General features: G+C 47.2%; 4 protein-coding genes, 1 long non-coding RNA gene and 2 pseudogenes across 11 annotated transcripts in view; 4 read left to right on the top strand and 3 right to left on the bottom strand.

The window, feature by feature from the left end:
• Positions 1–18,783, bottom strand: part of CDHR2 (cadherin related family member 2) — a 46,010-nt gene extending 27,227 nt beyond the window's left edge. The window contains exons 1-3 of one of the 2 annotated variants that reach the window (XM_064376574.1): positions 18,681–18,783; positions 2,057–2,123; positions 1,717–1,788 (exon numbers count right to left, since the gene is read on the bottom strand). In XM_064376574.1, the coding sequence (XP_064232644.1) occupies positions 1,717–1,788; positions 2,057–2,123; positions 18,681–18,698 (157 nt within the window). In that variant the 5' untranslated portion in view covers positions 18,699–18,783. Of the gene's footprint in view, positions 1–1,716; positions 1,789–2,056; positions 2,124–18,438; positions 18,462–18,680 lie in introns of those variants that run through there. The other variant, XM_064376575.1, reaches the window with a different exon arrangement.
• Positions 18,784–21,303: 2,520 nt separating this feature from the next.
• Positions 21,304–24,718, bottom strand: LOC135275160 (uncharacterized). Its single transcript, XR_010342863.1, has 2 exons — positions 24,450–24,718; positions 21,304–23,968 (listed from the first exon to the last, which is right to left on the bottom strand). It is a non-coding gene; the product is annotated as an uncharacterized LOC135275160 (long non-coding RNA).
• An 830-nt stretch (positions 24,719–25,548) lies between these two features.
• Positions 25,549–41,103, top strand: RNF44 (ring finger protein 44). Of its 6 annotated transcripts, none has more exons than XM_021673402.2 (11): positions 25,549–30,440; positions 35,574–35,724; positions 35,897–36,086; positions 36,457–36,624; positions 37,065–37,238; positions 37,342–37,503; positions 37,591–37,706; positions 38,015–38,102; positions 38,189–38,310; positions 38,446–38,545; positions 38,750–41,103. In XM_021673402.2, exons 2-11 carry the CDS (start codon positions 35,618–35,620, stop codon positions 38,810–38,812), a joined length of 1,290 nt encoding a protein of 429 aa, XP_021529077.1. In that variant the 5' UTR covers positions 25,549–30,440; positions 35,574–35,617; the 3' UTR covers positions 38,813–41,103. The 6 variants fall into 6 exon arrangements, with proteins under 6 accessions (XP_021529077.1, XP_012321786.1, XP_021529078.1 ...); XM_012466363.2 differs by having other exon boundaries at positions 35,867–36,086; XM_021673403.2 differs by lacking the exon at positions 25,549–30,440 and adding an exon at positions 30,771–31,227.
• Positions 41,104–57,992: 16,889 nt separating this feature from the next.
• On the top strand, positions 57,993–58,370 carry LOC105726797 (elongin-C-like). Its single transcript, XM_064376532.1, has one exon. The coding sequence runs from the start codon at positions 58,032–58,034 to the stop codon at positions 58,368–58,370; it is 339 nt and encodes a 112-aa protein (XP_064232602.1). The 5' UTR covers positions 57,993–58,031.
• Positions 58,371–59,197: 827 nt separating this feature from the next.
• FAF2 (Fas associated factor family member 2) lies at positions 59,198–123,357 on the bottom strand. Its single transcript, XM_012466359.2, has 11 exons — positions 123,268–123,357; positions 91,757–91,825; positions 84,643–84,777; positions 83,050–83,126; positions 79,790–79,928; positions 78,048–78,133; positions 77,857–77,948; positions 75,413–75,590; positions 72,924–73,095; positions 71,508–71,651; positions 59,198–65,108 (listed from the first exon to the last, which is right to left on the bottom strand). The coding sequence occupies exons 1-11, from the start codon at positions 123,328–123,330 to the stop codon at positions 64,926–64,928; spliced, it is 1,338 nt and encodes a 445-aa protein (XP_012321782.1). The 5' UTR covers positions 123,331–123,357; the 3' UTR covers positions 59,198–64,925.
• Positions 61,787–62,728, top strand: LOC110568815 (sororin-like; annotated as a pseudogene).
• LOC105726815 (SAP domain-containing ribonucleoprotein-like) lies at positions 107,972–108,658 on the top strand (annotated as a pseudogene).
• Positions 123,358–142,076: the final 18,719 nt, after the last annotated feature.

Here is a 142,076-nt window from a genome sequence, read left to right as displayed (position 1 = left end):
GGCTGCAGCGAGCGTGATATCCCCACTACACTCCAGCCTGGGGGACAGAGCTAGAACCTGTCTCAAAAAAAAAAAAACAGTCCTGTATGCTCCTCCTTCTCCAGCCTCCGTGGGATAGACATGAGAACAGCCGTTGCCTATAGCAGAGACTGACTAGAACTGCATACAGGGAGCTTTCTGGGGTGGAAATACTTTCTCTTGATCAGGGGATTGTTTGCACAGGTTTCACATTTGTCAACACTCTGTGGTGTCTCCTGCTTCACCTGGCAGCTTTCAATATTCCTGGATTCTATTCTGACGCTGCAACAAAGACTGTGACTTGTCCCCCAATATCCACTTGTCCCCCTTTTATGAGAACAATGGAGCCCCAGAGTTTGAGCTGAGCACACGGCCAACCAGAATGCAGGCCATATTTGCCAGGTTCCCTTGCAGCTAGGTGTGTGTCTGCGGCTTAGTTTTGGCCAAAGAGATGAAAGTAGACACAATGTGTATAAAATCCAGAAAGGAATGCCCTAGGGAAGGCGGGGCACTGAGCAGGAAGGCTGCCTGACCCAGCTCCACCCAGCCCCACAGGGAGGACAGCATAATGGGACGCACCCCCGAAGCTCCCGGCTCCTGGACGGCCACGGGGGGAGGGTGATTCACCTCTGCCTTGTTTGCATCTCTGTTATTTGGGGTCCCAACCAATAATGCCACCTATGGTTTCTACTTCCCCAACCTATATATACATCCTGCCTTCTGGGAATCTGTTATCTAAGGCCCCCTGGCTCCTACCAAAATGATGTTTCCCAAACTTCATTCATTCCTGTGTCACTGTCATGACCTTTGCTATGATTTTGCTGTGACCTTTGCTGTATCTATGTTCTGTTCCTGGTGCTCATTCTTTAAATTGACTTTCCATTTCATTTAAAGAAATTTACTTTAAAAGCAAACTTTACATCAAAAAACCCATCTCACCTGCCATAGATAGAAAGTAACTCTACAAATAAAAACAAAGCAAAGCTGGGCACGGTGGCTCACACCTGTAATCTCAGCACTTTGGGAGGCCAAGGTGGGCGGATCACGAAGTCAGGAGTTCGAGACCGGCCTGGCCAACACGGTGAAACCCGTCTCTACTAAAAATACAAATATTAGCCAGGCATGGTGGCGTGTGCCTGTAGTCCCAGCTACTCAGAGGCTGAGGCAGGAAATTGCTTAAACCCGGAAGGCAGAGGTTGCAGTGAGCTGAGATCACGCCACTGCACTCCAGTCTGGTGACAGAGTGAGACTCTGTCTCAAAGAAAAAAAAAAGCAAAGCAAGTCATTAGCTTCTGTGAAAGGTTCTGAGCCTGACACCTGCTCTCTCTTAAAAAAAAAAGAAACAAAAATCAGGGGAGTCGGGGTGGGAGAGATTGCAAGTGTGAAGAGGGAGGAGGAAGCCTGGCCCGAGGGGATCCTCCTCACACTGAAAGAGATGGGAAATGGTGGGGGGGTGCCTGGTGATTTGGCGCTGGTGTGAGGGCCCCTGGAGGTGCATCTCACACCCTCGGGGACACCACTGTTGATCCAAAAGCAGAAGAGGAGAAAACAAACTTCTGGAATCGAAGAACTCCCTTCAGGCCCTCTTTGTCCCACGGTGAGACATGCAGCTGCAGGGATTGGGGCTCAAGAGGAGGCCCCGGGACTTTCTTGTGGGTCAGGGCCGGGCGTGTGGCAGACACAGGGGCCAGGACTCACCCACAGGCAGGTCTTCGGGCAGGATCACTGCTGTCATGTTGGCCAGGAACGTCGGGGGCATATTGGCTGCCACTGTAGGGACACCGAGTGCTGGAACATCGGGACACCCCTGCAAAGCCCAGCCCCCACCTGCTCCCTGGGAGCCCACACTAGTCCTATGGCCACCCAGGCCACCTGTCCAGGCCTGAATTCTTCCCCAGGCCTCCCCAGAGCAGCCAAACACAGAGCCGACCGTAGGAGCTGGTGTTTGCTGATGAGAGATCCTACGGCCTGCCCTTCCGGAGGGTCCTTCAAGGATCTCTAGGTTAGGGCTGCATGGCGGGGGAGGGGAGACGCCTACCAGACACCACGAGGGCAGGAAGCAGGAAACAGGACAGCCACAACCGGACCATCACATCCGCAGGGACCTAAAGGAAGAGGTCAGGGAAGGGCTCCTGGACTCAGGCCTCCCTCTTTTTGGCAGACCCCCATTTGCCTGGGCCTGACCTGAGCCCACCCGTCACCACTGCCTAGTAGTTCTCTCTCAGGGCCTCTATCACCCTCTGTCCATTTTCCAGATGCTCCAGGGTGGGGAGAACCAAGGGGAAGGCCAAGTGTGTGGGGGCGGACGCAATGGCTGAACCTGAACTTGACCCCAGAATCCAGAACCCACTATGCACCAGGAACTGCTCCAAGGCACTAGATGTTCAATCATGTCATTCCCACAACTGTGAGGTGGCTGCTAAGACACCAAGGGAGAAAGGGGCTCGCCTGAGGCCACAGAGAGTCAATGACAAGAACATGCTTGGAACACAGGTCTTATGGAGTTCAGAGTTCATTTTCTCAAACACTGCACTATACCTCTGAGGTGTTCAAACTGATAGCATCCTTCAAAATCAAGGCTCTGGAGAGGGACTATGATTTGTCCAGGACCATTCGGAGACTATGGGTGGGCAGGTCTCTGAATGGTCCTGGACAAATCACAGTTCACCTCTGTTCACCTACTGATACATCTAATGGCTGTCTTTGCAGCCTTTCCCAAACTGTGCCGCATGGAACCCTGGCCCTCTGAGATGCACGATAGCAGAAGGGTTCCCCCATCAGGTAGGTCTAGGGAGGGCTGCATGCTCTGGGATCCTCTTGTTGATTGACAGCTGGACAGAGACCCCTAGAAAACCCTGCTGGGCCAGTCTTCTTGGTCATCTTACATTGCAAGCTGTCCCTCGTTTGGGAAAAGGAGAAAGCGGGACTTTGAATCACTATCACGGACAGAACTGAAATGCCAAGGCTTTTTCAACACCCAAAGACGAGGCAGGGCACAGTGGCTCAGGTCTGTAATCCCAGCACTTTGGGAGGCTGAGGCGGGCAGATCACCTGAGGTCAGGAGTTCAAGACCAGCCTGACCAACATGGTGAAACCCCGTCTCTACTAAAAGTACAAAAAACATTAGCTAGGCATGGTGGTGGGTGCCTATAGGGCCAGCTACTCAAGAGGCTGAGCAGGAGAATTGCTTGAACCCAGGAGGTAGAGGTTGCAGTGAGCTGAGACCATGCCATTGAATTCCAGCCTGGGCAACAGATCGAGACTCCATCTCAAAAAAAAAATCCCCAAAGACAACTGATGCGTCACTCCACAGAAAGCAGGAGAGCAGGAGGGGACCCGCAGGTTTTGTTTCTTGCTGTCTGTCTAGAAAGTAGTCTGTACGTTCTATGCTCACTATGTAACTCTATAATCTATCTATAAGACCGGGCTTTTTAATGTATACTTTTTTCTTTTGAGTCAGTGTCTCACTGTGTTGTCCAGGCTGGCCTTGAACTTCTGGGCTTGAACTCCTGAGTAGCTGGGATTGTAGGTGTGTGCTACTGTGCCCAGTTTTTTACTGTATACTCTTTTGTGTTAATTAAATATATTAACTTTTCCAAAAATAAATTAAAGCTTTAAAGCAAACGAAGGAACACAGTTGCTACTGTAAGCTAAAAAGAAAATCCTATGCCTCCCACTGACTAAACGGCCCTGGTTGTGGCCCAGGAGACCCCAGAAAAACTTTAAAAACTGAGTTTCCAGCCGTGGCGGGATGGGAGGTCAGTCACGCCTCATTACACCTTCCTCTTTTACAGCCGACACACATAACTGACCAGCGTTAGTGTTAAAATAGAGATCGTAGGACTGAAAGAATAGACATTCCTTGGCAATAAGATGCCAAATTATAAACATGACCTAAGGCCATGCCAGGCCAGAGTGAAGTCAGGCAGCCCTAAAGAGGAAACTCTGTTCTGACTGACACGAGGGCTTTTCTCTAGCAGCTAAGTAAGCACCGGCCTCGAGAAAAGCAAATCAAAGCACTTACAGCCCATCCAGTTCACAGATGCTGACACACTGAGTCCCTGTTCCACCAGCCATAACTGCATCTGTTTTGGTTTTTTTTTTTTTAAGATAGAGTCTCACTCTGTCACCCAGGCTGGAGTGCAGTGGCGCAATCTCTGCTCACTGCAACCTCCACCTCCCAGGCTCAAGTGATTCTCCTGCCTCAGCCTCCCAAGTGGCTGGGATTACAGGCACCCACCACCACACTGGGCTAATTTTTGTATTTTTAGTAGAGATGGGGTTTCACCATGTTGGCCAGGCTGGTTTCGAACTCCTGATCTCAGGTGATCCGCCGGCCTTGGCCTCCCAAAGTGCTGGGATTACAGGTGTGAGCCACTGAGCCCAGCCCATAACCACAGCCTTGACTGGACAAGAGACTGATTTCAATAACTTCCTCCTGATAAGAGCCCACTGACCACAAACTGGCTCCAGCTCATACAGAGATCGCTTACTCATGCAACTTCCGTGTCACAAAAAGACCTTTTGGTGTATAGGGCGTAATTGTAACACATTTAAATGTTAAGTCACCATCCCAAGTGAGCATGGATCATATGTTACATGCATATGTGTTCAATATGCATGCATCAGGACCTCCTTTATGAATATGCATAGCTCCTCCTGTAACCTGTTGAATATGTATGTGTAGCCACCCTGTCCAGCACCAAGCACCTGCTCCAAACCCTCCTTGGAAGTGTCTGTCTCTGGTCTTGGCCAGAGGGATGGCCACCTGCATGTAGTCCCCTTTCTTTTTCTAGATTTATATTTTGTGTTTTTAAAAAAGTTAACACTACCAGCCGGGCACGGTGGCTCACACCTGTAATCCCAGCACTTTGGGAGGCTGAGGCGGGCAGATCTCCTGAGGTCGGGAGTTCAAGACCAGCCTGACCAACATGGAGAAACACCGTCTCTAATAAAAATACAAAATTAGGGCCGGGCGCGGTGGCTCACGCCTGTAATCCCAGCACTTTGGGAGGCCGAGGCGGGTGGATCACGAGGTCAAGAGATCGAGACCATCCTGGTCAACGTGGTGAAACCCCGTCTCTACTAAAAATACAAAAAATTAGCCGGGCATGGTGGCGCACGCCTGTAGTCCCAGCTACTCAGGAGGCTGAGGTAGGAGAATTGCCTGAACCCAGGAGGCGGAGGTTGCGGTGAGCCCAGATGGCGCCATTGCACTCCAGCCTGGGTAACAAGAGCGAAACTCCGTCTCAAAAAAAAAAAAAAAAAAAAAAATACAAAATTAGCTGGGCATGGTGGTGCATGCCTGTAATCCCAGCTCCTTGGGAGGCTGAGGCCAGAGAATCACTTGAACCTGGGAGGCAGAGGTTGTGGTGAGCCAAGATCACACCATTGCACTCCAGCCTGGGCAACAAGAGAGAAACTTTGTATGAAAAATAAATAAAATAAGATGTTAACACTACCAAGGGCCCTCACCTGGTCCTGGGCACTTCTTCATGTCCCTTTCCCTCCTGCCCCAGAGCATCTGAAGCGGGCAGGTGGCCCTGGGGAGGAGGGGAAAAGAGGATGGCTTTGAGAGCCCAGCCCTGATGGTGAAACGGCATCAAAAAGCAGAACTCCTCTCCCCTGTACCGCCCACTCCTCCTCCCGAGTTCCAGGCTTGAGGAGCCACCCGATTGCCCCTCCGACTCTGACACCTCCTCCATCTCCCGAGCACCCACATCCAATCCATGTGGCCTCCTCTCTTTCTCTCTAATCAGCCTGCATCTCTCCATCCTACACTGGGCGTCCTCCCTGGGGACACTGTCCTCAGCCTCCTCAAGTCCTCCTTTCCTCCAACCTTTCTAGTCCATCCCACTCAACCAAACCAATCCTTCTGCACACAATCTAATCTTTTCCTCCCTCATTCAAAACCCGTCAATGGCTCCCCATTGCCAGAGTCCAGACTCCATAAAAGGGCTTCCCAAAGACTACCCTCGACCTCTCCAGCTTCCCCTCGAATCGCTCCCTGCATCTCAACCTGCCCCTCATCTCCCACGCGCCTAGAAACTCCCTCTGCCTGCCCTCACTACTGCCTGTCCCTCTTTTTGGAATGCTCTTCCCCACCTTGCTGCCTGATGAGCTCTCTTCATTTTTAAAGCCAGCTCCAAGGCTGGGTACAATGGCTCACGCCTGTAATCCCAGAACTTTGGGAGGCCAAGGCGGGTGAATCACTTGATGTCAAGAGTTTGAGACCAGCCTGGTCAACATGGTGAAACCCCATCTCTATTGAAAATACAAAAATTAGCCAGGCAAGGGGGCACATGCCTGTAGTCCCAGCTACTTGGGAGGCTGAAGCAGGAGAATCGCTCAAATCCGGGATGTGGAGGTTGCAGTGAGCCGATATCACGCCACTGCACTCCAGCCCGGGTGACAGAGTAAGATTCCTTCTCAAAACAACAACAACAACAACAACAAAAAAAACAAGTCAGCTTCAGAGTTCCCTTCTGTCCAGACTCCTTCTCAGTGCTCCCACAGGAGGAACTGCCCCTCCACCCATCCGTCGTGACCTCACAGGACGCTGCATAAACCCTAGAATAACCTCTATAGCTCTTAGTATCTGTGATCTCTGCAAATCAGCCTCTCCCACCAAGCCAGAAGAGATGTGAGGGCAAAGTCCGAGTCTGATGCACCTCTATGACCCCCAGGACCAAGCGCAGGGCTGAGCCCAGTGCTGGCTCAGTGAGTATTTCTGAAAGGAATGAGCGGATGAGCCAGTGAGTCACTGCAACCCCAGGGCGCTAATCCGGAACACCCATGAGATGGAGCAGAGTGCAATGTGCTAAGTAACATACCCTCTCTGGTCCTCAGCTTCCTCATCTGTAAAATGGGAATAACAGTGCCTACACCAGGGGTTTGTGTTGAGGTTTAAAGAGTGCTTCACTCACAGTAAGTATATAATAAATGTTAGCAGTTATTATCGTAGCAAAAGAAACTTCTGTCTCTTGCCCTTCTGGTCCCTCTCTTCTCGGGAACTCTGTCCTGGTTAGCTCGCAGCTCCTCCTCCGCCAGTGTCTCCTAGACAGTCAGTGACCCTGGCTCTATCTGGCTGCCTGCCTCCTGGGCGTGGTTGGCGGCCCCGCCCTGAAGCCCCAGCCTAGCACTCCCTCTTAATTCAGATTCATCTCACCATGCTTCCCCCAGACCTGCTGGGGAAACAGGGAACCTCAGGAAGGCTGTTAATCTTAAATAGCTGCTGACGTTTCCTGAGCACGTACGATGTGCCGAGTACCCTGATTCACTCGTTCATTTCCTCAGTATATAGTTATTGGGTATCCAAGAGCTGCTACGTGCCAGACCCTGTTCCTGGCAATGGGAAGGTGATGGTGAGCAAAACAGTGCAGGCTCCGAATGAGACAGACGGCAAACGAGTAAGCAAAGTATCACCTAATAGTGCACTGCGTCCCTGCCGTGGAGGAGAACGTGGGCATTACGAGAGTGAAAGGAGGGAACTGCTTTAGGTGCTATGACAGACAAAGAGGGCCACAGATCTTTTGACATTCCTCCCCACAAGAGATGGGACTATGTCCGATCCCCTTGAAGCTGGTGTATTAATCATTTTTTTAATGTCTTTTTTTTTTTTTTTGAGATGGAGTTTCATTCTTGTCACCCAGGCTAGAGCACAGTGGCACAATCTCGGCTCACTGCAACCTCCACCCACTGGGTTCAAGTGATTCTCCTGCCTCAGCCTCCCAAGTAGCTGGGATTACAGGTGTGCGCCACCACAGCCAGCTAATTTTTGTATTTTTAATAGAGATGGGGTTTCACCATGCTGGCCAGGCTGGTCCTGAACTCCTGACCTCAGGTGATCTGCCTGCCTCGGCCTCCTGAAGTGTTGGGATTACAGACGTGAGCCACCGCGCCCGGCCATTTGTTTTTATTTTCTGTGTTTTATGATGCTTTGTCATATTTGGGGCCTTGCTGGCTGGGGAGAGACTTCCCTCCCAGGGCTGGCGAATTCCCAGAGACAGCAAGCATCTTACCTCCCCACCTGCCTCTCCCATGCAGACCAAGGAATCCAAAGCCACGCCTCAACCACCCTTTATCTAATTCACACATACCAAGCAGATATTTCCTCGCCGTTAAACACCTCTGGCCACTACCCACTAGATGCCAGAAGCAACCCCCAAGTTGTAAGAGCCAAAATGTCTCCAGACATTGCCAGGTGTCTCCTGATGGGGGAGGGAGAGTGGTGGTAAAATCACCCCTCGTTGACAGCCACTGTTATCGATAAAAAACATAATGCAGGAATTAAAAATGTAATGGGGGAATCAGAATATAAAGTTGAGAAATGGAAACTAGGAGAGAAAAATAAGAAATCAGAGGATTCTGCCGGGCACGGTGGCTCGCGCCTGTAATCCCAGCACTTTGGGAGGCCGAGGTGGGTGGATCACTAGGTCAAGAGATCGAGACCATCCTGGTCCACATGGTGAAACCCCATTTCTACTAAAAATACAAAAAATTAGCTGGGCATGGTGGCGCGTGCCTGTAATCCCAGCTACTCAGGAGGCTGAGGCAGGAGAATTGCCTGAACCCAGGAGGCGGAGGTTGCGGTGAGCCGAGATCGCGCCATTGCCCTCCAGCCTGTGTAACAAGAGCGAAACTCCATCTCAAAAAAAAAAAAAAAAGAAATCAGAGGATTAATCCAGGAGGTCCAATGTCTGATTAATAGAAGTCCCAGTCCGGGCGCAGTGGCTCATGCCTGTTATCCCAGCACTTTGGGAGGCCAAGGCGGGCAGATCACGAGGTCAAGAGATCGAGACCATACTCGCCATCATGGTGAAACCTTGCCTCTACCAAAAATACAAAAAATAGCCGGGCGTGGTGGCACGTGCCTGTGGTCCCAGCTACTTGGGAGGCTGAGGTGGAAGAATCGCTTGAATCCAGGAGGCAGAGGTTGCAGTGAGCCGAGATTGTGCCACTGCACTCCAGTCTGGCGATAGAGCAAGACTCCGTCTCAAAAAAAAAAAAAAAAAAAAAAAAAAATAGAAGTCCCAGAAAAAGAAACAGAGAAGGAAAACAGGAAAAGGAAACTATCAAATAAGTACGAACAACAGATTTTGTATAAATGAATAACACGTTTCCAGACTCAAAGAATTCCCAGAACAAATTTTAGAATGGAAGGAGAAGAAAACCCATGCCAAAGCATTTTCAGAATACTAGGGATAAAGAAGAGACCCTGAAGTCTTCTGCAGAGAAAAGCAAGTGACATACAAAGGACCCAGAATCAGAAGGTCATGGGACTTTTCAGTAACAATCCTGGAATGAATGGAGCTATGTGTGGAAGATTAATGGTGGCACAAATTCTTTGACATTCCTCCTATTGAGAAGTGAATTTTAATCCCCTACTCTTAAATCTGAGCTGGCCTTAGTGATTTACTTGATCAACAGAATGCAGCAGAAATGCAGCAATCAGAAGCTTTGCAGCTTACAACTGGGCCTCTTGAGCCACTTTGCTCTCAGAACCTGGAGATGTGTTGTTAGAAGTTCAACTATCCTGAGGCCGCCATGTTAGAAGGAAGCCCAAGGTAACCACGTACAGAGGCCTGTGTGTTGAGGGAGAGCAAGATGTCCAGTCAGTCCCCACTGTCTAACCCCTAATCTTTCACATTATCCCAGCTGACACCCCAGACACCATGGAACAGAGTTGAGCAATTCCTGCTATGCCCTATCCAAATTCTCGTCCCATAGAATCAGGAAATTTAATAATAAATTGTTGTTTAAGCAACTAAGTTTTGAGGCATTTGGTCAAACAGCAGTAAATAACCAGAACACTATGCCTGCAAAATACTGAAGTCAAATAATTTTCAACCTAGAATTCTACACCCACCAAAACTGTCAGTCATATATGAGGGCAAAATAAAAACATTTTTTAGACATACAAAGTGAAAAGTGCTGCCTCCGCTATATCTTTTCTTGGGAAGCTACTGGAGAACATAGTCCATTCTATGAAGGGAGTAAACCAAGAGAAAGGAAGAGATTCCAGGAAACAGAGAGCCCAATACGGAAGAGAGGGAAATGCGCGGAGACCACAGTGGGTCCCAATGGGAAGAAGGGTTCAGGGAGCTCTCAAGGGCTGTCTACACCCGTGGAAATACAACCGATGGTGTGAACATTTCAACGATATTTACACCTCTGGCTAGGGTGGAGGGATGAATTTGTGATACCATACAGAAAACTAAGCAAGCTGTACTAGAAAGAGCCTAGGAATATCATAGGCTAGTGGCTCGGCTGGGACCATTCCCATGGCGGATAGACTACAACCGTATTGTGCATACTGGGAAGTGTGTTGGCTATAAGAGAATAAAATCCTCATCTGTCACTTTAAGAAATCAACAGATAATGACTTAACCCAAGCGGTCAAGGCTGCAATGAGTCAAGATTTAATCACTGTACTCCAACCTGGGTGACAGAGCAAGACCCTTTCTCAGGAAAAAAAAAAAAGCTAAGAAGGTGATAATAAAAAAGAAATAAACTGATAATAGCTTAAAAATTATGAGGCCAGGCCGGGCGCGGTGGCTGATGCCTGTAACCCCAGCACATTGGGAGGTCGAGGCGGGCAGATCACAAGGTCAAGAGATCGAGACCATCCTGGCCAACATGGTGAATCCCCATCTCTACTAAAAATACAAAAATTAGCTGAGTGTGGTGGCACACACCTGTAGTCCCAGCTACTCGGGAAGCTGAGACAGGAGAATAGCTTGAACCCGGGAGGCGGAGTTTGCAGTGAGCAGAGATCGTACCACTGCACTCCAGCCTGGCACCTGGTAACAGAGCGAGACTCTGTCTCAAAAAAAAAAAAATTATGAGGCCAGCTGCAGTGGCTCACATCTATAATCCCAGCACTTTGGGAGGTCAAGGCAGGTGGATTGCTTGAGCTCAGGAGTTTGAGACCAGTCTGGTCAAATCCCATCTCTGCAAAAAATACAAAAATTAGTCTGGTATGGTGGCACATGCCTGTAGTCTCAGCTACTTGGGAGGCTGAGGTGGGAGGATCGCTTGAGACCAGGAGCTGGAGGCTGCAGTGAGCCCTGAATGCACCACTGCACTCCAGTCTGGGTGATAGAGTGAGATCCTGAGAAAGAAAGAAGAAAGAAAAAAAAGAAAGAAAGAAAGAAGAAGAAGGAAGGAAGGAAGGAAGGAAAGAAGGAAGGAAGGAAGGAAAGAAGGAAAGAGGGAGGGAAGGAAGGAAGGAAGGAAAGAAGGAAAGAGGGAGGGAAGGAAGGAAGGGAAGAAAGGAAGGAAGGAAAGAAGGAAGGAAGGAAGGAAGGAAAGAAGGAAGGAAGGGAAGGAAGGGAAGAAGGAAAGAGGGAGGGAAGGAAGGAAGGAAGGGAAGAAAGGAAGGAAAGAAGGAAGGAAGGAAGGAAGAAAGGAAGGAAGGAAGAAAGGAAGGAAGGAAGGAAGGAAAGGAAGGAAGGAAGGAAGGAAGGGAAGGAAGGAAAGAAGGAAGGAAGGAAAGAGGGAGGGAAGGAAGGAGCCAAAGGAGGTGAAAGCAGTTGCTTCTAGAGAGTGGATACTGGGATGTGGAGTGTGGGTGAGAGGCTGGCTTTTGTTATAAACCTTGTAGTATTGTTTGATATTTTTGTTTGTTTGTTTGTTTTAAGACTAGTCAAGTGGGGCGGGTGCAGTGGCTCACACCTGTAATCCCAGCACTTTGGGAAGCTAAGGCGGGTGGATCATGAGGTCAGGAGTTCGAGACCAGCCTGGCCAATATGGTGAAACCCCATCTCTACTAAAGGTGCAAAAAAATCAAAAATTAGCCGGGCATGGTGGTGGGCACCTTTAATCCCAGCTACTCGGAGGCTGAGGCAGGAGAATCGCTTGAACCCAGCAGGTGGAGGTTGCAGTGAGCCAAGATTGCACCATTGCACTCCAGCCTAGGCAACAGGGAGAGACTCCATCTCAAAAAACAAACAAGCAGACTATTCAAGCGAAGCAGTGTGAGTGAAAAAGTAATAAAGCGATCTGTAGCTGGTTGTGATAAATTAGTTGTAAACACCACTGCACTCGGACCAGCCTGTTTAGGTATTTTTGAAGTAAATTCTTGCTCTGTCACCCAGGCTGGAGTGCAGTGGCGCTAGCATGGCTCACTGCAGCCTCCAATTCCTGGGCTCAAGCGATCCTCCCATCTCAGCCTACCAAAGTGCTGGGATTACAGGTGTGAGCCGCCATGCCTGGCCTATTTGATATTTTTAAAACTTAAATGCCCACATTGCTATGATAAGGGGAGCACTGTTATGGGGGAGTCCCAAGTAGCACAAACAATATGAAAGGTCGCCTGGGCCAGGGAAGAACGAGGTGTATTCCGGGAGTTCAAAGAAGGTCCCTGTGACTGGGTTGCAGGGAGAGAGGTGGGGAATAGTGGGAGCGAGGCAGGTTGGGAAATTTGCCAAGGCCAGAGCACTAGACACAGGAAGGAAGGTTCATTCTATTCTAAGAAAAACGGAAAATAGGAGGTCCTTTCAGGGGTTTTTGTTTGTTTTGAGATGGAGTCTTGCTCTGTCTCCCAGGCTGGAGTACAGTGGCGCGATCTTGGCTCACCGCAATCTCTGCCTCCCAGGTTCAAGTGATTCTCCTGCCTCAGCCTCCCGAGTAGCTGTGATTACAGGCGTGAGCCACCACACCCGACTAATTTTTGTATTTTTGTATTTTATGTTGGCCAGGCTGGTCTCGAACTCCTGACCTCAGGTGATCCACCCGCCTCAGCCTCCCAAAGTGCTGGGATTACAGGCATGAGCCACCTACTTAGCCCATTTGAGAGTTTTAAGCAGGGGAGTGACCGGGGCTAATTTCCTCTTAAGACCTTTTTGGCTGCTGTGTGTCACCGGGCTAGACTGGGGGCAGCAGGCTGGAGAGAAGAGGCAAGAGCAGGGCTGTAGTTTGGAGGTAGAATATTTGGGGTTCATAGAATTTCATCTTCACAGCAACTCATTTTGCGGAGGCCCTCACAGCTGAAAGTGAGTGGGATTCACAGCCACTCTGTGCTCCACGCCCAAGGCCCTTGCCTCTCCCTGAGGCAGGGAGGAGGAGGCAGCCCTCGCGTGGCCCCGGGGCCCTTGCGAGCGGAGATGTGGACCCCAAAGCTTCAAAATGTTTACCCTCTTGACCTACTCATCCAACTAACATAAATAAGAAGCTCTTTTTGTAGAAAGTTGTTCAGCATGAGTGATTATTTATAATCATGGGTAACTGAAGTGACCGCAACATGAAACACAGGCAATGATGAAGAAAGCCCCGGTGGGATGCTCGGCAGCCGTTAAACATGATGGCGATGAGTAGCGAGAGACCCATGGAGGGAGTGCCTACTGCCTGCCAGACATTGAGGCGGGCACTATGCCATGCTCACAAAAACCCTTCGAGGCCGGGCGCGGTGGCTCACGCCTGTAATCCCAGCACTTTGGGAGGTCAAGGCAGGTGGATCACCTGAGGTCAGGAGTTCAAGACCAGCCTGGCCAACATGACGAAACCCCGTCTCTACTAAAAATATAAAAATTAGCTGGGCGTGGTGGCAGGCTCCGGTAATCCCAGCTATTCAGGAGGCTGAGGCAGAAGAATTGCTTAAACCCAGGAGGCAGAGGTTGCAGTGAGCTGAGGTCGCACCACTGCACTCCAGCCTGGGAGGAAGAGCGAGACTCTATCTCAAACAAACAAACAAACAAACAAAAACCTCTTTTAGAGTGGTTCCATTCTACCCACTTTACAGATGGGGAAAATAAAGCTCAGAGGTAAAGAGGCTGGCTTGAGTTTACAGAGCCAAGAAGCAGCAGAGCCTCACTGGGCAGTTCACTGTCCTTCTCTAAACATTCCCTCCACTGTGAGGAGAATAATAACCCCAGTAAATGATGAGGGTAGGCATCAGGGGATGAATGGGAATAAGAATGTGCCACCTCGGTCCCTGGCACCCAATAGGCGCTCAGCAAGTGCAAATCTTCTTCTGTGGGGTTGTCCTCACCTTATGCCTGCTCCTCCCCCTGCAGTCACCATGGAAACAGCTTCCTCCCTCCCTGGTGACTGTCCACGCTCACCAGGCTCCGAGACTGCGTGCAGAGGTCAGAGCTGAACGGGCAGGGCCAGGCTGTGTGTGGAGGAGGCCTGGGACTGTTTCTGGTGCTACCTTCCATGTGACTCTAGCCAGAGGAACCTTGGGAAGTTGCTGTGGAAAATGCTGGCTTGCCAAGAACCCCAGAGATGACAGCTGGGGACAGCCCACATGCTGGACGGCAGGGCTGCACTCAGCCAGACTGTTAAATGCAGATGTACCCCCGCTGCTCAGGGGAATTAGTAAGTTCTCAGTCCTCAGCACCCCCCACAGAGCTGAGCCACAGTCCTCAGTGAGACAGGACAGCGATCTGGGTGCAGCTACGCCCTCCAGGCGACATGATATCGCTAGAAGCAGGGGCAGTGAGTAAGGTGGTCGTGGAGGCAGGGTCCCAGATCAGATAGGGATCCCCTGGGGGCAGGGGTGGTGCTGGTGGGGATAAGTGGGGATGGACAGAATGATGACGGTGGAGACAGGCGGAGCTGGTGGAGGTGACAGCTGTGGGAGGGAGAGGGTGGTGGTGACAGGGTTGGCGGTGGACATCTAGGCTGGATGCGTCCAGCCCTGGCATCGCTCTGAGGCTGCAGTCTGGGACCTCATTTCCTCATCACTTCTCTCTCTCATGTTCTGTCCTTCAGAAATGAGTCAACTGCCACAAGAATTAGTCACTAGGTGTGCAACCAGCAGGTATGCCAGGTGGATTCATCATCATTACAAAGTTCCCCTCGGTCCAGCTTGCAAGACAGGAGATCCTCAGGGTCCCTCCTCCAATCCCAGAGGAAAATGGAACTGGCAAGGAAGGGCCGTGTGCCGAGACTGGCACTTTGCACCCATTAATTACCATTTAGTCCTCAGCAAACTGAGGTCCAAGCGGGGAAAGGGCGAGGCACAGCCAACAATGAGACCAGAACCCAAGCCAGCTTGTGCCTTCTCTCTTTTCTAGGCTCCTGGGTTTTCCTTCTTGAGCCCCCCAGTTTCCCCCCAGGCCACGCTGAGCCCACAGACGCATGACTTTGAGAGAGAATAGCCTGAACCAGGACCTTGACCCAGTCCCCAAGGGACCTCCCCCTATATCCCCTTCCCCATACTCACCACGCTCCTCCCTCATGGAAGTGTCTCCCAACTCCCCCCCTCCATCTCCCGGGGTGGGACGGGGTCCTCAAGAAGCCTGTGGACCCCCACTCAGAGCAACAGCGATGCCCTTTGCATCTGTGTGATGCGCATGCCCAGCCTCTCCCCTGCATCTGGGCCCCGCCACCCTCCTGGAAGGAATTGCTGGCTTCGTTGACCCGCTTCATGCACAGGGACATGAGTGCAGGAGGCCAGGGTTCGTGTCCAAGCCTGTCAGAGGCAGAACGGAGGTGCCACCCCGTCTGCCTCCCAGGCTAGTGCTCTTTCTTGCCACATCGCTGCCTCGCCTGCCTCCTGCCTTGCTGGGGTTGGCCCTGGGTTTCTTGCACTCCTGCCTCCTCGTGATCATGATGAGCCCAGCATTCTACAGTCCAGAGCATGCACCTCTGGATTCAGTCACTTGGGGAGAATGCACAGTGGCCGTGTGGGCTGGGGAAGGCACAAGGATGGCCTGCCCCAGTGTTGAGCCTTCCCCATCTGGGGCACCGTTACTCCCAAACTCAAATCTCCTCCATGGCTCCCACTGGCTACAGGACACACTGCCTGCCCCTCAGCCTGGCAGGCGAGGTCCTTGGAGGTCCGGTCTTGCTTTCCACCGAGCTGCTCTCTCCCGCTTCTGAGGTCCAGTGGTGTTGAATGCTCCTGTCCTCGGTCCACACCCTGCATTTTCCTTCCTCCATCATTTGCCTAACCCGTTCCCTTTGCCCAGAATGCCTTTCTTTGCCTTCTGCCTACATGCAAATTCTCTCCCTTCTGTAAGGCCCAGGTCAGCTGTGGAGCCGTGTTCAGGCAGTTGATGGCCCCTCCTCTGGGCTCCTAATTTCCTGGTACCCCAGCAAGGGGCAGGAGCAAGGTGCAAATGGAAAAGGAGTGAATGGAGTTGTCGCTGGGCTGGGACTTGAGGACAGGCACCACTGCTCCCTGCTGGGGCAGCCTCAGGCCAACGCATAGGTTTCCCAACTCCTCCCGGCCCCAGTCGCTGCACAACCATAGCCTGGGGCTCTTTCCATGGTTTGCTCCCTTTAAAAATGCGAACTACGGCGGTGGGTTTGGCTCATGCCTATAATCCAGCTCTTAGGGAGGCAGAGGCAGGAGGATAGCTTGAGCCCAGGAGTTTGAGACCTGTCTGGGCAATATAGTGAGACCCCATTCTCAAAAAAAAAAAAAAAAATGGAAACTATGGTCGGGCAGTTCACCTGAGGTCGGGATTTCGAGACCAGCCTGACCAACATTGAGAAACTCCATCTCTACTAAAAATACAAAATTAGCTGGGTGTGGTGGCACATGCCTGTAGTCCCAGCTACTCAGGAGGCTGAGGCAGGAGAATCACTTGAACCTGGGAGGCGGAGGTTGCAGTGAGAAGTGATTGCGCCATTGCACTCCAGCCTGGGCAACAAGAGCGAAACTCTGTCTCAAAAAAAAAAAAAAAAAAAAGCAACTATTGGCCAGGTGTGGGGGCACCCTCCAGTTCAATAGTTCTCATTTTTTAAAGGAGCAAACACAGCCCAGCACTTCGAGAGGCTGGGGTGGAAGGATCACGTAAGCCCAGTAGATCAAGGCTGCAGGGAGCCGAGATCATGCCACTGCACTCCAGTCTGGGTGACAGAGCAAGACCTTGTCTCAAAAAATAAAAATAAAATAAAATAATTAAAAATGGGGACTGTCTACATTCCAGAAATTACTGCATCCTGGCTCCCAAGCCCTCCAGCCACTCCTGTTCTTTCCCTGCTCTCAAAAAGTGCTTGGACCAGCCTGACCAACATGGTGAAACCCCATCTCTACTAAAAATACAAAAATTAGCCAAGTGTGGTGGCAGGCACCTGTAATCCCAACTACTCAGGAGGCTGAGGCAGGAGAATCGCTTGAACCCGGGAGGTGGAGGTTGCATCGCGCCATTGCACTCCGGCCTGGGCGACAGAGCAAGGCTCCATTTCAAAAAAAATAGTGTTTGGGGAAGGACCAAAAAGGACACAGAGGAGAATCAGGGGGGCTCTGGCCCCCATGCCATGAAATGTGTAGTCTCCGGGAATCCTCACTAGTCCCACCTGGCCCAGGAGGTGCCTGCTCTTCAGCCTTGGCTAGGACGGGGCTTCAGCCACAGCTCAGAGCAGTCCACAGCGCCAAGATTTTCTAGAATTTGGAGCCACTGGGAGCGAGGACACCAATCCTGCCCGGGGCCTCCAGAAGGTCGGGGTTGGGGGGAAGTGGGTCCTCCTCCCGTGTGGGGAGGCCCCCGGGGTGCACTCAGCCACCACACGGCCAGCTGGCCATGCACTTTCACTTCTGCTGTTTTATTTACTTCTCACAGCTGTTCCCAGGCAGGAATTATCCTATCCTATTATTCCAAGAAAACCGAGGTTCACAGATGCCCAGAGATGGGTGAGTCAGGGGCAGCAGGTTAGACCCAGGCTGCCTCCAAATCCAGCGGTCCCTTGGCAAGCCTCGGTCTGGGCTCCATTGATCCAGGAGGCTGTGCCTGCACCTACAGGGCGGGCTCCAGTCGCTCCTGGGTGCCCGGAGTAAGGATGTGGGACCTAAGCACCCAGCTCCCGGCCACGCTCCCTCCCAGTGCCTCTGGCCCAGGCCGCCTGGCCCAGCAGACACATACGGAGTCACACTGCCCTGGGTTCAGATGCCAGCATTTCACATATTTGTTGTACAACCCCAGGCAAGCCCTCTCCCTTATGCAGCCCTCAGTTTCCCCTGCTAAGGAACGGGATGAGGATAAAAATCATGGAGTCTACACACGGCCATGCCCTGTTTCCATCAGCGGGACCTCGGTGCTTACTGGGACCCTGCCTTGTGCCTGGCGCCCAACCCAGTACATGCCTGCCTGAGTGACCCAGGCCAGCCCCGGCTCTCAGCTGGGTCCCCACCTCCTCTACCACGGCGGAGAGATGTGCAGGGCCCAGACTGGGCAGAGCCGGGGCTGGCCTGGGTCAGTCCCTACTGATACTTCCTAGCACTGGCTGAGGGGGCACTGGGCTCTGTCATAGGACACACGCCCACCTCCGCCCCAGGGCTCTTCAGGCCCTTTTTGGAACTCTTCTCAGCCCCATTTGATAAATGAGGAAACGGAGACCCAGAAGCGTTAAGTAGCCCACCGAGGTCAGGGTGGAGCTGGGATGTGAACGAAGCCTATGGGGTAGGAGCCCAGGTCAGCTTCCCCGTCCTCACCCTCTGAGCTCCTGTGAAGGGGCCAGGCAGGTTACCTCATTTCCCTGGGGCGCCTGCCTCCCTTCCATCCTGTGAAGAATCATCCTGCGAGCCCCCAGGTCTGCCCCATCCAGCATACGACTTCTACTGTCTCCGCCACCCCCTCCCCCGCCCCCGGCCCCTGCAGCTGCAGGGGAGACGTTAAGGACCTCCAAGCTTGCCTTGGCCCTAGGAACTCCCCAACCCCCAACACATATCTCTGGCCCAGAGACCCCCGCTGGGCTGGGTGGTCCCCTACCTGTGTCCCCTTCGCCATGGAGGTGGCAGACAGGCGCCAGATAGGCGCCGGCGCACAGGTGGGCACCCTCTGGGGCCTGCAGCTATGTAGCCAGCAGACTTTGGCACCATCTCCACCTCCACTGAGCAATCATTAACCCTGCCAGAGACCACGCCTCCCAGGAGGGGGCCGACGCCTAAGGAGGCGCTGAGCACAGCTGGAGCCCAGGCAGGAGGAAGGAACCAAGGCGTCAGAGCTCATGCTGCTTCTGGGGCTGGAGGCCTAGACCACGGGAGATGCGGCCTGGCTGACCCTGCCTGGCCGACCCTGAGCCCAGAGGACCTGGGAACAAGGTCCAGCCCTGGGCAGCCTGGAGACAGGGATGGTGACAGCCAGAATGTGATGCCAGAGCCCCTGTCCCCTCCCTGCTACAAGTCTTCAGTGACAGGGCACCTGTGGACGAGTGGAGAATTAAGTCAGGAGAGGGAAGTGGCGAAACAGTGTAATAATCAGTCAGTCACCAAGTGGCCAAACCAGCCCCTGTGAGGTTCTCATGCAGGAGTGGGGGCTACCTGAGCCTGGACAACCCACTTTTGAGCTTACTGTGACTGATCTGACCCCCATTGAGACCCTCAAAAGGCATCTGTCTACAGGGGTTTCATCCACCTCCAGGCTGGCTTTTTATTATTATTTTTTTTTATTGATTGATTTTTTTGAGACAGAGTCTTGCTCTGTCACCTGGGCTGGAGTGCAGTGGCACAATCGCAGCTCACTGCAACCTCCTTCTCCTGGGTTCAAGTGATTCTTCTGCCTCAGCCTCCCGAGTAGCTGGGATTACAGGTGTGTGCGAAAACACCCAGCTAATTTTTGGTGTGTTTTTAGTAGAAACAGGGTTTCACCATGTTGGCCAGGCTAGTCTCAAACTCCTGACCTCAGGGGAGCCACTCACCTCGGCCTCCCAAACTGCTGGCATTACAGGTGTGTGCCAAGGCATCTGGTCCCCTGGCTGGCTTTAAGTGCTGCCCGATGTGGTGTTTTCCTGCAGGGACTCAGGCACAACTCCTCCTTATCCTCCCTTTGACCCAGCCATCCCAGTTGACACAGAAAGGAGACCGTGGGCACAACTTTCTTAAGGCATATGACCACTGTCTTGGCGTCACCACTGGGTGGCCCTCTTCTTGTGGGCAGAGGACACGTCTAATTCACAATAGATATATAGTTATGTGCCATATATCTGTGTTTTGGTCAACGACAAACCGTACATACAATAGTGGTCCCCTAAGAGTATAACACCAAATCTCACTGCACCTTCTCTGTGCTTCGATGCACAGATGCTTACCTCTGTGTTACAGTTGCCTGCAGTGTTCAGTAGTCCCAGGTTACACAGGTTAGTCGCCCAGGAGCACAGGCGGTAACAGAGCCTACGTGTGTAGTAGGCTGTACCAGCTAGGTTTGTGTAAGTCACTCTGTGATGTTCACACAACGATGCAATTGCCTGATGACACATTTCCCAGAAGGTGCCCCTGCTGTTAAGGGATGTGCGACTGTGTATCAGGCAGTTGCGAGAGGCATTTTAATCGCTCGTTTTCCAACTCTCCAAATGTAAAACAGATTAACAAAATATGTATGCCACAAGGATAAAAAGGAGAAGAAACCCAGATGAAGGGAAGACAGGTGAGAAAAACAAGGGTAATGTAGGCATGAATTGAGGCCATAAAATACTCGTCCTGAGCTGAGTGCAGAGGTGTGCACCTGTAGTCCCAGCTACTTGGGAGGCTGAAGCAGGATGGCTTGAGGCCAGGATTGCTTTAGTGCACTATGCTGACAGCGTGTCCACATTAAATTCAGCACTAATATGGTGAACCTTTGGGAGCAGAGGATCACCAGGTGGCCTCAGAAGTGGTGAACCAGCCCAGGTCAGAAACAGAGCAGGTCAAAACTCAGGTGCTGATCAGTAGTGAGATTGCGCCTATGAATAGCCACTGCACTCCAGCCTAGACAACATAATGAGACCTTGTCTCTCAAAAAATAAACAAATTTATATATATGCCTTGAAGTTCTGGGTAATTGTAGAGGCGGGTCATGGATCAGGTTCTGAGCTTCCCAGCAGGCAAAGCAAAAAGGGAATTGAGATCCATTAAGTCCAGCATCCATCCATTTTAAAACATTTGCATAGGCCGGGCACGGTGGCTTGTGCTTGTAATCCCAGCACTTCGGGAGACTGAAGCAGGCTGATCGCGAGGTCAGGAGTTCGAGACCAGGCTGGCCACGATGGCAAAATGCTGTCTCTACTAAAAATACAAAAATTAGCTGGGTATGGTGGCAGTCACCCGTAATCCCAGCTACTTGGGAGGCTGAGGCAGAAGAATTGCTTGAACTCAGAGGCAGAGGTTGCAGTGAGCCGAGATCACGCGACTACTCTAGCCTGGGTGACAGAGCAAGACTCCAACTCAAAAAAAAAAAAAAGAAAATGTGCATATAGCCAGGCTCTGGGAGCTATGATGCCGTTCTGAGTTTTGATACCCAAGAGGCTTTTCTTCTTTCAGAGAAGCGTTTCCGAGGAAAGGGTGCTGCAGAAGCTGCGCAGCACGTGAGGCAACGATTACAACGCAGGGGTTGAGAGACCGGGCTCGGGGTCAGACTGTTGGGTTCAATTTTTTATTTAATTTTTATCTACTGTATAGATAAAATGGGTTATCTATAACCCACAAATGGGTTCGATTTTGGCGTGACAAGTTACATCACCTCTCTAAGTCTGTTTCCTTATCTGTAAATTGCGGGTAATAGATGCCGCCCACCGGGGAAGGCGACGGTGAGGACGTAATGAAGTCATGCATTGAAAGCCCTGGGAACAGTGCCCCGCACGGTAAGGCCTCCGTGAATGTTGGTTTTTGTGGTGGCGTGGTGGTGACTGTGATGATTGTTATTACTACTAATATCACCTCATTTAATCCTACCAATAACTCCAGGGATGATTTTTTTCAGGTTAGATCACCACCCAAAATGACAGAAAGTGGGGATATTAGCACATATCTGTGCGACGGTTCTTGCCCCTGACTTCCTGCCATAGCCATCAGCTTCCTCTCTGAAGGTAGTAGGCAGTAGTCATTGTTGGTGGCTTAACTGGTAAGAGGAGAGGCAGGTGATCCCACCCAAGGCTCCAGGCTCCCACTCTGCCTCAGACCATGGACGTTATCCTGGTTGTTCTGCTGTGCCCCAAATAGGGCAGACCCCAACCCAAGCCCTGCCCTCCGTCCCTGCTCTTATGGCTGAGGCCGACAACTCTGAGTCACTGCTCTGACAGCTAGAAGCCTGTCCTGGCCTGCCCAGACCTTTGGACCCATCAGGATGAGGCAGGTATGGCCAAATGGTGCCCTGCCCATCTCAAGGGGCACCATCCACCTGCCACAAGGCAGCCTGGGAAGCACACGGGGATCTGGGCTGTGACGATCCACATCCATGTCCAGAGTTGGCTTCATGTAGCAGCAGGCAGCCAGGCAGAGTAGGGCTAACAGCCCAGGATATGGACTCAGGAGACCTGGGTCCTAATCCCCCCAACCACTTACCTGCTGGGGGCTTGGGCAAGGCACATCATCTCCCACACTCTTGGTGTCCTTTTGTAAAATGAACACAATGCAAACTCCACCTTATAGGCCTGATCTAAGGATTCATGGTGTAATGCGTGACAGCACTTACCACGGGGTAAGTAATGGGGTGAAGTGCACAAGGTAACAGTTTGGAAACACACCAGGGTTCCTTCACAGCCACTGTCTGAAGTGTACACCTTAAAACATTTTTGATCAGAAAAACTTCTCGGCAGGGCGCAGTGGCTGGGATTACACCTGTAATCCCAGCACTTTTGGGAGGCCAAAGCAGGTGGATCACTTGAGGCCAGGAGTCCGAGACCAGCCTGGCCAACATGGTGAAACATGAAATATGATGAAACCCCATCTCTACAAAAATACAAAACTTGGGTGGGGGGATAGGGGAGGGATAGCATTAGGAGAAATACCTAATGTAGATGACGGGGTGACGGATGCAGCCAACCACATGTATACCTATGTAACAAACCTGCATGTTCTGCACATATATCCCAGAAGTTAAAGTACGATTAAAAAAAAAAATACAAAACTTAGACCAGCGTGGTAGCACGCACCTGTAGTCCAAGCTACCCTGGAGCCTGAGGCACAAGAATTGCTTGAACCTGGGAGGGTGGGCTGGCGAGGGGGCGGGGAGTTTGCAGTTAGCCTAGATCATGCTACTGTACTCCTGCCTGGGCAACAGAGTGAGACTCCATTCCCCCCTACAAAAAAAAGGAAAAGAAAACTTCTCTAGCCTGTGTTCGCTACGTGCACCCACTACATACTCAGAAATTTATCAAGTTGAAATCAAGTGCTAGCTTGTCCCGGAGTTGGGCAAGTCTCTCCTTGCCTCTGAGCCACCATTTCTTTACCTGCAACACCTCTGACCCCCACCTAGTGCACAGCCTCAGAGGTGACCTGGAGAGTCTGGGCCGAGGGTGGCTCTTTGGTGTGAATGCATTCAATCCCTCAACTTCCCAATCATCTCTAGAAGTTGCACTTTGCAGGGTACAAAGTCCCTTCATTGCTCTTACAAAGGAACCAGCCCAAGAATATCCCCATGACGTCACAGACTCACAGCCTCCCACCCTAGAAAAAACTTGGGGCTGGGTGCAGTGGCTCATGCCTGTAATCCCAACACTTTGGGAGTTCCGAGGTGGGCCGATCAGAAAGTTAGAAGTTCAAGACCAGCCTGGCCAACATGGTGAAACCCCGTCTCTACTAAAATACAAAAACTTAGCCGGGCATGGCAGCGTGCGCCTGTAATCCCACTACTCAGGAGGGAGGCTGAGACAGGAGAATCACTTGAACCCGAGAGGCGAGGTTGCAGCGAGTCGAGGCTGCAGCGAGCCGAGATCGTCCACTGCACTCCAGCCGGGGCAACAGAGCGAGACTCTGTCTCAAAAGAAAAGAAAGGAAAGGACAGGAAGGAAAGGAAGGAAGGAAGGGAGGGAGGCCGGGCACGGTGACTCACGCCTGTAATCCCAGCACTTTGGAAGGCCGAGGCGGGCGGAACACGAAGTCAGGAGATCAAGACCATCCTCGCTAACACGGTGAAACCCCGTTTCTACTAAAAATACAAAAAATTAGCCAGGTGTGGTGGCGGGCGCCTGTAATCCCAGCTACTCGGGAGGCTGAGGCAGAAGAATAGCTTGCACTCGAGAGGCAGACGTTGCAGTGAGCCAAGATCGCGCCAATGCACTCCAGCCTGGGCGTCAGAGCGATACTCTGTCAAAAAAAAAAAAAAAAAAAAAAAGAGAATGAGAAAGAACCAACGACCTTGGGGACCCATGAGACCAACTTCTCCCCACCCCAGAGCCCCCTTCCAGGGCACTCATTCCCTGTAAAGCCCTCCTTTAGATGGCTGTTCTGCCAGCAAAAGGCAGCTTTAAAAACTAAGTAGCCCGGGAGGCTGCCGTTCCACTGTCAATCAGCCCTCCGCAGAGGAGCTAAACCTGGGCAGACAAGACGACCTGGTTGATCAGCCTCCGGGAGACGCGGTCTGCAGGGACTACAACCACCTGCAAGCCTGCCAGAGCGCGGCCCGCCGCGGGGTGCAGTCCTCGCTGCCCTAATGCGCCCAGGGAGGGGGGGCGGTGGGGCTCCCCTCCGAGGCTGGGACCCGCGGCCCGAGCAGGTGCCGGCCACGCCCTGGTCCAGGTTGTCTCCAGCGATGGGGACACGTGGGTTGTCGGGAGCGTAATCCCACCCGAAGTCTCGGCCGGCCGCCTTGTCTTTTGTCACTGGAGTCTCCCATCCTCCACCTGAAGAAGGCTTCCATTCCGCAGACTTGAAAACTGAGGCTCAGAGAATAACCCAAAGTGGGAAACCAAGATCTGCTGACCCAGAGCTGCTCTCTATTATCTACCTCCGCGCCCACCAGGGCTGGGGGAGGGGACACACTCTCCGGGAGGCGAAGATTCTCTGAACGACCACGGGGTCGTATTGTTTCCCCTGTTTCACAGACGAGGCAACGGAGTCACTCCTCCAAGGTCACGGAGGCCGCCAAGCCCCAGGCGCCGCGCCCTTACGCACCCCTGGCCGCCTGACGCCGGGCGGGCGCGGCCGAAAGAGGCTCCGCCCCGCCCGCACCACCCGCGCTCCAGCACGCGTGGTGCGGTCCAGGCAGCTCCATTCGCGCGGGGCCGGGGCGGGGGTCCTAGAAGCTGCGCAGCCGGCGTTAGCCCCGCGCGCCGGGGTGGTGAGGTCCGCGGACGGTTCCCCTGCACTGGGCCGGAGAGGGGCCGCGGCAGGCGGCGCGCGGGCCGCAGCCGCACCGGGAGCCCGGGCTGCAGCGGGAGCGACGCGCCGGCCGCCGGGTGGGGGTGGAGCCCCGCCGCGGCCCCAGGTAACGCCGGGCCCGGACCCTGCGCCGAGCGCCCCGGGCGCGGGGCCGACAAGCTTGCGGCGGTAGGGGGCGGCCGCGGGCCGGCGGAGGAGCGCGCGCGGGGGCTTCCCGCCAGGCCTCTGCCGGCGCCCGCACAGCGGGAACTCGCGGTCCAGGGCCCGGCAGCAGGGGCCGCGCCGCTCTTCTCCCGGTCCGCTAGGTCCAAACGCCCCAGCTCGGGGAGCCTTGGGGAACTTAGAGCCCCCTCGTGCCCTGCGCCCCGCGCACGTCCTGACCGCCACCCCGGCGGGTCCAGGCTGCGGCTGGGACCCAGGCGGTCCGGGACCGCGAGCCGGAGACGCGCTGCAGTTCTTTGGCCTCGCCATGTCCGTCCTAAACATTTCCCCGACGCCCCCTGTGCCTGCTGCTGGGGAGCCAGAGCGGCCTGAGCCCTGCCCTGGAGCGGCTGCAGGTCCGGGGAACAGACCGCTGCACCCCAGCGCCGTCCTTACTGCATTCTTGATGTCGGAACGCCGCAGGGTCTGGAGAGGGTCCGTGTCTTGCCCAAGGCCACACAGCTTCCGTTGCTTGAAAGCCACTAAGCTGGAGTCTGGCTGGTGCCGGGGGCTGGGAAGTGAGGGGAAGAGAAGGAGTAGGATGGAGGGACAGTGGGGGTAGACTTGTCTTCCTGGGTCTTCCAGTGACCGCTCTCCTGCAGCCCTCGGTTTTCATCTCTGAACAATGTGGTGACGGTTCCTGCTCCGTTTGCAGAATCTAGGGGTTCCAGTATGAGAGGTGCAGGGTTGGGAGGAGGGGTCAGAAAGGGGAACGCCCCCACGCCACACCCACAAAGCGCACACCTCCAAATGCGGACCCAGACTTGGAAATTCGGCAGGTACCGCCCAACGGCACACACTCTGAGAGCCACTGTTGACCCACAGAGGAAGATGCTATGACCCCGCTTCACACCTGGACAGACAGCCTCACATACCTTACTGACCTCCCCGAGGTCACAGGCTAGCCAGAGGTAGGGCAGGCCGGCCTTAGGGGCTCTGTCTCACCCCATCAGTGTAGCCCTTTACCCCGAGTGGCCTGTGGGAGATAAACACCTGCTGTGGGCACAGCCCAGGTGCTCAGGAAACGTCCTCTGCACTAGTTATTATCATTCACCCGATTTTACAGACGAGAGACTGAGGAGGAGAGGAGCCATGTAACTTATCCAAGGTCTCAAAACTGGAGCCCGAATGCTGCAGGCCTGAGCCCCAGGCGGGGAGCACCTCTGCAGATGCCCTGCCCTCACTGCCATCTGCACAAACAGCCGGTTAAGGGAGCCAGAGCTCGGGGCTCGGGGGTGTCGAGGCCGGCCCTGAGTGGAGAGAACTTAGCAGGGCCTTGTCTGCTCCCTCCCTGGTGTGTGAGGCTCTGGGCTCTGGTCTGATGCTCTGGTATCTGGGAGGTGTGAGCCCTAAGCTGGCTCTGCCAGACTGTGCTGTGTCCCTGGCTGGTACCCTAGTCTCTGTGTCCCGCCAGCTCCATCCTGGGAAGGTTCCTGGGCCCTGCCTCTTCGTGGGGAGGTTTGAGGGCCTTGGAAGAAAGAAGGGGGGTACTTTCTGATTGTGAGGGAGAGAGGCAGCCGGTTATCCCGGCCCCGGGGAAGGGGTGGGAACCCTGGCTGGGCAGGGCCCCAGCAGGAAACAGGGCCACGCCCTCCTCTTCCTGCCTCAGCCTGCCCAAGCCCCTCCCCTCTGCAGAGGAGGCTTGGGGGAGGAAGCCAGAATGTAGCATCAAGTGCTTTGTGCTGGAAGGATCAAAATTGGAACCCCTCTCTGGCTCCCATCCCCTAGTCCCTGAGCCTCTGTGGTCTCTCCCTGGGGACATGTGCTTTTGGTTCTTCAGCAGCCATGGGGACCCCTGTGGGCATTCGTTCTAAACAAACAACACTTAATGTGAGATTAGAATGAGATCCCAGGTTTGCCCCTTGATGACTGCATGACACCAGGTGAGTCCTGTCCCCTCTCACGTCATCAGTAAAATGTGGCCAATGCTGGTAGCCAGCTCTTAGATCATGGTGAGAAGAGGATCAGGATAGGACTTGCCCAGAGCTTGTGGAAAACCCTAAGACCCCCATTTCCCCATAGAACTCACAGCAGATGCCAGAGCAGAGGTGGGCTACTCCCACCTGTGGTTTCTGGGGCCCTCAGGGCCACACTTCTGGGCTCTGTGGTGAGGGGTGGCCCCTCCATGGCTCTGAACCGCTTTCCTCTTGATGAAATGAAAGTAAACAACACCTGCCTTCGAGGGCTTGGGGTGTGGGGAGAACACGGCGAGCAAAGTAGGTGTGCAGGCCACGTTCCCACAGCAGGGTGATTTCACATCCACCCATACAGGTTTTTTAGCTTATGGGGAGATGTGTTATTGACCTCTGGCGCTGGGGGGAAACTCAAGAGACTGGGGATTTACTGAGGGTTTCCTGGGGCCAGGACAAGGGGCAAACCCAGAGCCCCATCCCTGGGAATCCACCACCCAGTGTGAGCCAGTTCCTGGACTTGGTGTTGTGGGCCCTGTTGGGAGCAGGGGGAGCAGTCACATGGAGATGGCCTTCTGCTCTCATGATGCAACGTGATGATAATCCTACTGGACTGAGGAAGCCAGAGCAAGCTGGCAGGGCAGGGAAGGCTCCAAGGGGGTGGTCTTTGAGCTAGCCCCAAAGCATAAGCAGGATTTTGCCCAGGTGAGTAGGGGATATTGAGGACATATTAAACAGAAAGAATGCCACAGTCGGAGGCTTGGTGGCTTAAAAGTACAGGATTAGATTGTGGCTGGAGAGTCACTTTCCTAAGGTGGGGATGGTAAAGGTGGTCTCACTGTGCGGCAAGTCACTTCACCTCTTTGAGCCTCAAATCCTCATCTGTAAAATGAGGCTGAGGTGCCCGTATGTGCCAGTGAAGGCTGGACACCTGTGCACTTAAAAATGCCAAACCCCTTCAGCCAGGAGGGGAATAAGTGAGATACACGGCAATTGTGACAGGACTATGTGCAAATTAAATGGCACGAGGTGAAGGCTGGGGTACATCTAGCTCTGCGTTCAAAAATAGGGGTTTCAGCACAGCTGGAGACGTCACAAACAGCTTCCTCTAAGAGAAGAGATAGGAACAGAGCCTCAAATGGCAGAAAAGCAGAACAGATTGGCAGAAAGGAAAACAGGGCACTCCAGGCAGGCAGTCTAGCCTGAGCAAAGGCAGGAAGGTGGCAGGGAGAGAAGGCCAGAGGAAGCACCAGCATGATGTGAGAGGAGAGACTGGGGAGAGGCGAGCCTGAAAAGTTTGGGCAGGAAGAGGTTGTTAAGTACAGCCCCAACATCAGGTTTCCATGCAGTTGGCAGTAGGGAGCCACTGTAGGCCCTATCCATAAGGGCAGGCAGGCAGTAATCTAACAAATATGTAGATACCTTCAAATGTGGGGAGGTTTTTTTTCATTTTTTATTTTTTTGAGATAGAGTCTCGCTCTGTTGCCCAGGCTGGAGTGCAATGGCCTGTTCTCGGCTCACTGTAACCTCCACCTCCTGGGTTCAAGTGATTCTCCCACCTCAGCCTCCTGAGTAGCTGGGATTACAGGCATGCACCTGGCTAATTTTTGTATTTTTAGTAGGGATGGGGTTTCACCATGTTGGTCAGGCTGGTCTGGAACTCCTGACCTCGTGATCCATCCACCTCGGCCTCCCAAAGTGCTGGGATTACAGGCTTGAGCCACCTTGCCCAGCCTTGGTCAAGGCTTTTATGTGGTGGGGAAAACAAAAGGTTGAAGGAGACACTGGAGGTGAAAGAACAGTTGATGATAAGGAACTAGTTAAAGACATAACCTGGTATATCCACACGTATTCTTATGCACACCTAAGTTTTAACTGTGATGGATAGAGTTTGGCATTCCGGGTAACATCCATAGCACTGCATCATGAACTTGGTCTTGTGTTGCTTAGAGACCTGCAAACAGCCGGCTTGGTTCCATCTTCAGTCATTGCGTTGCACAGTGATACTGATTGTTGCTGGTACAAACATTGCCATAAACATGTCTGTTCCCCAAGCTTAAAGGGGATTTCTGATTCTAAGGGAACAAAAGTTTTTCTGGCTTAAAAGACTTAAGACATAAAAAGAGCAAATGTACGATATCATATACAATAGTCTATCCTCCTGACCCACTCCTCCCTTCCAGTTTTCCCTAAGGACAACAATTGTTAATCAGTTTCCTGTATACCCTTCTAGAAATATTATATGCAGATATGGTATATGTCCAATTAAAAAAACCTGATACATACTGTTACTCCTGTTCAGCATCTTGGTTTCAATTTTTATTTAAAATTTGGGATTCTGAAATATACCAAAACAGCATAGAAAATGAGCCCCCCATCCCCCTGCCCCGTGGCCCACCACACAGATGTTAACACTTTGCATTGGTGCCTTGTTTATGGCTGTCTCGGAGGTAGTCCCATGTGACGCCAGCTGCCTCTTTGTGGTAACTGTCCAAGAGTCGTTATTGATTATATGCATGCACCCAATATAATTTGTTCGACCTGTTCTTGGATATTTAAGGAATTACTGATTTTTTGCTTATATAATTGTGATTGAGGTAATACCCTTTTTGTATAAAGTTTGCCCGGGTGGGTGGGCATGGAGGCAGAGGAGAACGAGGCTCAGCTTTGGGTTGGGTTGAAATTCCTGCTCCGCCACACTTCTAGCTGTGTGATCTCGAGTGGGGGAAGGCCCTCACTTTCCCCATCTGTAAAATGAACTGGCTATAGTAATCTCTCCGTCTCATAGCTGCCGAGAAGAGTAGAAAACTCAAGTATAGAGGCTTCACTGGGCTTAGTTCCCAGTTTCCCTGGGCAGGGAGGTCTCCGCGGGGACATCAAATTCTCAATCCCAGTCTAACAGCTAGAGCGCCCGGCGCCAGCAGTTTTGCCGTAAACTCCAAGCCGTTCCCCGCCCCTCTTCCTCCGCCGCCACGCTGAGGGCGGGGCGGTTAAATGTCTCTGTGACGTCAGCCCGAGCAGGGCCAATCCCCCTGCTCCGCAGACGTTAGCTCGTTTGCATGGGTGGCCCGCCATTGGTCTGTCGGGCAACCTGGGCCGTTCCAACTTTTTAAAGACGCCGCATAGTATAAACAAGGAGATGTGGGGCGGCAGGGCCATGATGTCATCGCGGTGCTGCAGCTCTTGGGGGTGACGTCATCTCCGGAAAGGTGGCCGGCCCAGGGCTGTTAAATGCAGCCTAACCACTTGGGCCGGCTTGAGGCCGCTTTCGTCCCGTCAGAGGTCAGACCCATTGCACTTCAGAATCCCAGGCGGCACCCTGTCCCCGAGGAGGGGACCATGACACAGTAAGTCCGTACTGCTGGTTCTCCTGGCAGGACCCATTTCTTCGGCAGGGAAACAGCCTCAGAGGCGCGAGTAGTTCGCGAGTTTGCATAGGAAGTTCGAGTTGCAGCCGATCGGTTTTGCCCACCCTGGGGTCTCCCCATCTTTATATCAGGCCATGTGGCCCCGCCCCTTGCTTTTGACTACGGCTGCGGTCACTTTAAGTGCGAAGGTGGGGGCGAGGAGGAGGTTAAAAAAAAACTTTCAAGATGGCGGTCCCCTAGTCACGTGCCTGGTCGCGGCGAGTGATTGGCTCTCGGGGCGGAGCTCCCGGCGCGGGGCTGGGCCACCGCGGGCTTGCAGCAGGCTACTGTTTGCCGGAGCCTCCCGGCGCGCCCCCGCGAGCCCCCTCCCGCCCGGCGCGCGACCCCGCCGCTTCGAATGTTGTGAATCAAATGTGGGGTTTGTTACATTCCTCTGCCGCCGCGGACAGTTCTTAAAGGGCCAGCCTCCGGCAGCCGCGCAGACCCAGCTGCGTCCTGCGCCGCCTCCCGCTCCCTAAGGGCCTGGGCCGAGAGAGACTGACCGCGGGTGGGCCTCGCAAGGCAGACGCCGTCGGGCGGACAACAAAGAGAGAGGCCCCGGAAGAAGCCGGGCTACCCCCGGACCCGGGGGTGGGGAGGGCAGCACATTGTTCCGCAGGGCGGGAGCTCTTAAAGGGTCCAGGCAGCCCCCCCGCCCCGCCCCCTGCCCAGTTTGGCCGTTATAGATCGGGAACAAAGGAGTCAACGTGTGGCCGGGCGGCCAAAGGTGAGTCTGGGCTAGGGACCCCAACTGCCTATTCCCTCACCCCTGGACCTCCGTCCGGTTCCCCTCCCCTGGGAATGGGGGCAGTGATCTAGCTGGCTCCGCAGGGGTTAATCACGGGCGGTCAGCGAGATCTCAGGGATCAGGGACCCCCCCCCTCCCCAGGGCCCCCAGCTGCCGGGCCAGTTCTCCTCTCTCCAGAGGGTGAGCGCTGCGGTTGGAGAGGAAGGAGCCGCCCCCCTCCCCCTGCGGCCGCCACTTCCTTTGTTGTTGCTTTTGTCTCACGCCGAGCACATGGTCCGGGATCCTCGGCTCTTAAAGTCACAGCGCTCCGGCCCAGGCGCTGCAGTCTTGCCTCCCGCCCCCGGTGTCCCTCCGAGAGCGGCACAAAAGAGTGGGAGGTGGACGAGAGAGACCCTTCTCGGGGCAGGTGTCCGCGCCTCGGCCCCAGTACCATCCCTGGGAGGACTGGCTGGATAAGGTTCCCAGAGCCCCAGAACAAGCGCTTGGCCCGCGTTGGGGAGCCCCCCCCTTCCCCAGAGACACTGTTTTCCTCCCCCACTAATGTGACAACCTGGTTTCCTCTTGACTCGTCTGGTTTTATTTGGGCGCTCTGGGAAGGAAAGGTTTCCACCCCCATTTTACAGCTGTGCCAACTGAGGCTCTCAGAAGCAAAGGGATTTCCTTGACCAAGGTCACCCAGGGAGTCTTCTCTCCTAGTCTGGTGGTCCGGCTCTCAGTGGCCCCCAGGCACCAAAGCCTGTTTGTTTGGGTTGGCGGGTAGGGAAGTAGGAAGGGGGGCTTCTCTTCCTGCCTGAGTCTACTCATGCCCCTAAGGTCTGACTTTGTTTTCTTCTGCAAAAGGGAGTGCCTCTTCCTGCAAACAGATACCTGGGGCCCTTAGACCAAGGTCAGGGTAGGTGCTTGGGGCACTGGACCTCAGGTGTTGGCTGCCTCTCGTGGGTGGGTGGTGGGGAGAGTGTTAACTGCAAAATGCATTGCACGCCTCTGGCCCGATAGGGCTCAGCAACGGGACTCTCAAGACCGGTTCACACAGACCTCAGTGACAGCACAGCACAGAGATGTAGACTGAGCAGTTGTTAGGCGAGGCCACCTGGCCACCCTTGCTGTTTGACCTTGAGCAAGTTGCTAGCTCCAACTCTGGCCGTGCTTGCTTCTCTGCACCACAAAGCTAATGATGGGTGCCTGAAAGAGAGTGCTCTCCCAGCCTCCTGAATGGCTTGGAGACTCGCGATTAGGTGATTTCCTCCAACTACTGATGACACAAGGAGTTATGGGTTGGAGGAGTTTGGGCCTAGGGGCCCAACCAGGACCGATATTGTTCTCTCTGGCTTTGTGGCCTAGAGCAACTTACTTCCTTTCTCTCGGCCTCAGTTTTCTCAGCTGTGAAATGGGTGTAACCTTTCTATGCCACCCCTGTTCCTGGCAGGGCTTAAAGAACCAGGAGCCACTCTTCCCAGCTGAGGTGTTCCCCTAGAGTAGCATATCTGCCTGCTGCCTGGAAGTGGCATCCTTCAGGCTCTGCTTGAGGTTGGGAATGGAGGTCAGCATGTCGTATTCTCTAATAATGATCATTTACATCCAAGCTAAGTAAGACTTTACAGGTTGCTTCTGCTGTTGCCTTGGAGCAGTCCTTGATGGTAAACTGGGAGGTAGTTATTGGGCTGTTCCCATTTTACAGATGAAGATATGGAGGCTCAGGAGGGGAAGCCCTTGCCCACTGCCTGTAGCCAAGAATCTAGCTAGAAATCAGTGTCATCTGTGAGTCTGTGAGAGCTGATGCTGTCACCCACAGCTGGAGGCCCTTCTGTCTCTGGTTTGCTTTCACAGCTCCTTACGCCTTCCCTGCCCTGAGGAGTGGGTGCCTTGGTAGGGGACTGGCCACAGAGCAGACAGCCACGGGCTTGGGCCTCTGCAGGAGTGCCTTGGGCCTGGCACTGCTCAGCCATCAGTGAGACATCCTGTCACAAGAGGAGCAGTCAGGCTGCTGGCTTGGTGGCTAATCATGGGTGCTTTACAGCCAGACTGCTTAGGTCCCTTGTGCACCCACAATTCCAGCTGACTGGCCTTGGACCTCACCTCTGTGAGCCTTGGTGTCCTGACCTCCCGGGGTTGCTGGGAGGACTCACCAAGTTGGCGTGGGGGAAACAGCATGGTTATTACGGTGACTGTTCCTCACCAGCAGCACTGGGAGCTCCCAGACTCTCTGAGGTTAGCTAGGGTAGAGATTCCCAAACCTAGCTGTGCTATGGCAACTTCTGGGGAATTTGATAAAAATCTAGGTGCCCTTGTTCCCCAACCCTCCAAAGAGTCTGGTCCCGGAGGCCTGGGATGGGCCAGGCATCTGCTGTTTCAGTTACTTGGGGATTTCCTGAGCCTCCCTTGGCCGTTGTTTGCTTGACTGGTTTGTTGGCAGGAATTAGAGAGGCTCTGTGTGTAGACATGCATGTCAGGATGTGCACTTGGCCCGTGCCAGGGGTCATAAACCCAGTTCCCTATGGCGGGCAGGCAGAGGATGGTCCTGGGTGACTTGGAGAGAAAGCTCTTGCTCCCAGTGAGGGGCCAAGCAGAAACGTGTGGACCAGATTTGCCATGAGAAGCCAGGTTTTTTTGTAATCTCCCAATGTTTAATCGTTGGCATTAAAGTTATGGCTGCCAGACTGCGTGGCCTTGGACCTGTGTGATTGGCTCTGTTCCATGCACATGTATCACATTAGGCCTTCCCTGAGGGCACGGGTGGTCCCTGGCCCTGCCCACACCCTCGACCAGCCGGGCCCCATCACCCATGCAGGCTTCTTTTGAGAAGTAGGGCCCAAGCTTGTGAAGTGCAGCCCAGAGGAAATGGTCCTTGCCGCTGTTGGCAGGAAGGAACTAGGTGTTGAGCTGACAGTACACTGGCTCCCTGGCTGTGTCAGCAGGGAGGTGACATTGAAAACTGAGTATCGAGGCTACATAGGTGTTTTGTTAGATGGGGAAGGGGTGGAAGGGGCCTCCTTGTGGCAGGAACAACAAAGAGCTGGTCATGTTGGATGCACCCTTCAACTTTCCAGGGCCTGACAGGTTCTAGAGCTTTTCCTGCCAGGGTGTCGTCCCAGCTTTGAGTTGAGTGGAACCCTGAGGTTGAGCCAGGTCCCTCGACATTCCCTACCTGGACCCTTGACTCTAGCCGGAGGCAGGAGACCCTGCCCCAACCCATTCCTATTTAACTTCCTCTCTCGGGTTCTTGCTTCCCTTTTTTCTCAGCAGGCCCCACATCCCACTTTGAGGGCTGGGTGGGGGCCCCTAGAGCAAGGGCCTGGCTGTATGCCAGACTCCGCAGTCTCCCCAGGCCAGCTTCCTTCATCGCCTCCCGTGAAGCCTGGGACCCGTCCTCTCCGTCAGCAGCAGAGGACAGGGAGAGGCTTGTCTTTGGCCCCCCCCAGTTCTGACACTTGCCTTGGGGCTTTGGGCAAGTTTCTGCTTGCTGAGTCTCACTTTCCTCCTCTGTAAAATGGGCCAGCTATACTTTCCTTGAAAGGTAGATGAAGTCACACTTGGACAGGCACAGTGGGAGCAGGTTAAGGGAAGAAAGAATAGTGTGTTGCCTTGGACTAGAAGCCCCTGAGGGCAGAGGCAGGATAGAACCTCTTGCCTGGCGCTAGTAAGAGGAGAACTGGGTCCCAGTCCTGTTTGGAATCCCTGCTGTAGCCAACCAGAGAGAAGAGAGGATGCTGGAGCCTCCACAGGAACCCCCAGCTGCCGCCTGGAGGCCAAATTGTAGCCCCTGGTGTAAGGCAGAAGAAGGTCCTACCCAAAGCCCCTTTCCAGGACAGGGTGCCCTGAGACCGGCCGAGCGGGAGCCTACCAGGAGCCTGGAAGCACGCTGGCCAGCTCCCTGAGCCCTGCAACTAAGGGGAACTGGGTCCCATTTCACACAGCAGGAGGGTGAGGCCTGGGCGCCAGCAGGCTGAGCTGTCCTGGTATGTCAGCACTGGACCCCAGGGTTCAGAGGAGGGGCATGGCTGAACACCACTGGTCTCTGGGGTCACACCGTAGAGGTTTGGTTCTGACCCCCATGGCACAAGCGCCTGGACTCCTCGGTGCCGCAGTTTCTTTTTTTCTTTCGAGACAGAGTCTTGCTCTGTTGCCAGGCTGGAGTGCAGTGGCATGATCTCAGCTCACTGCAACTTCCGCCTCCCAGGTTCAAGTGATTCCCCTGCCTCAGCCTCCCACGTAGCTGAGATTACGGGTGTCCGCCACCACGCCTGACTGGTTTTTGTGTTTTTAGTAGAGATGGGGTTTCACCATGGTGGCCAGGTGCCTCAGTTTCCTTGTCTCCTGCCTCCTAGGGTTGTGAGTCCCGGCCCAGCCCCTCCACCCCCCTGCTCCCCTGATGCGACCATGGGCTCTGGCAGTGACTAGGTGGCCACCCTCTGCCCCCGTGGGTCAGCGGCGATTCTCTGCGGGACCCGGCAGCACCCCAGACCAGCTCTGGGGAAGGTAGGAAGGAGCTTCCCAGTCCTGGTGCTGGGGCACGAGGGCCTTGAGGGACGGGGTGCAGGGCCCTGAGCTGTCTTCCCTCCCTGTGGGGGGAGTCACCCTGGCTTCTCTCCTTGTTCTGTGCATGAGTGGTCCCTCTCAGTCCTATCAGGGCCTCCTCTCTGTGGTGCAGCCCCGGCTTCGAGGGCCCCCTGGCCAGCCCACCTGCCCGGGATGAGCGCTTACCCTCCCAGCAGCCGCCGTCCCAACCTCCACACCTCCCTGTAGAGGAGCGCCGAGCCTCGGCTCCTGCCGGCGGGAGCCCCCGAATGCTGCACCCAGCCACCCAGCAGAGCCCGTTCATGGTTGATCTCCACGAGCAGGTAGGCAGAACCCCACCTTCTGTGCCCCTAGCCCTTCAAGCCAGTCTGAGAAACAGGCAGCAAGGCCTTGATTTCACCTTGCTTGCTTCATTTCACATTCCAGGGAGGCATTATTAGCCCCATTTTACAGGTAGGTAAACTGAGGCCCAGGGAGAGGCCCCACTGGATGACTGGCAGAGCTAGATTCTCACAGGGCCCTCTCTGCCCTGGGGACCCGGGGGTAGGGGCACAGTCTGCTCTGCACTGCGGTAGGCCCCATTGAAGAAGGGAAGGGAGGCAGCAGCTGGACCTGGCAGGACCGTTTCTCCTGAGAGTAGCCCTCTTGGCCAGCTTCCTTCTCACACTTTCCTGGTGTTCTCTCTACCCACAGGTGCACCAGGGACCTGTCCCTCTGTCTTACACAGTCACCACAGTGACAACCCAAGGCTTCCCCTTGCCTACAGGCCAACACATCCCTGGCTGCAGTGCCCAGCAGCTCCCAGCATGCTCCGTGATGTTCAGCGGGCAGCACTACCCCCTCTGCTGCCTCCCGCCCCCGGTGAGTGAGCGTTTCCAGCTCCTACTCCACCGGCTGCAAGCCCCAGGCACAGGCCAGCAGCTCAGCGGGCCTAGGGCAGCCCTGAACTGGGCTGAGCTATCCAGCCATCTAGGCTGTCAGGGCGCCTTCCTGGCCTCCCCAGGAAAGCGTACATGTGTGTTCACATTTGGTAATAGAGCGTTTCAAGGTTCAGAGACCTTCCAGCACCCCTGTACCTGCCTTACAGCTTGGCAGAGGCCCAGGAGTTGAGGCTGTGGGCCTTAAGAGTGGAGTGTCCTGCCTGGATGGCCTAGGACAGGGATAGGCCTTCCGCAGGGTTTCTTGTGCAGACCCTGGAGCTGCTGGGTATGTGCCCAGTGGGGGCCTTTTGCTGGGTGGCACGGTATAGGCCTGGCCCAGAGCCCAGAACGTTCTCAGCCCCCCACCCCCTCTCTCGGCAGCTTATCCAGGCGTGCACCATGCAGCAGCTGCCTGTGCCCTATCAGGCCTACCCCCACCTCATCTCCAGTGACCACTACATCCTGCACCCCCCACCACCGGCCCCACCCCCTCAGCCCACCCACATGGCGCCCCTGGGGCAGTTTGTGTCTCTGCAGACCCAGCATCCAAGGATGGTGAGTCGGCGTGGGTCTGGTGCTGGAAGGGGATAGCATGGGGGAGGGCGGGCAGGGACAGCCTTGTCTCACTGACTTGCTGACCCGGCCCCACCTCTTTCAGCCCCTGCAGCGTCTCGACAACGACGTGGACCTGCGTGGGGACCAGCACTCCCTGGGTAACTTCAGCTACTCCACCTCTGCCCCTGGCCCAGCCCTGTCTCCGTCAGTGCCCCTGCACTACCTGCCCCACGATCCACTGCACCAGGAGCTGTCCTTTGGTGTGGTGAGTGCCACCCTGACCCCCACCCGGGCTCCGGGGCGGGTGGGAGGCAGGTTCCCTGGGCTGACCTGCACCTTGCCCCTCTCACAGCCATATTCTCACATGATGCCGCGGAGACTGAGCACCCAGAGATACCGCCTGCAGCAGCCACTGCCCCCGCCACCACCCCCGCCACCTTACTACCCCAGCTTCCTGCCCTACTTCCTGTAAGTATCCACACATCCGCCCCAGGTTCCTTATGCCCTGTTCTCCTGGAACCTCCAGTGGTGAGACCCAAACACATCTCCAGGGGCCCCAGGGCCTCCAGAGCCATCTGGCACCCCCCAAGCCTGACAGTCACGCCAGGCCAGCTGGGCTCTCTGCCCCACTACAACGCCCTAGGCCGAACACCAAGAGCCACGTGGAGCTCTGGGCTCTGTTTGCAAAGAGGAAGTCAGGACAGTGGCTCTGTGCGACCCACTCCTGGACCCACTCCTGACCTTGACCCTTGGCCCCCATCCTTGTCTCTCTCTAGCTCGATGCTGCCAATGTCACCAACAGCAGTGGGGCCCACCATCAGCCTGGATCTGGACGTGGATGACGTGGAGATGGAGAACTATGAGGTCTCGTGGAGCCCTGTGCTGGGAGGTGGGGTTTGGGAGACCTGCAGCCCTGGGCGCCGCTGACCCCATCTCCTACCCGCATGCAGGCCCTCCTGAACCTGGCCGAGCGGCTGGGAGATGCCAAGCCCCGGGGCCTTACCAAAGCAGACATAGAGCAGCTCCCCTCGTACCGCTTTAACCCGGACAGCCATCAGTCAGAGCAGACACTGTGAGTACCATGCCCCACCTCCCGCCCCTCTGAACACAGCTGGCTGCTACAAGACGCCCCTCTCAGGGGAGTCACACTTCACTGAGCCTTCCCGTGGCCCTCAGTGTGGAGGTGACGCTCCGTGACCCCTCGCAGGTGTGTGGTCTGCTTCAGTGACTTCGAGGTGCGGCAGCTTCTCCGAGTCCTCCCCTGCAACCATGAGTTCCACACCAAGTGTGTTGACAAGTGGTTGAAGGTAACACGGCCCAGGCTGGCTCCTGGGTATTCCTCATGCGGTGACAAGGGGACGGGCAGGCCTGGGGTGTTTCCCTCCTGGTCCTTGTCATCATCTTGGAAGTTCTGGCTCCAGGGGACCAAGTCCTCCCAGGCGGCTACACAGATGCGGTGGGTCGGGGTGGGTGAGAGCAATGCCTGACGTCAATGCCTGCGATTTCCGCAGGCCAACCGGACGTGTCCCATCTGCCGGGCCGACGCCTCCGAGGTGCCCAGAGAGGCTGAGTGAGGCCTCCCAGCTGCCCGGGAGAACCCTGCCTGAAGCTCTGGAAACTCGGGTGGGGGCCCAGGGAGGACGGAGAGGGAGTGGCCCAGGCCTGCCCTGTCACTCCTGCCTGCATCTCCAGAGCTGGTGCCAGGGTCAGCCCGGTGAGGAGCTCCTGCAATAAGCCCCTGCATTTGCCAAGCTCCAAAGACTCCTTCCCCATTCTGCCTGCCCGTCCGCCTGCCACGGAGCTGCCTGAGTGTCCATAATCTGGTCTCCCTCCTGTGCGCCCTCGGGTTCCTCTATTCCTGCTGGCACTGAGAGCCAGGGGTCTGTTCCCCCCAGTGGGGCTGGTGGTGATCGGCAGACAGGGCACCATCTTGGGTCAGCTGGTCTCATGCTCTGAAATGGTGTGCCCTCTGCCCAGGTGGCACTGCCAGTCTCGTAGACGGTGTCACAAGGCCATTTCCTGAGCCCCAGGGCTGAATGCTTCCTCCTTGGCCCCAAACAGTGAACTCGGGCTTCTGGCTCTGGGTTGGCTGCTGTGAGGGCTGAGTCTGGCTCCCTGGGGGACCCTCAACCCAGGCACAACATTCCAGCCCCGTCCTCAGGCTGGAGGGTGTCCCAGCCTAGCCCTGAGCTGGGGCACACGAAGCCTGAGGGGCCTGTGCCATGCGGGGAGAGTGCGGGGAGAGGGAGCCCTGTGTTCCCGGTGGCTGCCCCTCCCAGGGATGCGGTCAGACCCGTGCCCGATCTCCTCCCCCTCTGTTGTTTTGCATGAACGTGAGGAGCAGCAGTTTTTGTTTATTCATTTGGCCCAAAATCGCGTGTAGGATTTGGGCATGTGGATATTTAAGACATTTTTTTTTCTTTTGGTTTAATGGGGGCGGGTATAAGGACCAACTGGGACCGAGTGCCCAGGGGGCGGAGCACGGGCGCGCTACCCAGCCCACATGCATGCGTGCGCCGGGCTGGGCGGGGCTGGGCGCCGGCAGTCGTGGGGCAGAGTTGGGGGTCTGTGCTCAGCTGATAACTGCCATGCACTGTACTGCACACGTCCCTTGAGCCCACCGGGACCGGACGCTTTTCAGGGCATTTCTCCCTCCAGCCAGGGCCCGTTTCCCACCTGCCTGGGCAAGTCTCTTCCAAGGAAGTCCCAGGAGGATCGGGACCAGGAAGGTCATGGACCCCCATCTCTCGGGGCCTTCCAGCCTGATCCCTGCCCTCCAGGCTCTGGAGGAGGCCCCTGTAGGGTCTGGCTGAGCTTCCCACCCTCTTTCCCTGGTCCTAGTCCTTTCCTGCCCTACACCCAGCTGGGGTTGCTGCCCTGAACGAACCGCGTGTGGGGCCGGCACATCCTAGCAGGCAGCCCCTGGCGCCTGCTGCCTCAGGGATGCTCCAACCACCCTCGTTCTCCCCGCAGCGGCCCTGGCTCCCACCTCCCGCCCCAGCCTGCCATGGGGCCCGTCAGCCTGGTCCCACCCCCATGGAGAACCCAAAGTCTTACTGTATATAACTCCAGGTGACGTTTCTATATTTATAGCAGTGTTGAAAACCCACGTGTTTTACACAGAACCACCCTCTCCAACTCCCTCCCTTTCCGACCCCAACAAAAGGTTTTCAAACCCCTTGTGGTTCCTGGGGCAGGCGGAAACGGGCTCACGTGTGTCGGCTGCAGCAATGATTCCAACAAGCAGCTATTGGGGGGGAAACAGCATTTCAAAAATCATCATTAAAAAACCAGATTTCTACAACAGTTACTTAGGATGTTTGTGATTTGCCGACCTTGCTGTAGTTACCAATCAATGATTTCCTGTGGTGGGGGCTTGCCATTGTTTACTCTCTTATTTACCAACTTCCGGCCTAGGCATGACAGTGGGCACCTTCCCCCAGCCCCGGCTGGGCCCAGCGCCTGTGTTCTGTGTTAGAAAGGTTTTATATATATATAATTACATATATGGATAGAAATATATGTAATTTTGGGGGCCCTGTTCCTTGCACATTTTACAGTTACCTCATTTTTCCCATGTATGTATTTGAGAAAATGCTAATATATAGAGAAAATAATGGTTCTTAAAGCTTAAATGTGTGGTTTTTTCCATTCCATGGGATTCACATTGGTTTGTAGCATTTAACATAACTAGTATGTTGTATTATATATATGTGTATACTGATTGAAATTTTTAACAGATTTGTACTTTTTTTAAAATGAAAGTTGCTAGTTCTGCTTGACCAAGTAGTGCAATCATTATTTTTTTTAATATTGTTGCTGATTTCAGAGGGATATTCACTAATAAATGTATGATGTATACCAACGACCGCCCACGCTGCCTTTGGCTGCCCGTGTCTTTCTGGTGGGAGCTGGGATGGGAGTGAGGCTGGGAGCAGACAGGATTGCTCTCTGCCGTGGAACTGTGGGGCGGCCAACACCCCCTCATCCATAGGGGTCTGCCAAGCCAGTTCAATGGTGACCTTCTCTAAGCTGTCTGCTTCACATGTGAGTTAGACAGGCTTCTGTCAGCAAGTGACAGGATTCCATTTAACTGGTTTGAGGAAAAGTCACTTATTGGTCTCCTGTCATTTGAATCCCAAGGTAAAGGCCAGGTGCGGTGGCTCACGCCTGTAATCCCAGCACTTTGAGAGGCCATGGCTGGTGGATCACTTGAGGTCAGGGGTTTGAGACCAGCCTGCCCAACATGGTGAAACCCATCTCTACTAAGGATACAAGAAAATTAGCTAGTTGTGGCAGCACAAGCCTGTGGTCCCAGCCACTCAGGCTGAGGTAGGAGGATTGCTTGAACCCGGGAGGTAGAGGATGCAGTGAGCCGAGATGGAGCCACTGCACTCCAGCCTAGGTGACAGCACTCTCCATCTCAAAAAAATAAAAAAAGTAAATCCCAAGGTTAGGTTCTTGTGTCGTGACTGGATCAGGGGCTCAGGCCTGTCATAGGGAAATAAGGTCTCCCCCATTTCACAACTTTTTTGTTTGTTTCATTTTTTTCAATAGGAATGAGTCTCACTATTGCCCAGGCTGGTCTCGAACTCCTGGGTTCAAGCAGTCCTCCCACCTCGGTCTCCCAAAGTACTGGGGTTACAGGCGTGAGCCGCCGTGCCTGGCCTGCAGCCTTGCTTTTCTCTGCGCAGTAGCGCTTGTAGCCCTTGCTCGGCTCCTCTAATTTAGCATCACCTCTGGTGATCGAGTGTTGGCAGACCCACTTCGGTTGTGTCCCCACACCAGATCTGTTTAGTGATGTTTGGGAGTGAGAACAGCATGGCTGGTCAGGCCCACCCTTCAACCCCACTGAAACTACGAAGAGCTGCACCCCTTGGGCCCAGGCTCAGTGGGGACAAAGTGCCCAGGAGCCGCGAAGGAGACCAGATTGGTGATGAGGAATGTTGGCTGACTTGTTAGCGTGTCACAGCAGTGTGGTCTGGAGCCAAACAGTGGGCTGGAGTGAGTAGGAAACCTGCGACCTTGTGTCTGTGATGCCACTAACCAGAGCCTTGGTCAGCGCGCTTTTCTTTCCAGTCTTTGGATCATCTGCAAATTAGGGGACAAGATCAGTTGAATAGTTCTCTAAGTGTGTTTCTGAGAAAGTCCTCTGAGACCCTAACAGCATTTATGCGAACAAAAAAAAAAAAAAAAAAAAGAGCTCCATGGTCAAATCAATGTGGTAAACTACATTTTTTTTTTTTTTTGAGACAGAGTCTTGCTCTCTTGCCAGGTGCCAGGCTGGAGTACAGTGGCGTGATCTCAGCTCACTGCAGCCTCCGCCTCCCGGGTTCGAGCAATTCTCCTGCCTCAGCCTCCCGAGTCGCTGTGACCACAGGCGTGCACCACCACACCCAGCTAATTTTTGTATTTTTTAGTAGAGACAGGGTTTCACCATGGTCTCGATCTCTTGACCTCATGATCCGCCCGCCTCGGCCTCCCAAAGTGCTGGGATTACAGGCATGAGCCACAGTGCCTGGTCATAAACTCCATGTTGAAGGTAACAGAACTCTCCTGCAGGGCTTCTCTGAAGCTTGGCTATGATGATGGGCATTGTAAATCTCCAACAGTTGATACTGTGGCATTTCCCGCATTTGGCTACTTCGGCCACGTGTAGAGCTCAAGTTACATTCCCTGGAGCACACTGGTACGAGGTGGACTAGAAGGGCGGTAGCCTCTGAGTTCCTAGGGCCCTATAGGTCTGAGAAAATTGTTGGGAAGTTTCCAAGCTTTCTATAATATTTCACAAAGTCTAAAGAAAAATTACATGAACACATCAATGGATGCAAAAAAATAATTTGACAAAATTCTACAATTCTCCATGATAACTGTCAACAAGCTAGAAATAGAAGGAACTTCCTCAGCTTGATAAAGAGCATCTACAGAAACCCCTACAACTAACATCATACTTAATGGTGAAAGACTGGATGCTTTTCCCTGAGACTGGAACGAGGCAAGGCTGTGTCCTCTTGCCACTCCCATTCAACATTGTATTGGAAGACCCAGCCAGCACAATAAGGCAAGAAAAGGAAATAAAAGGAAAGGAAAAAATAAAACTCCCAATTTACAGCTGATAGGATGAAAATCCAGGTAGAAAATCTGAAGAATCTACAAAAAAAAAACCTCTAGGACTAAATGAGTTCAGAAGGTCATAGGTACAAGAGCAACATAGAAAAATGAATTGATTCTGCTGGGTGCCATGGCTCTCGCCTGTAATCCCAGCACTTTGGGAGGCTGAGGCAGGTGGATCACCCGAGGTCAGGAGTTTGAGACCAGTCTGGCCAACGTGGTGAAACCCTGTCTCTACGAAAAATACAAAAATTAGCTGGGTGTGGTGTCAGGCACCTGTAATCACAGCTACTTGGGAGGCTGATGCAGGGGAATCACTTGAACCCAGCAGGCGGAGGTTGCAATGAGCCAAGATTGTGCCATTGCACTCCAGCCTGGGTGACAAGAATAAAACTCTGTCCCGAAAAGAAAAAAAAGGAAAAAAAAATTGATTGTATGTGCTATCAATGAACGCCTGCTCTGTTGCCCAGGCTGGAGAGCAGTGGTGTGATCTCGGCTCACTGCAGCCTCTGCCTCCCGGGTTCAAGCGATTCTCCTGCCTTAGCCTCCCGAGTAGCTGGGACAACAGGCGCGCGCCACCACACCTGGCTAGTTTTTTGTATTTGAGTCAGGGTTTCACCACGTTGACCAGGATGGTCTTGATCTCCCGACCTCGTTATCCACCTGCCTCAGCCTCCCAAAGTGCTGGGATTACGCTCGTGAGCCACCGCACCCGTTGTTTGTTTTTTAAGACACAGATATGCTTATACTGGGCCTGGTGGCTTGAGCCTGTGATGCCAGCACTTTGGGGTTTTGTTGTTGTTGTTTGTTTGTGGCGGAGTCTCATTCTGTCACCCAGGCTGGAGTGCAGTGGCCCGATCTTGGCTCACTGCAAACTCCGCCTCCTGGGTTCAAGCAATTCTCCTGCCTCAGCTTCTCGAGTATCTGGGATTACAGGTGCCCGCCACCATGCCCAGCTAATTTTTTATATTTTTAGTAGCGACAGGGTTTCACCATGTTGTCCAGGCTGGTCTCGAACTGACCTCAAGTGATCCACCCACCTTAGCCTCCCAAAGTGCTGGGATTACAGGCGTGAACTACCACGCCCAACCCTTTTTTTGTTCTTTTTTTGGGGGTGGCAGTTTTTTGGAACAGATTCTCACTCTGTCACCCAAGCTGCAGTGCAGTGGTGTGATCTTGGCTCACTGCAACCTCTGTCTTTCGGATTCAAGCGATTCTCATGCCTCAGCTTCCCAAATGGCTGGGACTACAGGTGTGCACCACCACATCCAACTTTTTGTATTTTTAGTAGAGACAGGTTTCTCCATGTTGGCCAGGCTGGGCTTGAACTCCTGGCCTCAAGTGATCTGCCCACCTTGGCCTCCCAAAGTGCTGGGATTAGCCATCACGCCCAGCCTAATGCCATTAGTTCAGGAGACAGAGGCAGGAGAATCACTTAAGGCTAGGAGTTTGAGACCAGCCTGGCCAACATAGCAAGACCCTGTCTCTACAAGAATGAAAAAAAAAGATGCAGACATACTTACTCTAAAATGTATATGAAAAGGTGAAGGAATGAGAGTAGCTAAAACAATTTTGAAAAACAAGAATAGGCCGGGCGCAGTGGCTCACGCTTGTAATCCTAGCACTTTGGGAGGCCGAGGAGGGCAGATCACCTGAGATCAGGAGTTCAAGACCAACCTGTCCCACATGGCGAAACCCTGTCTCTACTAAAAATACAAAAATTAGCTGGGCATGGTGGTGGATGCCTGTAATCCTAGCTAGTCAGGAGGCTGAGGCTGGAGAATCGCTTGAACCCAGGAGGTGGAGGTTGCAGTGAGCGGAGATTGAGCCATTGCACTCCAGCCTGGGCAACAGAGCAAGACTCCATCTCAGAAAGAAAAAAAAAAACAACAACAATAGGCTGGGCATGGTGGCTTTTGCCTGTAATATTTGGGAGGCTGAAGGAGGCAGGTTGCTTGAGCTCAGGAGTTTGAGATCATCCTGGGCAACATGGCAAAACCCGTCTCTACAAACAAAACAAAAATTAGCGCAGCATGGCGGCACACGCCTGTGCTCCCAGCTACTTGGGAGGCTGAGGCAGGAGAGTCACTTGAGCCCAGGAGGTGGAGGTTGCAGTGAGCCAAAATCATGCCACTGTACTTGAGCCTCGGTGACAGAGGGAAACTCTGTCAAAAGAAAGAAAGAAAGAGAAAGAAAGAAAGGAGAGAGAGAGAGAGAAAGAAAGGAGAGAGAGAGAAAGAAAGAAAGAAGAGAAAGGAAGGCAAGAATAAAGTGGGAAGAACAACTGTACCTGATTTTTTAAGAGTTACTGTAATAGCTTGTTAGTCAAGACAATGTGGTATTTGCAGAGGAACAGAGAAATACATCAATGGGACAGAATTAAGCACCCAGAAATACACCCACACAAGTATAGCCAACTGATTTTTAAATATTCAGTGAAGGATGGTCTTTTCAATAAATAAATCCCTGGGTCTGAAATACTATGCACAAAACAATTTTTAAAAAAAAGAAAAAGAGAAGAAAATAAATAAATAAATAAATAAATAAATCTCACAACTTATACAAAAATTAACTTAAAATGATTTACAGGTAAAACATAAAACTAGAAAATTTTGAGAAGAAAACAGGTAAAAATCTAGGGCTAGGTGAAAAGGTCTCAGACACGACACCAAAAGCAAGCCATAAAAGAAAAATCTATAATTGGACTTCATAAAAATTAAAACTTTTAATTTGCAAGCCACATATCTGACAAATAGCTCACATCTCAGATATATGAAGAAAATTTCAACCTGAGAAAGCTGAAGAAATCTCTCAAAACTCAACAAACCCCAAAAGATCAACATACATTTTACTAAAGAGATATTTCATGTACTCACAAAAATATGTTCCATACCTTTAGCCATTAGAGAGATGCAAATTAAGCCACAATAAGGTATTTTTGCACACCTATTAAAAGAACTAAAATAAAAAATAATGACTATTGGCCAGGCTCGTAATCCCAGCACTTTGGGAGGCTGAGGCAGGCAGATCATTTAAGTTAGGAGTCTGAGACTAGTCTGGCCAACATGATGAAACCCCGTCTCTACTGAAAATACAAAAATTAGCCAGGCATGGTGGTGCCCGCCTATAATTCTAACTACTCAGGAGGCTGAGGCAGGAGAATGGCTTGAACCCAGGAGGCCTAGGTCGCGGTGAGCCAAGATGGCGCCACTGCACTCCAGCCTGGGATACAGAGGGAGACTCCATTTCAACAAAAAAATAGGGGGTAGGAAGAGGGTGGCGTGACTTTTAAAGAGGCAGAATGAGGAAGATCTTTGCAGTGATGGAACAGATCTGTATCTTTATCTTAGTGTGGGCTACATACATCCACATGTGATGAAATTTACAGAAATTTATAGAACTACACACGCACACACACACACACAAATAGGTGCATGTAAAACTAATAAAATCCATAAATTGTACCAATGTTACTTTTCTGGTTTTAAACAGGATGCTGCCATTTGATGGAAACTGCGGGTACAGAGGTTCTTTCTGTAATGTTTTTGCAATGTCTTATGAATCTTAAATTATTTCAAAATTTTGAAAAGGTCATTTGTGTCGAACCATTCATTCAAAGTCAGGCCAAGTGCTTCTGCCCGAGCTGGGCACGGTCCTGGGCATCGGGCCTACCCCAGTGGACAAGATGCAGCTGCTGTCACCAAGAAGCCGGCCCTCCCAAAGGACCGCGGGACAATTTGCAAGTCAGCAATTATTTCAGAGCATAACGAGGACCATGAAGGAAAAGTGACGAAGTCACAGAGGGTCTGTGGGTCCCTGACATAGGAGTGGCCTCTAAGAGGAAGCAGCCTTGAGGTGGGTGGTGGGAAGGAGCGGGTCTGGAAACAGCATTGCGCACAGGACAGCATGAGCAAGGGCGGCGCGTGAGTGAGAGCTGGAGGGCGCTGGGAGTGGGGAGGCGGCAGAGCGGGCAGGGGCAGGGCCAGGTCCTGGGGCCTCACACACCCTGGCATTTCATTGTCTTGGCATCCAGGGTTGAGGTATTTATTACCTTCTGTTTCTATTTGGAGAAAACGGGGCTGAGGCCTGGGTCTAGGCCCAGCTAGAAAATGGGAGTGTAAGGTAGCTTCGTGGTCCTCATTCCTGCATTCCCCAAGTCAGAAAATCCACTTTGGTTTTGTTTTTGTTTTTTGAGACGGCGTTTTGGTCTTGTCGCCCAGGCTGGAGTGCAATGGCGCGATCTTGGCTCACCGAGATCTCCGCCTCTCGGGTTCAAGCGATTCTCCTGCCCCAGCCTCCGGGTTAGCTGGGATTACAGGCATGCGCCACCACGCCCGGCTAATTTTGTATTTTTAGTAGAAACGGGGTTTCTTCATGTTGGTCAGGTCGGTCTCCAACTCCTGACCTCAGGTGATCCGCCCGCCTCAGCCTCCCAAAGTGCTGGGATTACAGGCGCTAGCCACCGCGCCTGGCAAGAATCCAGTTTTGAAAAGCCAGCATGGAGGCCCCAGCTTTGTTGCCCTCTGCACCTCAGAGGCCCCCTCTTCAGCCTGTCCTGCCTCCTGCGGGATCCAGGTATGCCCCTCGCCTGCCGCTGCCACCGCCCAGCCACATCAGGAAGCAGAAGGCCTCTGGCCCTTGGAAGGATCTTCGGGGGCCGTCAGCAACAGAATACGTTTTTCCTTTATTGAACGAGGAGACCGAAGTCAGACCGAATCCAACCCTGAATTTAAATCTGCTTTGCCATTTCAGAGGAAGGTGAAGGCTCTCAAAGGGGTAGGCTTGTAAGCTGGACTCGCCCTCCTCTCCCGTCTTCTCCAGCTTCCCTGCTGGAGGGATGGAGGTAGTGGAAGAACCAGGATCCCAATCTAGTCACACTTCAGTCAGTTCCCACCTCTCTCGCCTCCCTTCCAGCCATGCTGCAGCCCTTGGGGTCCCCCATGCCCATTCTACCGTGCAGGCCATGTGTCCCTTCTGCCCTGGGCCACTCACACTCTTCATCCCGCCATGCTGCCACCTCACCCCTGCCAGACCCTTCTGCTTTCTTTCTCTTTCTTCTTTTTCTTTCTTTCCTTTTTAGAGTCAGGGTCTCTCTCTGTCGCCCAGGCTGGATTGCAGTGGTGCAATCATAGTTCACTGCAGCCTTGACCTCCGAGGCTCAAGCCATCCTCCCACCTCAGCCTCCCAAAATGCTGGGCTTACAAGATGCACAGCACCATGCCTGGGCTCTTCTGTTTTCTTTACAGTAAAACTGTTATTACCTTCCTTGTAGTTCCCACTGAAGAAACGGAGGCCCACAGAGGGAACATGACTTGTCCATTGTATAATGCTGACTCCTTATTCCCCTCCTCATGCCTGATTAATTTTTCTATTTGTAGTAGAGACGGGGGGTTTCACTATGTTGGTCAGGCTGGTCTCTAACTTCTGACCTCAGGTGATCTACCTGCCTCAGTCTCCCAAAGCGCTGGGATTACAGGTGTGAACCACCATGCTAGGTCTAATTTTTATATTTTTAGTAGAGACAGGGTTTCAGCATGTTGGCCAGGCTGGTCTCACACTCCTCAGGTGATCTGCCTGCCTCGGTATCCCAAAGTGCTGGGATTACAGGCACGAGTCACCACGCCTGGCCCACATTTTATGTGATTTTAACCAAAGTATATCCACAGAAAAAGCTAGAAGCTGGCCCAGCACAGTGGCTCACTCCTGTGATCCCAGCACTTTGGGAGGTTGAAGCAGGCAAATCACCTGAGGTCAGGAGTTCAAGACCAGCCTGGCCAACGTGGTGAAACCCCATCTCTACTAAAAATACAAAAGTTAGCCAGGTGTGGTGGTGGACGCCTATAATCCCAGCTACTCAAGAGGCTGAGGCAGGAGGATCATGTGAACCTGGGAGGCGGAGGTTGCAGTGAGCCAAGATCATGCCACTGCACTCCAGCCTGGGTGACAGAGGGAGACTTGGTCTCAAAAAAAAAAGAGCTGGAAGCAAATATGCCAAAATATTAATATTAATCATTTTGGATGATGGGAATAATGGTTATTTTTTCTTTATACTTTTCTGCAGTTCTCTTTCTTTTCTCTCTCTCTTTTTTTTTTTTTGAGACAGAGTCTCATTCTGTTGCCCAATATTGGAGTGTAGTGGTGTGATCTTGGCTCACTGCAACCTTTGCCTTCCAGGTTCAAGCAGTTCTCCTGCCTCAGCCTCACAAGTAGCTGGTATTATAGGTGTGCACCACCATGCCCATTTAACTTTTTGTATTTTTAGTAGTGACAGGGTGGCCACCTGTTACCTGTCACCATTTTGGCCAGTCTGGTCTCAAACTTCTGACCTCAAATGATTCACCTGTCTCAGCCTCCCAAAGTGCTGAGATTACAGGTGTGAGCCACCACCCCTGGCCCTCTTTTTTCTTTTTAGAGATAGGGTCTTGCTCTGTTGACCAGGTTGGAGTGCAGTGATGCTCACTGTAGCTTCAAACTCCCAGGCTCAAGCAATCCTGGCCAGGCACGGTGGCTCATGCCTGTAATCCCAGCACTTTGGGAGGCTGAAGTGGGTGGATCACTTGAGATCAGGAGTTCAAGACCAGCCTGGCCAACATGGTGAAACCCCATCTCTAATAAAAATACAAAAATTAGCTGGGCATGGTAGCACATGTCTGTAGTTCCAAGCTACCTGGGAGGCTGAAGCAGGAAAATGGCCTGAACCTGGGAGGCAGAGGTTGCAGTGAGTGGAGATCATACCACTATACTCCAGCCTGGGTGACAGAGTGAGAGTCCATTTCAGAAAAAAGAAAAAAAAAAAGCAATCCTCCTCTTCAGCCCTCTGAGTAGCCACCATACTTGGCTAATTTTTAAACATTTTTTTTGTAGAGGTGGAGTCTCACCACGTTGCCCATGGTGGGCTCGAACACCTGGGCCAAATGATCCTCCCACTTCAACATACCAAAGCACTAGGATTACAGGTGTGAGCCACCGCATCTGGCTTGTCTACAACTTTTAAATAAAGTTCTGTCTAGTCTTATCGAGTACAAGAACAACCAAGCCACAGAAACCCCAGTCTGCTTGCCAGTGATGCTCTGTTCCAAAGCTGGGCCCTGGCAATGCTATCCTTGACCTCTGGCAATCCTTTAAGGTACTCACTGTGTCTGAGGTCTGGCTTCCAATTCCGGGACCTACCCCATAGACTCCCAATACATCAGCTTTTCCCCTTACATTAGCTAGATTGGGTTTCTTATTTGATTCTTGCAACTAAAAACCTGTAGCGAGCTGGAGTAGCACCCACCCTTTCAGGGGGATCAGCAGCAAGGCTGCTGTGAACTTTGGGTGAACTTCAGAGAAGTGAAACCATTATAGGAGGATGTGTATGTCTCGGCGAGAACAGAGACAGGCCTAGAGAGATAACCAGCTTTCACTGACCTTGCTGCAGGATAGTTTCTTAGCTGAACTATGTGAACTGAAGTATGAGAATAATAACCACAGGCTGTTCTAAGTAACTGCACCCTCCCTCTGCTATGTGCTGTGTGAACATATAAAATAAAGTACCCTGAGACAGGTTGGGGCTGGAGAGACTGACATCCTTCACCTCCCAGACCTCCTGGCCCAGCTCTGTGTTTGTGTCTGTGTTTTTCTTTATCCCCCACCATTCCCTCTTAGGTCTTTGAACGCTTGTGCAGCACAGGACACAGCATGTGCCAGAAAAACCTCTGAGAGAGGCAGAGGTGTGTGAGAGAACATTCAGGTGTGTGCAGTTTCTGTGTGTCTAAATTGCTATACCAGCCAATTATGATTTATATCTACCCTCCTTGCCAGTACCTGGGCTATGTTGAACCCAGAGTTAAACCAGTGTAAATCATCTTATATATGTGATTCTGGGAAGACCAGAGTCACACGGGCTAACGCTTGCCTTGCTGGTGATCTGAGGACTTTGAGAAATTGACATTTGCTTGAGGCCAGGAGTTTGAGACCAGCCTGAGCAACGTAGTGAGACAAAAATTTTAAAAATTAGCCAGGCATGGTGGTGTGCACCTGTAGTCCCAGCTACTCTGGAGGTTGATGTGGGAGGCTCACCTGAATCTCAGATTTCGAGGCTACAGTGAGCTGTGATCACAATGAATGTACTCCAGTCTGGGTGGCAGAGGGAAATCCTATCTCAAAACAAACAGCCAGGCACGGTGGCTCACGCCTGTAATCTCAGCACTTTGGGAGGCCGAGGCAGGCTGATCACCTGGGGTCAGGAGTTCAAGATCAGCCTGGCCAACATGGTGAAACCCTGTCTCTACAAAAAATACAAAAATTAGCCCAGTGTGGTGGTGGGTGCCTGTAGCCCCAGCTACTTGGGAGGCTGAGGCATGAGAATTCTTTCAACCCAGGAGGCAGAGGCTGCAGTGAGCCAAGATCATTCCACTGCACTCCAGCCTGGGTGACAGAGTGAGACTCCGTCTCAAAAACAAAAACAAACAAAAATCAAAGAAATCGACACATAGGTCACTTCTCTTGAATAGCAGTTGTCTCAGTCTAGCTTCAGGCGGGAAAGTGCATAGTGTCTCTAGGGGACAATCAGTAGATCAGTGGGGTGAATTAGTGTGACCACGTGGAGGAACAGAGAAAAACAAAGCTGTGCAGTTTGGCAGGGGCCCCAGCGCAGAGTCCCCTGACTTCTGGCTGGGAGCTGAACCTTGACCTTGGACAAATCGGGGCACTGAGAGCTTCTGAATGCTGCTGTGTGACCTACTATGGAAATAGATTGGCAGCAGTGAGGAGGATGGAGTGGTGACAGGTATCTGCCTTTTTGTGACTGCTCCCACTATATATTCATGGTCTCAATCTCACCTGGGTCCTCAGTACTGCCCTGAAAACATTCTTAAGTTTTGCTAATATCTTAGTCTCTAAAGCAGCTGTTTCAAACTTTCCCCACTCTTCTGAGACCTCCGACGCTATCACCTCCCAGTAACCTGACAGAGAGAACAGAATCCATCACATGGGGATACTCTCCACTTCTGCCTTCAAACCTGCAAATGCACTGATTTCCCACTCCTTCCCCCTCAGGTCACCGCCCCAGGGACATCTTTCTCTGCCTGTATGCAACCTCTTCCTTTAACATCTCATTGCTTTTAGTGTTTGAACACAATGAAGTCAATGTTAGAGTGACTAAATAATCCTTCCTCAGTGCTGGCTCCTCTCTGCCTTCTGTCCTGTCTCCCTCCATCTCTCTTACCCACGAGTTTTGTGAGTGTTCCCAGTATTGAGTCTTTCCACTTCCTGGCCTCCCATTTGTTACTTCTGCCTTCTGATACCATCCTCCACTGAAATAGCACCTGTCAAGATCACCAGTGACCCTCTTTGTTCCTAAATCCAGTTGTTCCCATCAGAAACCTGGACGTCATCCTGAGTTTCACACTGTCACCCCCACATCTCATCGGCTTCCGAGGCTTGGTCATTGTACCTTCTAAATAGTTCCTTTACCAACTACTCCATTCCCACGCTACTCCTCATCCAAGACTGCCATGTCGCCTCAACCTTGCCGGCTGCTTTTCCCCTCCTGATATACTTTGGCTGTGTGTCCCCTCCAAATCTCATGTTGAAATGCGATCCCGAGTGTTGGAGGTGGGACCTGTGCGAGGTATGGGATCATGGGACAGATTCTGTATGAATAGCTTAGTGCCAAACCCCGGTGATGAGCGAGTTCTTGCTCAGTTCGCAAGACATCTGATTGGTCAAGAGCCTGACACCTTCCTACAGCTCCCTCTCTTGCCGTGTGATGCATCTGCTCCCCGTTTACCCTCCACCGTGAGTGGAAGTTTCCTGAGGCCCTCACCAGAAGCAGAGGCTAGCACCATGCTTCCTGTATGGCCAGGAGAACCATGAGTCAATTAATACTCTTTTCTTTATAAATTACACAGCCTCAAGTATTTCTTTTTTTCTTTCTTTCTTTTTTTTTTTTTGAGACAGAGTCTTGCTCTGTTGCCCAAGCTGGAGTGCAGTGCTGTGATTTTCGGCTCACTGCAATCTCTGCCTGCCAGATTCAAACAATTCTCCTGCCTCAGCCTCCCGAGTAGCTGGGACTACAGGCACAGACCACCATGCCTGGCAATTTTTTTGTATTTTTAGTAGAGACAGAGTTTCACCATGTTGTCCAGGCTGGTCTTGAACTCCTGACCTCGTGATCCACCTGCCTCAGCCTCCCAAAGTGCTGGGATTACAAGCATGAGCCAGCACGCCCAGCAGCCTCAGGTATTTCTACACACCTCCCTTCTAATCCCCATGGTGACAGAATTACCTATAACCCAAATCTGATAAAGCCCTTCAATGGCCCTTGGGACGAAGTATGAATTCCTTAACCTAGTTCACACAATTTGACCTCAAACTTGTGGTAACAGAGACAAGGGGACTTACTCTGTGTCAGGTACCAGCTGGGGAAGTTTTACATTCAGAAAAGTTTTGTAAGAAGCCAATGAAAATGGTGATTAGGAGGTCACAAGTGACCATAAGAGATGGTCAGTGGATCACCGGAGATGAAAGTTCAGTTATAGGAGGCTAAGAAGGAAGTGGAGGCTGGTTGTGTAAACTATCCTGGCAGCAACTTGTGGGTAAAGGAGGATTGAGGTTTTGTAAAGGAGGGAATCCAAACATTATCTATCTATCTATCTATCTATCTATCTATCTATCTATCTATCTATCTATCTATCTATCTATCTTAAAGAGATGGTGTCTCACTATGTTGCCCAGCCTGGAGTGCAGTGGCTATTCACAGGTGCAATCCCACTACTGATCAGCATGGGAGTTTTGACCTGCTCCGTTTCCGACCTGGGCCGGTTCATCCCTCCTTAGGCAACCTGGTGGTCCCCCGCTCTTGGGAGGTCACCATATTGATGCCAAAGTTAGTGCAGACACCCGATCCGCATAGCGCACTACAGCCCAGAACTCCTGGACTCAAGCGACCCTCCAGCCTCAGCCTCCCGAATAGCTGGGACTACAGGCACGTGCCATCGCGCCTGGCGGAATCCAAACATTTGTATAGAGAAGATAAAGAGATCAAGTGGTTTAGAAGGAGACGGTTGTTGGTGAAGGTTCTGGACATGGTGACCGACAGGAGGCTGGGCACACACATACACCGCTGGCAGGAAGGGAAAGAACTTTTCTGGACTACAATTTGTAGATAACACAAACATTAAAAAGAAGAAAAATGTTTATCCCTTTTTGACTAAACAGTTCCAGGAATATTATTTTTTTCTTCCGGGAAAACTAGCATGGATGTTCACATTTAGGTATGGGGATGTTTATCAATTTGCTATTTTAGATAGCAAATTTCACAAGACAATTTCATCAATATATGGTACATTCATTTAGTGAAATGCTGTGTAGCCATTTAAAAAGATACAGAAGAGTCAGGCGTGGTGGCTCACACCTGTAATCCCAGCACTTTGGGAGGCCGAGGGGGGTGGGTCACGAGGTAAAGAGATCGAGACCATCCTGGTCAACATGGTGAAACCCCGTCTTTACTAAAAATACAAAAAATTAGCTGGGCATGGTGGTGCATGCCTGTAATCCCAGCTACTCAGGAGGCTGAGGCAGGAGAATTGCCTGAACCTAGGAGACGGAGGTTGCAGTGAGCCGAGATTGCGCCATTGCACTCCAGCCTGGGTAACAAGAGCAAACTCCATCTCAAATAAATAAATAAGTAAATAAAAATAAAAAGATACAGAAGAATGTGTGAAGTTGAAATAATACAGTATTTATATTACATCCCATCTCTGTCTCACTCTGTCACCAAGGCTGGAGTATAATTGTGTGATCCTGGCTCACTGCAACCTCTGCCTGCTGGGCTCAAGTGATCCTCCCACCTCACCCTGTTGAGTAGCTGGGACCACAGGCCTGTATCACCATGCCTGGCTAATTTTTGTATTTTCCAGTAGAGTCTGGGTTTTGCCATGTTGGCCACACTGGTCTCAAACTTCTGGCCTCAAATGATCCACCTGCCTTAGCCTCCTAAAGTACAGAGATTTCAGGCATAAGCCACCGTACCCTGCTTGAAAAGTTTGTTTTTTTTTTTTGAAATGGACTCTTGCTCTGTCCCCAGGCTGGAGTGCAGTGGCGCGATCTCAGCTCACTGCAACCTCCGCCTCCTGGATTGAAATGATTCTCCTGCCTCAGCCTCCTGAGTAGCTGGGACCACAGGTGCACACCACTATGCCCAGCTAATTTTTGTATTTTTAGTGGAGACAGGGTTTCACTATGTTGGCCTGGATGGTCTTGATCTCTGGACCTCGTGATGTGTCCACCTCGGCCTCCCAGAGTGCTGGGATTACAGGCATGAGCCGCCGTACCCAGCGAAAAGTTTTTGTATGCAATAAAAAGTCTAGGAAGATAAACATCGGAATATTAACAATGGAGACTGGGCATGGTGGCTCACACCTGTAATCTCAGCCCTTTGGGAGGCCGAGATGGATGGATCACGTGAGGTCAGGAGTTTGAGACCAGCCTGGTGAATGTGGTGAAACCCTGACTCTCCTAAAAATACAAAAATTAGTCTAGTGGTAGGTGCATGTAATCCTAGCTACTCAGGAGGCTGAGGCAGGAGACTCACTTGAACCTGAGAGGCAGAGGTTGCACTGAGCTGAGATTGTGCCACTGAACTAAAGCCTGGGCGACAGCGAGACTTTACTTCAGGAGTTGGGGCAGTCAGTTCTGGCTTGTGAGGGAGACGGGAATGAAGGCAAGGAGGTCTGGTAGGAAGAACTGAGGCAAGTGCAGAGGGACAGAATCGCTTTGCGAGCAGATCAGGGACAGTGAGAGCTGGAGAGAGAAAGGCTGTGCTCGGAGAGATTGGTGCTGAGGTCTTGAGGGTGAAGCAGTTCCAAGTGAAGCATGGCACTGCTGGGAGAGGGCTGGGGGCAAGCAAGCTAACACTGGCTAAGCAGCCCAATGCCCAATGCCAGACACTTCAGTCACTGGCTGACTTAAACAGCACCCCAACTTTACAAGGATGTGCTACTGTAACATTTAGGGGTGAGGAAACAGGTTCTGAGGTCAACAAATATCATTGTCAGCAAGCAGCAGAACAATTTCGAATCTAGATTTGACTCTGAAGTCTCCATCACACTTTCACGCAAGTTAAATCAGAAACAGTAAAGCCAGAATTTCAGGGAATCCGCGTATGTAGATGTGAGAGTCATCTAGGTTGCCAGTGGTGGTAAAAATACCTACTGTTTTGAGTAAGGCTTTAATAAGTATAAAAAATATATATATCAGTTGCCAACTTCTGGAGAATGGCTAGTAGCAAGCAGAACAGGACAAAGTAGTACAAGCAGATGGAATGCTCTTCAGCACTGTTCTTCAGGACCACACATCAAAGTGGCAGAAAAGAAATACAGATCCTAGCCGGTTGCAGCAGCTCATGCCTGTAATCCTAGCACTTTGGGAGGCCGAGGTGGGGAGATTATGAGGTCAGGAGTTCAAGACCAGACTGACCAATATGGTGAAACTCCATCTCTACTACAAATACAAAAATTAGTTGGGCATGGTGGCGTGTGCCTGTAATCCCAGCTACTCAGGAGACTGAGGCAGGAGAATCACTTGAACCTGGGAGGTGGAGGTTGCAGTGAGCTGAGATCATGCCACTGCACTCCAGCTTGGGCGACAGAGTGAGACTCTATCTCAAAAAACAAACAAACAAACAAAAACAGATTCTTCCTCCTCGTGTCAGATCCATGGGAAAATGAGTGGTCTTTGCTGAAGTTTTTTTTTTCTTTTTTTTTTTCTCTTTTCTTTTTTGTTTTTGCTGAAGGGTTTTTTGAAGTGGCATCTTCAAGGGATCAGTTAAAGGGGAAGAAACCTGGGAGTTTTGGGGCATCATTTTGTTAGCGAGGACGGACAGACAGGAAAGGGTGGAAGGAAGACGGGGAGGGGCTCAGCAGAGCAGTGGCCGAGCTCACACATGTGAGGGACCCTGGGGGCCCAAGGCTACATCAGGGTAAAAGTACATATGGAGCTCTGCCTGCCACACCAGAGGGAGGTACAAAGGAAAAAATGCCAGGCACTTAGCCACATCTAGGGTAATTCTTCAGTAGTAAGCTACAACTGTTTTGAAAACAGCAACAGGAGGTATTCCAAACACCTACTATGTGCCAGGCATTCTGCAACAGCGATTCATTTCATCTTCACAGCAATGCCATGATCAACTCTATTTTACAGATGAAATGTAGGTCTATGGAATTAAAGCCAGTCACTTGGCCAGTCATGGCCAGAGTCAGAACTTAAAACCAAGTGTTGGCGGAGCGCGGTGCTCACATCTGTAATCCCAACACTTTGGGAGGCCGAGGCGGGCAGATCACGAGGTCACAAGATCAAGACCATCCTGGCCAACATGGTGAAACCCCGTCTCTACTAAAATACAAAAATTAGCTGGGTGTGGCGGCTTGCATCCATAGTTCCAGCTACTTGGGAGGCTGAGGCAGGAGAATTGCTTGAACCTGGGAGGTGGAGGTTGCAGTGAGCTGAGATGGCGCCACTGCACTTCAGCCTGGTGCCTGGTGACAGAGCAAGGCTCTGTCTCCAAAAAAAACCCAAAAAACAGGGCCCTGGAATAGGGGCTGTGGCGGTACGCGGGGACCCAGCTGCGGTGGCTGCCAGGCTGACGAGAAACTACTAAAGTTCCTGGGGAAGCAAAGTAGAATTTTTCATAAGAACAAAATGGATGGAGAGGAGAAAACCTATGGTGGCTGTGAAGGCCCTGATGCCATGTATGTCAAATTGCTATCATCTGATGGCCATGAATTTATTGTAAAAAGAGAACATGCGTTAACATCAGGCACAATAAAAGCCATGTTGAGTGGCCCAGGTCAATTTGCTGAGAATGAAACCAATGGGGTCAATTTTAGAGAGACACCTTCACATGTGCTATCAAAAGTATGCATGTATTTTACGTACAAGGTTCGCTACACTAACAGCTCCACTGAGATTCCTGAATCCCCAATTGCACCTGAAATTGCACTAGAACTGCTGATGGCTGCGAACTTCCTAGATTGTTAAATAAAATAAATTATAAAAACAAAACAACAACAACAACAACAAAAAAAAAACAAAAAACAAACGACAACAAAAACAAAAAAGAAAATAAAAGTTATTGGCCAGGCGTGGTGGCTAATGCCTGTAATCGCAGCACTTTGAAAGGCCGAGGTGGGTGGATCACCTAAGGTCAGGATCTCGAGATCCTCCTGGCTAACATGGTGAAACCCCGTCTCTACTAAAAATACACAAATTAGCTGGGCGTGGTGGCATGTACATGTAGTCCCAGCTACTTGGGAGGCTGAGGGCAAGAGAATCGCTTGAACCTGCGAGGTGGAGGTTGCAGTGAGCCGAGATCATGACACTGCACTCTAGCCTGGGTGACAGAGCAAGACTTTGTCTCAAAAATAAAGAAAAATGAAAAAAAGAAAAGTTACTCTTGCAAGAAAATATTCTTATAAGACACACTCCCATAGAAGGGGAGCAAACACTTAATGACATCTATATATCAGAAGCTTCATATACATTTGATTTAATCTATAAACCTGAGGTGAATGGCATTATCTTCATTTATAGTTGGGGAAATTCAAGTTCAGGGAAGCTACAGAATTTGCCTGAGGTTGCAAAGCTGACAAACCAGAGAGCCCAAATTTGAACCCAGACCTGCTGTTTTCTCCCTCCATCATACTAAGTTGCTAATTTTCCACAGGGATACAACAGAGAAGACCTAACTCCGTCCTTCTCTTTGATTCTCCCTTCCTTCTTGGCAATGCCACGCCATGCTGTTCCCTTCCGGTGGTTTTCAACCTCTCCTTCACACACAGAAAATTATCTACCACATCTGTCCTACACAGAAAGACCCACAGCCTGTTATGAAATTTTTGTTATAAAACATTTAATGTTAACCTACAATACAATGTAAACTTTTATGAAAAAAATTTGAAGTACACTAGATTTCTTCAGTAAATTATCACATAACTATCCAGGTGCAGTACAAGTTGGGGCACTGCATCCTTTGTGGATGGATTTCCGTTGCTGCGTTCCTCACAAGTCCTAAAAAACCAGCTGTAGAGTGGAGCACCAGAGGACGATGCCCCTGATTTTGCATTCTGGGGGTTATCACTCTTCTCATTTTCTGAAACTCTTTGCTTGGCCTTGGCACCATTAGCAATTTTCACAAATGCTCAGTTGAAGGTTCTAGGTTCTTTTTAGCTTCGTTTTTCAGAGATAAGTATTACCCTCTGGCCATCTCTTACTCAAATATAATGGTGGAGACAAGCAAGGAGAAATTAATAATTGCTGCAGGAAATTCTGCAGAAGTGGAAGAAAAGACCAGAAGGGGCCCACTGAAGGTACAAATATTCAACTGACTCCAATCAGATGTCTTTGCTTGGTCACTTCCATGGTTATTCAGCTGCATCTTGGGAGTGCAGAACAAAACTTGAAACAAGTGTTTTTAGTTGACTTGCCATTTGGAAACAATAGCTGAAATATCCCAGAAGTGATGTGGAAATGAGCAAATGTGTGCAGATCGCCAGCTTCTCAAGTGTTTTCTCCTTCGCAGGTCCTATCAAACTTCCAAAAGTCCTTGGGAGTAACACAGATTGTACTGGCATTGACAAAATGTGCAGCCCGTATCTGACTTAGGAGGAAAGAAAATGGCACCTAGGCAGGAGCACTAGGGTCACCAAGGAGACAGGCCTAGGGTCTCAGTAAAGCAGAACTGTTTCAAATGGGACTAGACAGGGGCATGTGCTCCTGGTGAAGCCTCTTGAAACCTAAAGTAAATGGGTAGGCCATCCCAACAGTTGTACTCACATAAAGGGAGACCCTTCTTAATACTGGGGCAGCTGACTTCCTTCACTGAACAACTGTTATCTAAAGGCAAGAGGCATAAAGTGCACATTGTGGAGTAAGATGAGACTGAATTATGGAAAAAAAATCCTAACTTCCCCAAAGAGGTGTGGACGAGATACCTATAGAGTGTACCTTGCCTCACAAATGTCCTTAATACTCTCCTGTGTGCTGCCAGGGAGCAGCTGTGAATTCCAGACAGGGAGGGAGGCTCTGAGTTAAGTGGAAAAATTCCTCTGCATGGTTGTCAGCAGGAAGCAGATTTCACATAAAGTCAGCTTTAGATGGAGAACATGGGTTATCCTGCTGTTCACTCCAGATACGTTTTATTGACAATAGTCAGATAGTAATTCCCGCTTATGTGGCCTTGGGACAGCAGAAAAGAAAGTAGAACAGAGAGCCAGGGATAGAACTAAATTTTCCTAGAGATGGTGTTCTAGACAGCTGTGCCAAGGCCACTGAAAATTTCTCGGGCTCTCCAGGTTAATTTCTGTGGGGTCCCTTACTCTGCCACATGGGCTTTACCCCAACAACTAAGGACTGCAGAGGATAGTAACCATAGAATTGCTACCAAAAACAGTGGTCCTTAGGTTTTAGTTAAGCAAGAGAGAAAGGCTTTGGAGACTACAATTCTAACAAGTTATGCTTTATGTTGATCTGAACCCCCGTCCTCACAGCATGCCAGGAACTACAGTAATGTCAGTCAGTTGCAGTGGTACAACGAGCCTGCACCAGTCTAGCTAGAGAACACTTTGGAATACTTGTCAGAGCACAATGGCATCTGTTAATACATGGCTTAACCCATGTACCCATTACCATAAACTCAACCACAGACGAGACATCCAGAGGTTTAAAAAAAGCCCTATTACTTCAACACAGCAATAGAAAGGATAAAAGCTGCCTCCAGAAGGTGGCTGCATCAGAAACGAAAATGTGCCTTCCAATAGTTCACACAGGCTGGGAGTTCTGTCTTGGCTCCCTTCAAGTCCTCTGCTTCTATCCTTAAAACAGTAATACACTTCCACTGAGACAGGCAGGGCACTCTCCTGTGGTTCTGCTGGCTCCACCACAGGCCCTGCTAGTCCTTTGGAAAGGCACCAGACTTGGCAATTCAGGAAAGCCCAGGGCTGGGAGGAGCAGCATGCACATGTCTGAAGAGGAATGAAGAACTGCCATCCTTTGGTTTAGACCCCATAACCACCACCTGGTACAGACTCCAAGGAAAAGATGCAGTTGTGTATCTTTACATACACAGCCACTATGGGGCCACAAACCCAGATTTCCTCTCACTGCTCCAAGTGGGGTGCACAAGTGATAAGGACAGCAAGAGTTGGACCAAAAAGAATTTCCTCTCTGGGAACGTGAGAGGGACAATGGCAGAAATAAGCACAAACCAGCCCGGAGCACTTTTATTACACTACTGTGGGCTAAAGGAGCCCAGGGCATAAACTCATGGGTTTAAAGAATTGGCTCTTCATCAAAGAAAAAGAAAAATAGAAATCAAAAGTTTCTTGCAGCGAGTGGCTCTCCTGGTTGGCATGCGCCCGGGGCGGCGGCGCTGGAGGAGCTCGATACAGAGCCTAGTTATGTCTGGGAGGCAAACGCGGTCCGGAGGGGCCGCTCAGCGCTCCGGGCCAAGGACCCCATCTCCTATTAAGTCTGTGCGGAGGTCCCAATGGAAATCAGGTTCTGATCTCCCAAGCATCCCCCCTGAAATCTGGCTGAAGACACCCAGTGTGACTGCAATCAGAAAGCCCATCGTCTTAAAGAAGATCGTGGCCCATGCTGTAGAGGTCCCAGCTGTTCACTCGCCTCGCAGGAATGACTTTTTCTTGGAGGATTGCCTTTTTCTTGGAGAAGGAAAACAAGTCCCCTTGCAGGGAGCTGACTAAGGAGGACCCTTCCAAGATATACAGCATCCCTGCCACTCCCAACACCTCGCCCGTGCTCAACCCTGAGGCTGAGTCCAGCTCCAAGGAGAGAGAGCTGGATGCCAGACTTGGAAACGTTTAAGAAAATCAGGCATTCCTACAGCCAGCTGGAGACCCTGGGCTCTGCCTCCACCTCCACCCCAGGCCGCCAGTCCTGCTTTGGCTTCAGTGGGCTGCTGGGGGTAGATGATTTGTCCGGAGTCTCACCAGTGGTGTGCTCAAAATTCGCTGAGGTCCCCAGGGTTAGTGCAAAGCCTTGGACCACAGACACGACTCTCCCTGGAATCTCTCCACCACCTGAGGAACAAACGAAAGAAGATGCCAGAGATACTGAAATCGGAGCTGGATGAACGGGCTGTGGCCATGAATGCCGAGTTTGAAGCTGCTGAGCAGTTTGATCTCCTGGTTGAATGAGATGCAGTGGGGGTGCACCTGGCCAAATTCTCCCTCCTGTCCCTGTACATAGCAACCTCCCTGTGGAGAGGACACTTAGGGTCCCCTCCCCTGGTCTTGCTACTTGTGTGCTGGTGCTGCATGTGACGCCTGTCCGCCTTTGAGGGCTTGGGCAGCAGTGGCAGCCATCTTGGTTTCAGGAAATGGGGCCACCTGGCCCAGCCACTCGCTAGTGTCCTGTCTCTTGTCATCCTGTCCTTCCTATCTCCCTAAAGTAGCACAGCCAGTTTCCAGGTGGGCCGCAGACTGGGGAGGAGAATCACTGGCCCAGCCAGAAGTTAAAGGACTGGGGGTTATGGTGAAGGGCACCTCTGCTCTTGTTGGGAAGGGTGGCTGCTTAGAAAACAGGCCCAGGGGCTCTGCCAGCCTTGGTTTTTCCCTCCTGAGTTGCCTTCAGTTGGTGGCTTTCTTCCTGAGCCCAGCTATATGAAGAAGTTTTGGATTCTGTGGGTTTCCTCTTCAATTTTGTAGATAGTCCCAGAGAGAATTCGTGGGCTGAGAGCAGTTCTGTCTTGGAGGAAGAAGCTGGACATTCAGCCTGTAGAGTCTGGGTTTTGAAGGACATGGGGGGCCTTATTTGGGTCTCAGACCGTGTTTACTACCAGAAGCTGTTTTCTAGTTCTGGTCTGCTGTTGAGATGTTCGGTAAATGTCAAGTTGATAGGGCACTGGCTTCCTGTAGCAAAGTGTGCATTTCGGCGTATGGCCACCAGGTGCGGTGAGTTTCTGTGGCTCTCTTCTCTTGGCCCTAGAAGAAAAAGATGAAGAGTCCTAGCCCTACTAGCACTGTGCGACTATGCTTGTCAAGCTTTCCTAGCGCGCGCGCCAGACGTGGCAGGGGTTTACAGCAGCTTGTTTTTGGTCTCCCTACCCTCTCACATGAGAACACTGCCTGGGATGCATCTCATGATCTCTGGACAATTTCCCCACTTTCTCTTAATACTGGTAGAAAGTGTGGTTTCGGAAGCTGCCCTGCCCCCAACTCTCCTGATGCATTCCAGGATGTTGGACCTTTTGATGTTTACAAGTTCATGGAAGTAGAAGCTGAGATGCACAGAAGAGTTGGTGGATAACAGAGAATGCCAGGGAAGATGAGCGCCGGGTCAGGGTACTTGAACGAAATGGCATAGGCTAGGTGGGCCTCAATGAAACCCTCTGCCGGGCCTGGGTGTCCCAGGTCATCTATTCAACGTTCTGTGCTTTGTCAGACCTACAAGCAAGCCTAGGTGTCCTTGAGCTGGGCCGTACTGAAGAACTCTTGTCCTCACTGGCTGATGGGGCAGAACTCTTGGGAAATGTCTTAGTCCTACAAAATTGGGGTCACCAGATGATGTGGAGTTGAGATCATTGCAAACTTCTCTGTTCCCGAGGAACTGAGTTTAAGGGGGAAATGGGGTTTTGTTTTAGAGTTGGAAAAAACTCTGATTAAAGAGTTTCTGGCCGGGTGCGGTGGCCCACACCTGTAATCCCAGCACTCTGGGAGGCCGAAGCAGGCAGATCACAAGGTCAGGAGTTCAAGACCAGCCCTGGCCAACATAGTGAAACTTTGTGTCTAAAAATACAAAAACAAATAGCTGGACATGGTGGCGGGCGAATGTAGTCCCAGCTACTTGGGAGGCTGAGGTAGGAGAATCGCTTTAACTGGGAAGGCAGAGGTTGCAATGAGCTGAGATTGCACCACTGCACTCCAGCCTGGGTGACACAGCAAGACTCTGTCTAAAAATAAAAGTTTCTGCCAGTTAAAAAAAAAAGAAGAAAGAAAAAAAACACCTATGTCAGCCTCATTCCTTTGGTCGTTACAAAACAGAAACAAAGTTATCGAAAAATTATGGGCAGTTCAAGGAACATCTCTGCTTCTCTGCTCTGTGCTTTTTCTTCCCTCTCTTCCCCAGAGGTAGGAGAAGCAAGTCCTTAGGAGATGCTGCAAGTAGCTGGTTGATGGAGGTTTTTCACTTTTAGTTTCCATAAAAGCAAGAATGAATGAGAACTAGTGGGAATGTCCCCTTCCCAAATGGGACAATGGATGGGTTGAACGTGAAGAAAGTCTGTTTGCTGGAAGATGTGTGTGCAGAGGCCATTGGAAGGGTTGGCTTGCTGAGTGGGCACGTTCATTGCTAACCTTGCGTGCGCACACACAGGTTGTGACTCTTGTGGGCAGCATGGTTTCTGATCCTTCCTAAGGATGCAGCAGTCTTTTAAAAAAAATATTGTATTATAATAATAATAATAATAATAGGAATTTCTCTCTCTTTTTTTTTTTTCTGTTTTGTTGTTGCTGTTTTTTTTATTTTTTTCCCACTTCTTTTAGGGACTGGGGTAGGAGGGGAGAAGAAGAAAAAATGTCATTCGTCAGTTAGGTCCTGAACAAAAAGAACTTCTGTGTGGCTGAGTCCGGCCTCCTGTAGCGTAGGGGGATTGGGCCACTCCTCTGAAGGGATGCAGGGCAGCACTCGCCTGGGAAAATTGGCTTCAATCTGAAACTTTTCAGGGCTTTCCTTCAAGGAAAATAAGAAGTCGTGGATTACCTGCAGAAAGGTCATATAGAAAAAGAATGGTGGTGAGAAAAAGAGAAACACACACACCCACAACACTGCTATGAAGTCAAATATCCCCCAACTCTACCCAGGATGATTCTATATGAAGAAACACACACACACACGCAACTATGAAGTCAAATATCCCCCACTTCTCCCCAGGATGACTCTATATGAAAGAATCACATTACATTGTAATTCTAGATCTTTTCATTTCCCATGGCATATACGTGGGCCAGCCCTTTTAAAAGAAATTATACAAGCCCAACACTAGTCCTATTCTGAATTAATCGGTTTCTTCTTTGACGTGTCTAATAAAATGCTAAAAAACTTAGAAATAATCACAAAGTTACAGAAAAATTTTTCTTTAAATCAGTTGCGAGTGAAGTGCCAACTGTAAGACACATGCCCTCAAGTATTCTGAGGTGATCACAGAATCACAGGACAATCTTCTGTATAAGCACAACTTTACCCTCAAAGTCAGGAAATGTAACTGACACTTTATTTCTACAATACATTATCTTACTATTTAGGCCCCAAAGTTTTGCCAATTATCTTTTATATAATAGCAAAAGGATCCAGTTTTAAGCCCATCAATCAACGTGTGGATAAAGAAACTGTGGTGTGTGTGTATATATATATATGATGGAATACTTCTTAGCCATAGAAAGGAATGAATTAACGGCATTTGCAGTGACCTGGATGAGACTGGAGACTATTATTCTCAGTGAAGTAACTAGGAATGGAAAATCAACCATCGTATGTTCTCACTGATACATGGGAGCTAAGCTATGAGAACGCAAAGGCATAAGAATGATACAATGGACTTTGAGGGGAAGAGTGGGAGGGGTTGTGAAGGATAAAAGACTATAAATAGGGTGCATACTACCTGAGTGATGGGTGCACCAAAATCTCATAAATCACCACTAAGAACTTACTCATGTAACCAAACACCACCTGTACCCCAATAACCTACGGACAAAAAAAATACAATCAATCAATAAATGTGTTGCACTGATCTGTCGAATCTCTTAAGTGTGGAACAAATCCTCAGTCTTTCATTGATTTTCATGACCCTGAAATGTTAAAAAATTGCCAGTTGGTTATTCTATAAATGTCTTTCAATGTATTTCTCTGGTGTTTACTCACAATTAGACTCTGGTTGTGTGTCTTTGGCATGAATATTAGAGAAATGCTGCTGTATTCTACTCAATACATCCTATTCAGGAGCACAGTTTCAATTTGTTCCATTACCTATGATGTTCACTTTGGTCACTTGTCTATGGTGGTATCTGCCAGGTCTTTTCACTGTTAAGTTAGTTTCCTCTTTGTAATTGATGAGTATTTTGTGGGGAGGTACTTCGAAACTATGAAGCTGGTCTGTTCCTCAAACTTTCAAATGTATTTATTTAAATCAACATATATTCATGATTTCCTACTTATTCAATAGGTTACAATGTTACTATCATTATTTAATGTTCAAACTGTGCCAGACGGAGTCAGCCTCAATGTGCCAGGCTTCTGTGCCTTTCTGACATGTCCCCATCATTCTCTGAACAATTCCTTGCTTTCTGGCACAAAGTGTTCCAGGTTCTTTTTGTGTATTTTGTAGAGACGAGGTAGGGCTGGGGGGTGGGTGCAGCATCTCTCTATGCTGCCCATGCTGGTCTCTAACTGCTGGGCTCACAGGATCCTTCTGCCTTGGCTTCCCAAAGTGAAAGGATTACAGGTGCAAGCCACTGTGCCCAGTCTGACCTTTTATTTTCCCTCCCTCAGCCCCAGAATCAGTCATTTCTCCAAGGAGCCCTGGTTCTTCCGCTATTGAGGAGTTGCTGCTCCTAGGCATTCTCTATGGACAGAGCAAGAGAGCATGTGTACATGTATTTGTGTGTCCCTGAATCTGCATCTGCATCTACAAAAAAAAATACATATAAAAATCATTCCCCTCCCCACATAACCCCCTACCTTTAGGCCGGGCGCGGTGGCTCACGCCTGTAATCCTAGCACATTGGGAGGCCAAGGTGGGTGGATCACCTGAGGTCAGGAGTTCAAGACCAGCCTGGCCATCATGGAGAAACCCCATCTTTAAAAAACAAACAAACAAACAAAAAAAACAAAAAAAAACCCTACCTTCTTATACACAGACTCCTTACCCCATTCTGGCTTTGACATCCCACCTTGGGCCAGTTGGGTTCTGGCTTTCCTGCACCTGCCCCTACGTGTGGACACTGTTTCACATGATCAAGATCTGACAAGTGATATGAATCTCATCTCTGTGGGAATGCCCTCCTCCCCCTGCTCTGACAGGTACAGGTAAAATCCTTACTGAGAGGAGGCAGTATCAGGAGAGTCCATGATGCTAAGTGTGTGAGATGCCTGTGGAACAGGCCACTGTTGTCTCTCCCTGTCTCTGCTCTGTGGCCTTCTACATCTAGCATTCTACTTCTAACAACAATTCTGCCAACCTTTTTCAGATCAACCCCAAAGATGAGAAACATGCCATTCAAGTTATTTTTCATTTTTGGGAGGAATTTATTCCTATTTTCTTTTTGTTACACCTCTCAGAATGATGAATTCTCTGGGTTTTATCCCCCTCTGTGTGAAGCAGTCCTTCCTTTATTTCTTAAACTTACCTTGTTAGGGAATTTTTTTTTTTTTTTTTTTTTTTTTTTTTTTTTTTGAGGCAGGTCTCGCTATGTCGCCCAGGTTGGAGTGCAGTGGTGCAAACACATGACTCACTGCAGCCCCTTGACCTCCCAGGTTCAAGCAATCCTCTTGCCTCAGCTTCCCAAGAAAGTGGGATCACATGTGTACACCATCATACCTGCTTAATTTTTAAAATTTTTTATAGAGACACAGTCTTGCCATGTTGCCCTCTTTAGAGATTTTTAAAGGGCTATAATTCCAGAGTTTAAATAGTAAATCCATGTTCCTCTCATCTAATCCATTCATGATTTTATAAACTTTTCACATTTTAGTCTATCAACCTCACTCATTTTCAGTTTCCTTCTCTTTTTGCAATTCCCATTAATGTTCACTCTTTCTTTTCTCAAGATGCATCAATTAGACTAACACCAACTATTCTTGGTATGAAACCTATATGGGTTTTATTTAAGAGTGAAAAAAACTTTTTTTTTTTTTTAAAGACAGATTCTTGCTCTGTTGTCCAGATTGGAGTGCAGTGGCATGATCTCGGCTCATTGCAACCTCTGCCTCCCGGGTTCAATCGATTTTCCTACCTCAGCCTCCCTAGTAGCTGGGATTACAGGTGCACACCACCATGCCTGGCTAATTGTTGTATTTTCTTGTAGAGACACAGTTTCATCAGGCTGGTCTCAAACTCCTGACCTCAGGTGATTCACCTACCTTGGCCTCCCGAAGTGCTGGGATTACAGACGTGAGCCATTGCGCCTGGCCAAAAAATTACTTTCTGATTCCTTTTTAATCACTTCTTGAGAATCCCTAACACTGGTACAAATTTGGCTTTTTTTTTTTTTTTTTTTGAGATGGAGTCTCACTCTGTCGACCAGGCTGGAATGCAGTCGCAAGATCTGCACTGCAACCTCTGCCTCACAGGGTCAAGCCATTCTCATGTCTCAGACTCCCGGAGTAGCTGTACCACAGGTGCGCGTTACCACGCCCAGCTAATTTTTGTTAGTAGAGATGTGGTTTCACAATGTTGGCCAGGTTGGTTTCTAACTCCTGGCCTTAAGTGATCTGCCCGCCTTGGCATTCCAAAGTGCTGGCATTACAGGCATGAGCCACTGCACCCAGCCGGCATTTTTTATTTACCAATGACAAAGGGTTGATAACCATCAGGAAACAGATTACATTACTACCAGAGGTCCCTTTTGGTTTGCAATGGACAGAAAAATTAGTTCTGGGCTTTGGATCTCTTATATATTCATTTAAAACAAAGTCAGCTGCCTCTTTTCTAGCCACTCACGGGACCTGGAGAGTTTTCTGTAGTGTACGCCTTTTATCTTAACATTTCACTACTCTCCAGAGCCAAGCATTACCCACAAATCTGTCACTCCTCAAGATTATTTATGAAGGACCAAGTTCACAGAAAGATGACACAAGGTCTTTTTTTTGAGATGGAATTTCGCTCGTCACCCAGGCTGGAGTGCAATGGCATGATCTCTGTTCACTGCAACCTCTGTCTCCTGGGTTCAAGTGATTCTCCTGCCTCAGTCTCCCGAGTAGCTGGGATTACAGGCGCACGCCACCATGCCCAACTAATTTTTGTATTTTTAGTGGAGATGGGGTTTCACCATGTTGGCCAGGCTGCTCTTGAACTTCCAACTTCAGGTGATCCGCCCATCTCGGCCTCCCAAAGTGCTGGGATTATAGGTGTGAGCCACTGTGCCAGGCCATCTGTGAATGTTAAATTACAGGCCAGCACTACCAGGGTACTGTTTCTTTACATGTCTTTCCATCTCTAAGCCCCATTTATGACCAAGCCTTTCTCTTAGACTAATCTCAGGTGGTCATAATGTTCTTTTTTTAAAAGGAACCCATCTAAAAGTCTTTAAGGATCAAATAGTTAATGAATGGTTGGTTCCCTTTTGGCCACAAGCCTATTCTGTTCCACAATTCTAACAGATTTTTCCTCCAAAACTCTGAGGAGAATAAATTTTTGTTAGGTTTTTCAAATATAGTTTTATCTATCAGAATTTTTGGGGTAGAAACTCCATGTAGCTTGTGTGTACAATAGCAAAATTACTAGAGAACATGAAACCTAAAATATATATACAAACCCATAGTTAGGAAACAGAGAAAACCAGGGGAAGGAAATTAACTCTAACCACCTACTACGTGGTGGGTACTGTGTGAGGCACATTCATGTTATCTCAATTTAAAAATCCAAAGTTGGAGACATGGGGCTGGGTGCAGTGGCTCACACCTATAATCCCAGCACTTTGGGAGGCCGAGGCAGGAGAATCACCTGAGATCATGAGTTCTAGACCAGCCTGACCAACATGGTGAAACCTCATCTCTACTAAAAAATTATAAAAATTAGCCAGGCATGGTGGTGGGCACCTGTAAACCCAGCTACTTGGGAGGCTGAGGCAGGAGAATCGCTTGAACCCAGGAGGCAGAGGTTGCAGTGAGCCCAGATAGTGCCGCTGCACTCCAGACAGGGTGACAAGGCAAAACTCTGTCTCAAAACAAACAAAGTTAAGAGGCATGAGCACTTCCCCCAATATAAATAAATGCATAAGCGAGAGAGAAATAAAACAAGGAAGCTAGTTGCTTCTCTCTCACCAGAATGCCTTATAACTTCAATTCTGTATTAGTTCTCTGAGTCTTACATTCTGTATTGGCCAATAAACTCCATGAATTCCAAAACCATGTCTCACTCATCTAAATGAACCCTAGAGTATCTAGCTCAGTGTATGACATACCTATCTTCAGTTTAAACTTATTAGAGGGCAGATTATAGTCCCAGTTCACTAATGGGAAATCTGAGGCCCTGTGAAAGTTTTGTAACTTGCCCAGTGTTCACCAGTTAAAGAAGCAGAAGCAATGAATGTACTACCCAGCCTCACCTGACTATAGTGCATCCTCTTTTAATCATGAGGTTTTACCTTTGATTATTCTGAGTGATCAGGGAAACCGCAGAATCCTAGGAGCTAGGCACAATGTTGATAATTTAATCTTAACAACAATCCTACTAGGGAGTGCCTATTATTAAACCCATTGTACAGATGAAGAAATTGAGGCTTAGAAATTAAGTAAATTGACCAAGGAAACATCTAGTAACCCTGGAAGAATGAAATTCTGATCCTCATGCTGTGAGACTCTGAGTTTCTGCTTTTAATGACTTCCATGTGGAAATGACAAACACTATTACATGACTATCACATACACAAAGTGGCCTCAGAAAATGGGGCTTCTTTTGGGCTAAGTTAGAAGAAAGGGAGAGACACTGCATCCAAACTGCAAGTGCACTTGTATTCAGATATGTCATCCCAGTGCTTTGAGGTCACTGGAGACAGAGCTTTTTCTACGGAGCAGGGGTTATGGTGGGATTCTGAAATCAATGCAAGAGGAGAGATGGAAGAGCCTCCCATCTTCAAACAAGTAAGTCTTTTGTGGGACTTTTATGTAAGGTACCTTTTTTTCTTAGCAGAGCCCAAATATGATTAAACAAAAACTTAAAAAGTGCTTTGAGATGGAAGCTAGAACCGAAGTGGCCTACAGCAGTCTACTGTACTCTTCCTGGTATCCACTGATGGCATACCTATCTCTCTCTCACTCTCTCTTTCTCTGTTCCCTGTTCATTAGAGTAGCAGATACTCCAATACCACTCTCAAGAGTCAGTAAAAGCTCCAAATCTATAGCCCAGATGCTACATACACTTAACAAAACTTAGGTGGTCCTTACTGTTAGAGACTGTGAAAAGTGGAATCGTCTCTCTACTCGAGAATCATTGGGTAATTTGAAGATGATCTTGACACTTTCAGGGTCATCAGGGGAAGGTTCAGGGGGCAGGCATTCCAACTTCCTTTCCTTTTCCTCTTGTAAATTCTGCAGAGACACAAAGCAAAGGTTAGGGTATGGCTCAAGAAATAAATACAATGACCATGTAGCTTTATCATGCAGTCAGAAGAAAAATTAATGACTAAGTATTCTAAGAAAAACCCATTGGGAACAGTCAAAAACAAAATAAATTCAAAGTATTATTGCATCTCATGTATTATTTATTGACTATGTCTAGGTATTTAACTAATTGAGAAAAAAGGGAAAGGGAGCAGGGTGCCATGGCGTGTGTCTATAGTTCCAGCTACTTGAGAGGCCATAGCAGAAATGCTTGAGCCCAGGAGGAGTTTGAGGGTGTAGTATGCTATGACTGCATTAGTGAATAGCCACTGCACTCCAGCCTGGACAACACAGTGAGACCCATCTCTTAAAAGAAAAAAAAAAACATGGTATCACATAATATCCTGAGCCAAATAAAAAAATAAAGAAAGAAGGATAAAAAAGAAACAAACAAAAAAAACCCCAAATAGGCCTGTCCCAGTGGCTCACGTCTGTAATCACAGCACTTTGGGAGGCAGAGGCAGGTGAATCATCTGAGGTCAGGAGTTAGAGACCAGTCTGACTAACACGGAGAAACCCCGTCACTACTAAAAAATACAAAATCAGCTGAGTGTGGTGGCACATGCCTGTAATCTCAGCTACTTGGGAGACTGAGGCAGGAGAATCACCTGAACCTCGGAGGCAGAGGTTGCGGTGAGTCGAGACCATGCCATTGCACTCCAGCATGGGCAACGAGCAAAACTGTCTCAAAAAAAAGAAAGAAAAAGGAAATGGTTAAAAGACACTGGTTATAGGTAAGTGGTAATACATAATCAAACAAGATAATGTGTGTCTCAATCTGACTGCTAGGGAACAAAAACAACAAAACAAAAATAAAAAGATAATGAGCAAAACACCAAATTAGCTAGTACTGGTATTAAGAATGAATATTTAGGGCCAGGCATGGTGGCTCACGCCTGTAGTCCTAGCACTCTGGGAGGCCGAGACAGGTATATCATGTGAGGTCAGGAGTTCAAGAGCAGCCTGGCCAATATGGCAAAGCTTGTCTTTTTTTTAAAATTTTTATTAAAAAAAAGAATGAATATTTAAATTGTATGAAAAATTTAAATAACCCATAATCCAAACATGTTCTAGTTTTTTCTTTTTTTTTCTATTAGTCTGTTTAAGATGGCTATGATGCTTTCCTTTCACACTTAAGACCAAGATGGCATAGTCTTGGCAGTTTGGGAACCACAGGGAACAAAGCCACAGGTCCATTACCCGCCGCCGTCTCTCCTCTGCCAGCTTTTGCTGTTGCACCTCTTCCTCCTTCCGCCGCTTACGCTCCCTCTCCTCCCGTTTCTTTCTTTCTTTTTCCTGGTCGGCCCTGAGAGAGGCCAAGTAGGCCTCATCCTGCTGTTGTCTCAGCACCTGGGTCTGGTTTCTTTCTTCTCTGTGAACAGATTGAAAGCAAGAGAAGAAAAACAGCACTCTCACAAAAGTTCTGTTTTCTTATATTGAAATTCTCTCTCTCTCTCTTTCTCTCTCTCTCTCTCTGTGTGTGTGTGTGTGTGTGTGTGTGTGTGTGTAGAAATGTTGATATTCTTAGCAGATGACTATTTCACACTGCCATAAGGGATTCAAAAAGCAAAGCATGGCAGAATCTGAATAACCTTTTTTCTCAGTTTAATTTGGCGAAAAGTAGACAGCAAGCTTTCCTCTCTGCTTTTAAAATAAAACTTTTCCCCTAATTCTAACAAACGTAACACAGCACTGTTATTATGAAGGGATCATCAACATCATATTTTACATCAACCCCATTTTGGGTTACTGCATTTTTGTACTGCTCTCATAAAACCAAAACACACACACACATATATATATACACCCATACAGATTGTAGCAGATCTCAAATATGTAGAGTTTTCAGTTATTCAGAGACTCAATAATCAAAGATAAAACACTGTAACATTTGGCATATCTATCTTCTCCCCAACAAATTTTTGTTTTCTCTTAGCCAAAATATTTAGCCAATCAAAATAGCTGAACAGATAAAACATTCTTACTTTATACTTTCTTTAAAAATTAAGATAAAATTTACATGCAGTGAAATGCACAGATCTTAAATGTACAATTCAATGAATTTTGATAAATTTAACCACATAACCACCACTTTGTCAAGACTGAACATTTCAGTTACCTCAGAAAGTTTCCTCTTCTATACATTTTTTTACGCAGTTAAAACAACACTTTATTTATAGGGTTTTGAGCTTGCATTTTTCCTTTTTTTTGGAGACAGGGTGTTGCTCTGTCACCCAGGCTAGAATGTAGTGGTGTGATCATGACTCACTGCAGCCTCAACCTCCTAGGCTAAAGCAATCCTCCCACCTTAGCTTACAGATGTGTGCCACCACGCCTAGCTACTTTTTATATTTTTTGTAGAGATGGGGTTTCACCATGTTGTCCAAGATGACCTCAAACTCCTGAGTTCAAGCGGTCTTCCTACCTCAGCCTCCTGAAGTGCTGGGATTACAGGTGTGAGTCAACATGCTTGGCCTGATTATGCATTTTTCTAACTTGTAAGAAGCATTTCAACACGTTATTAAAAGCTTCCCATAAAATTTAAGTTTGCCTAAATTTCTTAAGGGCAAATTGGCATTACAAATCAAAAGCTTTAAAATACACTTATATTGTCTCACCCAGAAACTGCACTTCCAGGAACCTTAATTTTAATTTAAGGAAACCATCACAAATTGCAAACAAATTATCTCCATGTATGCTATTTATAATAGCAACAAACTAAAAATAATCTAAAAATCCAACAAGAGTGGCCTGGTTAAATTATGATGTATTTAGATAACAGAACGTTATACAGTAATTAAAAAAATGTGGCAGAATAATATTTAATGATGAGGGAAAAGGCTGTGATACATTCTTATATGAAGAAGTATTGTAAAAAAGTATTATCCCAATTTTACAAAAAAAAAACAAACTGTACGTATATAGGGTACGTGTGTGTATAAAATTAAAAAGAAATATAACAATGTTAATGTGGTGGTAGGATTATCAGTGATTTTAAATTTCTTCCTTGTGCTTTTTTGTGGTTTGAGGATTTCCTATGATTAATGTACATAACATGTATTGGAGAGGAGTTATAATCATTCCCCCTTTTTTTTTAACATTTAAGTTCTTTATATTATATTCAGCCATTCTAAATGCCATAATGTACATTCTTGAGCATAGAGGCCTTTGTTTATTCATTTATTTATTATTATTTTTTAAAGACAGGGACCTGCTCTGTCATCCAGTCTGGAGTGAAGAGGCACAATCAGGGCTCATTGCTGCCTTGAACTCTTGGGCTCAAGCAATCCTCCTGCCTCAGGCTCCCAAGTAGCTGGGACTACAGGCATGTACCACCATGCCTGGCTAATTTTTTTATTTTTTGTAGAGATGGGGTCTCACTTTGTTGCCCAGTATGGTCTTGAACTCTTGGGTTCACGTAATCCTCCTGCCTCAGCCTCCTAACATGCTAGGATTTCAGGTGTTAGCCACTGTACCCAGCCCTTGTCTTTATTTTGAAAACCTCTAAGAACACATTTTCTGATATAGAGTAATTTAGGCCAAAGTATGTAAATATTTTGACAATAAATGGGCAAAGCTAAAAGCTAATAGCGGCCCAATGCAGAGAAGTCAGGATCCGTAGAGTCCCAGGTCAGCCCTCCAAATTTACAACTGGTCTCTCCCCGTTCCAGAAGGGAACTCCCTTGTACCTTTCTAGGCGTTCTGACACCAGGTAAGTCTGGTTAGCATCCATGATAAATGTCAGTTGGTTAATGAGGTCATCAGGTTGAATGAGGCCTTCTAGCCGTCCCACCACAGTCATCCTTCGGTCCTTCAGCATAATCATGGCCAGGAATGGATAGGTGTTCTCTCGTAAAGCCTGTGAGACTGACAAAAAGACCCAAGAGATCAAGGGCAGGACTTGATGGTGAAAAAGATCAATTCTCAGACTTTCTAAAATGAGTGAGAGAGAACTGTTTTAATCCTGTTTGGGCAAGACGGGAGGTATCATTTAATCTCTCCCTTTTACCCCCTCCTAGTTTCTTTCTTTCTTTTCTTTTTTGGAGCCAGGGTCTCACCATGTTGCTCAGGCTGGTCTCCAGTGACCCTCCCACCTCAGCCTCCTGACTAGCTGGATTATAGAAGTGTGCCGCCATGCCCAGTTTCTCCCAGTGATCCTCCCGCCTCAGCCTCCTAAGTAACTGGATTACAAGAGTGTGCCACCATGCCCAGTTCCTCCCAGTTTTGTAATCTTTTGTTTTTGTTATCCATTTGCATGCCTATCCCTAGGTCCTTCACTAGAATAGGACAGGTTTTCCTTGTGGTGGTGTGGTTGTTGTGATGATGCCAGGGAAGGGTGCAGAGTTCACGGATGTCTCCTTAATGGTAGGAAAAAGATCTATAAAGAATCTGGCACAGTTTTTCCCTGTACGAGGGCTCAAGCCCTAAAACGGCACAAGGCTTCAAGTCTCAGCTGGATGCTACTGATGATAATCTCCACCACCATCTTTTTTTCTCTTGCCTAATCCTTTCTTTACCCTTTCTCCCTATGTATCCTTTTTCTATCCTTAAAAAGGTTAGTTTTTCGGTTCTAAAGGAGCTTATTAATAGAAAACTGAGGCTGGACATGGTAGCTCACACCTTTAATCCCAGTATTTTGGGAAGCCAAGGAAGTTGGATCACTTGAGGTCAGGAGTTTGAGACCAGCCTGGCCAATATGGTGAAACCCCGTCTCTACTAAAAATAGAAAAATTAGCCGGGTGTGGTGGTGCACGCCTGTAATCCAGCTACTTGCGAGGCTGAGGCAGAAGAATCATTTGAAGCTGCAGTGAACCAAGATCGTGCCACTGCATGCCAGCCTGGGGAACAGAGTGAGACTCGGTCTCAAAAAAAAAAACAAACGAAAATTGGTTTCTAAATGATCAAGATTTTACCATAACAGAGTTTTACCTATGTTTTCCTTTATGGTGTGAAAGAAGAGATTTTATAAACTTCTATTAAAAAAAAAAAATCCTTACTTTCCTTCTATTCACAACCTCCCACCCCCGCAAAGCCATATTAGAATGGCAAAATGCATGCAGGCATTTAGATGTTTAAAAACAATTAGGCGTAAGATTCCAGGATGCAGGGACAACATCTGTCACATCTTTGGTTCTCAAGACATGGTACAGTATATGGCATGCTAATATATACTCAAAGGTTGCTGGATAGAAGTAGCCGCAAAAATGACCACATTTTTCCTCACTGGATGCCTTTTTATCTTTTACTAACTGTCTAAAAATACTTATCTCCAAAGAACAGTTATTGTCAGCAAAGATTGGAACTTTCCAAATCCGTATCAGCACTCAAGGTACTCAAACAATTGACCCACTGTGTAAGGGCTCTGTTAAAATTGCTGATGAAGAGAATAATCTCTTCAGTAAAAAGCCCATTAAGATTAAAAGCAAACTGCTAGCCAAGACTGGGTATTTCTCTGAATGTGGCAGGCTTTGGCAATGTTGAATATGAAGCATGGGCTTTAGAATCTGGCAGACCTGGCTGTACTCTAAAACTTGCTAATTACGGCAGGGCGGGACGTGGTGGCTCACACCTGTAGTCCCAGCATTTTGGGAGGCTGAGGTGGGCTGATCACTTGAGTCCAGGAGTTCAAGGCCAGCCTGACCACATGGTGAAACCCCATCTCTACTAAAAATACAAAAAAATTAGCCAGGCGTGGTAGCGCACGCCTGTAGTTACAGCTACTCAGGAGGCTGAGGCAGGAGAATCGCTTAAATCCGGAAGGTGGAGGTTGCAGTGAGCCGAGATCATGCCACTACACTCCAGCATGGGAGACAGAGTGAGATTCCATCTCAGAAAAAAAAATAACTTAGTTAAATAAAAAACAAAAAATTAAAACTTGCTGATTGTGTGATCTTCAGCCAGTGGCTTAAACTCTCTGAGCCCGTTTCCTAAATCATAAAGTGAAGGTATTATGACCCCCTCCACCACATTGCTCAGGACTGCTGAGAGGATTAAATGACACAACATAAAACAGGAACTAGCATCGTATCTACCACAGAACGAACACCCTTGTAATAAATGGCATGGCATATATTTCCAGACTACTTCAAAGATACTCCAACAATCTCAATGAGGCAGAAGAAATGTAACTTACCCCTGTATCCCTCAGGTTTGTTTGTAGAGCATGCCCAGAAGAGCATCCGAGTGTTTATTAGCGAAATAACTTCAGGTGCACAGAGTGTGTTGCTGTGGAAAGGTATGAAAAGGACATGAGAACAACTTGCTGACTACAAACTGTCAGCAGAAAGAGTCAGAGAAGTGAAGGAAAATAATCAATCCACTTACCGACAAAACTCATCAGAGTCCTGGTGATCATCTCCATGAAGATAAACCAAAAGAAAGCGAAGCTCCCGTTTGGCATCGTTAAGTGCCTATGAGAAACAGAAGATCACTAATTATTATGAAGAGTGTGCCTTGGGCTTATATTTAGGATAAGGGTCCTAATGGATACAGCTATGCATTTAGGAACAAAAGGAAAAATAAGGAAGAAAGGTGAGCGAGAAATCAAAAAATACCTGAGCTCCTACCTTCACACCCCTGGCATTGTGTCTCCCTATAGAAACTCCATGCTAACAAGCTTTAATGAAAAGGTTTTAGTGTTGTTAGGATTCAAACTATAACAGAAACATGAGAGCAGACAGGCTTACAAATACAGGTTCCCAAGAAATCACGGAAAAGTCAGCTGCACCCACAGTCTAAAGGAAGATAAAAACAGGAGAATCTAACCATATGAAAGGGAGGTGAGAATTTTTCACAGCTACAACATCCTTTTAAGCAAAAAATAACTGGAAAGACAACCCTGATCCCAGGCCATATATCGAGTAGGAATGATGGACTATAGGACCCAAAGGCATTCTAAAGAGTATAGAGTGTAAAAGATTTTCAAAGACAAGGCTGGTGTCCAAGACTTCTGTGCATGCTTTTGCATGTGCATGCTCCTGAGCACATTACACTGTAAGACTGCTGACATAGCCAAGGATGGTATATACCCTCAGGGTCATAGCAGGGAGGGTACATGGGAGGTGCTCATCTCATTCATCTCTGTATCTCTAGCACTGAGGACACTGCCTGGCATACAGTAAGTGCTCAGTGTTTGCTGAGAAGGGTGGAAACAGCCAGCTAGGAGACTATGATAAAAAACAGATGTGTGAAAATCAAAGCATGAAGCAAGGGTGAGCATTTTCCTCTTTCTCCAGATAGATTCAGGAATCCTGGAGGCTGTATAATAGAACCCTCTTTTGCCTATTCCCACAGCATTCCCATAGTTTTCCCTATTGTTGTAGTATTAATTCTATGTATTTTTCTGGCAAACTAGAGATACACCTAATGCCCACAGAACTCTAATTTTTCCTCTCCTGAATAGTGAGGTCTGAGTTAAAGGTCTATGTGGCTGAGGCTGAGGCTGATGCTACCCTGAGTCTATGGTCTATGTTCTTATTCAATTTTGTGTGAGATCAAAGAAGATTTAGGCTTTGCCTCCAAGGGGCTTACAGTTTGGTAGCAGAGATTAGACATGAACATAAATAACTATAATATAGGAAAGAATATGAAATGGCTGTCAATTTTTAAAAGCTATGGTAGAACAAAAAGAAAGACCGGTATTCTAGATTGTGAGATAGGGCAGGATAGGGCACAACAACCACGGATGGTTATGAGGAGCGAATGAGCTAGTTTAAGGACTGGCAAGATTCCAATTAGCAAAAATGTGAGGAAGGCATTCTATGTAGAGGGACCAGCAAAAGCAAAGGCACAGAGGTAGGCAAGTATGAAATATGTTCAAGGAATGGATCAGCTGGAACTGAGGGTATGGTAAAATAAGTTATGTAGAAAAGACTCAAAAGAAGGACGCACTGGATCAAAGAGGAGCCACCTAAAAGGTTTGGTCTTTTTATATTACCCCTTGTGAGCAATGAAGAGCTAATTAAGGTTTTTGAGTAAAAGAAGGACATGATCAGTGCTGGGCTATGCTTTCCTTTGATAATAGAATCATTTCAGTAAGTTGGCATCTATATGGTTGTGGCACTGACCTGGCTGTACGTTCCCTGGTAGAAGACAGGGTGTGCCCTCCCATATTTCTCTTCAAAAGAGTGCATAAATGAAACAATGTCCCCAACAGGGTCAGTGACCCGGCTGCGAGGGTCAGGCCGTATAAAACGAAGAGCAAACCTGGGGAGGAAGGAATAAATATCACATGAATCCAGCTTACTATAGTGCATATGGAGCGGGCCAATTTGTACAGATTCCTGTAACAGAGCCAGAGGCATGGCAACAAAGGGAGCTGAATGATCTGTGAGTTGACCATCAAATCTCAGAGTAGAGTCTGGTTCAAAAGCCATAAATCACCAAGTGTTACTCTATTGCCTGTTCAAAAAGAATGCAAACTACTGGGATTATAAATTCCAACACTGGTCTATATAAATCCTGAGTATTTTTTGCAGAACGATTTAGGGCTAGAAGGGTTTGGAAAGGAAGACACAGTATCCAAAAAGATCATGTGCCAGGCTATGCACCCAGATTCTCTAGAGTGGTACCGTCTAAACACTGCAGCCACTAGTCAAATGTGGCTCTTCTAAATTTAAATTTATTCCATACAATTACAGTTCAGTTCCTTAGTAATGCTAGCCACATTTCAAGTGCTCAACAGCCACATGTGTTCAATGGCTTTCATATTGAACAGTGGAGATACAGAACGTTTCTATCATCACAGAGAGTTCTATGTGATAGTGTTGCTCTAGAACAGAGGTCACTTTCTAGTTGTCCTACTTGTTTCTGTTTTCCTGGGATTTTGAATATTGAGTTCACAACCCCAAACTATTCAAATCATGGATAGGAACTTCAAATCTGAAGTTGCAGTCATTATTTACTTGCTCTTCAAAGGGGCAAGTCAATTTTGCTTGATGATTTATGGTAGATGGTACCCACATAAGAAGTTATAAAACTGCTCCACAATACCCTGGCAAATGTGGAATACTGGCAGCTTCTGTAAAGTGAAGAATACAATATCTAATGGTACCACACATCTGTTTCTAAAGGGCCTATTCTAGTTGTATAGTACCATTTATTTATCCTTTGGTTTCCAGAGAAGGCTATGAGACAGAGACTAATGTGCTACATAACATTAAACAAGTTGGTTGGATGATACAGCTGCATTAAAATTAGTAATACATGCCATGCATATTTTCCCTAGGAAAGCAAACAATATTCAGGTACTTGAAAAACTTCAGCACAGAAAAGGTGACTAAACTATGATATTTTCCTTACCAAAAAGTGAACCAATTCATTATCCCAACAAATTTCCCCATGTGTATACAATTCTACTTGAAATTTCTCCTAAGTATTCAAACCAAATTCATTGACACAAACATTCCAGAGCAAATTAAAAACACAAAATGTAGCAAATCGTATACTTGGGGGAAACAGCCAGAAATTCTTTAGAAGACTGATGTTTAAACTACTTTCTTTGAAATTAAGCATTTTAGAATTACCTCTTTTGATGAGTGAATAAAGGCTTTCTTTTTCCTCATTACACTATATTCCCATGAGCTACACAATTTAGGACAATCAGCTTTTTTATTTTTTAGAAAAAACAGAGATGTCAACTTAGTTTCCATTAATTTTAAAGGTTTTTACATGTTCATTCCTAAATAAAATGGGGATGGAAACAGTACTAAGCAGTTAATTGGTGACCACAAAGAATGTTGCTAAAGCAAGAAAGCCATTAAGCAGACAGCCTCATAAAACACCAAGGGGCCAATATAAAAGGTACTCTCTGACCCTTGTACTTATGCAGCTGCCAGACCCTCACCTTCAGCCTCTGCTCCCTAGGGCAGGGCAAAGGCTGTCCCATATTTGGAGGGAGGTTCAGGTTCCCTGTATATACAAGGCTCATATTACATATCCCAGCTCCATCTGCTGGCCTGGATGCCCATGAACATTTTAGTTCTCCATAAAGCCTAGGTGTGGCTCTAGGCCAGATAACCCAATCCTGACATGCTAGGAAGTTGTGCCCCATTCAGTTTCTGGCCTTGGACTCTCTGTAGCTTACAATGATGAGCTCTTTTAATAGTACATAAAGGAAGCTAGAAGAAACGTGAGGGTATAAAGCAAATGGGTATATACATAAAAGGGTTCCAGTGTTTACAACACGTTGCCAGGGCAAAGTGAAAATGTACAGAAGGTGCCAGGCATGGTGGCTCATACCCGTAATCCCAGCACTTCAGGAGGCCAAGGCAGGTGGACTACTCGATGCCAGGAGCTGGAGACCAGCCTGGCCAACAAAGTAAGATTCCATCTGTACTGTCTCCACTAAAAATACAAAAATTAGCCAGGCATGGTGGCACATGCCTGTAATCCCAGCTACTTGGGAGACTGAGGTATGAGAATCATTCAAACACGGGAGGTGAAGGCTGCAGAGAACTAAGATCGCGCCACTGCACTCTAACTTGGGTGACAGAGCAAGACTGTGTTTCAAAAAAAAAAAAAAAAAAAGAAAAGGTATACCAGGAGTGTCTAGAGAGGTGCAACTATTGTGGGAAGAATCAAGGGCAAACTGGGTAATCTCAGAGCAATAGAATTTGTTGGGATTGTGAGTAGTCAGGTGGAAAAGTAGTTAAAAAAAAAAGTTCTGGGCCGGGCGCGGTGGCTCACGCCTGTAATCTCAGCACTTTGGGAGGCCGAGGCGGGTGGATCATGAGGTCAAGAGATTGAGACCATCCTGGTCAACATGGTGAAACCCGGTTTCTACTAAAAAATACGAAAAAAAAAAACCTAGCTGGGCATGGTGGCACGTGCCTGTAATCCCAGCTACTCAGGAGGCTGAGGCAGGAGAATTGCCTGAACCCAGGAGGCGGAGGTTGCGGTGAGCCGAGATCATGCCATTGCACTCCAGCCTGGGTAACGAGAGCGAAACTCCGTCTCAAAAAAAAAAAAAAAAAAGTTCTAAGGAGTGTAAAGCTAGGAGATGACAGTTGGAAAGGGTGTGGACATCAACTAGGAAATGCAGAGGTGACAAATATGGTGGTGGTGGGGAGACAAATAAATATAGCCAGACTGGTTTTTGCAAACAATATGTAAGACTAATTTAAAAATAATTCCATTTCACCATGCCTGCCAATGGTTCAACAATTTAAAATATTTTTATACAGTATTAAAAGACAGTTCAGGAAGAGTATTCAATCTCATGACAAATTGGCAAGTTAACATTGATACAGCATAAAACTTATTTTGGCCTAAATTTCAGCTCCAAAGTCTTACTATGCTACTAATACATAAATTCAAAGGTACATACCTAAATATATCAAGTATCGTGTAATAGGTAAACCGGAATGGAAGCATTATCAAGTAATAACCCCATCCAAGCAGCCCCTGAAAGTCCAAAAACAAAGTTAGACAAAATTCTCTCAATCCCTAATACTTCATCAAATGGCTAGTTCAGATTTTCTCAGATTTTCTCACTCTTTTTTGTCCTTCCATGTGATTTATTCCTCTAAAATATGATTCCCTCTTCCTGGCCACTTCATCCTTCCTAAGTGCCACCATCTCTGGTCTTATTTCGTCTTACTATCATTTTCTTTTTTTCCGCATAATTTTTGTATTAAATCTGCTTTAAGGCCCAGCACAATGTCTCCTGCCTATAATCCCAGCACTTGGGGAGGTCGAGGAAGGTGGATCACCTGTGGTCAGGAGTTCAAGACCAGCCTGGCCAACATGGTAAAACCCTGTCTCTACTAAAAATACAAAAATTAGCTGGGTGTGGTGGCACGCTTCTGTAGTCTCAGCTACTCGGGGAAGCTCAGGCAGGAGAATTGCTTGAACCCAGGAGGTGGAGGTTGCAGTGAGCTGAGATCGCGCCACTGCACTCCAGCCTGGGTGGCAGAGTGAAACTCCATCTCAAACAAACAAACACCAAAACTGCTTTAATACTTTTTTTCTGCAGCTACTTCTATACTTGTCAAATTCAATTGCAAGTTAATGTCCCCAAATGATACATATTCACTCTGTCCTTTTTAGATTTACATATCAAAATATGGTATATAGAAATAGGCCAGGCACAGTAGCTCAAGCCTGTAATTCCAGCACTTGGGAGGCTGAGGTGGGCAGATAACTTGAGCTCAGGAGTTCAAGACCAGCCTGGGCAACATAGCAAGACCCCATCTCTACAAAAAATAAAAAAAAATTAGCCAGGATGGTGGCACACACCTGTAGTCCCAGCTACTCAGGAGGCTGAGGTGGAGGACTGTTTGAGCCTGGGAGGTCTAGGCTGCAGTGAGCCAAGATTGTGCCACTGCTCTCCAGCCTGGGCAACAGAGTGAGACCCTGTCTCAAACAGAATAAAACAACAAAAAAAATCAAGTACTCCACAAAAAGGCATGATGATGGGAGTATATTCTAACTGCTGCAATGTTAAAGGGATGGGAAGACTGGCTCTTTATTCATGTCTGGATCCCCAGTAGCAAAATACCAGGTTACTGAAGTGCTCTTGTATGTCTGTTGAATTTAAGTGAATCACCTCCTTGCTATTAGTCCTTCAACACTTACTTCAAAGATGTGGCCAAAGTTCCTACAAAGATTCCATGTACTTCCCCAAAAGTAGTTTAAGATTAAGTAAACTGAAGCAACAAAGAACTTGAGTAAACAAATTGTAACTTAAGAAGTAAAAAACACTCTCCAAATAACTGGCAAAGAATAGAAAGAAAATGAGTAGTTTCTATATCAATTCATTGAGGAATCAAGGCAAAATAATATACCCAAGGGGCCAAGTCTAACTAACAGGTTTATATTCTAAATACTTATTTTGCTCCTGTCACAGGGAGATCAATATAACCAAGTGAATGAACTTATAAATAAAAAAGGGGGAAATTCCAGCTATGAAATAACTTGCCCTTGGCTGAGGTCTTGAGACAACATAGCTGTAGATCCTGTGGTCAGCCGTATTAACCTGCAGGGGTCGTGATGGAGGCGGGTTGAAAACACTAGGTACACCCTCTTGCTCATTCAATCTGTCCTGTACAGCAGCCTGAGAAGGAAAACAGAGTAGCAAGAATTTCAGTGATGCTCAGATCAACCCAGAAAAAGAGGTGACACAACTATCGCTTGGTATTACAAAACAAGATGGTCATTAATACACCAAAAGGTTACCTAAGGAGTGTACCTTCACAGACCTTTTAACTGGCTGTACTGAGAGGCAATGTAGAGTGACAGCTCCAGAATTCAAACACAGTAGGGGAAGACAAGGAAACTTGTCTGGAAGCTACATTTATGCAGCAAGCACACTGCCTTTATTCAGATGGTACGTATTATTTAGGGTGGCTGGGATATAAAGTGCCTCACTGTACAATCCCAAGAAAAGTCATCCTCAGAGAATACAATGTGGGTACCCTGGAGTTATGCAGTGAAGCAGTCCTGATGAGTGGCATCTGATGAAGGGCTCTGCAGCAGAGGAACTTCGGTCTGATCCTAGCTCCATCTCTCAGAGAAGTTGCTCAATGTATGAGCCTCAGGTCGGGGGCAGTGGCTCAAACCTATAATCCTAACACTTTGGGAGGCTGAGGCGAGAGGACTGCTTGAGCCCAGAAACCAAAAATTTGAGACTAGCCTGGGCAATGAAGCAAGACCCTGTCTCTAAAAATAAAAAAGAAGAAGAAGAAAAAACATATGAGCCTGAGTTTCCTCATGTGCCAAATAAAGAAAAAACATTTACAGAACTAATAGATGTGTGTATACATAGGAAAAAAAAAAAAAGAGAGAAGAAACAGTATTTCTCAGAGCTAATTTGAAAATTAATGAGTTGGCCATACAAAAAGATCCTAATACAACTCCTGGCAGACTATTGATACTCAGTTTAAAAAAACTAATTCCCTCCTTAACTTTGTCCTTAAATAGATGTTTGTCTCAATGTAGTAAAAAAGTTGACCTTATTCAAAGAGATGTCTGGCCTTTGCCTTTGGGAGGTAATCCATGTCAGACCTAATAATTATGTCTTTGTTACCAGATTTTAGGTTGTAGCTTCAACACCCAGTAGTCTTAGGATGAAAGCTGGCCTTACCAGAAAGACCAACCATGTGGTTTAGGGTGGGGGAGTTTGGACAACTTGTTATCAGTTGACTTGAAGATTGAGTTCAACCATGTGGGCAGCCAAGCAAATCAATCATGCTTATATAACGATGCCCTAATAAATACTCTGGAAGCACCTGGTAGGCAATACTGTGGTCCCTCCTTATTCACAGGGATCCGTTCCAAGACCTCTAGGGGACGCCTGAAACCAGGTATAGCACTAAACCTGAATGCTGTTGATCAAAAGCTATTTCTCTTCATGTCTTCCACTCAAAAACTTAATGTCTTTTCCATCTTAACTAAGCACTTATCATGCACTGTGGCCATAATTTTTGCAGCCAGAGGTGTGAGAACAAAACTAGCATGAATTTTTCTTTCTTCACAATTTTACAAACACAAGCTAGATCATAGCAACCTCAGCATACAATTTTTTTAATTTTCTTAAGTCAGGAAATTTAACCGTTTCACATAAAGGACACATTTCCTGACTTATCTCTGGCATATCTGAGTTGCCAGCATCACTACTCTTGTGCTTTGGGGCTAATATTAAGCAAAATAGGGGGACCTCAACAAAAGCACTGTAAGAGCACAACAGTTGATCTAAAAATGGCTACTAAGTGATTAACAGGTGGGGCCTGTATACAGAGTGGAGACGCTGGACAAAGGGACAATTTGTGTTCCGGGTAAGGTAGAGTGGAACAGAGTAAGATTTCATCATGCTTCTCAGAACAGCATGCATTTTAAAACTTATGAATTGTTTATTTCTGGAACCTTCCACTTAATATTTTCAGACCATAGTTGCCTATGAGTAACTGAAACCACAGAATGTGAAACTGTGGGTAAGAAGGGGCTGCTGTACTTCATGCATATTGTCATACATCTATGCTAAGAAGGTAATGTGTCCTGACTCTGCGGGAGCGTAGTATGCAAGCTTCATGTCTAAAATCCTTTAAGACTCTGCCCTATTATTTATTTATTTATTTTGAGACAGAGTCTAGCTGTCACCAGGCTGGAGGGCAGTGGCGTAATCTCAGCTCACTGCAACCTCCACCTCCCAGGTTCAAGTAATTCTCCTGTCTCAGCCTCCCAAGTAACTGGGATTACAGGCATGCATCCCCACACCCAGCTGATTTTCGTATTTTTAGCAGAGACAGGTTTCACCATGTTGGCCAGGATGGTCTCAAACTCCTCGTGATCTGCCCACCTCGGCCTCCTAGAGTGCTGGGACTACAAGCGTGAGCCACCATGCCTGGCTAACTCTGTGCTATTTGTCTCTTCCTTCAGCTGATTTTAATCTCTGTCCTCCCTATAATAAACTATAATCATGACTATAACAGCTTTCGGTGAGTTCTGGTGAATTAGCAAATATGAGGATGGTTTTGCAACCCTCTGAAATTGCAGTTGGTTTCAGGAGTGAAGATGGTCTTTAGGAGGGCAGTGTGCCCTCTAAACTTAATAACTGGCTTCCAACTTTGCAGTTTGGCTAATATCAGGTGGTCCCCTGGTTTTACAATTCAATGAGTAAAGAACAGTCTTTCAACAAATGGTACTGAGATAACTGGATATCCAATGCAAAAGAAAGTGGATTAACCCCTGGCTCACACCATACATAAAATTAACTACAAATATATCAAAGACTTAAATGTAAGAGCTGAGCTGGGCACGGTGGCTCACGCCTGTAATCCCAGCACTTTGGGAGGCCGAGGCAGGTGGATCACAAGGTCAAGAGATCGAGACCATCCTGGTCAACATGGTGAAACCCGGTCTCTACTAAAAATACAAAAAATTAGCTGGGCATAGTGGTACGTGCCTGTAATCCCAGCTACTCAGGAGGCTGAGGCAGGAGAATTGCCTGAACCCAGGAGGCGGAGGTTGCGGTGAGCCGAGATCGCGCCATTGCACTCCAGGCTGGGTAACAAGAGCGAAACTCCGTCTCAAAAAAATAAAAAATAAAATAAAATGTAAGAGCTGAAATTATAAAACTCTTAAAACAAGGGTATACATCTTCACAACCTCAGATTAGGCAAAAGTATCTTAGATATGACAACAAAAGCACAAGTGACAAAAGAAAAAAGTAGATAAAACTGGACTTCATAAAAAATGAAAAACTATTCTGCATCAAATTACACTATCATGAATGGGGCAAGATGGCATGCACCGTAGTCCCAGGTATCAGGGAGGCTGAGGCAGGAAGACTTCTTGAGCCCAGGAGTTCAGAATTACAGTGAGCTATGATCACGCCACTGCACTCCAGCCTGGGCAACGGAGCAAGACTTTGTCTCTCAAAACAAAAAACAAAAACCACAAATACATCAGATATTTGTATTTGATGTATTTATAAAAGATAACTCACAGAATGGGAGAAAACGTTTGAAAATCCAGTATCAGATAAGCGCCAGGCATGGTGGCTCATGCCTGTAATTCCAGCATTTTGGGAAGCCAAGATGGAAGAATCACTTGAGCCCAAGAGTTTAAGACCAGCCTGAGCAATACAGAGAGACCCCATCTGTACAAAAAACAAAAAATATTAGCTGGGTGTGGTGGTGTGTGCTTGTAGTCCTAGCTACTCAGGAGGCTGAGGTGAAAGGATCACTAGAGTCTGGGAGGTCAAGGCTGCAGTTGGTCATAATAGTACCACTGTACTCCAGCCTGGGCAACAGAGAGAAATCCTGTCTCAAAAAACAAAAACTGGCCGGATACAGCGGCTCATGCCTGTAATCCCAGCACTTTGGGAGGCTGAGGTGGATGGATCACTGGAGGCCAGGAGTTCAAGACCAGCCTGGCTAACATGGAGAAATCCCGTCTCTACTAAAAATATAACAATTAGCTGGCCTATCGTCCCAGCTACTTAGGAGGCTGAGGAAGGAGAACTGCTTGAACCCAGGAGGCAGAGGTTGCAGTGATCCATGATTACCCCACTCCAGTCTGTGCTATAGAGTGAGACTTCATCTCAAAAAAAAAAAAATCCTTTCACAGCTCAACATGAAAAAGACAACCACATCTAAAAACTGGCAAAGGACTTGAATAGACATTTTTGCAAAGAAGATACATAAATGGTCAACAAGAATATAAGAAAATATTCAACATCACTTTAGCCACTAGGCAAATATAAATCAAAACCATATAGAGATAGTACTTCACACTCACTATGGTGGGTATGATCTAAAAGACAAATATTAGTAAGTGTTGGTGAGGGTGTGGAGAAATTGGGACCTTCATACAATGCTGTTGGGAATTTAAAGTGGTATAATCACTTTGAAAACAGTGTGGGAGCTGGCCAGGCACAGTGACTCATGCCTGTAATCCCAGCACTTTGAGAGGCCGAAGCGGGCAGATCATCTGAGGTCAGGAGTTTAAAACCAGCCTGACCAACATGGTGAAACCCCATCTACTAAAAATACAAAAATTAGCAGGCATGGTGGTGCACACCTGTAATCCCAGCTACTTAGGAGGCTCAGGCAGGAGAATTGCTTGAACCCAGGAGGTGGAGGTTGCAGTGAGCTGAGATCATGCCACTGCACTGCAGCCTGGGTGACAGAGCAAGCAAGACTTTGTCTCCAAAAAAAAAAAAGAAAGAAAAAAGAAAACAGTCTGGGAGCTCTTCAAAAGGTTAAATGTAGTGTTATCATATGAATCCGAATCAGCAAAGTTTATTCCTAGGTATAAACCCAAGAGAAACGAAAACACACATTCATACAAAAACTTGAACACTAGGGCTTGGTGTGGTAGTGTGGGCCTGTAGTCCCATCTACTTGAGGCTGAGGTCGGAGGAATGCTTGAGCCCAAGAGCTCAACTGCAGTGAGCTATGATCAAACCTGTTCTCCAGCTTGGGTGAGAGAGTGAGACCTTGTCTCTTAAAAATAAAAAAAATAAAAAAAAAACAGGGCCAGGCGCGGTGGCTCACGCCTGTAATCCCAGCACTTTGGGAGGCTGAGGTGGGTGGATCACAAGGTCAAGAGATCGAGACCATCCTGGTCAAACATGGTGAAACCCCGTCTCTACTAAAAATACAAAAAATTAGCTGGGCATAGTGGCGCGTGCCTGTAATCCCAGCTACTCAGGAGGCTGAAGCAGGAGAATTGCCTGAACCCAGGAGGCGGAGGTTGCAGTGAGCCGAGATTGCGCCATTGCACTCCAGCCTGGGTAACAAGAGCGAAACTCTGTCTCAAAAAAATAAATAAATAAATAAATAAATAAAAGCAAAATACTCCAGATCCTCTGTTCCATTTCCTATCCACTCATTTGTCATTTATTTTTTATTATTAAATTATACTTCAAGTTCTGGGATACATGTACAGAACGTGCAAGTTTGTTACATAGGTATACACGTGCCATGGTGGTTTGCTGCGCCCATCAACCCGTCATCTACATTAGGTATTTATCCTAATGCTACCCCTCCCCAATCTCCTGACAGCCCCTGGTATGTGATGTTCCCTTCCTGCCATTTATTACAAACTGAAATTCTCTAGAATTAAGTTCCACAAGAGTAGGGACTTGGCCAGATGTGGTGGCTCACACCTGTAATCCCAGTACTTTGGGAAGCTGAAGCAGAAGGACTGCTTGAGCCTAGGAATTCAAGACCAGCTTGCGCAACACAGCAAGACCCCGTCTCCATACAAAATTTAAAAATAAGGTAGGCATGGTGTTACATGTTTGTAGTACCAGCTGTTCGGGAGGCTGGGGCAGGAAAATCGCTTGAGCCCGGAGTCGAAGGTTGCAGTGAGTGAGGTATGATTGTGCCACTGAACTCCAGCCCAGGTGACAGAACAAGACCCTGTCTCAAAAAAACTAAAAAAGAGTAAGGACTTATTTTGTTCACTGGTATAATGCCACAGCCTAGAAATTAATAGCTCAAAAATGTGTTGAATATCTAAATCATACTAGAAATACGGTTTTAGGAATCTAGCACCCTATTTAAATAGCATATAATAATTAAAACAGTAACTTGAGATCAAAAGGATGTTTGTCAAAATTCAACATCCACTCAATATAAACTACTAATATGCTAAGAATGGAAGAGAAGAGTCAAGAGATATTTATTTCTGTGTTATATGCTGAGAATACAGCAGTTAAAACAAAAACAAATCTCTGCCCTCATGGAGCTTACATCCTTGGGGATCTATCTCATAGTAACAACCAACATCATACTTGCTCATAAAAAATCAGAGGCATGGCCAGGTGCAGTGCCTCACGCCTATAATCCCAGCACTTTGGAAGGCTGAAGCAGGCGATCATCTGAGGTCAGAAGTTCAAGACCAGCCTGGCCAACATAGTAAAACCCCATCTCTACTAAAGATACAAATTAGCTGGGCGCAGTGCTGTGCGCTGTAATCCTAGCTACTTGGAAGGCTGAGGCAGGAGAATCACTTGAACTTGGGAGGCAAAGGTTGCAGTGAGCCAAGAACACACCACTGCCCTCTAGCCTGGGAAACCGAGCGAGACTATCTCTCTCTCTCTCTCTCTCTCTCACACACACACACACACACACACACACAAATCAGAGGTATTATAGTGAGGACAAAATGCTGTTACCATTATCAACTGACAGTGTTTTAAAAGTTCTAGCTAATTCAATGGTCAAGGAAAACAGATGTCAAGAACATGATTACCTAGACAACCCCAAAAGAATAAACTATAAAATATGTAAGAAGAAGGTTCCCATCAAGACATCTGGTTAAAAACTAAATATACAAAAACCAATTGTTTTCCCACCAAGATACTAACAAACAGTAAGGGGTGGGCACTATATTGAGGGATTTAGTCACAAATTTTTCTATGATTTTATAAACTTTCTCACATTCTTTACCTTCCCACTCTTTAGAGTCATAATTCTGAAAAAAACAAATCAACTGAAAAGATGCCTGCTATGGAAAAACATATGGTTTTGATTCTTAATCAGAACAGAGAAAAAGAAATAAGCTCAGAATGCATCCTATTATACCTCTATGTTCCAGTTATGCTGTTCCAAGGTATGGCGACACTGATCCATAGATTCTATGCCAGTAAGATCCTGAAAAGACGGATGAAAACAAAAAGTTACTTAGAGAAAAACCAACAGTATACATGTGAGTAGTTTTACACCAAATACTGCTGCTAAGAAAATATACTAAAAATGTTAGAAGTGGATGTTAAAGTATGGTAAATCTACCTTCACTGATTCAGAATTTATACAGTTAGCTAACTGTTCTAGGCTCATACAGAAGTAAAAAAATAATAATTCCTTTTAAAACTTCAAGGCTTTCAACTAAGAGGACTACTGATTCAGATCAATATTGTTCTCTCAAATTGAAGTTTTTAAGGATTTTTCAAACTGTAGGCTAAGCAAAATATTATTTTCTTTTTCTGAGACAGAGTCTTGCTCTGTCCCCCAGGCTGGAGTGTGCTGGGGTGATTTCAGCTCACTGCAACCTCTGCCTCCTGGGTTCAAGCAATTCTCCTGCCTCAGCCTTCTGAGTAGCTAGGATTACAGGCATGTACTACCACACCTAGCTAGTTTTTATATTTTTAGTAGATCAGGGTTTCACCATGTTGGCCAGGCTGGTTTTGAACTTTTGACCTTGTGATCCACCTGCCTTGGCCTCCCAAAGTGCTGGGATTACAGACGTGAGCCACCACACCCGGCCTAAGCAAAATATTATTTAATGCTAAACAACTATTCTGTTTATAGTACAGATTGACCATCCCAAATCTGACATCTAAAATTCTCTAACATTTTTCGAAACATTTTGAGTGCTGACATGTCTTAAAGGAAATGCAGAGTGGAATATTTCAGATTTGAGATACTCAACCAGTATAATGTAAATATTCCAAAATTGAAAACAATCCAAATCTGAAACACTTCTGGTTCCAAGCATTTTAGACAAGGAATACTCAGCCTCTACAATAATGATGTAATGTGTCCTTCCTGTAAAACGTCATGCCTTTCATTATTTCATTTTATATGCTGGTATTAACTTAGTTTAGAATATGAACTGTGTAAAACTTAACTCCCCCTCCTTTTTTCTTCTTTTTGAGACAGAGTCTAGCTCTGTCACCCAGGTTGGAGTGGAGTAGTGCAATCACTGCTCACTGCAGTCTCAACCTCCCAGGCGGAAGCAATCCTCCTACCTCAGCCTCCTGAGTAGCTGGTATTGCAGGTATGCACCAAACCTAGCTAATTATTTTATTTTATTTTTGTAAAGACAGGGTCTCCTGATGTTCCCCAGGCTGGTCTCCAACTCCTGGGTTCAAGCAATCCTCCTGCCTCAGCCTCCGAAAATGCTGGGCCTCCCAACGTGCTGGGTTTATACGCATGAGCCACCGTGCCAGGCTTTACCACTCTTTCGTATGCAGATGACTCCCAATTTAATCTGGACCCACTATCATTTCTGAAATTTAGCAGTACATGTCTTAACAGTCTATTCAACATTTCCACCTACATGTGGCACCACAACCTCAAATTCATCATTTAACACCACTGTATCTGTTAACAACACCATCACCTTCCAAAATATCCAGGAAAACTAGGTGCAATGGCTCATGCCTGTAATCCCAGCACTTTGGGAGGCCAAGGCAGGCGGATCCTCCTAGCCTGGCCTACATGGTAAAACCTTCTCTACTCAAAATACAAAAATTAGCCTGGCATGGTGGCAGACAAATTCCAAAATCTTTGGCCTGGCATTTAAGTGTTTCTATAATGCTGTCCCTACCTGCCTAGCTTTCTAGATTATTTTTCTTCCTTCCCTTCCTCCCCTTTCTTTCCTTCTTTCTTTCTTTCTCTTTCTCTCTCTCTCTACCCCTCCTTCGCTCTTTCTTTCTCTCTTATACAGGGTCTCACTATGTTGTTCAGGCTGGTATCCAGTTCTTGGGATCAAAAGATCTTCCCACCTTAGCCTTCCAAAGTGCTGGGATTAAAAGTGTGAGCCGCTGCAGTTATATTATTTTCTCACTATTTTCCTTCAGATGTCCAATACTCAGCAAATCTAACGTATACATCTCACATGCAGAATTTCCAGAGCTAAACTCTAGCATTCCTTCAGAGCCTAATATAAAAGCCAAAACCATCCATCTATCCATCCATCTTTTCATTTGACAAATGTGTGCCGCCCGCCTATTCTGTACAGCACTTAACTATGTTGGAGGGATATAAAATGAGTAAGATATAGTCCCTATCCTCAAGAAACTCCTCTAAACAATCAGCAATCTTCAGGGCAAAGAGATTGATCTCAACCTGACAAGAATGTAGTAGTATGGACTGATCAGTCTGAAAACCAAAGTTCTTGCCTAATTCTGTACCCTATGGCCATGGACAGGCACATTTTAACTCTGAATTTAGTTTCCTTTATGCGTAACGTGAAGGGTTTAATGTGTAATGCATTTCTTTTCCAGAGCTTAAAAAAATACATAAAATTCAAAAACTGAAGTTTGGATTCTTTAGGTATACAAAGTTTTCATTTTTTATAATTACATATGTAGTACAAAAACTTGCGATAAAAAATTTTAATGTTTAAAATACAGTAAAAATTTCAATACTGAAATTGAAAAGTTCCTTTAAGAACCACTGACTTTGACAGTTTGGAGTCTGGATTTTAAGTCCTGACCATTAGAGGACTCTTCTCATTTGGCTATTCCCTTCTGGCTTCTAATAAAACCCCTTTAATTTTCAATTTCCTATATTACAACCCACTAAAGAACTGGGATGTCCAGGGTTCCTCCTTTTCACTGTGGATTCTCTTTAAGAATTGGACTCTAGGCCAGGCATGGTAGCTCACGCCTGTAATCCCAGCACTTTGGGAGGTCGAAGTGAGTAGATCACTTGAGGTCAGGAGTTTGAGACCAGCCTAGCCAACACAGTGAAATCCCGTCTCTACTAAAAATACAAAAAAAAAAAAACAAAAAAAAACAGATGGGTATGGTGGTGCACACCTGTAGTCCCAGATACTTGGGAGGCTACAGCAGGAGAATCGCTTGGACCCAGGAGACAGAGGCTGCAGTGAATCAAAATCATGCCACTGCACTCCAGCCTTGGTGACAGAGTGAGACTCTATCTCAAAAAAAAAAAAAGAACTGGACTCTAATCTTACCTTCTTCCCAGTGTGCAAATGACTGCTCCCTCCTCTAAATACCAAAATTGCTTTCTACCTCTCTTATGTGACTACTGTTTCCTTTATGATTATTTACATTCATCCTACTGCCTTCTTAGAGAGCGGTAAGTTCCCTGACAGCAGGGAACAATTCACTATAATATTCACTAGTACCAAGCACACAGTAAGGACTTAAACAGATGTACAAAAATCAGTCCAAGTTAAAAAGACCTTTTTGTATAAGCTTCAGTCATCATAGCTATAATCTGAAATCCTCTAGATATTATTACAAAATCTCACTGTACATTAAACTCAGGTTTTGTTTTGGGACTGTTTTTTTTTTTTTTTTTTTTTTTAAAGACAGGCTCTGTCTGGCTCTGTTGCCCAGGCTAGAGCACAGTGGCACGATCTTGGCTCACTTACAACCTCTGTCTCCCAGGCTCAAGTGATCCTCCCACCTTAGCCTCCTCAGTAGCTGAAACCACAGGTGTGCACCACCACGCTTGGCTAATTTTTCTACTTTTCTGGGGTAGAGACAGGATTTCACCATGTTGCCCAGGCTGGTGTTGAACTCCTGGGCCCGAGCGATCCTCCCGCCTTGGCCTCCCAAAGTGTTGAGATTACACGTGTGAGCCACAACACCTGGCTACTGGGGGTTTTAATTTCAAATGTTCTGACTAGATGCCAAGCTGGTTGTTAAAAAATTACAAATTTGGGCTGGGCACGGTGGCTCATGTCTGTAATCTCAGCACTTTGGGAGGCCGAGGCGGGCAGATCACGAGGTCAGGAGCTCAAGACCATCCTGGCTAACATGGTGAAACCCTGTCTCTACTAGAAATACAAAAAAAATTTCCCACGTGTTGGAGGGGGAAAAAAAAATTAGCTGGGCATGGTGGCGCATGCCTGTAGTCCCAGCTACTCAGGAGGCTGAGGGAGGAAAACTGCTTGAACCCAGGAGGCAGAGATTGCAGTGAGCTGAGATTGTGCCACTGGACTACAGCCTGGGTGACAGTGCGAGACTCCGTCAATAACTAACAAACAAATTTGTAGAATTTTCCTGAAAATCAGTAAGTCAGGGAAGAGTTCAGAAAGTAGTGTTTGTTCTTAAAGCTCCTCAGCTGATTCTAACATATGGTCAACCTGGGAAATCCATGGTATTGATATGTAATTCTAAGTAGGAGTACAGATTATAAATCCCTCAATAAAATAACTTTTAGGCCGGGTGCAGTGGCTCACACCTGTAATCCTAGCACTGTGGGAGGCCAAGCTGATGGGCAGAGACCAGCCTGGGCAATAGGGAGAAACTCCATCTCTATAAAAAATATAAAAAAATTAGCCCTGTGTGGTGGTGCACCTGTAATCCCAGCTACTCAAGAAGCTGAGGTGGGAGAATCACCTGAGCCTGGGGAGGTCAAGTCTGCAGTAAACGGTGCCACTGCACTCCAGCCTAGGTGACAGAGAGACCTCATCTCAATAATAATAATAACCTTAAATAAATGATTATAAACATTGTAGGAGAGAACAATCAGAGTGACTGCATATCTTTAATATACTGAAATACTTAACCTAATTTGCAAGCAAAACACTTTTTAAGTAGTGAAGCAGGGTGAGCTGGAAACCCAACTGAACAAGCCTGCTTTCAATCACTACTGATCAGTACTAAAACTATGCCCCAGAAATAAGCAATGCTGGACACACCCGGGACAGGATTATTCATTCCTGTATCAACATGTATTTGTATATCCAGGATAAAGATACAGTCCCTGCCCTCTTTAAATTTTCATCCTAGTAAATGGAGACTGGTCAAAACAAATCATACATACAGAAGAAAACATAATAATAAAATTTTCATTTTGTTCTAGAAGATTCCTTTAGATTGGGTGCTCAAGGAAAGCCTCCTCAAGGAGATAATATTTGAGCAGAGATCTGAATGAAAGATAAGGGGCCAGTCATGGGGAAATACCTGGGAAGAGTATTCTAGGTAGAAGGCCAACATATGCAAAAACTTTGAGATAGACAGAAACCCACAGAACTCGGAGGATCTCTGGATGAAACACACAGACTTTGACAAAAGAATCCAATTATATAGAAAATATGTGAAACAACCTCACCAAAGGGGGATGGGGTTGCTAACTAAGAAACTTTCGAAATGAAGTCTGTAAGATTAAAGGCAACAGGAACTACACGTAAGCACTGTCCTCTAGCTGGTAAGGTTTTTCCCCATGGGAGTATGTATTAATTCTGAAGCCACTGTATCTCCATATATATCCCAGAACTGAACAATTAAGTAAACAGATGGTGAATGGTGAAAGTCAGTTTTCTCACTGTAGAAATGGGAGGTGACAGATAACCAAAAGAAGAAGGCTAGAATGGATAGAGTGGTAATGGATAGAGTTGGAAACATCAACTCATGTTTAACTTAATATAGATACAGATGATTGCATACAGAAAAATTTAGTTTAGTATACATACATGCATATCCCTTGCTCAGTCAGCTGAAAGGCCCTACAAGCAACAACATCCCAGTAGCAAGCACACCTAATGCCCAGATCTTGGTTTCTAATAACATTCTCTAATAAAAAGAATCACGGCTCCTTGAAGAAGTAGCTGATTCTAGGACTGGGGCAGGAAATATATAAGACACGCCTAGAGAATCTTGTAGTAAAAAGGATAAAGGAGGCTGGGAGTGGTAGCTCATGCCTGCAATCCTAACACTTTGGGAGGCCATGGTGGGAGGACTGCTTGAGGCCAGGAGTTCAATACCAGCCTGGGCAACACAGCAAGCTCCCATCTCTACCAAGAAAAAAAAAAAAAGGATAGAGTCGTCAAGTGAAAAAGATCCCAGTGGCAACAGCTCGAACAATTTGAGCAATAAAATAAATTTGCATGATATAAATACATGGATGAATAAATGGGAGAGAATAGAAAAATATCTTGTGCAGAAGAATTCCAAGCAATTTATGTAGCTATTTACCTTTCCCTTCAAGGAAGTAGAGCATAACTTTTCACTCCTTCCCAGGATGGGCTAGGCATGGTGACTTCCTTCCAAAGAATACAGTATGGAAATAGTGGCAGGGGGGATTAACAGTGGAGAAACCTGACAAACACTATCAAAGCTAGGTGATCAAGGCCAAAACATTGATAGTGAAAATGTAATGAAAATAGCACTTTACTTCTGTAATCTTTCTGTCAAAAACCCATAATCTCAGCCCCAATTATGAGAGAAACATTAGGCAAATGTCAATTGAGAAATAATTTACAAAATACCTGACTGGAACTTCTGAAAACTGTCAAGGTCACCAAAAACAAGAAAAGCTCAAGAAACTGTCACGGCCCAGAGGAACCTAAGATATGACTACTAAACAGTATGTAGTACCCTAAATGGGATCCTGGAACGCAAAAAGAGTATCAGGTAAAAACTAAGGAAATCAGAATAAAGAATGGACTTTTGTTAATAATAGTGTATCAACACTAGTAGTTCAGTAATTGTGACAAGTGGACCATACTAATAATGTAAGGTGTTAAATAGGAAACACTGAGCATGAGACTTACGGGAATTTTCTACATTATCTTCACAATTTTCTGTTAATCTAAATCTCTTCTAATGACAAGTTTATTTAAAAAGTAAAAAAAATAAAACAAAACATAACTTGAAGGAGGGAGGAAGCACTGGAGGCAGAATCAGCTTGGCAAGTTGACAGATAAGGTCTGAGAAGTAAGCAGGGGAGAGATAATTCACGTCAGGCAATATTTTTCCATTTTACCTGTATAAGAAGCACATGAGGAGCTTTTTTTTTTTTTTTTTTTTTTTTTTGGTAGAGATGAAGATTTCACTACGTCGACCAGGCTGGTCTCAAACTCCTGGCCTCAAGCAATCCTCTCACCTCGGCCTCCCAAAGCATGAGCCACTGTGCTGGGCTTATATGAGGGAACTTTTTAAAAAACGCTACAAGCTGGGTGCAAGCAAATCTGTCTAAAAAGAACAGGAGATATACAAACCTCTCATTGCTAAATCTGACAGGCTTCTAAAAAATAAAATCAAAAGAACAGGAAAAAGTGGAAATAGACTGCCAGACGAAAGTAAAAACACGATTTCATCACACTAAGTGTACTGTGTGGGAACTACCTGACCTCACTGCTAGCCAGCAGGATGGTTTTCTAGTGGTCTCTTCACAAGGTCAAAGTAAGCTAGTGTGTTGAACTCATTTGGCGTTCACTGTCTAGAAACAGTTGCATTCATAATGCAGACAGGGTTGGCTACCTGGATGTTCTATAAGTTTTTTTTTTGTGTGTGTTTTTAATCCTAGTATAGTTAGGTAAAGTTTAAATATTAGAGAAAGATTCGAAACGGGGTAGGGTGAGAGGCTACCCTGTGGTGGTTTACATTTACATATTTCCTCCCAGTTCCCCATACTCCAAGAAGAGAGTTTTAGGGCTTGATTCAACCTCTTTTACAATAAAAAAAAATTATCATATGGGAAGCTGTTTAATGGTCTTTTCTTCTCCATTCTACACTGTATGTATGCTGAGAAGAATCCATTCATCTCTGCCTTTGATCTTTACAGGAGTCTTCTGGTGTTTTCTCTCCTGGCTTGGGAACCAACTTTTTCTTTTCCCTTTTTTTTTTTTTTTAATTGAGACGGGGTTTCTCCATGTTGGTCAGGCTGGTCTCAAACTCCTGACCTCAGGTGATCCACCCACCTCGGCCTCCCAAAGTGCTGGGATTACAGGTGTGAGCCACTGAGCCCGGCCTTTTTTTTTTTTTTAAGATGGGGTTTCACCATGTTGGTCAGGTTGGTCTTGAACTCCCGACCTCAGGTGATCCGCCCGCCTTGGCCTCCAAAGTACTTGGATCACAGGCGTCAGCCACCATGCCCGGCCGGGAACCAACTTTTTCACACCACCCCTCACATCACTACATACAAGTCAAGGTTTGGGGAGGCTTCTCTCTTTTTTCTTACCTGTGTAAGAATCCTCTCTTTTAGATATTTACAATTTTGCATAGTCTTATTTTACCAAATACTCCCTTATGCATAACTCTTCATAACCATGGTTACATAATACTCTACCTGGCTACAACAATTTACATATAGATGTTATGGCTGCTTCCAATTTTCACTATTAAAATAGCACTATGATGATCTGGGGTCTGTTGTGGGGGGCAGGAAATAGGGGAGGGACAGCAGGGGGTGGGGAGTTGGGGAGAGAGAGCATGGGGAGAAATGCCAGATATAGGTGATGGGGAGGAAGGCAGCAAATCGCATTGCCATGTGTGTACCTATGCAACAATCTTGCATATTCTTCACATGTACCCCAAAATCTAAAATGCAACAACAAAAAAAAGAAAAATATTCTATCATAATGTACATCTTCAAGGATGATTTTTATTTAAAAAAACAGCACTATGATGAACACTACTGTTTATAAAGTTTGCCTGTATTTAGGATTTCTTCCCTAGGATCTAGGTAAAACTTAGGGTCAAAGAATATACATTATTTTTAGAGTTCTTGACCCACAGTCTCAAAATGCCATTTCAAAAGGACCATTCCAATTTACGATGGAACGGCTGGGTTCAATGTGAGTCAAATGCTAAGTACGTCTCAAGCCAATATTCATCACCATTTCAGTGCCAACCTAAGTTTTGCAATGACAGCTTTGTTCAGAGAGAAAGAATACTGCAGTTTTGGCTGGAGACATTCGATTAGCTTTGCTCCAATTCTCTGCTCAGCAATAATGTTTGGCTATCAGCACTTCTGGAAGAGAGGTAAAACAGAGAAGCAGAGGAATGCTAGACTTACCTCAGTCACAGGCTTCAAGCTCCTACCAAAGTAATTCCTTCAGAACTAAGATAATTTTTTTTTTTGAGATGGAGTCTCGGCTCTGTCACCCAGGCTGGAGGGCAGTGCTGTGATCTTGGCTCACTGCAACCTCTGCCTCCTGGGTTCAAGCGATTCTCCCACCTCAGCCTCCTGAGTAGCTGGGATTACAGGCACATGCCACCATGCCCAGCTGATTTTTGTATTTTTAGTGGAGATAGAGTTTCACCATGTTGGCCAGGCTGGTCTTGAACCCCTGACCTCAGGTGATGCATCCACCTCGGCCTCCCAAAGTGCTGGGATTATAGGCATGGGCCACACGCCCGACCTAAAATTTTCTGTATTTTTTAGAGACAGGGTCTCCCTGTCACTCAGTCTGGAGTGCAATAGCTTGAGCTCACTATAACCATGAACTCCTGGGCTCAAGTAATCCTGCCTCAGCCTCCCAAGTAGCTAGGACTACAGGCACGTACTACCATACATGCCCACCTGTTTTTTGTTTTTTGGGGGGAGGTATAGATTGGGGGATCCCACTATGTTGATCAGTCTGGTCTTGAACTCCTGGACTTAAATGATCCCCTCACCTCAGCCTCCCAAAGTGGTGGGATTACAAGTGTCAACAAATGTGCCCAGCCCCATAATTCTCTTTTAAAAGGAACTTTATTTTGAGGAGGGACTCTATTTACGTCTATACTCCCCAGACCCAGTGCAATGCATTGGCATAAAGTAGGAAATGTCTGAATAAATGAATGAATCCTACCTCAGTCTAACAATTAACTTTTGTTTCTTTATCTCTCTCTAGTTTTGTTTTGTTTTTTGAGACAAACTCTCACTCTTGTTGTCCAGGCTGGAGGGTAGTGGCAAGATCTCGGCTCACTTCAACCTCCACTTCCCAGGTTCAAGTAATTCTCCTGCCACAGCCTCCCAAGTAGCTGGGATTACAGGTGCCTGCCAACACATCTGACTAATTTTTGTAATTTTTAGTAGAGACAGGGTTTCACCATGTTGGCCAGGCTAGTCTTGAACTCCTGACCTCAGGTGACCCGCCTGCCTTGGCCTCCCAAAGTGCTGGGATATCAGGCGTGAGTCATCATAGCCTGCCTTCTAGTTTCTTAAACACTGATCTTCTGATTATTACTCATTTATTCCTACTCTGTGTTAGGAACTAACCTAGCTATCTTCACATTTTCTCAACAATCCTGTAAGACAGATATTGCTATCTTGACCATTATCAATTGAGAATATTGAATCTTTGAAAATAATCATGTGAAAGTATCCCATAACAATTCGGGTATACAGTAAGTACTTAATAAAGGTCAGCTAAAACTGGCTGCTCTTTAGAACTCTGGATTACATTAAGATCTACTGACATCTGGCTGGGGGTGGTGGCTCACACCCATAATCCCTGAATTTTGGGAGGCCAGGAATTTGAGACCAGCCTGGTCAACATGACAAAACCCAGTTCTATATAAATGCAAAAAAGTTAGCCAGGTGTGGTTATGCATGCCTGTAATCTCCAGCTACTCAGGTGGCTGAGGCACAAGAATCGCCTGAACTTGGGAGATGTAGGCTGCAGTGAGTTAAGATTGTACCACTGTACTCTAGGCTGGGCAACAGAGTAAGGCTCTGGTTTAAAAAAAAAAAAAAAATGGCCCGGGCGCAGTGGCTCACGCCTGTAATACCAGCACTTTGGGAGGCCGAGGCGGGTGGATCACAAGGTCAAGAGATCGAGACCATCCTGGTCAACACGGTGAAACCCCGTCTCTACTAAAAATACAAAAAATTAGCTGGGCATGGTGGTGCGTGCCTGTTATCCCAGGTACTCAGGAGGCTGAGGCAGGAGAGTTGCCTGAACCCAGGAGGCTGAGGTTGTGGTGAGCTGAGATCGCACCATTGCACTCCAGCCTGGGTAACAAGAGCGAAACTCCGTCTCAAAAAAAAAAAAAAAAAAAATCTACTGACATCTAAGGTGGCTTGAGATAGCACTGTACATAATCAGCTGCAATGGACATAAAGTTTAACTATGGCACTCCCTTCTTTCTCCAATCTTTCAGGGCCAAGTGTCTAATATTATCAACTGCTACCACAAATCCCCTACTGGTCTGGGACAGACAGGTGACAGAAAAAAAAAGAAAAGGAAAAAAATCATCCATTAGGCAAGTCCATCCCAGTCTGCCTTACTGAGAAAAATCCCTTGCTCCATGATCCTTTCCCTCCTTCCTCCTTCCTTCAGAGATGACTCCCTTTCCATAAACTGACTTTCCAAGGATTTTGGAGAGCACTGCATTTAATTACAGCAAGTTAAACAAAAATGTAATTGCCTGACAGTATTAGTGAGAGAAAGGTATTATTTACCTTTGGGGTATTTTACTAGAGACTGAACCCCGATCAATCTCTAGTAAAATGCATAGGAAAGATTGGGGAATTGTGTGAACTATTCTATACTACTTTCCCACTTCAGCTTTGGTCAAACATCTAGTAAAATGTATAGGCGAGATTGGAGAAGTGTGTGAACTACTTTCCTACTCCAGCTTTGATCAAACTTCCACCTCTTCCAAGAAGTTGCCAGTCACTTGGAGACTAGCTTTTGAAATACTGTGATCCCTGATCTACCTCTTGCTAAAGCATGACTCAAAGAAGATATTACAAACAATAGATGGTATGTAGTATTTTAACCAGATGGCTCAAAGGACTATTTGTATAGGGATTGGGTAACTAGGGTATAATCTCCTTTTTCCTAAAAGGAGTTTATCTTTCCATATCTCATCTGTTTATACCAACAAACACTGCATGGGGTTGGTGTGAAATCTCAGCTGAGATTTAAGTAGTCTAAATTTCAATTGGCTTGTTGGTTCTAGCTTGCTAAGAATGCATATTTTAGGTCTTGTTTTCAGTTATTCCCAGAGAGAAACTTGGCAAAAACTAGGGATCTTTGCTCTCTTCTTCCGACCACACAGACAGCATTGCTTTGCTTTATGTAATAGGCAGTATGCCTTTTCTGATAGTGGCAGGAGAAATGAAATCTGAAATCCGAGCAGGAACTTATAAGCGATCAAGGCTAGGCGCTGATCTAGAGCAATTTAAACTCTTACACACAATCAGATCTTCATTATTCATATTTAATTACTGATACTCCAAATTAAGTACCAGCAGCTCCCCCATTTACTAAACATCTATTACCATATAATAAAATTGATACTGTTAAGTATTGAAACCCTTATTTTCATTACTTTGAAAGTCAACGATTCAAAAAGTTACATTCCTTGTCTAGGAATATCCAGATAATGATAAGTGGTGGAGTGAAGACTGAAATCTAGACTAACTACTTCCAAAGTCCAGATTCTCTCTTATGCCAAAATGCCTCCTATTATTACTTGAAATCGTTTTATTTATTTAGTTATTTATTTTGAGATGAAGTCCGCCAGTATGCTTGGCTAATTTTTGTATTTTAGTAGAGACAGGGTTTCACCATGTTGGCCAGGCTGGTCTCCAGCTCCTGACCTCAAGCAATCCACTGGCCTCAGCCTCCCAAGGTGCTGGGATTACAGGTGTGAGCCACTGTGCCCAGCTAAAATAGCTTTCAATAAATCCTTAATTCAGAAAATTTCAGTTTCTGGCCTGGGCATGGTAGCTCATGACTCTAATTTCAGTACTTCGGGAGGCTGAGGACAGCAGATCATCTGAGGTCAGGGGACAGCGGATCTCCTGAGGTCAGGAGTTCAAGACTAGCCTGGCCAACATGGTGAAACTCTGTTTCTACTAAAATACAAAAATTAACCGGGCATGGTGGCAGGTGCCTGCAATCCCAGCTACTCAAGAGGCTGAGGCAAGAGAATTGCTTGAACCCAGGAGGAGGCTGCAGTAAGCCAAGATTGTGTCATTGCACTCTAGCCTGGGCAACCAGGGCCAAACTCCTCAAAAAAAAAAAAAAAAAAAGAAAAAAAGAAAATTTCAATTTCTTTATTGTATATACTAGTAGCTGAGTATCAGTCCATAGATGTATATAATTTTGTTCTCCTTTAGGCACAAGATCAACAAACATGTTGATACAGTTTTTCTCTATGGACAGAGGGCTCAGAGTCAAAAAAAAAAAACTAGAAAATGGGTGCATATCTGGCCAGCTTCAGTGGCTCACACCTGTAATCCCAGCACTTTGGGAGGCCAAGGTGGACAGATCATTTGAGGTCAGGAGTTCGAGACCAGCCTGGTCAACATGGTAAAACCCCATCTCTACTAAAAATACAAAAATTACCTGGGTGTAGGGGCTCATGCCTGTAATCCCAGCTACTTAGGAGGGTGAGGTGAGAGAATCACTTGAGCCTGGGGTGAAGCGGCGCGGTGGAGGTTGCAGTGAGCTAAGATTGTGCCACTGCACTCTAGCCGGGACGATTAGAGCAAAATTCTGTCTCAAAAAAAAAAGAAAAGAAAAGAAAAGAAAAGGGTGCATATCAAATACCAAATTTGCAATATAATATTGTAAAGGCTTTGAAAGGTTCTGCTTTTAGAAAAAAAGACAATTTAACCTCACAACTTCACATAAAGGAAGGTCTTTTTTTAAAAAACAAAACAAAACAACAACATCCCTTGAAGAATGTTCACTTAGAATCAGTTTGGCAGCTTGGGCAACACAGTGAGACCCATCTCTACAGAAAATATAAAAATTAGCTGGGCGTGGTGGTATATGCGTGTAGTCCCAACTACTTGGGAGGCTCAGGTGGGAGGATCACTTGAGCCCAGGAAGTTGAGGCTACAATGAGCTATGGTTGTGCCACTGTACTCTAGCCCAGGTGACAGAGCAAGACCCTTTCTCAAAAAAAAAAAAAAAAAAAAGATTCAGCTTGGAAAACACCAGATGTGGAACCAAATGGTTTGTGCAAATCAAGAGGAGATAACCATATCTTAATCTTTTTTTTTTTTCTTTGAGACGGAGTTTCGCTCTTGTTGCACAGACTGAAGTGCAATTGTGTGATCTGAGCTCACCACAACTTCCCACTCCTGTGTTAAAGCTTTTCTCCTGCCTTAGCCTCCCTAGTAGCTGGGATTACAGGGGTATGCCACCATGCCTGGCTAATTTTTAGTAGAGATGGGGTTCCTCCATGTTTGTCAGGCTGGTCTCGAACTCCTGACCTCAAGTAATCTGCCCACCTCAGCCTCCCAAAGTGCTAGGATTACAAGCATGAGCCACTGAGCCCAAACCCCTATATCTTAATCTTAAATAATAGAATCTCAAATATTTGATAACTGATTAGACCCAATGGCAGTACACAAGTGTGGATGTTTAATGGGTAAATATTTGAATATACAAAAATGTCAAATGAATAAACATTTCCAAAAAGAAACCCACAATATTCTTTATCCAAGCAATTAAGAATAGGTGAGGGCTGGGCATGGTGACTCACACCTGTAATCCCAACACTTTGGGAGGCCAAGGCAGGAGGCCTTGAGGACAAGGATTCAAGCCCAGCCTGATAAACATGAAGAAACCCGAACTCTACTAAAAAAAGTAAAAGAAAAAAAAAAGAATAGGTGGAAGAAGTGGCTGAGCTTTGTTGGAAAGTTAGAGACACAAGCAATTTTAATTTGTGCAGCAACAATAGAAAAATTTAAAGCCGGGCTCAGTGGCTCATGCCTGTAATCTCAGCACTTCGGGAGGCCGAGGTGGGCAGATCACTTGAGGTCAGGAAATCGTGACCAGCCTGGCCAACATGGTGAAACTCCGTCTCTACTAAAACTACAAAAAAATTAGCTGGGCGTGGTGGCACGTGCCTGTAATCCCAGCTACAAGGGAGTTAGAGGCAGGAAAATCACTTGAACCCCGGGAGGCAGATGTTGCAGTGAGCCGAGATCATGCCACTGCCCTCCAGCCTAGGCAACAGAGCAAGACTCTGTCTCAAGGAAAAAAAAAGGAAAAGTTAAAAAAGAAAAGGCAATAACTCTTAATTCTAATTCTACCACACACTAGCTTGGTAACCTTAGGTATCTTTCTTAGGTTTAGCTTCCTCATTGGGAAAACGTAAATAAAAATAGTGCTTAGTTCCTTGGGTTGTACAAATTAAAGCAAAAGCTATTATTATTACTGAGAGACATGAGGTCTTCCAGAATCTGAGCGAGGGAAAAAAAAAAAAAAACATGAAGGAAACATTAAAGAGACATTTATAAAGCATTGTAAGATGAGCCTGAACTAGCTTAAAAGGTTCTGAAGTACTACAATTAGATTTTGGAAGAACCAAATAAATTATCTTTCATTAATGTCTTTTTTTTTTGAGACGGAGTCTCGCTCTGCTGGGGTGCAGTGGCACCATCTCGGCTCACTGTAACGTCTGCCTCCCAGGCTCAAGTAATACTCCTGCCTCAGCCTCTAGATTACAGGAGCATGCCACAAGGCCTGGCCAATTTTTTTTTGCATTTTTAGTAGAGATGGGGTTTCGCCATGTTGGCCAGGCTGGTCTTGAACTCCTGACCTCAAGTGATCCACCCGCCCCGCCTCTCAAAGTGCTGGGATTACAAGTGTGAGCCACCTTGCCCAGCCCAATTTTGTATTTTTAATGGGGATGGGGTTTTGCCATGTTGGCCAGGCTGATCTCAAACTCCTGAACTTGGGTGATCCTCCCACCTCGGCCTCCCAAAGTGCTGAGATTACAGGCGCGGGCCACTGTGCCCAGCCTCTCTGATCCATTCTTGTAACATCACTATAAAGTTTAAAAATATTAGTCATTAGGCCGGGCGCGGTGGCTCACGCCTGTAATCCCAGCACTTTGGGAGGCCGAGGCAGGTGGATCACGAGGTCAAGAGATCGAGACCATCCTGGTCAACATGGTAAAACCCCGTCTCTACTAAAAATACAAAAAAAAATTAGCTGGGCATGGTGGCGCATGCCTGTAATCCCAGCTACTCAGGAGGCTGAGGCAGGAGAATTGCCTGAACCCAGGAGGCGGAGGCTGCGGTGAGCCGAGATCGCGCCATTGCACTCCAGCCTGGGTAACAAGAGCGAAACTCCATCTCAAAAAAAAATTAGTCATTAAATGTAAGACCTAAAACTGTAAAAGTCCTAGAAGAAAACGTAGTAATATCATTCTGGACATTGGTCTTGGCAAAGAATTTATGACTAAGGCAACAAAAACTGAAAACTGAAACCTAATTAAACTAAAGAGCTTCCACACAGCAAAAAAAAACATCAACAGAGTAAACAGACAAAATGGGAGAAAATCTTTGCACACTATGAATCTGACAAAGGCCTAATATCCAGAATATATAAGAAACTTAAGGAGGAATAACAAGATGGCGACTGAGACGGTGGAGCTCCATAAGCTGAAGCTTGCTGAACTAAAGCAAGAATGTCTTGCTCGTGGTTTGGAGCCAAGGGAATAAAGCAAGATCTTATCCACAGACTCCAGGCATATCTTGAAGAACATGCTGAAGAGGAGGCAAATGAAGAAGATGTACTGGGAGATGAAACAGAGGAAGAAGAAACAAAGCCTATAGAGCTTCCTGTCAAAGAGGAAGAACCCTCTAAAAAAACTGTTGAAGTGGCAGCAGAGAAGAAAGTGGTGAAAATTACATCTGAAATACCACAGACTGAGAGAATGCAGAGAGGGCCGGAGGATTCAATGTACCTGTGAGCTTGGAGAGCAGAAAGCTGCAGCTAGGTTTGGGATCTCTTCAGTTCCAACAAAAGGTCTGTCATCTGATAACAAACCTATGGTTAACTTGGATAAGCTGAAGGAAAGAGAGCTCAAAGATATGGTTTGAATGGCTCTTCAATCTCCAGAAAGTCTGAAGAGGATGAGAAACTGAAAAAGAGGAAGGAATGATTTGGGATTGTCACAAGTTCAGCTGGAACTGGAACCACAGAGGATACAGAGGCATAGAAGAGGAAAAGAGCAGAGCGCTTTGGGATTGCCTGATGAAAAGTTCTTGTTATTTTCTGTCCTCCAGTGTTTTCCATTTCTCTGATTCTTCTTGGTCACATATATACCTAAATGCACAGTCATGTGCCTATGTCTTGCCTCGCAATGAGGGAGCATGTACCCCAGGTACATCCGTGAACTGCAACAGCAGTTTGACTTATTGCTGTTTCAGCTTTAAGGTTGTTTTGTTCCTGTTTTTGATTATGTTGCTTGTTAATTAAAAAAAAAAAAAAGAAAAAAAAGGGGGAAAAAAAGAAACTTAAACAGTTCAATAAGCAAATAATAATAACAATAACCCCATTAAAAAATGGGCAAAAGCCAGGCGGAGTAGCTCATACCAATAATCCCAACACTTAGGGAGGCCAAGGTGGGAGGATCACTTGAATCAGAAGCCCAAGATCAGCCTGGGCAACATAGCGAGACCCTGTCTCTATAAAAAATTCAAAAATTTGCTCAGTGTATGGTATGAAGCCCAAGATCAGCCTGGGCAACATAGCGAGACCCTATCTCTACAAAAAATTTAAAAATTAGCTCAGTGTATGGTATGCACCTGTAGTCTCAGCTCCTCTGGAGGCTGAAGTGGGAGAATCACTTGAGCTGGGAGTTTGAGGCCACAGTGAGCTATCATCACACCACTGTACTTCGGCTTGGAAGACAGAGCAAGAAACTGTCTCCAAAAAAAAAAAGTCCAGGCATGGTGGTTCATGCCTGTCTGTAATCCCAGCACTTTGAGAGGCTGAGGTGGGCAGACTGCTTGAGGTCAGGAGTTCGAGACTAGCCTGGCCAACACAGTGAAACCCAGTCTCTACTAAAAATACAAAAATTAGCTGGGTGTGGTGGCATGCACCTGTAATCCCAGCTACTTGGGAGGCTGAGGCAGGAGACATTGCTCGAACTTGAGAAGAACTCTATCTCAAAAAAAAAAAAAAAAGCGGAGGGTGGGTGCAAAGTACATGAGCAGACACTTTTTTTTTTTTTTTTGAGACAACGGTCTCATTCTGTCACCCAGGTTGGAGTGCAGTGGCACAATCTTGGCTCATTGCAACCTCCATCTCCCAGGCTCAAATGATCCTCCCACCACAGCCTCCAAAGTAGTTGGGACCACAGGCCCACTGGTGAATTTTTTGGATTTTTGGTAGGGTTGGGGTCTTGCATGTTACCCAGGCTGTTGTTGAACCCCTGAGCTCTAGTGATCCACCGCCTCAGCCTCCCAAAGTGCTGGGATGACAGGTGTAAGCCACCGTGCCCACCCTAGACACTTCTCAAAAAAAGGCCTACATAGGGCCAGGAGTGGTGGCTCATGCCTGCAATCCCAGCACTTTGGGAGGCCAAGGCAAGTGGATCACTTGAAGCCAGTTCAAGACCAGCCTGGCCAACATGGTGAAATCCCGTCTCTACCAAAAAAATACAGAAGTTAGCCAGGCATGGTGGCATGTGCCTGTAGTCCCAGCTACTTGGGAGGCTAAGGTGGGAGAATCTCTTGAACCCGGGAGGCGGAGGCTACAGTGAGCTGAAATCATGCCACTGCACTCCAGCCTGGGCAACAAAGTGAGACCCTAAGGAAAAAAAATATATATATATTATATATTATATATATGTATATAATATATAAATCATATATATATAATATATATATAAATATTATATATAATATATAAATTATGTATTATATATAATTATATATATTATATATGTACGCATGGCCAAAAATAGTCAATATCACCAATCATTAGAGAAATGCAAATCAAAATCACAATAAGATACCATCTTATACCAGTCAGAATGGATATTACTAAAAAGTCAAAAAATAACTAGATGTTGGCAAGGCCACAGAGAAAAAGAAATGCTTATACAATGTTGGTGGGAATGTAAATTACTTCAGCCACTGTGGAAAGCAGTGTGGAGATTTCTCAAATAACTTATTAAAAAAAAAAACAGAACTATCATTTGACCCAGCAATCCCATTACTGGGTATATACCCAAAGGAAAATAACTCGTTCTACCAAAAAGACACAAACTCATATGTTGATCACAGCATTATTCATGAAAGCAAAGACATGGGGATCAGCCTAGATGCCCATCAACAGTGATCTGAATAAAGAAAATGTGGTACATATACACTACATAATACCATGCACTGTTAGAAAAGGACAAAATCACGTCCTTCGCAGCAATATGGATGCAGCTGGAGGCCGTCATCCTAAGCAAATTAATGCAGAACCAATAAACCAAATACCACATTCATACAGAGCTAAATATTGAGTACACATGGATACAAAGATGAGAACAACAGACACTGAGGACTACTGGATGGGGGAGAGTTGGAGGGCAAGTGTTGGATACTATGCTCACAATCTGGGTGATGGGATCACTCATAGACCAAACCCCAGCAACAAATAATTTACTCATGTATCAAACCTGCACATGTACCCCCTTATCTAAAATGAAAGTTGAAAGAAAAAACAAAACAAACAACACAACAACCACACACACACATACACGCACACAAAAATATATATGTCATTTTGCAGATACAGAAACCGAGGCCTAGAAGGATTGAGCAACTGTCAGAGATCTCAAATTGCCAAGTTCCTAATATGGAGCTCTTTCTCCTACACTGCTGCAAAGATGAGAATATCGTTAACTTTCTGTGCTCAAAAAACAAAAAAATAAAAGTAAAAAAGAGGCTGAGGCAGGCAGATCGCTTGAGCCCAGGAGTTTGAGACCAGACTGGACAACATAAGAAGATCATGTCTCTACAAAAAAAAAAAAAATTAGCTGGGTGCGGTAGTGTGGGCCTGTAGTTCCAGCTAATTGGGAGGCCAAGGTGGGAGGACTGCCTGAGCCCAGGAGGTTGAGGCTGCAGTGAACTGCACTCCAGCCTGGGCTACAGAGTGAGACCCTATTTCAAAAAAAGGTAAACTGGAATTTTGGCTTTCCTCTTTCCTCTAAAAATAGGAAACTTAATGCTGTTGGAATTGCTTTAACAAAAAGAGATAAAGGAAAAAAAAAAGAATATAGTAACAAAACTCTCTGGGATTGAGATTTCTGATGAATTATTCATTCAACAAATATTGAGGATCTATCATGCAATAAGTACAAATCAGTTTGAACCCCCGAAACTCTGTAGAGTTAAAAAACATGTAAATAATATTATTATGACAATTACTACACACCAGTAAACAAATCCTTAAGTCCTTCAGTGAACTTATCAAGGAAGAAATAAAGGTTCTGAGCTGAAAACTAGTGGAAGGAGAAATTTCAGAATGAGGGAAGAGTGAGTATGGAGGCATGAGAGGGGATAATATGTTAGGGGAATTAAAAAGTATCACTGGAATAGAAATGGAAAGGGCAAAAATGCAAGGTTTGACAGTAAAGTCAGACCATGAGGTGCAAAGAAAAAGTTTATGCTGCTCTAATCAATGCCACTCCAATTATTTTTGTTAGAAATATTATTCTGAGGTCGGATGTGGTGGTTCATGCCTATAATTCCAGTACTTTGGAAGCCTGAGGCAGGTGGATCACTTAAGGCCAGGAGTTCAATGTCAGCCTGTCCAACGTGGCGAAACCCCGTCTCTATTAAAAATACAAAAATTAGCTTGGTGTGGTGACGCATTCCTGTAATCCCAGCTATTCAAGAGAGGGAGGTGGGAGGATCGCTTGAGCCCAGCAGGCAGAGGCCGCAGTGAGCCAAGATGGCAGAATTGTACTGCAGCCTGGGTGACAGAGACTCTGTCAAAAGAAAGAAAGAGAGAGAGAGAGAGAGAGAGAGAGAGGGAGGGAGAGGGGGAGAGGGAGGGGGAGGGGGAGAGGGAGGGGGAGAGGGAGGGGGGGAAAAGAGAGATAGAGAGAGAGCTTGCCCGGGCGCATGCACGCGTGCTGTGGCTCACAGCTCTAATTCCAGCACTTTGGGAGGCCAAGGTGGGCAGACTGCTTGAGCTCATAAGTTTGAGACCAGCCTGGGCAATACAACAAGACAAAAATAAAAAAAAATACCTCTACCTTGGATACAAAATCAAGGTTTGTGTTCTTAAAAAAAAAAAAAAGAAGAAAAAAAAGTATAAAAAATACCTCTACCAAAAATACACACACACAAAAATACCCGACGTGGTAGTGTTTGCCTGTGGTCCTAGCTACTCCGGAGGCTGAGGTGAAGAATGGCTTGAGCTTGGCAGGGGCGGAGGTTGTAGTAAGCCGAGACTGCAATGAAGTGAGACGTTGTCTCAAAAAAAAAAAAAAAAGGGAAAAAAATTCCAGTTGGGTCTAGAAATCTAGTATCGATATGGAAAGCATCTCAAACAAGGGGAAAAAAAATAAGCTATAGGGTTTTGTTTTGTTTTTTTAAAGTAAAGACTATTTCTTAGAACAGTTTTAGATTTACAGAAAAATTCAACAGGAAGTATAGAGTTCCTGGCTGGGCATGGTGGCTCACGCCTGTAATTCCAGCACTTTCGGAGGCTGAGGTGGGCCAGATCACAAGGTCAAGAGATCAAGACCATCCTGGCCAACACGGTGAAACCCCATCACTACTAAAAATACAAAAATTAGCTGGGCGTGGTAGCGCATGCCTGAACCTGGGAGGTGAAGGTTGCAGTGAGCAGAGATCATGCCACTGCACTCCAGCCTGGTGACAGAGTGAGACTCCATCTCAAAGTTAAAAAAAAAAAAAAAAAGGGGCCAGGCGCGGTGGCTCACGCCTGTAATCCCAGCACTTTGGGAGGCCGAGGCGGGTGGATCACGAGGTCAAGAAATTGAGACCATCCTGGTCAACATGGTGAAACCCCGTCTCTACTAAAAATACAAAAAATTAGCTGGGTATGGTGGCACGTGCCTGTAATCACAGCTACTCAGGAGGCTGAGGCAGGAGAATTGCCTGAACCTAGGAGGCGGAGGTTGCAGTAAGCCGAGATCGCGCCATTGCACTCCAGCCTGGGTAACAAGAGCTAAACTCCGTCTCAAAAAAAAAAAAAAAGTATAGAGTTCCTGTTTGGTCCTCATCCCACCTCACCCGACCCCAGTTTCTCTCTCTTTTTTTTTTTTTTTTTTTTTTTTTTCTGAGACGGAGCTTTGCTCTTGTTGCCCAGGCTGGAGTGCAATGGGGCGATCTCGGCTCACTGCAATCTCTGCCTCCTAGGTTCAAGCAATTCTCCTGCCTCAGCCTCCCAAGTAGCTGGGACTACAGGCACACGCCACCATGCCCGGCTAATTTTTGTATTTTTAGTAGAGATAGGGTTTCTCCATGTTGGTCAGGCTGGTCTCGAACTCCCAACCTCTGGGGAACCGTCTGCCTCGGCCTCCCAAAGTGCTGAGATTACAGGCGTGAGCCAATGTGCCCGGCCTTTTCCCACTGTTAATATCTTGCATTGGTGTAGTACATTTGTTGCAAGTGTACATTATTATTAACTAAAGTCCATAGGTTACATTAAGATTCACTCTCTGTGTTGTAGATTCTATTTGGTTTTACCAAATGCATAACGACATTTATCTAACATTACAATTCATAGTTACCGAGCAGAGTTCCACTGCCTAAAAATCCTCTGTGACCTAACTATTCCTCCTTTCCCCCAACCCCATCCCTGACAACCACTCATCTTTGCACTCTCTATAGTTCTACCATTTCCAGAATGTTACATAGTTGAAATCAGCCTTTTCAGACTGGCTTCTTTCACCTGACAATATGCATTTAAGGTTCTTCCATGTTGTTTCAGGTCTTAATACTCTTTTATTTTATGCTCAATAATATACCATTGCATGGATGTACCACAATTTATCCACTAACCTAATGGAAAGACATTTTGGTTGCTTCCAAGTTTTGCCAATTATGAATAAACCTGCTATATTTGTGTGCAGGTTTCTGTGTGATATAAATTTTCAATTCATTTAGAGAAATGCCTAGGAATATAACATGCTGGACTGTACATAAGACTATGTCCCAAAGTACCTGTACCATTTTGCATTCCCACCAGCAATGAGTTTCTGTTGTCCCACATCCTTGTCAGTATATGGTGCTGTATTTTGGATTTTAGGCATTCTAATAGGTGTCTGTGGTGGTATTTGATTGTTGTTTTAATTTGCAATCCCTTAAGGACCTCAAATCCTTGGGCCAGGCGCGGTGGCTCACGCCTGTAATCCCAGCACTTTGGGAGGCCGAGGCGGGTGGATCATGAGGTCAAGAGATCGAGACCACCCTGGTCAACATGGTGAAACCCCGTCTCTACTAAAAATACAAAAAATTAGCTGGGCATGGTGGCGCGTGCCTGTAATCCCAGCTACTCAGGAGACTGAGGCAGGAGAATTGCCTGAACCCAGGAGGCAGAGGTTGCGGTGAGCCGACATCGTGCCATTGCACTCCAGCCTGGGTAACAAGAGCGAAACTCCGTCTCAAAAAAAAAAGGACCTCAAATCCTTAAAGATTTGAGCATCTTTTCATATGCTTACATGCCATCTGTTTATCTTCTTTGGTGAGTTGTCTGCTCTAATATTTTGTCTACCTTTTAATTGAGCTGTTTCCTTTAAGTTTAAAAAATGTATTTTGGGCCAGGCGCAGTGGCTCAAGCCTGTAATTGTAGCACTTTGGGAGGCCAAGGTGGACGGATCACCTGAGGTCAGGAATTCAAGACAAGCCTGGCCAACATAGTGAAACCCCATTTCTACTAAAAATACAAAAATTAGCTGAACATGGTGGTACACACCTGTAGTCCCAGCTACTTGAGAGGCTGAGGCAGGAGAATCACTTGAACCCAGGAGGAAGTGGAGGTTCCAGTAAGCCAAGATCATGCCATTGCACTCCAGCCTGAGCAACAAGAGCGAAACTCTGTCTCAAATAAACAAACAAAAAAAACAAATCCAGTTGGTCTTCATTACTACTTACTATGCTATGCAGAGTCTATAAGACAAAGACAGAAGTTCTCTTACCCAATGAGAATGGAACCATAACTATCAATTAACTGAAGTGAAAGTGAGTTATAAAAATATTCTATATAGGCCAGATGCAGTGGCTCACGCCTAGAACCCTACCACTTTGGAAGGCCGAGGCAGGTGGATCACGAGCTCAGGAGATTGAGAGCATCCTGGCTAACATGGTGAAACACTATCTCTACTAAAAACACAAAAATTAGCTGGGCATGGTGGCACATGCATGTAGTTCCAGCTACTCGGGTGGCTGAAGCAGGAGAATTGCTTGAACTCAGGAGGCAGAGGTTGTAGTGAGCCAAGATCATGGCACTGCACTCCAGCCTGGCAATATAGCCAGATTCCATCACAAATAAACTTCTATACATTATGTAAATATTTCATTTTAACATCAAATATTCACATTTACAAGGCAATCTTTTGATAAAAAGCCTATCCTTTTCTTTAGGGAATAGATCCACTGTTACTCCTTGGATATCTTTTATTTTTTATTTTTAGTTTTTTGAGAGGGAGTCTCGCTCTGTCACCCAGGCTGAAGTTCAGTGGTGTAACCTCGACTCACTCCTCAACCTCCTGGGTAGCTGGGATTAACCTCCTGAGTAGCTGGGATTACAGATGCAGACCACCACGCCCAGCTAATTTTTGTATTTTTAGTAGAGACGGGGTTTCATCATGTTGGCCAGGCTGGTCTCAAACTCCTAGCCTCAGGTGATCCGCCCACCTTGGCCTCTCGAAGTGCTGGGATTACAGGTGTGTGCCACTGTACCAGCTATTTTTTACTTTTTTTGGAGACAGTGTCTCACTCTGTCACCCAGGCTGGAGTGCACTGGTGCAATCATGGGCCACTGCAGCCTTTACCCGCTGGGCTAAGGTAATCCTCCCACCCCAGCCTCCCAAGGAGCTGGGATCACAGGCCCAAAGGCATGCGCCACCACGTCCAGCTAATTTTTTTGTTGTAGTAGAGATGAGGTTTCACCACGTTGCCCAGGCTGGGATTTTTTAGCATAACCCACACTGATTTGATTTCTTTAAGTGGAGTGCAACCTTTAACACTTGTCAAACAGTAAGTGCATAATCTTGTATCTCAATGATTTTTCCCAAACTCATTTACAGTTAACTTGCCCACACCTAAATGAACAATTTTTTTTTTCAGCAATTTGCCTGGATAGAGCCCATCTAAAGCTTTTAATTTAGTTTTCATATGAATAAAAACTCTTTTTGCACTGGTATTTTATTGGTTTATGCAGTATTTAATTAAATGTACATGACAAACATAACCAGTACACACTAGTTTGGAAGCAAACATAACTACCTCTTTTCAGGAATACAACTCAACTGGTGAGAGCAGAAACGCTTGAGCATATTACAGAGTAGAGTTTAAGGAAAGGAGGATATCTGTTCCAATTAATCAGTCAAGTGAAGGTTAAGGTTAAGAGAGCTTCCACATTAAGCGTTTGTAGATCTGTATATGCAGAAGAAGACAAAAATACACAAAGATAAACAACAAACCTGGAATTAGAATGGGGGACTAAAATAAGATTTCATTACTTTTAAAAATACAATTTTATGTTGCTAACTTGCCACAAGCAGGTATTATTATATATATATATTTTTGAGACAGAGTCTGGCTCTGTTGTCCAGGTTAGAGTACAGTGGTGTGATCTTGCCTCACTGGAACCTCTGCCTCCTAGGTTCAAATGATTCCCGTGCCTCAGGCTCCTGAATAGATGGGATTACAGGCCTGTGCCACCAAACCTGGCTAACTTTTTTTGTATTTTATTTATTTTTGAGACAGAGTCTCACTCTGTCGCCTAGGCTGGAGTGCAGTGGCGCGATCTCAACTCACTGCAACATCCACCTCCAGGGTTCAAGCGACTCTCCTGCCTCAGCCTCCCGAGTAGCTGGAATTACAGGTTCGTGCCACTGGGCCTGGTTAATTTTTATATTATTAGTAGAGAAGGGGATTTGCCACGTTGGTCAGGCTGGTTAGACTCCTGGCCTCAAGTGATCTGCCTGCCTCGGCCTCCCAAAGTGCTGGGATTACAGGCATGAGCCACTACACCCAGCCTACTAGATTTTTTAAAGTAAAAAATAAAGAGAATGCTGTGAATTAGGTAATAGCATCTCCATCTTTTTTTTTTTTTTTTTTTTTTTTTGATAGTCTCGCTCTGTTGCCCAGGCTGGAGTGCAGTGGTATGGTCTTGGCTCGCTGCAACCTCCACCTTCCGTGTTCAAATGATTCTCCTGCCTCAGCCTCCTGAGTAGCAGGGATTTCAGGTGCCTGTCACCAAGCTTGGCTAATTTTTTTGTATTTTTAGTAGAGACAGGATTTATCATGTTGGCCAGGCTGATCTTGAACTCCTGAGCTCGTGATCCACCCACCTCGGCCTCCAAAAGTGCTGGGATTACAGGCATGAGCCACCATGCCGGGCCATTATCTCCATTATATAGCAAATGAAAGAGGTTCAAAGAAGCGAGAACCAGTTCAAGATTGCAGAACTCACCAGAAGTTGTTGAAAAGTTAAGTTGTGTTTGCCTGGATTTTCAAACCTCTTGTTTTCTCAGCAGTGCCACATTCTCTGGCAAAAAAAAAACCCCTCAAATGGACCACTGTATGTTCTGTTTAAAATACATGAACAGAAAGCACCATGTTTTTTTTTTTTCTTTAGGTAACAGGTGAAGAAGCTAAAAGAAAGATTTTCAAAATGAGTTATAAATTTGATTCTATAGCCCAGAGTGCAGGTTATCATTTAAAAGGATGAGGGTCATAAATTTCTTCCTCCGTTACAGGCAGAAAAGGGATCATTTCTTCCTCTGCTGGCCTGCATAGTTCCTTTAGTTCCCCCTTCTCTCTGTCCATGTCATCCTTCTCCAGTTGTTCAAACAGCAACCCAGGGGCAGTAAACCAAGGCACTAGGAGAGTCTGCTATACTTGGAAATTTGGGAAAATGAACCCCAATAAAAGTAACCTTCCACATACCTGCATTAGCTCCCCTTGAAACCTATGTCCTTATTCTTTCCCATTTGAAATAGCTTAAAACAATTGCCTGCAATAATTATTCATATTCAACTGGTTCCAAAATAAACATAAGTGGAGAACTATAGAAAAATCTTAGAAGAAATCAAATGGGCTGAGAAACATGGTATTAAATAAAATGCCTTGGGAAGTTCTAACCAAATCACGTACAAAAAAAGTGAAATACAGGAAACCAGAGATTTCCAAAATATTTTACTTTCACTAATTTCAATATACCGAGTGAGGAACATATTGAAAACCATCTCCTAGGAGTGCCATCCTGTTCTATACTGACCCCTGTGGAGATTCCAAAGACAAGTTCCATACTGTTAGTGAAGCAAACCTGAAACCTAGTGTCACTCCCTACTTGAAAAATCCTTTGATGGCTCCCCTCATCTACAGATTAAAGTTTAAACCATTGTGAACAGCTTTGAAAGGCCTCCAATAAATATCTGGCTCTAATTTACCTTCCTAGTCTTATTTTCCACATTCTCTTCAGTTCATTATCACAAACACTTCACTTTCCCATTTCCCTACTGTGTGTAAACTATTTCTTCAGCTTTGAATATTAGTCTGCTCAACACCGGTTGAAATTCTATTCCTCTTTCAAAGTAGCAAGGTATATTGGTAAGAGCTCAGCCTTCAAGTCCAGATCTAGACCCACTGGAATTCCATGACCTAACAACTTAATCACCTCAAGCAAATACATTAACAGATATGTTTCCTTACAAATACCACCTATGGTGCTTTATATAAACTGCTGTAAGGATTAAGCATAACAGTTATACATTAACACTATGCCTAAGGCATAGTAGATACTTAATAAATGTAAACTGCTAAACCATCCTTCTCCCCTCGTGAATACTCTTGGTCTTCCCTAAGCTCCCACAGCACTCTTTTAAATACAACATTATGGCCAGGCATAGTAGTTCATGCCAGCACTTTGGGAGGCTGAGGCAGGAGAACTGCTTGAGCATAGGAGTTCAAGACCAGCCTGGGCAACATAGGGAGACTTTATTTCTGCCAAAAAAAAAAAAAAAAAATTAATTTGCCAGGCATGGTAGCACAAGCCTGTAGTCCCAGCTATTCAAGAGGCTGAGGTGGAAGGCTCAGCTTGAGCCTGGGAGATTAAGACTGCAGTCAGCCGTGATCAAGCCACTGCTCTTCAGCCTAGGCAACAGAGCTAGCCCTTGTCTCAAAAATTAAAAAAAAAAAAAAAAATTACCCAGGGCTGGGTGCTGCGGCTCATGCCTGTAATATTCCAGCACTTTGGGAGGCCGAGGCAGGTGGATCACCTGAAGTCAGGAGTTCGAAACCAGCCTGGAACATGGGGAAACCTCGTCTCTACTAAAAATACAAAAATTAGCCAGGCATGGTGGCAGCTGCCTATAATCGCAGGTGTTCGGGAGGCTGAGGCAGGAGAATTGCTTGAACCCGGGAGGCAGAGGTTGCAGTGAGCCGAGATCGTGCCACTGCATTCCAAACTGGGAGACAGAGCAAGACTCAGTCTCAAAAATGAAGAAACAGGCCGGGCGCGGTGGCTCACGCCTGTAATCCCAGCACTTTGGGAGGCCAAGGCAGTGGATCACGAGGTCAAGAGATAGAGACCATCCCGGTCAAGAGGGTGAAACCCCGTCTCTACTAAAAATACAAAAAATTAGCTGGGCATGGTGGTGCATGCCTGTAATCCCAGCTACTCAGGAAGTTGAGGCAGAATTGCCTGAACCCAGGAGGCGGAGGTTGCGGTGAGCCGAGATCGCGCCATTGCACTCCAGCCTGGGTAACAAGAGCGAAACTCCGTCTCAAAAAAAAACAAAAAACAAAAAAAACCCCAAAGAAACAAACAAAACTTAGCCAGGCACTTCTAGTCCTAGCCACTTAGGAGGCTAAGGTTTTAGGATCACTTGAGCCCAGAAGTTTGAGGTTGCAATGAACTATGATCACACCACTGCACTTCAGCCTGAACGACAGAGATATGTTGTCTCAAATAAATAAATAAGTATATACATTCATTATTCATGTGAGTACTTTACTTCTCCATTAAGTTATACGTAAGATGGTTGTGGATATGAATTTCCAAATCTCTACCACTTACTGCTTGTGCGAGTTATTTGACCTCTCAGAATCTGTTTCTTCATTATTAAAATGAACAAGATTAACCCTTTACAGTGTTATATTAAAAGGTTTAGGCCAAGCATGGTGGCTCACATCTGTAATCCCAGAACTTTGGGAGGCCTCTGCAGGAGGATCACAAGGTCAGGAGATCGAGACCATCCTGGCTAACCCAGTGAAACCCCATCTCTACAAAAAATACAAAAAATTAGCTCGGCTAAAGAGTTAAGGGGCTAGGTGTGGTGACTCACACCTGTAATCTCAACACTGTGAGAGGCTGAGGCAGGAGTTCAAGACCAGCCTGGCCAACACAGCAAGAGCCCCGTCTCTACTTAAAAAAATTTTTTTTTTGAAAAGAGTTAATGTACATCAACTGCTGCTTGGTATAATGCTTAGCATCTACTGAGTTTCAACAAATGTTTGTTTAATGGCAATCTAGATCATGAATCTGATCCAGCAATTGCTTATAGAATGCAAAAATGTTAAGATGCATTTCCCCTTTGGGAGACCGAGGCAGGCGGATCACGAGGTCAGAAGCTCGCGACTAGCCTAGCCAACATGGTGAAACCCTGTCTCTACTAAAAATAAAACATTAGCTGGGAGTGGTGGCAGGTGCCTGTAATCCCAGCTACTCTGGAGGCTGAGGCAGGAGAATAGCTTGAATCAGGGAGTCAAAGGTTGCAGCGAGCCAAGATCGCACCACTGCACTCCAGCCTGGCAACAGAGCGAAACTCCATCTCAAAAAAAAAAAAAAAAAAAAAAAAAAAGATGCATTTCCCTCAATAAATCCCATTTAACAAGGCAATCTTAACACAACTGGAACCTGCTACCCACCTCTCTTCTAACATAGATGCCCACAGAAGATAAAATGGAGGTTCCTATGCACTTTACTCCAGAAATGGTATAATACATTCACATTCATGTTCTTCCAGTATGAGGCTGAATATACCATAATTTATAACTCACATCACTTCATTGCAGTTAAACAATATGTTAGCTTACCCCTGAAGAGATATAAGGGGTAAAATGGTCAGCCAAAGTTAAACAAAATTCTGAAATTGGTGGTCTACCTGGAAGTATAAGATGGTTGTTCTGCTGTTTACTCATTCTTTAATTATAATTTGCTGTGCCATCAATTCAATTTCTCTACCAAAAGTTCCAATCAAATGTCAATTACATCTATGACAGCATTTTTCCATTTATACACTTCCAACCCACTGTTCAATTTAAGAGGGGAAAAAATAACCACTTCAAAATTTATTATAGTGAAGTGGAATTTACTATAGTGAATTAAGGAAATTGCAGAAAAGTGGGAAATGGCCAAAAAAAAAAAAAATCTCAATGTTTGCATTGCACACTCAACTGTATACTGACATGTAAGTTGTACAACACAGAAGTCAGAAGCCTGGGAAGGGTTCTGGAAGATGGACATAGCTTTAAATCTGATACCACCACTTTCTAGCTGTGTAACCTAAGCATGTTCTTAGTTCTGATACTCTTCATCTGTAAATCAGAGACTGTAACAGTATGAACCTCATAGGGTTGTTGTATTAAATGAGGTTATGTATGCTAAGTGTTTACAAAGTATTTACATCTGAAACAGTAAGTGGGATTCTACCTAGCAGTGCTTAGCACTAAGGTTCTTCATAAATACAGCTGAATAAATGAATATTTACAGATTTTATGTAAGGAAATAAGTGTATCAATAACTTTAGGACTGTCCTAAGTCAAATTAATAGCAGAAACACTATTAGGGGGCATTCTACAGTCTACAAAGCCCTTCTGACACCTATATGTTCATTTGATCTCCAAAACATCCTCAGGGGGTAGATATTTTTAAGACAGTCCTTTCAGAGATAAGGAAACTGGTAAGGAAGTGCCAAGGCTACCCACCCCATTGGTCTCCTCCAACCATTCTCCAGCTCAGGGTTAAGTGATTAGTGGCAAATGTTCTTAACCTGTATTAACATAACATTCCTACAAGTTACCACCCTCTTCAAGCATAGTCAAGCACAGGAGTCCGGGAATAAGCCCCAAGTAAGAAATCCCGTCAGAAGCCACTGACGACACTTATCATCTTGCATTGTTTCCTCACTCGGTGTCCTCCCACACCTTTAGGGCGGGGACCACGTCTGTGTGTAGGTGCCCCCTCCCCGACCGGAACCCCCAACACGAAACCTGGTATCCAAGCGGCCCCAGTAAACGTTTGTGGAAATGGCATGGGATGCTGCTGGCAGAAGGTTTTCCAGAGACCCGAACTGACGCCAACTCCGCGGTGGGGATTAAGCATCTCCGGCAGATACAGACTCGTTGGGCGGAGAGGGTCCGACCGGTAACCGGGCTGGGAAGGATGGTTGAGAGCTGGCGCCGCTAAGGGAAACCAGGGAAGCTGACACGCTGAGGGCACACGGGCACAGACGAGGCGGGTCTGGCCGCAGCGATGGCTGGAAGGCTGGGGACCAACAGAGGCTCGGGGGCCGGGGGAATCAGGGCAGAGTCTGGGGGGAGGGGGCCGGCCTGCTGGTCTGAGAAGGATCTGAGCCCAATCTGAGGAGGGTTCTGAACTCCTCTAGGGGCCCACTCCCCATCCCGCGGAGGCATTTGCTGCACCGAGTACTCGCTGCTACCTGAAACTGCAGCAGCTTCTCTGTCTGCTCCTGGGTTAGATCCCGCTCCTCAGGCGCCGCCATTTTGCCGCCGCCTCTACGCTCCTGACCCGTCCGCACCGTCACCCGCCGGAACTGACCTCAGCCACAACTACATCCGGTCTGAATGGCTGCCGGCGCGCAAGTGCATCGGCGCGAGCTGGCCCACTAACCCCCCGCTTCCACCCCAGGCCGCCGCCAGAGGGCGCCACGCTCGGGCCTAGCCCGAACACTTACGGAAACTGCCGAGGGGTTGTCGGTACAAGTCTTCTTTACCATTTAAGCGACGAAAGGATCTGCTCCAGACCTAGGAGTCCAGCGCAGTCTTGCAGAGCCGAGAGGGCCCGAATGTGCCTCGAGAAGCTCCAGAACGTCCCGAATGGCATTCGACTGATTTCGGCTGCTCTCTAATCATTTTCCGCAACCTATACTCTTGGAGGTTCATCTGGAGATGTGGCCGTTCCGAAATATCAGCTGTTTGATCGTTAGCCCCTGCCCTAAAGTTTCCAAAAGCCCCTGATCATCTCTCGGGAGGTTCCGAAGGGTTCTGCATACTGGCGCTGCATTTCCGACGCCGCCTTCGAAGCGGAAGCTGTGGGCAGACTTCGGCCACCTTTCCATTGCCGCTTCGGGGGTCTTTTGCTACGAAGGTCTGGACTCGGCTCCCCGAATCCTCGACAATTCATGGCGCCCCCAGCCATCGGCAGAGCTTTCCATCCACCTCCGTGGCTACGGCGCTGGAGCCCCAGCCCGCCGTCTGCTTTTCCGTGCCTCGAACCTTGTCCCTTCGCACTAGCGCTGCACTGGCCCCTTGTCCCTGTGACAGGCGAAGAAAGATCCCTGGACAGGGATCAGGAGACCCGGGTTCCAGTTGCCAGCTTGCCAAGTGCTGGACAGCCTTGGGCAAACCACTTGGGCTCCATTTTGCCATTGGTTGAATGAGATTCCCCAAGAGCCCCTGACGTGCTGCCGCTGCTCCTTCTCCTCGAGGCAGGCCCCTGCCTTCCCCTGATGCGTTTACACTGCCCTATCACCACCCCTCAATCTCTATCTTCCTCTGCACGTCTCTTGCCTCTTCTAGTCCTCCATGTCTCTTTATCTTTTTTTTTTGTTTTGGTTTTTTCTTTTTCTTTCTCAGTTTTTTCTTTTTGTATTTTTAGTCCGCCATCTCTCTTTAGATTTCCCGTTTTCATTTCCATTTCTCCCGCCGTCCGCCTCCCCTGCCCACCATCCAGAGAGGCCTGGGTCTGGTACACAGTTTTCCACTGAGAACCTGTGTGATTCCCAGCAAGGCTCTCGGCCACCTGCGCCCCGCTGTCCGGTGTAGTCCCCATCTGTGGAATCCCACCCTCGTACCCTTGCAGGGTCGATCCGGTGAGACAGAAAAGACTTTGAAGGCTGGTTCTGCGACGAGCACATGAAATTTTGGCTACTTCTTTCAGGCCTTTATCAGGTCTTACCAGGTCTGCACAAACCACAACGTCCTGGAAAAACATCATATTGTACACCCTAAAAAACAAACAAAAAAAAGTGCTAATTAGAAAAAAAAAAAAACCCTGCAAATTTGGATCTGCATGTGAAATATCTCCATTTTAAAATGGTGTCAGCCGGGCACGGTGGCTCACCCTTGTAATCCCAGCACTTTGGGTGGCCAAGGCGGACGGATCACCTGAGCTCAGTAGTTCAAAACCGGCCTGGCCAACATGGCAAAACCCCGTCTCTACTAAAAATACAAAACTTAGCTGGGGGTGGTGGCGCATGCCTGTAATCCCAGCTACTCAGGAGGCTGAGGCAGGAGAATCCCTTGAATCTGGGAGGCGGAGGTTGCAGTGAGCGCAGATCGGCCACTGCGCTCCAGCCTGGGCAACAGAGCGAGACGCCATCTCAAAAATAAATAAATAAATAATAAAATAAAAAAATAAAAATGATAGGCCGGTCACGGTGGCTCACGCCTCCCAGGTTCAAGTGATTCTCCTGCCTCAGCCTCCCAAGTAGCTGGGATTACAGGCATGCGCCACCAAGCCCAGCTAATTTTTGTATTTTTAGTAAAGATGGGTTTCACCAGGTGAGCCAGGTTGGTCTTAAACCTCTGACCTCAGGTGATCCACCTGCCTCGGCCACCCAAAGTGCTGGGATTACAGGCATCAGACACCGTGCCTGGCCTTCTTTTTTCTTCTTCTTCTTTTTCCCCTTCCTTTCTTCCTTTCTTCCTCCCTCCCTCCCCTCCCTTCCTTCCCCTTCCCTTCCTCCCTTTCTTCCTTCCTTCCTTCCCTCCTTCCCTGATAACAATCAGTGATAAACTCAGAGTACTAGTTTAGCATGTCTTAGAAGGATCTCAAGTGCTGTTAAATGCTCAGAGCACTAGTTTTTCCGTCCTTCCTTTTTTGCTTTTTTTTTTTTTTTTTTTTAAGACGGGCGTTTCACCATGTTGGTCAGGCTGGTCTTGGAACTTCCGACCTCAGGTGATCCGCCGACCTTGGCCTCCAAAGTGCTTGGATTACAGGCGTGAGCCACCACGCCCGGCCGCCTTTTTTTCTTTCTTTTTTTTTTTCTTTTTTTGGGGGGGCCTCTCTCTGTTGCCCAGGCTGGAGTATAGTGGCATGATCATGGCTCACTGCAACCTTCATGTCCAGGGTGCAAGTGATCCTCCCACCTCAGCCTCCCAAGTAGCTGAGACTACAGGCACACACCACCACACTAGGCTAATTTTTTTTTTTTTTTTTTGAGACGGAGTTTGGCTCTTGTTGCCCAGCTGGAGTGCAATGTGGCGATCTTGGCTCACTGCAATCTCTGCCTCCCAAGTTCAAGTGATTCTCCTGCCTCAGCCTCCCAAATAGCTGGGATTACAGGTGTCTGCCTCCACACCTGGCTAACTTCTGTATTTTTAGTAGAGACGGGTTTTCACCGTGCTGGCCAGGCTGTTCTCAAACTGCTGACCTCAGATGCTCCACCCACCTCCACCTCCCAAAGTGCTGGGATTACAGGCATACGCTATGGTGCCTGGCTTAATTCTTTTATTATTTATTCTAGTTTAGTTTATGTTCTGGGATACATGTGCAGAACATGCCTGTTTGTTACATAGGTATACATGTGCCATGGTGGTTTGCTGCACCTATCAACCTGTCATCTAGGTTTAAGCTTCGAATGCATTAGGTATTTGTCCTAATCCTCTCCCTCCCCTTTCCCTACACCTCTGGACAAGCCCCTGTATGTGTTGTTCCCCTCCCTGTGTCCATGTGTTCTCATTGTTCAACTCCCACTTATGAATGAGAACATTCAGTGTTTGGTTTTCTCTTCCTGGGTGAGTTTGCTGAGGATGATGGCTTCCACCTTCATCCATGTTCCTGCAAAGGACATGATCTCATTATTTTATTTTATTTTATTTATTTATTTAATTATTTATTTTTTAAAGACAGCGTTTCACCATGTTGGCCAGGCTCGTCTTGAACTCCTGACCTCAGGTGATTCGCCTGCCTTGGCCTCCCAAAGTGCTGAGATTACAGGCGTGAGCCACCACTCCTGGCCTATTTATTTTTTTAAGACGGGGTTTCACCATGTTGGTCAGGCTGGTCTTGAAGTCCCGACCTCAGGTGATACACCTGCCTTGGCCTCCAAAGTGCTTGGATTACAAGCATAAGCCACCACGCCCAGCCTCATTCCTTTTTTTTTTTAATGGCCGTATAGTATCATGGCGTATATGTGCCACGTTTTCTTTATCCACTAGGTCATTGAAAGCAATTGGGTTGGTTCCACATCTTTGCTATTATAAATAGTACTGCAATGAAATACATGTGCATGTGTCTTTATAATAGAATGATTTATATTCCTTTGGGTATATACCTAGTAATGGGATTGCTCGCAGCAGGCTAATTCTTGTATTTTTCGTAGAGATGGGGTTTCGCCGTGTTGCCCAGGCTGGTCTCATTCTCCAGAGCTCAAGCAATCTTCGTGCCTCGGCCTTTGGAGTAACTGGGGATAACAGGCCTGCAGCACCACACCCTGTTTATATTTTAATTCAAAGTGGATTAAAAATTCCACCCAGGGCAAGAGGATTGCTTAAGACCAGGAGACCAGCCTGGGCAACAGAGCAAGACCTCTGTGTCTATAAAAAATAATAAGTAAATCAGATCCTATCATGCTCCTGCTTAAAACCCTCTATTGGCTTCTTATTGCCCTTCGAATAGAATCCAAGCTCTTTACTATGGCCTAAAATGACCTATGGCTGGCCCCCATGGCTTCTCTGACCTTGTTAGTGCTAAGTCATCTCTCTCAAGCCTTAACCTCATTATTCCTATTTATACATTAAGGACTTTGCATCTGCAGGACCCTCTTTCCTTGAGTCCTCACATGATTGGCCCCTTTTGACATTCAGATCTCAGCGTGAGAATAATGCATTCTCACAGAAGACCTAAACATGTTGTGTTTTCCTCAAAGCATTTATTACACGGCTTTATCTTACCTGTTTATTGTAACTCCTCACTCTGGATTCTATAAGGGTTATAGAAACCAAGCTGGCTTTGGCCACCACTGAATCCCCAGTGCCTAGAACTGGGTTGCACATGGAGTACAAGGTCTTTAAATATTTGGCCCAGGCTAGCTCCTTAGAGCAAGAGCCTAGGAACATGGGTGGACTCACAAGAGTAATGCTGTGAGTCAACATGGCTAAGGGGAGACCTGTGTTTTTTTTTCTTCTTTATTATTTTTAATTTTGTAAATTCTATGTTTTGAAGGGGAGACCTATGTTAATTCTCGCTAAATAATTATAAGCTTGCTTGGCTCAGAGTACATTGAAATTTATACACCGAACTAAACTATATTATTGGTGCAGTTAATTAGAGATCAACCAGCAACAAGAGGCCTAAGGTAAAGACCATCCGAGAGTGCAGTGACACTGGGGAGCACCGCAGGGTGGTTGCAAAACAGGCAATACTGCTCTGATCCCACAAATGCCTTCTCAACATGGAGACTGCATGAGGGTCTCGTAAAGAGGGCTTACGCAAAAATATCTGAGAACAGAGGTGACCTCTGCTCACAGGATCTGGTAGGGTCTTTGCAGATGGAAGCTGGCAAGGATGAGAAAAGTCTTGCAGGGTAGAGATCATGGAATGCCTCAGACTCTGCCTAGGTTCTTGGAACGTGGAGTGATTTTAATTGCTCTATGTCCTCAATGCTCGGGAGAGAAAAGCCCCTGGATGCACTGGGTGTGGTCAGACTGAGTGGCTCCTCATCGGCTATACTTCTGATGTAGCTGCACCCTGATAACAATAGGTGATAAACTCAGAGTACTGGGTTAGCATATCTTAGAAGGATCTCAAGTGCTCCCCCCACCCAGCTATCTTATCTGCCCCTTTACCTTCCGCTTCCACTACCAGAAGATCAGTGAGATTATGCACTTAATAAAAGTGCTTGGAGCCCAGAGCTCGGGGCCAAGGCAGTTCCCACACTTGCATTGCTCCCTTGGACCCCTGCTGTAAATTCTACGCTTGTGTCTCTGTCTTTATTTCTTTTTCTCAATCCCTCGTCACCTCTGGGACTAAGGGCACCCATGTACGGCATTGGGGCTGGTACCTAACATAACGCCAAGGGAACTAAATTCGGACATAAAGCCACTGCCTGTGGGATACAGAGAGATGGGATTTAATTAGAGCATCTCAAATCAGAAGATAAAAGAAGGACCACTTCAATTTCAGGTGTTGGGCTAAGAAATGCTGATAACAAGTGATTTTAAGGCAGAAATATTTTATTGCTCTTAAAAAAAAATCTGTAAAAAATTGCATGATATGTGAACTGTGAATAAGTTTAAATAACACCTGAGCTGGCAGAATGGAAAAGGGAGGAAAAGCAAGAGACCTACTTACAGATGGTTTAAATAACCCATTTGCAGCCAGGTGTAGTGGCTTATGCCTGTAATACCAGCACTTTCAGAGGCCGAGGCAGGTGGATCACGAGGTCAGGAGTTCAAGATCAGCCTGGCCAATGTGGCGAAACCCTGTCTCTACTAAAAATACAAAAATTAGCCTGGCCTGGTGGCGTGTGCCTCTAGTCTCAGCTACTTGGGAGGCTGAGACATGAGAATCACTTGAACCCGGGAGGCGGAGGTTGCAGTGAGCAGATATCATGCCACTGCACTCCAGCTTGGACAATAGAATAAGACTTCATCTTAAAAACAAAACAGGCCGGGTGCGGTGGCTCACGCCTGTCATCCCAGCACTTTGGGAGGCCGAGGCGGGTGGATCACGAGGTCAAGAGATAGAGACCATCCTGGTCAACGTAGTGAAACCCTGTCTCTACTAAAAATACAAAAAATTAGCTGGGCATGGTGGCGCGTGCCTGTAATCCTAGCTACTCAGGGGGCTGAGGCAGGAGAATTGCCTGAACCCAGGAGGTGGAGGTTGCGGTGAGCCGAGATCGCGCCATTGCACTCCAGCCTGGGTAACAAGAGCGAAACTCCGTCTCAAAAAAAAAAAAAAAAAAAGTGCAGGGGGAGTAATGTCCTGTGGGCCAATTTTTTAGTCAATAAGAGATGGGCATGTGAACCCTGAACCAGCCAGTCCTTCAGGATGGATCCTGAGTGGCCAACTGGGCCTGAATTCAAAATAGAGCCAAGCAGCCATTTGCTGGCTCTAGGTCACCCACGTATCCTGCATTCCCAGAAACCCACGTGCTCATGTAACATTTGGACAGTCATCGTTGTCTGTTCTTCTTCATCCTGCCTGAAATAACAGCTGCTGGAAAATCCTATTTCACCTCCTGAACTGCTATTGCTTGGATATGGTTTGGTTCCACCAAGTCTCAGGTTGAAGTTTGATCCCCTATGTTGGAGGTGGGGCCTTATGGGAGGTGGTTGGGTGATGGAGGTGGATCCTTCATGAATAGCTTGGTGCTGTTCTTGTAGGAGGGAGGGAGCTCTCACTCTTAGCTCTTAAGAGAACTGATTGTTGATAAGAGCATGCACCTCCTCCTCTCTCTCTTGCCTCTTCTCTCTCCTTGTACAAGCCTGTTCCCCTTCATCTTTTGTCGTGAGTGGAAGCTTCCTGAGGCCTTCATCAGAGGCAGATGCTGGTGCCATGCTTCTTGTACAGCCTGCAGAACTGTGAGCCTAATAACCCTCTGTTCTTTACAAATTATGCAGTCTTAGGCATTCCTTTAGAGCAACAGAAACAGACTAAGATGTGGACCTAATCAATAGACTGTGACCTGTATCGACCAATCAGAACTCAACAAGCATCAGTCAATCAGAACCAGACAAGATTGCATCCCTCATTTATATAAGTGGACCATAGTGAGAACCTGGGTAGAACTTCCTCTATGAAAGACAACCCCTCTCTTTGTTCTCTTATAAGTCATCTTTGTTTTCACTGAAGGCTCCATCTCTCTGGTTTGCAAACTGTTCATTGGAATAAAGTCTCTCTTTCTTTTTTAAAAAAGACAATCCTCAGCCGAGTATGGTGACTCACGCCTGTAACCCCAGCACTTTGGCAGGCTGAGGCAGGTGGATCACCTGAGGTCAGGAGTTTGACACCAGTCTGGCCAAAATGGTGAAACTCTGTCTCTAATAAAAACAAAAATTAGCCGGGCGCGGTGGCTCACGCCTGTAATCCCAGCATTTTGGGAGGCTGAGGTGGGCGGATCACAAGGTCAAGAGATCGAGACCATCCTGGTCAACATGGTGAAACCCCATCTCTACTAAAAATACAAAAATCAGCCGGGCGTGGTGGTACTCCCTGTGGTCCCAGCAACTCGGGAGGCTGAGGCGGAAGAATCACTTGAACCCAGGAGGCAGAGGTTTCAGTGAGCCGAGATTGTGCCACTGCACTCCAGTCTGGCGACAGAGCAACAGAGAGCTCAGAGGAGGCTGAGACTTCCCACCTGGCCACTTTGGAGTCATTGCACATCCTTCCTGTGGAGACCCTTTGGGAGGGTAACCATGATTAGGGCTGACATGCTCTTCAAGAGGCACATCTCCCAAAGGACAGGTTTTCACCACAGACCTCACGGGAACATCTGCTCAGCTCTTGGGGAATGGGACGAGGGGCTCCTACACTCCCCTACATAGGGACAAGCAGAAACTGTTGTTAGAAATGGAAAGGTGCCTGTTAAATACAGGAACCGAGGGTTTTCTTTTCTTTCTTTCTTCAGTTTTTTAGACAGAGTCTGGCTCTGTAGCTCAGGCTGGAGTGTAGTGGGGCAATCTTGGCTCACTGCAACCTCTGCCTCCCAGGTTTAAGCAATTCTCCACCTCAGCCTCCTGAGTAGCTGGGATTACAGGCACCTGCCACCACGCCCGGATAATTTTTTGTATTTTTAGTACAGACAGGGTTTTACCATCTTGGCCAGGCTGGTCTTGAACTCCTGACCTCGTGATCCACCTGCATTGGCCTCCCAAAGTGCTGGGATTACAGATGTGAGCCACTGCACCCAGCAAGGAACTAAGAGTTTTCTTATGTAATTATTTCACATAGTTTGAAATACATTGAGCACTGTATAATTCCGTATTTAGAATCTAGATTAACATTTTCTTTCTTTTTTTTTAATTGCATTTTAGGTTTTGGGGTACATGTGAAGAACATGCAAGATTGTTGCACAGGTACACACATAACATTTTCCAGTTTCTATTTCTAAAAATAGAGTTGCTGTGACCCCTGTGAAGTAAGAGGAATGGCATTTAACTCTCCTACATGAAACAACTAAGAAAAAATATAAAATGGGCAAAATCCACAGAAGGAATATTTTCAAGGTATTAGACATGAGGCAAAAAAGGACAGGTCACTGGTCCCTGAGAAACTGGCACCAGACATGAGAACCCTACAATTGGCCTAACTTACTGCCTTGAGAAGGTTTCCACATCAGGCACAGGGAGGGGAAAGTGAAGAGGATCTGAATGGACTTTCTGTATTGAGGACGCTGAGGTGAGAGTCCATGGAAGCTGCGGTATCATAGAGTCCATAGAGAGAGGAGGGCGGAGGGAACCGAGGAAAGTGAATCAGGAATAACTGCAGAACATGACAGCTGGCATGCAGCACAGTGCTGAGACATATGAGAAAACTACCTGGGTCTATTAGAGGAAAAACCATTTGAAAAGATGGGAGGGAATAGAGTCTGGCACTCACACAGGGGTGGAATAGCATCTATTTCTTAAAAGCAGAGTAGAATAAGAATGCCTCAGAATTCACAAGGCAAGGGTAGAGAACTCAGAAGGGTTTTGACTGAGTAGTAGGAACTAATTACCCCTAGACTGGGCACTTCTGTGGACCCCCTAACAAATCAGAAATGCAAGACCTGAAAAATTCAAACTGCTTTCCAGCAACGTGAATGCATCCCTAAACAAAACTCAAAATTCCTAGGATCACAAAAATATCCAACAATCAACAAAGGAAAATTCACAATTGTCTGGCATGCTATCAAAATTTGGAATCAAGTCTGGGCAGCATAATGACACCTCGTTGCTACTAAAAATAAAAAATAAAAAAATTTAAGTAACTGAGTGTGGTGGCGTGTACCTGAAATCCCAGCTACTTGGAGGCTGAGGCAAGGGGATCTCTTGAGCCATCTGTTTCTTTGAGTCAAGGGCTTCAGAGCTTGCCAGGCACCCAGTCCAGGAGGCATGTAGTGTGATCTGAGTGACAAAAATAGATGCCCACTTGTAGACTAAGACAGTCACTAATGTTTAGGAAACAAATGTTACCTATGGGTCGAGGGTTCACATCCACCAGCAAGGGTGTATTTAAAAGGCAGCAAACACCACATGCTGTCAAGCATGTGCAGCCGGTGGAACTCTCCTTGGTGCTGAGAAATGATTCTGGAAAAGCCCATTGGCCATTTCTAGTAAAGTTAACCTTATACCCACCCAATGACCTGACAATTCCAGTACTTGGTATTCCTCAAGGGAAATGAACACATATGTTCACAAAAAGACTCACACAAGAATATTCATTCATCTTGTCCGGCAAGTGGCATCTGTTTCCTATCAGTGGGAGTATAAGTCTGAATACTTCTGACCCCGGACTTGGTATCAGAGTCACCAAGGAAAATACAATGCAGTCAAGCACTGGACAGAAGAACAACAGTTTATTCACACAGAGAGGAGACGGAGTGGGGTCCGCTTTCATCGTGGCTGTTGGTCTCACGGCCAGCAGGTCCCTCTGGGTGCAGCAGGGCTATTTGGCCTGCATACACAGCCTCTTGAGAAATAGAAAGAAGGGCCCACCCTCCCCTCAGAGGGGCAGATACAGCAGTGGGGTTGATGCCCGTATTTAAGTGGAACAAAGGGGCACATACTGAGTCTGATCCTTAAAAGCAGGACCTGGGGTCAGGCCTTTTGAGCAGGGGGATTCTTTGGGGAAGTGGATCCAGGGAGCCGATTGAGGGACTGGGAGGGTAAAGGAGGAGAAAGAAAAGCAAGAACAGGGCGCTACTGTAACTGCTCAACAGATTCACCTTGCCTGCTGCCTAGGCAGAGCTGACTCATCAGGATGCAGGACTTGCAATGGAGGAGTAATTCATGCAGAGTCAGTTACATGGGAGACTGGAGTTTGTTTGTTTTGAGTTTAAGTTGTACTTTGTCACCCAGGCTGGTGAGCAGCGGCATGATCTCCACTCAGTGCAACCTCTGCCTCCCGGGTTCAAGAGATTCTCCTGCCTCAGCCTCCTGAGTAGCTAGGATTACAGGTGGGCACCACCATGCCCAGCTAATTTTTGTATTTTGTGTTTTTTTTTCGAGATGGAGTTTCACTCTTGTTACCCAGGCTGGAGTGCAATGGCACGATCTCCGCTTACTGGAAACTCTGCCTCCCGGGTTCAAGCGAGTCTTCTGCCTCAGTCTCCTGAGTAGCTGGATTACAAGCATGTGCCACCACGCCTGGCTAATTTTGTATTTTTAGTAGAGACAAGCTTTCTCCATGTTGGCCAGGGTAGTCTTGAACTCCTGATAGCAGGTGATCCACCCTCCTCAGCCTCCCTAAATGCTGGGATTATAGGTGTGAGCCACTGTGCCAGCCTCGAGTTTTATTATTACTCAAATCAGTCTTCTAGAGCAGAAGATTCAGGGATGAGTTTTAAAAGATGATTTGGTGAGTGGAGGGGGCCGGTGAGTTGGGAGTGCTGATGTTATGTAGGAGATGAAGTCATAGGGAATGGAAGCTGTCCTCTTGCACTGAGTCAGTTCCTTTCCTGGCATGAGGCCCGAGCTCTGAGCTCTTGCACTTTTCTAGGGTGCCATCCTGCTCCTCCACATCAGCCGGGGGCAATGGACATGGGCTTTTCCTCCGGCTGCTGGGGGCTTGGGCCGCCCGGGTTAGTGTGGTGGGGCCAACAGCACAGTTCCCGCCCCAGTGTGGTGCCGGCAGGTGCAGCCCGGTAGGCTGGTGTGGGTGCTGCCTGGAGGTTGGTGCGGCGACCCCTGGAGGCTGGTGTGGGTGCCGCCTGGAGGTTGGTGCGGCGCCCCCTGGGGGCTGGTGTGGTTGCCGCCTGGAGGTTGGTGCGGCGCCCCCTGGGGGCTGGTGTGGTTTCCGCCTGGAGGTTGGTGCGGCGCCCCCTGGGGGCTGGTGTGGTTTCCGCCTGGAGGTTGGTGCGGCGCCCCCTGGAGGCTGGTGTGGGTGCTGCCTGGAGGTTGGTGTGGCGGTTGATGGTGCTCAGTGCCCTGCCCAGGGCTTCCTGGCTGCGTCGCTGCTCCCCCGTCCCGGGGCTGCGGGGCTGTGTTCCACTGGCTGCATCTTCTCGCGAGAGGCGCCTTTGCTCCTCCGGAAGTTAGTGGAGTAGCCGCCGAGGCCTCTGCTGCTCAGGTCGCCATATTCCCCGCGGGGGTCCTCTGGGCTCTCGCCTCAGGCCGCCCACCTCACTCCAGCCGCCGCAGCCTCTCCCTTCCCGTGGCGAGAGGAGGCCATGGAGCACCTTCTAGGCACGGGGCAGCCGCCGCTCCCCGAGCTGCCGGCGGGCGGAGGAGAAAGACGCCAGGAAGCAAAGGTCCCAGCCGGCAGGAGGGTTGCCCCCGGGGCTGCGCCTGTTTCCTGGCTGCGAGCAGCTGCCGGGTCCCTCCCTGCCATGTTGCTCCCCGGAAAGATCTAAGGCTCTCGGGCCTGCAGGGAGGGACACTTTCCTCCTCACTGTGAGTCTGCAAACTCGGGGCCAGGCATTTTCCGCATATTCTTTTTTTTTTTTTTTTTTTTGAGACGGAGTTTCGCTCTTGTTACCCAGACTGGAGTGCAATAGCGCGATCTCGGCTCGCCGCAACCTCCGCCTCCTGGGTTCAGGCAATTCTCCTGCCTCAGCCTCCTGAGTAGCTGGGAATACAGGCACGCGCCACCGTGCCCAGCTAATTTTTTGTATTTTTAGTAGAGACGGGGTTTCACCATGCTGACCAGGATGGTCTGGATCTCTTGACCTCGTGATCCACCAGCTTCGGACTCCCAAAGTGCTGGGATTACAAGCGTGAGTCACTGCGCCCGGCCTTCCGCATATTCTTAAATAGGAGGCTTCAGTCAAAGGTTGATTATTGCCTGCTAATAATGAGAACATATGAACAGAAAACAAGAATATTTATGAATAGGTTCCAAACTTTGGAAAGATCAAGTAGGGAGGAAAAACAAATGCTTCCACCCACCTCTGTTCACAAGAGTGTGCTTTACCCAATCTGTGTAAATTATAGATAACTTATGAAAAAACGTTTCTTAGGCCGGGCGTGGTGGCTCACGCCTGTAATCTCAGCACTTTGGGAGGCCGAGGCGGGTGGATCACGAGGTCAAGAGATCGAGATCATCCTGGTCAACATGGTGAAACACCGTCTCTACTAAAAAAAAAAAAAAAAAAAAAATTAGCTGGGCACGGTGGTGCGTGCCTGTAATCCCAGGTACTCAGGAGGCTGAGGCAGGAGAATTGCCTGAACCCAGGAGGCGGAGGTTGCGGTGAGCCGAGATCGCGCCATTGCACTCCAGCCTGGGTAACAAGAGTGAAACTCCGTCTCAAAAAAAAAAAAAAAAAAAAAAAAGGGAAAAACGTTTCTTAAATCTAGAAGACAAAACAAGGGCGGGCGCAGTGGCTCCCATCTGTGATCCCAGCACTATGGGAGTCCCCAGCGTGGGGAGGGAGGGAGGGAGGGATGGGGATCACCTGAAATCAGGAGCTTGTGACCATCCTGGCCAACAAGGTGAAACCCCATCTCTACTAGTAATACAAAAATTAGCTGGCCGTGATGGGGAGCACCTGCAGTCCCAGCTACTTGGAACTACAAGTACACCCTCTTTCCTGAGGCAGGAGAATCGCTTTATCTCAGGAGGTGGAGGTTGCAATGAGCCGAGATCACACCACTGCACTCCGGCCTGGGCAACAGAGTGAGACTCCATCTCAAAAAAAAAAAAAAAGTAATCGACAATGTTTTAATTACATGTTATAAAGACATTATCTTGATTTTATGGATTTTTTGTTTTGCTTCATCTCACTTAGCAGTTTTTTAAACACTTAAGTTTCCTTATTAGAGTTCTAGAAATTGTTTTTTAGTTTATTGATTTTTATTTTTGAGATAGTGTCTCACTTTGTCGCCCAGGCTGGAGTGCAATGGCACAATTTTGGCTCACTGCAACCCCTGGCTCCCAGGTTCAAGCAATTGTCATGCCTTGGCCTCCCTAGTAGCTGGGATTACAGGCATGCACCACCACGCCTGGCTAATTTTTGTATTTTTTTTTTTTTTTTTTGAGACGGAGTTTCGCTCTTGTTACCCAGGCTGGAGTGCAATGGTGCGATCTCGGCTCACCACAACCTCCGCCTCCTGGGTTCAGGCAATTCTCCTGCCTCAGCTTCCTGAGTAGCTGGGATTACAGGCATGTGCCACCATGCCCAGCTAATTTTTTGTATTTTTAGTAGAGACGGGGTTTCACCATGTTGGCCAGGATGGTCTCAATCTCTTGACCTCATGATCCACCCACCTCGGCCTCCCAAAGTGCTGGGATTACAGGCGTGAGCCACCGTATCTGGCCGTTTGTTTTTTGAAATGGAGTTTTGCTCTTGTTGCCCAGGCTGGAGTGCAATGGCGTGATCTCAGCTCACTGTAACCTCCGCCTCCCAGGTTTAAGTGATTCTCCTGCCTCAGCCTCTTGAGTAGCTGGAATTATAGTGATGCGCCACCATGCCTGGCCAATTTTGTATTTTTAGTAGAGACAGGGTTTCTCCTTGTTGGTCAGGCTGGTCTCTTAACTCCTGACCTCAGGTGATCCGCCCACCTCTGCCTCCCAAAGTGCTGAGATTACAGGCATGAGCCACCATGCCTGGCCTAAATAACATATTCTTAAAAGTCGCATTGTCCTACAATATCCATTCTCCTTGCATATTTAGGAAATTGCGGATTTTTTAACTAAAATATGCTGACATCTGGGAAATAGGATGCAATATGTGCAGAAATGTTTTAGACACAGTTGGAGGTTTCCAAAAGATTTTGTGCTGGGGAGGCTGCTTGCTACAAGCTCCCAAAGCTCTGGGAGGACATAGTATTCATCCTCCCTCAGCAGAGGCTGTGAGATGAGAAGCCCTGGGGAACATCCGAGCTTTGGGCTTTTAGCATAGAGTGTTCGGGTCTTTAAAGTTTGAACCTGTGCCACAGAGAGATCACAGGTCTTTGGCTTCCTGTGACCTTTGCCTTCCTTGCCAAAAGAAAATATGATCCTCCAAAGCAAGAAACTTGAGGGCATGGGTCACCCTAGCCCTGGCATCTACCCAGAACATGAGAAGGAAGGAACAGTGGTCCTCCTCCAGCGACATCACAGGACTGGCACAGGCGGTCACTGCCCTGTGTGGATCACCCTCTGTGTTGGGCAACCTGAACCCCATCTGCGGGAATGCGAGGAGGAAAATACAAAAGTCTTTACATGAGCGCTGAGAAGGCAGATGCAGCAGAAACATCCAGGAGGTAACTACCCAGTCTTGGACCTATGGTGGAGACAGAGCATATTGGTGATCGTGTGTACTTACACACTAGGGTCACCAGGTGGCACTATGACCTCGTCTGTGGCTCTGCAAAGGACGATTTGGAAGGAGTTCATAACAGCTAATGTTTAACAAGCCCCTACTATTTGCCAAATCACTCACCCCTGGCAACACCCTAAGGAGCTGGGGATTCTTATTATATATCTTTTATAGAGAAGGACACGGAGACATAAAGACGTGACTTATCTTGCTCACATCACTCAGCTAATAAGTGGTGGAGGCCAAATAGAACCTAACAGTGTGGCTGCAGAGCCCACATGCATTGATTGAACAAGTGTTTATTAAGCACCTGCCATGCACAAGGCCTTGTTGATTAAATACAGTTATGATTAATAATATAACAATGACAAATCACTGACACATTTTAGACGTAAGATTTTCTTTTTTGTAGGTTTGAGGCACAGAACTGTGTATCCAATAATAGCGAAATTGATCCCACTAGTTATGACAGAAATGATGATACATTTAAATGAGTTGGGTGTTTTAGAATCCTTGACAGAAACTGAATGAGGAATGAAATTGTTTCCATGTCACACAAAAGGAAACTGAGGTGAAGAGGGGTAAATTAATTTTGCATGGCATGAAGTAGAAGTTCAGGAATTTGAACTTGGTTCTGACCTTTTCTGAAGCCCCCATGCTCTTGACTGCTATAGACTCAAGCATCACCTTGTTTTTCCACTCATCCAAGAAACTTTTTTTTTTTTTTTGAGATGGAGTTTCACTCTTGTTACCCAGGCTGGAGTGCAATGGCGCGATCTCGGCTCACCACAACCTCCGCCTCCTGGGTTCAGGCAACTCTCCTGCCTCAGCCTCCTGAGTAGCTGGGATTACAGGCATGTGCCACCGTGCCCAGCTAATTTTTTGTATTTTTAGTAGAGACGGGGTTTCACCATGTTGACCAGGATGGTCTCGATCTCTTGACCTCATGATCCACCTGCCTCGGCCTCCCAAAGTGCTGGGATTACAGGTGTGAGCCACTGCGCCCGGCCATCCAAGAAACTTTTTAAAAATTTAATTATCTAATAGGTTGGCCCTCATCATGAGCTTCTGTTCCCGTTCTGCAGGTGAAGCCCTCTATTGTCCTGACCCCACATTTCCTGTCCCATGACCAGAGCCAGCTCACCAAGGAGCCGCAGCAGCACATAAAGTCAGTGCCATCCCTCATGCGAGTACCTGAGGAAGGTGAGTGAGCGCAGACAGACGGGGCCTGGTGCCCTTGAACAATTCCTGGTCTCTGCTGCCCCACGTCTCACACGGGGCCGTGCTGGGGGAAGCGTAGGCAGTCACAGTACTGGCTTTTTCCTCCTTTTTCCTTCCATGCAAGTGGATTAGGGATGGAGTAGAGTAGTTGAATTATTTGATAAAAACTGCTATCTTGGTCATAAAGTCAAAAGAATCATTGCTGGTGTGTTAACCTAAAGAAAAACAACCAGACAAGTGCCCAGTGGTACTTCAAAAGGCTATTTATTATCCTGCAAAATTTAGGCGGGGGGTTGTGACTCATGCCTGTAATCCCAGCACTTTGGGAGGCTGAGTCGAGAGGATCACCTGAGGTCAGGAGTTCAAGACCAGCCTGACCAACATGGAGAAAACTTGTCTCTACTAAAAACACAAAATTAGCCAGGCATGGAGGCATGTGGTCATAGTCTCAGCTACTCAGGATGCTGAGGCAGGATAATTGCTTGGACGTGGGAATCGGAGGTTGAAGTGATCCGAGATTGCACCACAGCACTCCAGCCTGGGTGACAGAGGGAGAGTCTGTCTTAAAAAAAAAAAAAAAAAATTATTTTGCAAAATTTGAAACAGAAATCAAAATCAGCAGCTTCTAAATTATTTTTAACATGATTCATAATTAGAAATAGATTTTATATTACATATATAGTTCTACATTTTTGAATAAAATAATAAAATCATTTATTTTACAAGTAATACTTTTTTTATTCTCCTTCATTTGTTTTGAATGCTTTGTGCAATCTACAAAAAGTACAATAGTAATAATTAAATCATTCACTATATTAAACATTATCTTTTCATTTAAAATGATTTTATAAATGATCTTTTGTTTTTGAGATTATATATGTATATACATGTATATATATATATATATATTATTGCATTTTTTTTTTTCTTTTTGAAAGAGTGTCTCACTCTGTTGCCCAGGCTGGAGTGCAGTGGCACAGTCTTGGCTCACTGCAACCCCCACCTCCCAGGTTCAAGCGATTCTTCTGCCTCAGCCTCCCAAGTAGCTGGGATGACAGGTATGCCACCACACCTGGCTAATTTTTGTATTTTTAGTAGAGACGAGGGTTTCACCATATTGACCAGGCTGGTCTCGAACTCTTAATTTCATGATCCACCCACCTTGGCCTCCCAAAGTTCTGGGAGTACAGGCATGAGCCATTGTGACAGGCCTGAGATAAAAAATTTTTAGCAATGTGCTCTTAAGAGAAAAACACTGGCCGGGCGCGGTGGCTCACACCTGTAATCCCAGCACTTTGGGAGGCCGAGGCAGGTGGATCACGAGGTCAAGAGATCGAGACCATCCAGGTCAACAAGGTGAAACCCCGTCTCTACTAAAAAAATACAAAAATTGGCCGGGCGCGGTGGCTCAAGCCTGTAATCCCAGCACTTTGGGAGGCCGAGGCGGGTGGATCACGAGGTCAAGAGATCGAGACCATCCCGGTCAACATGGTGAAACCCCGTCTCTACTAAAAATACAAAAAATTAGCTGGGCATGGTGGTGTGTGCCTGTAATCCCAGCTACTCAGGAGGCTGAGGCAGGAGAATTGCCTGAACCCAGGAGGCGGAGGTTGCGGTGAGCCGAGATCGTGCCATTGCACTCCAGCCTGGGTAACAAGAGCGAAACTCCATCTCAAAAAAAAAAAAAAAAAAAAAAAATACAAAAATTAGCTGGGCATGGTGGCACGTGCCTGTAATCCCAGCTACTCAAGAGGCTGAGGCAGGAGAATTGCCTGAACCCAGGAGGCAGAGGTTGCGGTGAGCCGAGATCGCGCCATTGCACTCCAGCCTGGGTAACAAGAGCGAAACTCCGTCTCAAATAAAAAGAAAAAAAAAAAAAGAGAAAAACACTGGATATGAAAGAATATTCATAGTTTTATCCTATCTGTTTAAAAATAATGATTGAAAGAATACATATGCAAGTAAGTTGGCATTATTTTGGTAGTACTTTGCTGCATTTTCTGAATATTGACAATCAATATGCATTATGAAGTTACATGGCTAATATAAAGTACTCACTGTGTGCGCCAGACCCTGGGCTCAATGCTCTACATGCATTTTAATTTCATTTCATTCTCTCCATAACCTCAAGTAGTATAACCAACCCATTTTACAGAATTGAAACTGAGGCTCAGAGCCTGAAAGTTAAATGCCTGAGGTTGCAGTTAATAAGAGGCGGAGCTGGAACTGAAACCTATATGTGTCTCACAACCAGTTTATGTTCTGATGGTAGGCCAGTCTGCTTCACAGAGAGTGGAATAGATGGTGCGCGCCTGCTAGGATGAACCAGGTATCATTGTAGGTAATAAGGAGCCCCCAAAAATGGAAATTTACAACACTGAAGACTCTTTTCCCACTCGTGCTGCACATCCTCCATGACTCTCCTGGCCCCTGTGCTCCACATCCCCTCATCTGCCACCAAAATAAAGGAGCAGCCTCTATATGGGATCTATCAGTGGCTCTAAGAGATGAAGGAAAGGGTGGCTAGTCTCAATGGCTTCCAACTCTTTTGCCCCAAGTTGACACACTTGACTTCCACTCACATCTCCTGAGTCAAAGCAAATCCCATAACTACGTCCACC

Source organism: Aotus nancymaae, unplaced genomic scaffold, assembly GCF_030222135.1.
Source record: "Aotus nancymaae isolate 86718 unplaced genomic scaffold, 86718_ANA_hifiasm-v0.15.2.pri h1tg000015l_1, whole genome shotgun sequence".
NCBI lineage: Eukaryota > Metazoa > Chordata > Mammalia > Primates > Aotidae > Aotus > Aotus nancymaae.
Note: the sequence above shows the minus strand (reverse complement) of the source record. Positions and strands in the feature narration are given on the sequence as shown.

Coding starts and splice junctions, on each gene's coding strand:
- FAF2 (XM_012466359.2), bottom strand. CDS start 123,330: ATGGCGGCGCCTGAGGAGCGGGATCTAACCCAGGAGCAGACAGAGAAG. Junction 79,929..83,049: donor ACGATACTTGATATATTTAG/GTATGTACCTTT, acceptor CTTCCTCCCCAG/GTTTGCTCTTCGTTTTATAC. Junction 75,591..77,856: donor CAAACCTGAGGGATACAGGG/GTAAGTTACATT, acceptor TCTTTTTGTCAG/TCTCACAGGCTTTACGAGAG.
- LOC105726797 (XM_064376532.1), top strand. CDS start 58,032: ATGGATGGAGAGGAGAAAACCTATGGTGGCTGTGAAGGCCCTGATGCC.
- RNF44 (XM_012466363.2), top strand. CDS start 35,618: ATGCGACCATGGGCTCTGGCAGTGACTAGGTGGCCACCCTCTGCCCCC. Junction 37,239..37,341: donor AGACCCAGCATCCAAGGATG/GTGAGTCGGCGT, acceptor CACCTCTTTCAG/CCCCTGCAGCGTCTCGACAA. Junction 37,504..37,590: donor AGGAGCTGTCCTTTGGTGTG/GTGAGTGCCACC, acceptor CCCCTCTCACAG/CCATATTCTCACATGATGCC.